General features: G+C 33.3%; 18 protein-coding genes, 1 long non-coding RNA gene and 2 pseudogenes across 20 annotated transcripts; 7 read left to right on the top strand and 14 right to left on the bottom strand.

The window, feature by feature from the left end:
* Positions 1-14, bottom strand: part of LOC125582500 — a 1,030-nt pseudogene extending 1,016 nt beyond the window's left edge.
* An 11,961-nt stretch (positions 15-11,975) lies between these two features.
* LOC125581995 (general transcription factor 3C polypeptide 5-like) lies at positions 11,976-17,514 on the top strand. The gene is made up of 15 exons (XM_048748354.1): positions 11,976-12,128; positions 12,345-12,503; positions 12,621-12,849; positions 12,951-13,040; positions 14,377-14,467; positions 14,671-14,737; positions 14,831-14,873; positions 14,992-15,163; positions 15,245-15,343; positions 15,546-15,614; positions 15,944-16,082; positions 16,303-16,504; positions 16,775-16,878; positions 16,964-17,006; positions 17,104-17,514. The coding sequence occupies exons 2-15, from the start codon at positions 12,369-12,371 to the stop codon at positions 17,286-17,288; spliced, it is 1,668 nt and encodes a 555-aa protein (XP_048604311.1). The 5' UTR covers positions 11,976-12,128; positions 12,345-12,368; the 3' UTR covers positions 17,289-17,514.
* On the top strand, positions 13,071-14,170 carry LOC125582004 (general transcription factor 3C polypeptide 5-like). Its single transcript, XM_048748366.1, has 5 exons — positions 13,071-13,230; positions 13,425-13,491; positions 13,585-13,627; positions 13,741-13,912; positions 13,994-14,170. The coding sequence occupies exons 1-5, from the start codon at positions 13,154-13,156 to the stop codon at positions 14,094-14,096; spliced, it is 462 nt and encodes a 153-aa protein (XP_048604323.1). The 5' UTR covers positions 13,071-13,153; the 3' UTR covers positions 14,097-14,170.
* Positions 17,337-19,839, bottom strand: LOC106382607 (two-component response regulator-like APRR5). The gene is made up of 6 exons (XM_048748356.1): positions 19,367-19,839; positions 18,992-19,153; positions 18,620-18,903; positions 18,287-18,531; positions 17,703-18,201; positions 17,337-17,625 (listed from the first exon to the last, which is right to left on the bottom strand). The coding sequence occupies exons 1-6, from the start codon at positions 19,593-19,595 to the stop codon at positions 17,512-17,514; spliced, it is 1,533 nt and encodes a 510-aa protein (XP_048604313.1). The 5' UTR covers positions 19,596-19,839; the 3' UTR covers positions 17,337-17,511.
* A 7,398-nt stretch (positions 19,840-27,237) lies between these two features.
* LOC125582499 lies at positions 27,238-27,690 on the bottom strand. Its single transcript, XM_048749249.1, has one exon. It carries the CDS (start codon positions 27,688-27,690, stop codon positions 27,238-27,240), a length of 453 nt encoding a protein of 150 aa, XP_048605206.1.
* Positions 27,691-33,423: 5,733 nt separating this feature from the next.
* On the bottom strand, positions 33,424-34,974 carry LOC106382608 (triadin-like). The gene is made up of 3 exons (XM_048748345.1): positions 34,076-34,974; positions 33,719-33,792; positions 33,424-33,625 (listed from the first exon to the last, which is right to left on the bottom strand). The coding sequence occupies exons 1-3, from the start codon at positions 34,943-34,945 to the stop codon at positions 33,541-33,543; spliced, it is 1,029 nt and encodes a 342-aa protein (XP_048604302.1). The 5' UTR covers positions 34,946-34,974; the 3' UTR covers positions 33,424-33,540.
* Positions 34,975-36,652: 1,678 nt separating this feature from the next.
* LOC106380052 lies at positions 36,653-37,794 on the bottom strand (annotated as a pseudogene).
* Positions 37,795-46,333: 8,539 nt separating this feature from the next.
* On the top strand, positions 46,334-46,753 carry LOC106378943 (uncharacterized protein At4g04775-like). The gene is made up of 2 exons (XM_013818990.2): positions 46,334-46,465; positions 46,559-46,753. The coding sequence occupies exons 1-2, from the start codon at positions 46,334-46,336 to the stop codon at positions 46,751-46,753; spliced, it is 327 nt and encodes a 108-aa protein (XP_013674444.2).
* Positions 46,754-47,458: 705 nt separating this feature from the next.
* LOC106378944 lies at positions 47,459-48,379 on the bottom strand. The gene has a single exon (XM_013818991.2). It carries the CDS (start codon positions 48,377-48,379, stop codon positions 47,459-47,461), a length of 921 nt encoding a protein of 306 aa, XP_013674445.2.
* An 18,169-nt stretch (positions 48,380-66,548) lies between these two features.
* Positions 66,549-72,600, top strand: LOC106382609 (protein DOWNY MILDEW RESISTANCE 6-like). The gene is made up of 4 exons (XM_013822641.3): positions 66,549-66,817; positions 67,503-67,750; positions 71,135-71,459; positions 72,118-72,600. The coding sequence occupies exons 1-4, from the start codon at positions 66,620-66,622 to the stop codon at positions 72,370-72,372; spliced, it is 1,026 nt and encodes a 341-aa protein (XP_013678095.1). The 5' UTR covers positions 66,549-66,619; the 3' UTR covers positions 72,373-72,600.
* A 2,288-nt stretch (positions 72,601-74,888) lies between these two features.
* LOC106380054 lies at positions 74,889-75,450 on the bottom strand. The gene has a single exon (XM_013819874.3). The coding sequence runs from the start codon at positions 75,197-75,199 to the stop codon at positions 74,987-74,989; it is 213 nt and encodes a 70-aa protein (XP_013675328.1). The 5' UTR covers positions 75,200-75,450; the 3' UTR covers positions 74,889-74,986.
* Positions 75,451-82,089: 6,639 nt separating this feature from the next.
* Positions 82,090-84,111, bottom strand: LOC106380055 (heavy metal-associated isoprenylated plant protein 9). Its single transcript, XM_013819875.3, has 4 exons — positions 83,848-84,111; positions 83,528-83,759; positions 83,034-83,297; positions 82,090-82,614 (listed from the first exon to the last, which is right to left on the bottom strand). Exons 1-4 carry the CDS (start codon positions 83,866-83,868, stop codon positions 82,211-82,213), a joined length of 921 nt encoding a protein of 306 aa, XP_013675329.2. The 5' UTR covers positions 83,869-84,111; the 3' UTR covers positions 82,090-82,210.
* A 7,982-nt stretch (positions 84,112-92,093) lies between these two features.
* On the top strand, positions 92,094-99,296 carry LOC106382612. 2 transcript variants are annotated; one of them, XR_007319817.1, is made up of 7 exons: positions 92,138-92,724; positions 92,810-93,138; positions 93,242-93,300; positions 93,597-93,960; positions 97,450-97,550; positions 97,674-97,753; positions 99,197-99,296. It is a non-coding gene; the product is annotated as an uncharacterized LOC106382612 (long non-coding RNA). The 2 variants fall into 2 exon arrangements; XR_007319816.1 differs by having other exon boundaries at positions 92,094-92,724; positions 97,450-97,753.
* BNAC02G41130D lies at positions 99,043-101,070 on the bottom strand. Its single transcript, XM_013819876.3, has 2 exons — positions 100,589-101,070; positions 99,043-99,758 (listed from the first exon to the last, which is right to left on the bottom strand). Exons 1-2 carry the CDS (start codon positions 100,748-100,750, stop codon positions 99,183-99,185), a joined length of 738 nt encoding a protein of 245 aa, XP_013675330.2. The 5' UTR covers positions 100,751-101,070; the 3' UTR covers positions 99,043-99,182.
* Positions 101,071-104,047: 2,977 nt separating this feature from the next.
* Positions 104,048-105,752, top strand: BNAC02G41120D. The gene is made up of 2 exons (XM_013822644.3): positions 104,048-104,263; positions 105,029-105,752. The coding sequence occupies exon 2, from the start codon at positions 105,071-105,073 to the stop codon at positions 105,515-105,517; it is 447 nt and encodes a 148-aa protein (XP_013678098.1). The 5' UTR covers positions 104,048-104,263; positions 105,029-105,070; the 3' UTR covers positions 105,518-105,752.
* A 1,749-nt stretch (positions 105,753-107,501) lies between these two features.
* On the top strand, positions 107,502-109,135 carry LOC106382613 (pathogenesis-related thaumatin-like protein 3.5). The gene is made up of 2 exons (XM_013822643.3): positions 107,502-108,318; positions 108,404-109,135. The coding sequence occupies exons 1-2, from the start codon at positions 107,564-107,566 to the stop codon at positions 108,933-108,935; spliced, it is 1,287 nt and encodes a 428-aa protein (XP_013678097.2). The 5' UTR covers positions 107,502-107,563; the 3' UTR covers positions 108,936-109,135.
* Positions 109,136-110,976: 1,841 nt separating this feature from the next.
* Positions 110,977-111,527, bottom strand: LOC106380057 (protein RESPONSE TO LOW SULFUR 2-like). The gene has a single exon (XM_013819877.3). The coding sequence runs from the start codon at positions 111,449-111,451 to the stop codon at positions 111,158-111,160; it is 294 nt and encodes a 97-aa protein (XP_013675331.1). The 5' UTR covers positions 111,452-111,527; the 3' UTR covers positions 110,977-111,157.
* A 2,176-nt stretch (positions 111,528-113,703) lies between these two features.
* LOC106380060 (cytochrome P450 71A14) lies at positions 113,704-116,471 on the bottom strand. The gene is made up of 4 exons (XM_013819879.3): positions 115,843-116,471; positions 114,874-115,365; positions 114,359-114,637; positions 113,704-114,158 (listed from the first exon to the last, which is right to left on the bottom strand). The coding sequence occupies exons 1-4, from the start codon at positions 116,224-116,226 to the stop codon at positions 113,829-113,831; spliced, it is 1,485 nt and encodes a 494-aa protein (XP_013675333.2). The 5' UTR covers positions 116,227-116,471; the 3' UTR covers positions 113,704-113,828.
* A 1,226-nt stretch (positions 116,472-117,697) lies between these two features.
* LOC106382615 (sterol 3-beta-glucosyltransferase) lies at positions 117,698-121,475 on the bottom strand. The gene is made up of 15 exons (XM_013822646.3): positions 121,272-121,475; positions 121,123-121,194; positions 120,946-121,039; positions 120,574-120,716; positions 120,402-120,472; positions 120,235-120,316; positions 120,068-120,169; positions 119,779-119,834; positions 119,499-119,533; positions 119,187-119,400; positions 118,902-119,102; positions 118,728-118,787; positions 118,580-118,619; positions 118,231-118,449; positions 117,698-118,156 (listed from the first exon to the last, which is right to left on the bottom strand). Exons 1-15 carry the CDS (start codon positions 121,347-121,349, stop codon positions 118,085-118,087), a joined length of 1,539 nt encoding a protein of 512 aa, XP_013678100.2. The 5' UTR covers positions 121,350-121,475; the 3' UTR covers positions 117,698-118,084.
* A 582-nt stretch (positions 121,476-122,057) lies between these two features.
* LOC106382616 (alcohol dehydrogenase-like 6) lies at positions 122,058-124,315 on the bottom strand. Its single transcript, XM_013822647.3, has 10 exons — positions 124,091-124,315; positions 123,889-124,025; positions 123,777-123,814; positions 123,372-123,694; positions 123,063-123,145; positions 122,916-122,991; positions 122,784-122,845; positions 122,611-122,706; positions 122,379-122,540; positions 122,058-122,299 (listed from the first exon to the last, which is right to left on the bottom strand). Exons 1-10 carry the CDS (start codon positions 124,137-124,139, stop codon positions 122,183-122,185), a joined length of 1,143 nt encoding a protein of 380 aa, XP_013678101.2. The 5' UTR covers positions 124,140-124,315; the 3' UTR covers positions 122,058-122,182.
* A 2,281-nt stretch (positions 124,316-126,596) lies between these two features.
* Positions 126,597-128,039, bottom strand: LOC106380061 (vegetative storage protein 2). Its single transcript, XM_013819880.3, has 3 exons — positions 127,565-128,039; positions 126,981-127,190; positions 126,597-126,881 (listed from the first exon to the last, which is right to left on the bottom strand). The coding sequence occupies exons 1-3, from the start codon at positions 127,984-127,986 to the stop codon at positions 126,707-126,709; spliced, it is 807 nt and encodes a 268-aa protein (XP_013675334.1). The 5' UTR covers positions 127,987-128,039; the 3' UTR covers positions 126,597-126,706.
* Between the last annotated feature and the right edge of the window lie 14,324 nt (positions 128,040-142,363).

Genomic DNA, 142,363 nt, shown 5'->3' with positions numbered 1-142,363 from the left:
TTCAATCTTAAATTTTGCACATCAGTTACACGAATGTTCGAAAAAATCATATGTCTTGCAAATATTGTAGTCATTTTTCATTAAATTACTATAACAGAAAAATCCAAGTAGGAAATAGGAAATGTTATCCTTTGAAAAACTTACCAGCGGTGTCTTTAATAGGAAATGCTATCCTTTGAAAAAGATCCCAACTTTCTTCGAAAGTTAGGCATTCTGGTTTGAAGGTGACACATTGTTTATCTGCATGTAATCCCACTTCCTCAATGCGAGAAGTAAGTAATACCTTCCAGCCTGCAACACATTCATATTTCTTAATATTTCTTTATCAAATAGTGACTTTTAAAACACAACCTAACGTATTTAACATAAGGATGTTCACCTTTTTTCGGCAGAAACACATGCTTGATTAGGTCCCAGTCTCCTTCTCTCCATATATCATCAATGACGATCAAAGCCTTTTGTGTTTCCAACACTCAAACAATCTTCTCCAGAAGTTCGTCTTCCATCATCTTTGACACATCGCATTCTGGCCCGATCAGCTGTCGCAAGATTGTCCTACGTAACATACACCAATAAGTTTATTCAAGAATCAAAACGATCAACTACTCTCAAGTTTCATGGTAATGCAAAACTTTTTTACATGATCCTATCATGTAGCCATCAATAGATTCCACAAGCTATATACGATTGGTTACCATTAATAAATAATTATATTTATTTATTAAATTATATAACTAATTATAAATTAAAATAATGAAATTAGCCAGCAAGAGATTCCATAAGCTATATACGACTGGTTACCAATATAAATAATTAAATTTATTCATTCCATTATATAACTAATTATAAATTAAAATAATGAAAATTAGAGAGAAAACTTATTTTAGAAAGTAAAAAGGATAATTTATATTTTATATATATATATATTGAGTAGTTATCCAAAAATGTTGTTCAGTTATAAAAAATTAAAAAATTTAAAAAAAAAACTGAAAATGCATAATCAAATATTAATCACGTAAAACATTGAACTGGTATATTCAACATGAGAATATTCAGTGATCTCAAATAATTATTGATTATATTTATTAATTATTAATGAATGTAGTTTATAAAGAGATTTTTCAAAAATACTTATAATATATGAAAAATGTAACAATATCATCATTATGTCTGCATGTGCGGACAAAACACCTAGTTTCCTTTAATTTAATAGTGTTAGATTTTTCAAGAAAAAAAAAACATTTTGTTTGTTCCTCTTTCGCAATTACACTTTTAGAAAGAAGTTTAAAATTGATCGAACCGGTTGATCCGGTTCTGGACTAACCGGCAGGAGATCAGTTATCGATCGACCCACACAAAAACATACAAACTGCATCTTTTTAATCAGTTCACCAAGGATGAGCTCTGGTGATTCCTTCTCCAACCGACTACTTGATAAAGATCTTAAATGCACACATCACATGCTAAACATGTGAACAAACTCTATGGGTTTCATAAATAATTTTTATAATCCCGTTGAAACTTTTTTCTAACTGGTGTACACTAAACGTGTTGTTTTATTTTGTTATTCTAGTTTTAATAGTTTCATACTGAATTTTCTAAAAATTATTCCAAATATAAATTGTAGTATAGTTTAGAGAAACAAAAAAAAATATAAAAGATTTTAAATCTCAATATGCAGATGCCAGATTGTGTTTTATTGTTGTGAATAATGCAAACTGTTATAAACAACAAAACTGTTTAAATTTGTACATTTATATTAAGTTTTTCATCTTTCTTTTTTGTTTCTTTTTTTCTATTCATGTTTGCAGTGATATAAATTAGTTATCAAAGGACACTGTAAGTTTATATATATGGGCTAACAGTTTTATGTAAACAATATTTTATGTAAATTAGTTATCAAAGGACACTGTAACTATTATTGCATGACTAGCCTTCGTCAAACTGCTAATAAGCTCTTGGAGGAGTTAAAGATTGAGGCTTATTACAAGTTTCTGGAAGAATTCTATCAACTGGTTCACTATCCTTCCTCTAAAGATCCGAGAGTTCTCGCTGAAGTTGATGGAGTTTTGAAAAAAAATATTAATATTCTACATGCAATCATGAAGTGTGGTTTTGACGGTATCTAAACTAGTAAATTATTATTTTTCCTCAACACTCTGAACCAGTTTTAGCAAGTTGAATTTTTATGTCATTACACTTATGAGAAGCCATGAAATAAATGTGAAAAATATATACCTCGTGCAACCGTTTTCTTCAATATAGATCATTGGATACATATACACACTCAGCTTTGATATTAATATTTCCCGTATAGTTGATACGCGATATAATATTCATTAAAACCATTATCTTCAAATGTAACCAATAAAGAGTGTACAAGTTGTTCCTTAGAGTGTGGTTTGACCTTTCAATGATGGACAATGTCGTGTCAATACATAGGTGTTTATGAGGTATACATGAGTTTTTAGTTATCTTATTAGTCAACATCTTTTTACATCCATACGTCCAAACCTTATATGAGATTTAAGTAAATGGATAAGTGTATGTATTCCACAGTTTCAATTAATTATATTTCTTTCTGTATCATCATTAATTAACCATTATGTGTACAAACTTTGATTTTTAGAGTAAAGTTTTATTTTTCATGTCCCTTGTGTTTCTGGTCATTATTATTATATGCAATTATGTATTCAAGCTTTGATGTTATAGAAGAGATACAATACAATGTCAATATATGTGTCTATAAAGTATACATATAGCTTTTAGTTATTTATTAGTTAACAAATATCTTTCACACACATAAGTCAAAAGTTAATATGAAATTCAAACACATGGATAAGTGTATAATTTCACAATTTCAATCGATTATATTTCATACCGTGGATCATCAACATCAATAAATATTATTTATTTATTTCATACTATACAATTTGATAGACACAATATGCTAATTTTGTTTTTATTTTCAACATATGAATAAAATATTTCTTAGGTTTGATTTTCCAGAGTAGCTTTCGGTTCATTTTCATCAGAAGGTTATTTGGTTTGAAAATACAGATGCGCTGAGTACACTGTCAAATACCGGAATGAAAACCATGTATCTAAGGTTTGAATGCAGAATGGGTAGTTAGATGTTTATTTAAGAAACAATATTAATTAAGATCAATAATAGAGATCACTTTTAGATATGTTATGTTTTTCTAAATATTATTAAGGGCAAATCTCCAAAATAGCACATTTCTAAGTTTATATCACAAAAATAGCACTCAAAAACTAAAATGACCAAAATAGCATTTTATCTTTTGAAAATTTTAATTTTTTTATTTTTCAAAATTTGAAATCTTATCCCCAAAACCTCATTTCTCAACTCTAAACCCTAAACCCTACCATAAACCCTAAACCCTAAACCCTAAACCCTAAACTCTAAACCCTAAACCCTAAACTATAAACCCTAAACCCTAAACTCTAAACCCTAAACCCTAAATCCTAAACCCCACCCTTTAACTCTAAACCCTAAGTTTGTGATTTTTGATAAAACATTAAGTGCTATTTTTGTGACTTTTGATCTTGAGTGCTAGTTTGGGAACAAAAACTTGATTTAGTGCTATTTTTGTCTTTTTCTCTATTATTAAATTCATTCCAAAGATTTGTTTCTGTTTTACATAGTGTCAAACAACTTATTGCAATATGTTATCCAGTGTCGGGAAGTTACCTAATTGAATTTATTATTTTTGCATAATGAGTTAAAACAAGAAAAGAGAAATGAATCATAATTGCTCCAAATTGAACTAAATTTTCATCTATCATATTTCATTATGAAAAACCAATATCCACAACAAAATTATATAAAAAAAAATTGTATGTAAAAGCCCATAAAAGCCTAGCATTCTCTTAACCTAATTTTGTTGTCTTCTTCGAGTTAAAAGTAACATTGTCTTTTGATAACTATTCAAACAAACACATAATGGACGATGATAATCAGCCGTTGGAACAAGAGCAGAAGACGAAGAGGGTAAACAATAGTAGACATGGTAAGTGTAAATCTTGTTTTTACAATCTTTCTTTTTGTGTTGGACGTGAATTTGACTATCAATTGAGAGTGACAATGGTTGTTGTTGCAAGTCTTGATTACACCCCCAGAAAAAAACCACCAAAGTTATGGTGTGTTGAGACTGCTTTACGAAAACGATTCACATTTGTTGATGTGGACTTCTCATCGAAAGAAACATGGGTTCAAATAGTTTCTCGATCTTGAAAACATCAAACATGATGTGGAGAAAGCAGCAGCTAGAAGCATTTTGATGTATTTCAAATTACTCAAATCGATTCAGATTTCATGCATCATTGGTTTCAAGGGAGAGACTTATTTGTGCTGGATACGACGATTGTTGGTTGCTGCGATATTTTGATCAAAGTTTCGTCGTGTAACAGTTATTATTATGTACAATGTAGCATGTATATTATGTTATATTTTTTCCAATAAATAAAAATTGTTAAGAACAAAAAAAATATAAAATGTGTAACAATTATTATTATGTTTTTTTATTTTTTTCCTTATGTTTTCCAATGATAATCTAATAAGTTGATTGTCAATGCGATTATTTGAAATAACAAAAAATTCTTTATTTTCAACACTCTAAACCATTTTCTTTTTGCAAATGGATTTTGTTTTATTACATTATAAGAAGTTAGGAAAATAATGTAAAAATGTATAAACTCTTATCCAATTTTTTTATTTGTAAAAAGATTGACCTATTCAATATATATTATTGGATAACAATGATATTCGAATACGGTTAACTACATGTTTTGAAACTTGATAACATATATAATTCACATAAAATGTTTTGGCTACAATACAACAACCAAAATTTATATACGGATTGATCAAACATGTTGAAATGTTTCCAAAAATGTATCGTTTTTCTTAAAAATATTTAGTGGTAGTTTGAAAATGACATTCCTAGTTTTACGTAGGGAATGAACCTTTAGATATTCTCTTCCACAGTTGCAACAAATCCTCTGACAGGCATGGACGTGAAAGTTTTCAAAATTGCTATTCCGCATCACATCCGCAAAATTAGGCACATGGTAATCTTTGTCAAAGTAAAACTCCCAGCAACCAACAATAGTAGTATCCAGAACACTAAACTTTCTCCCTTGAAACCAATAGATCATGAAATTTGAAGCTATCTCAGTGATTTGAATCTATCTCAGTGATTTGAAACACATCAAAATCAATATTCTTTGCTTTTGCTTCTTCCACATCTTCCACAAAGGATTTGAACCCAAATTTCCGTCGTTGAAGATATGCCCATCCACACTCAATATCAGCAATGATATCAAGATTTTTGTGTAGAATTGTTATATTTTACAGATAGAACTTCATTAAAACCATTATCCTTCATGTGTAACCAACAAAGATTGTACAAGTTGCGTACTAAGTTTTAGTTTAGATTTTGAATGGAAAAATCTCATGATAAAAAAGAATAATATATAGTATGTTAGCTTCTATTTGCATAAGAATGTTATGTGAGTTGCGATCCATGTTGCCAAAATGTACGTCAATAAAGAAAACCTTATGTAATTCATTCTTGTTTATTTCATAAGTACTTTGGTGAATGTAATCATCAATATTTTTCACAAGCTTTTTGAATTCAATCAAAACACACATCATATTGGTGTTTCCGTTGCTAAATATCACATATAGTATTAGCAATACTCTAACAAAACCATAAAGTGTTAGAGATTGTGATATATGAACATCTATTGGATAATCCAAGAGGTTCATGTATACTTTTTCATTAAATCTTTTTTCACATACTAAATTTTTTTTAATATACATATTCATGCTCTTGTTGCATCAAAATCTGATACATGTGGTCTAGTCTATTGAAATTACACAATTTACCATTTGCATATTTCAACCAACAAATTATCTAATAGAAAAGCTTGATGTTCCATTAAAATCTCAATGAATATAAAAAAACGTGTTTCATGTATGAAAATTAAACCAAATTTAAATTGGAACTAAGTAAATAGGCACATGACTATCAAAAAGTCTTCAAAAAAAAAGAATCAGTAATCATTGTTTCTGGTCATTATCGTCATTTCCACAGTTACACTTCATTCAGATTTGCATCTTGCATTGTTTTGTTATATGCAATTTTGTATACAAGCTTTGATGTTATAGAAAATTGACAATGAAATGTCAATACAAGGGTGTTTGTAAGGTATAAATGTAGCTTTTAGTTATAGTTTTAGTAACAAACATCTTTTGACACATATAGGTTGAAAACTAATATGAAATTCAAAATATTGGATTAATGTATAATTTCCACAATTTAAATTAATTATATTTCTTCTCGTGAATCATTAACATCAATACCAATTATTTATCTATTATGTATAACTTTGATTTTAGAGTAAAGTTGTAGTCTTTATATCCTTTGTGTTTATGTTAATTTTATTATAAGCAATTTTGTATACAAGTTTTGATGTTATTAGAAGACAGACAATACAATGTCAATATAATTGTTTGTAAGGTATGCATGTCGCTTAAAGTTATTTTATTTGTTAAGAGACATCTTTTAACATACAAATATTCAAACTTAATATAAAATTTAAGCAATTTGATTAGAATATGACTTTCACAATTTCAATCGATTATATTTCTTCTTGTAAATCATCAACATCAACACCAATTATTTATTCATTATGTACAACTTTGATTTTTAGAGTAAAACTTTAATTTTCATGTTCTTTTGTGATTCTAGTCATTTTGTTATATGCAGTTCTATATACAAACTTTGATGTTATAAAAGATGAACAATACAGTGTCCATATATGTGTTTTAAGGTATGCACATAGCCTTAAGTTATCTTATTAGTTAACATACATCTTTTAACACATATCTCAAAATCAAATTCAAACAATTGGATTATTGTAACTTCCACAATTTAGTCGATTATATTTCTTCATGTGAATCATGGAAAACATTACACATTATTAATTCATTTCATACTATACAATTTGATAGATACAATATGCTAAATTTATTTTTATTTTCAACAAATGAAGGAAGTATTTCCTAATCATTATGCATAAATTCTCAAAATCATGTCAATCTTTTTCTAAACATTAATGCATAAATTCCGATAACTTCATAAATTTAACAATTTGGAATTTAAGCATAACTCTTAATTAGTTTATTTTGGAATAGTGCTTTCCATCAACTTAATTGATTAGTTATAACTATGTATCTCACAGAAAAATGGTATAATTAATTAGTTATAACTAAGTGAATGCCTTCGTGGATATAAATATTTATTTACTATATGTCTACTAAAAAATATTGTGTATATTTATTTTTATTATTTTTTGTTTTCGTAAATACATATCATCACGACTCTTTTTTTATACATATCTATAACTGTTTTTCATAAGAGCATCTCTAACCCACCTCTATATTTGCATCTTTAATAATGTTTAGATACAAAACTACTTTGACTCGTCTCTATTATCATTCATCTATTAAATTGTTATATGTGTTAACGACAAAGTTTTTCACTAATAGGATACACGACTAAATCTATATTCATATTAAGTTGTTATTTTTGTTAATGACAAGGTGTTGTAGATGGCTGAAAAAAACTAGAATTAGAGTCACTAGGTATTGTAGATGGATACACGACTAAATCTATATTCATATTAAGCATTTTCATCATTTTTTTTTTGTTTTTTGTTTTGGTCGGACATTTTCAAACTCTATTTTGTTATCTTTTTATATGTATATACATTATCATTGCTAAGTGTTTAAAAATTTTATGTTCAAGCATCTTATGTTCTATATTTCAAAACATCACTTCAGATGAAATTATTAAGTATCTTATACAATAAAGTTATCTTGCCTCTCTCCTCCTTCCTCCACGTCCTCAAGGAGAGTGGGGCTTTTTTTAACACATGGCAATCATTTCTTCACACATAGTGAAACGTTGTTCTCTCTCTGAATGAGCCTATGTTGTTAACTGAAAAACTAAGTAGGTTCTTAAACTTTTATCATTCTAGCCCAAGGGTTATTCCCTAACGATCCTTGACTTGCAGAGGAGAACCACCGTCTCTTCAGACTTCACTGCCTCCAGACCACCTTCGTAAAACGTCTGTAGTAATCAATCATCTGCTACATTAAGCAAAGCATTTACGTCGCTTTCACCACACCTTCCACTTTCTCGCATTAAATTGGCTTCATCTTTTTCCGAAGTAAACTATTGAAGCTCCGCCTATATATGAACACAAGCGTTTTGGTTCGAACCAGTATCTCCACCCACGACTTTGGTTTCAAACTCTTTACATTACCCAGATCTTCAATTATCTCTTAGCTCACCTAAAAATAAAATTGAGTTTATCATCTCCACTCGATTATAGGTATTGGGATCACCAGAGCGCCTCACCTCTTCATCACTTTCTATCCGTTAGAAGGACTTTCCGACTATCACTCCGCGGCAGAGTTATTGGTAAGGCTTCATCCCTTAAGAATCATCCTCGCAGTTTTTAATAATCCATAGAAATGTTATTTGCAGTATAGTGAACGTCTGATTGAATTCATTTTAAAACAAGTGTTATGTCAATCAAACGCAGTAGTGTATGTAAGTTGGGCTCCTTCGATTCTGGGAAAGCTTGGAATGTGAAGAAAAGTGGAGAGCCAATGGGAGTTGATCTGATACTGGTTGATGGAAAGGTAACTATGCTTAAAGTCTGTTTTGATTATTTATTTGGCACCTGTAGAAAAAAAACGATTCTTGATGGTACTAGGAGCAAGCAAAGCTTCATATTTGCGGACGCCCCTGTTTTGCTCCTATTCGAAGAGGTCCCTGAGAGCAGAAACTTCATCCCCAAGGTTACGAGGAGTTTATGTCATTAGCTAATACCAATTCCGAGTTGCCTGGTTTGTTTTATTCACCACGTTCCAAACCCATCTTATTAATTCTTGATAATCATCTCATACAGGCCCATAATTCCATTTGTTTTATTCCAGATATTTTGGTAAGTTCATGGATTTTACTTCCATTTTCAATGAAGAAACACAAAATACTCAACGAATTATGGCCAACCTCCGCTTTCAGGGGTCATACCAAACTATTCCCTTCATGTTGTTAAACTCTTTACGAAAACTTCTGCTTAATCATTTACTTGACTCCTCCACAGGGAGGTGATAACAACCCTGGCCATGATATTCCAGGAGCTGGAGCTGTAACAATAGACCCTTCTCAAAGTGTTGAAAGAGGTATTCATGACAACAGCAACAGACCCAGTAACCATGTGATGTTGGAAAGCCTCTCAGGAACTGTTACTGAACCAAGTGACATCCCTATTTCATCTGACATGTCTTCTGCGGAGTCGGCCGAGGCAGTGTGTGCGCACTCTGCGAAGAAGCCACACCATGGCTAAGCTTCAGATTATCGGAGTAGATACAAGGTCGCTCAATCTCACAACTGCTTTCTTAACCAGTTTTTAAATTCTTTCATAAACCGAATAAGTATCACTTTGAGCTATTTTCCTCAGTGTTTTAACTTATACATGTATTTCCTCTTCTCTATGAATTCTGCATCTTTCTTTTTAAACAATTTTGAACCGTAGAACTGGTTACATAGACCAATATATTGTTACTCCTACAAGCTGTTTCATTTTCATTTTCTGAAAAAATATACTCCGGAACTGAGAAAAGTGAGCTGTGAGATACTTTGCTCTGTGTTTTCAAAGCATATCGTTATCTTTATCATGTTATTTTCAATTCCAAGAATCAAATGTGTGTGTCCTCAGCTATTATGCCCCGCCGTAATTGCATTTTATTAACTTCAAAAAATTATGTCTACTCCAAGAATTCTATTTTTGCTTATGTTTTTAAATTGTGGTCATCGAACTACTGGCTGGTTACAGAGGTCAAGAATATTCAAAACAGCTGACAAAAAAAAGATTATTCAACCCTGATCCTCTCACACATACATTAATATTCCGTCTCCTCATCGTATTATCCGTAGGTCATAACAAAAACTGAGATCAACCCACTAAAGTAAAGTTCCAACTCGAAACTGTTTAAGTCATCATGCCAAAAAATTTTTAAAAATTAAACATCTCTGATACCCTTGATTCCAGAGACTCAACGCGCTGCTAATGGTTACACTAAACATCACACTTTCTTTTTACAGATTTTACAGATGCTAATGGTTGCACCTTTCATCAAATTCGGGCAATGATAATAAAAAAAAAAGAAATTTACAGATTTTCATTTTTTCATTTTTATCACGAAGTTCATGCTTTACAAAATTAGTAACAAACAAACTGATGGACCTCCCGAAATCATTGAAAAATCATTGTAAATTTCAAAACAGAAGCTCTGCAGTTTTGATGTGCATAATTGTTTGCTCGATGATATATTCTTCCAATGTTTTGGGCTGAAATATAAAGTTATTATGTTGTTTTGTTCAATTTAATTATTAAATTATATATATAATTTTTTTGATGTTATCGTTGTTACTAAGTGGAAACTGAAAATGAGATGTTTGATTAGATAGGAAATATATATTTTCATTCAATATAGCCAACAATTAAACAAATAAAAAAGTTTAGTTACTTCTTTAAATTTTATTTTTTGAAAAGAAAAACAATTTTCAGAAAACATTTATATGCAGTTTGGTTCATCTTAATTTCCAGATTATTAATGATTACACTACATTTCAATTATTTGATATGATAGGATATGAAACTCAAGTAAAATTCTGTTAGAAATGTAATGCTTATATTAATTTATAAAATTATTTTCAAATAGCACGAGCGAAATTTCCAACAATTTTTTTTTTAAGTTCAACAAATGCTAAAATATTTTACAAAACATAATTAGTAAAACACTAAAATTAAAGAAAATTCAATTATAAATTGAAAATCTAATATAAACTGAAACAAACATATATTATAAAACATCATTCGTTATTACATAATATATACTAATTATTATTTACGAAATTATTTAAACTATTTATATATTACTTAAAATATAACATTTTATAATTTTATCATATTACATTTGATTTTCAATTGATTTAGCTTGGAGATGGATGTATTATTTTATTATTCTGAAAAATTAGTTATTGTAATAATATTAAAATCTGATACTCTTAGAAATAAAAAAATATTAGTTTTATTACTTTTGGTTTTATTCAACTATATCAAATTAAAAATGGAAATAAAATAGAAAAATATGAAGCATTACATTTTCCCTAATTTTAAATTTAATAATTTTGTGTTCTCTAGAAAAAAAAATTGTTAGTGGTCTTTTCAACTCAAACCAGCAAAACTTAGTTAAATTTACAATAAAGTTTTAGAATAAAAACAGATTACATTTATTATTTTCAGTATAAATTAAAATTTTAAATATTTTATATAATTAACTATTTTAATATAAAATAATTTTAATGTAAACTCACCCGTCCGTAGGGCGGGCCAACCCCTAGTTAAGTTATAAACATTCGGCAAAAGTTCAAAATATCTTTGGTAAAATGTACATGCAGTATATATTCACGCATATCAATATAGTTTTTCCATGAGCATGAATGCAAAAAAAAGGTAATTATAATAAACTTTCTAATCAAAATATAAGCATTCAAAAGTAAACCATTTAGCAAATAGTAAAACATTTATCAGTTTATAAAAATTATGTTATGCCATAATTAATGTTTTATAGATTTCTAATTTCTTTTTAGTTTCTGTAAGTCATTAAATAATCAAGGTTTAGATTATACAAAAGAAAACATTTGATTGGTTCATTTTCTCACTATTAGACTTTTAGAAAGAAGACTGTTTGACAAACAAAAAAAAAAAAAGAAAGAAGACTAAAAATGATCAAACCGGTTAATCCGGTCTGGAATAACCAGCATGAGATCAGATTTCGACCAATCCACATGTAAAGACTAAAATGTCACCCCGTTTAACAATTCGCCACAAAGGCAGGAGGCAAGAAAGCTCCGGCGATTCCTTCTCCTTCCGGCGCTCTCCAACTACTTCCCGCTCCGTTCAACCGTCTGATCCGTCTCAATTTCGAGATCCATTCCGATCCGTAACCGCCAATTCTGGTACACCATCGTCATCTCTGTCTAGCCTCTGCGTAATTTGACTATAGTCTCGCTCTCTCTCTCGTCCATGGTTTCGAACTAGTTCCAGCTCTAGGTTTGAATCAATAGGTTCATTGTGATTTGAGCTTGATTTTAGTACGAACATCAGTCAACGCATAGTAATCGATAAGCTAATTTGATGTATGTGTGTATCTCTTGTGTTTGTTGTATCACCAGCAAGTTGAGATTTGGAGAGAAACGATGGGAATCATAGAAACTGGAACCGTATCAGGTAACTTGCCGAGCAAGGAGACGTTTGTAGTGCACTACCCTGGTTATCCATCTTCTATCTCCAGAGACCTAGGGACTCTTGGAGGAATCCAAGGGATCACAACGGTAAGCTTTTGAGGAACTTATCTTGTAGCGTTTCCTGAGTTTATTTTTGCTTTGGTTACTCGAGAAAGATATGAAGTTGATTAGTATTAAACTTTTGGTGTATTCACTTTGGTTAAGGCAAGAGAGTCAACGTCAAACAAGCTTGAGCTGCATTTTCGCCCTGAAGACCCTTATGCACATCCTGCGCGGGGAGAGAGACGTCCTTTTAATGGTTTTCTGTTGAAAATTTCTAAGGAGGATGTTAAGAGAGTTCCTGAAACTCAACCTGTTCTTGCGACTAGCGGTGCTTGCCCAGCTCTGTGTGCTGATATTGTAGCTCGTGTGTCTGAATCGTATTGCTTCGATGGTGAGAACCTAGCTCTTCAAATTGTTATGTGCTTCTAAATGTGTCTTGTAGAATGAGCTTTTGCTTAAAGTTTTCCATTGTATTCACTCTTATTCATGTAGGCATGGTGGACTACCAGCATGTTATTCCTATTCACGCGGATGTTGCACATCATAGGAAGAGGAAATGGATGGAGGTGAAGCCGCTTGCAGGTTATTCTTATCCGTTCATTTGGTGTTTTTCATTATATTGCAAATCTCAAGGTTTTTGTAGCATAGTTTAAAAAATAATTACTCTGTAATATTATACAGGAAACGATTATCTTATGGACATGGCTGATGAAGATGTAATGATGTTATTGCCACAGTTCTTTGCACCCAAAGATATGCCAGACAACTTGGTGTAAGATTACACTGTCTTCACTGTTTTTTTACATTCTTACCTGCTAACACAAATTATGTCCACGTGAAGCTATTTGTGTTCATGTGAATCTTAGTAAGGAGTTTGTTAGTTATAGGTGAACGATGAAGAAAGACGTAGTTGATCGAAGTGTTTGAAGTTCTATTTTTAATTTCATTTATGTTGTTCGAGCACAGGCTGAAACTTCCAGGAACATCGGGCCCGAAAAAGAAAGAAGAGGCACCAACTCAGAACCTTTGTGAGGTATGTGTTTGCTACTTCTCCATTAATGGTGGCATGTTAGTTTGTATGTGATTGCTACTTTTCCATTTTCTAATTGATTTACTAATGATGCAGGACGATATTGGCCCAGTATTTGCAATTGATTTCAGTGTCAAAGATATCCTTTTCTCTGTTCTTCTGATCTTCCAAATCTTATTATTGCCTAGTATGAAGCCATGTTCGTTTGATGCTTCTCTGTCATTTTGGATATCTTGCCCTTAGCGTTCATACAGATCCCAAAGGTATTAAACTGGGAAGACTTCATTGTTCCCAGCTCCGACCAATGGCAATGGCAAGTAGCAGTTTCTGCACTGTTTGACGAGCGACCTGTGTGGACAAGAGATTCCATAGTCCAACGACTACTTGATAAAGGTCTTAAATGCACACATCACATGCTAAACAGGTGAACAGATTGTGCGGGTTTCTTGTGTGTATTAGTTGTCTTAATGCTGCAATAACCAACATTCTGAAGTTTTCTCTGCAGGTTTCTTCTTCGGTCTGCATATTATTTCTCGGGTGGTCCATTTCTTAGGTTCTGGATTAAAAGAGGCTATGATCCACGGAAAGATCCTGAGTCTCGTGTGTGAGTTGTCTCTTTCTATATGCATTTCATATTTGCAAATGAATGGTCTGTGATATGGTAATGTAGAATTCTCATTTTGTTCACCTCAAAAATCAAACTAGGAGAGAAGCAGTATGTCAAGTCTCTTTTTTGCATCCACTATTTCCTTTGCACAGCAGAGGAAGAGGAAATGGATGGAGGTTAAGCCGCTTACAGGTTATTCTTATCCGTTCATTTGGTGTTTTTTCATTATATTGCAAATCTCAAGGTTTTGTAGCATAGTTTAAAATAAATATATCATACAGGAAACGATGATCTCATGGACATGGCTGATGAAGATGTAATGATGTTATTGCCGCAGTTCTTTGCACCCAAAGATATGCCAGATAACTTGGTGTAAGCTTACACTGTCTTCACTGTTTTTTTCACATTCGTACCTGCTATAACACAAATTATGTCTACGTGAAGCTATCTGTTTTCATATGAACCGGATGTTTAGTGTGGACTATGTTAGTTATATGTGAACGATAAGGAAAAACATAGTTGATCGAAGTGTTTGAAGTTCTATTTTTAATTTCATTTATGTTGTTTGAGCACAGGCTGAAACTTCCAGGAACATCGGGCCCCAAAAAGAAAGATGAGGCACCAACTCAGAACCTTTGCGAGGTGTGTGATCACTACTTCTCCATTAATGGTGGCATGTTAGTTTGTATGTGGTTACTACTTCTCCATGTTCTCATTGGTTTGCTAATGATGCAGGACGATATTGGCCCAGTAATTGCAATTGATTTCAGTGTCAAAGATATCCTTTTCTCTGTTTTTATGATCTTCCAAATCTTATTATTACCTAGTTTGAAGCCATGTTTGTTTGATGCTTTCTGTCATTTTGGATATATTTGATTGGTCCTTAGCGTTCATACAGATCCCAAAGGTATTAAACTGGGAAGACTTCATTGTTCCCAGCTCCGACCAATGGCAATGGCAAGTAGCAGTGTCTGCATTGTTTGACGAGCGACCTGTGTGGACAAGAGATTCCATAGTCCAACGACTACTTGATAAAGGTCTTAAATGCACACATCACATGCTAAACAGGTGAACAGATTGTGTGGGTTTCTTATATGTATTAGTTGTCTTAATGCTGCAATAACCAACATTCTGAAGTTTTCTCTGCAGGTTTCTTCTTCGGTCTGCATATTATTTCTCGGGTGGTCCATTTCTTAGGTTCTGGATTAAAAGAGGCTATGATCCACGGAAAGATCCTGAGTCTCGTGTGTGAGTTGTCTCTTTCTATATGCATTTCATATTTGCAAATGAATGGTCTGTGATATGGTAATGTAGAATTCTCATTTTGTTCACCTCAAAAATCAAACTAGGAGAGAAGCAGTATGTCAAGTCTCTTTTTTGCATCCACTATTTCCTTTGTAGATGTATGTCAAAGCTATTTACCACTATTTCCTTTGTGTATTTTATTCAGATACCAGAGAATGGAGTTCAGAGTTCCACCTGAATTAAGGGGTTATTGTGATGCCAATGCAAGTAACAAGTAAGCGCTTCCTATTTTCTTATAAACTCAATCTTTGTTCCATTCAAAATGGGACACAAAAGGAGAAAACATTGTTGCATTTATTTGATAGTATTGATCCGTGGTGAAGTGTAAAAGAATGGAAGTGTGTCCAAATTCTCCAGAAATCACATTTTGTATCGAAGAACTTGAAGAAATTTTAAGTCAAATTTTGTGTAGTATAACGTCTCTGGATTTTGCGATCTTCAGCCAATTCGTGGGAGTATATCATGGATTTAGCATGATACATCAAAAATTTGTAACTGAATCATTGGATTATAAGATGACAATTAAGTTCCTCTTTGTGACAGGTCAAAGCGAAGCTGGAAAGACATTTGTGCTTTTAAAGTTTTCCCTTTCAAATGCCAAACATTTCTCCAGCTATATGAACTGGAAGACGAGTACATTCAGCGAGAGATAAGAAAGCCTCCCAAGCAAACTACTTGTAATGTGAGTTCTTAGCTAAACTTTTCTTCATGAACTGATTACCAAAAAGGCAAAAATTAGTCTCTCGTTGGATAGATATGACATGTTGCTTCAAAAATCCCACTACCAATAAACGCCTCACCAATCACACACAAAATCATGTATAACTTAAAGACATAAAATTTTGACAAGTCCTTTGTTCCATATGATGTTTTGGTTATTTGATTTGATGTTTTGTTGGCAGTATAAAACAGGATGGTTCTCAGAAGCGCTGCTTGATAATCTGAGACTCCGAGTAGCTGTGAGGTTTGTATCCGTGTTTCCTGAGCCAGGTTTCGAAGATGTTTTTAAATCTATTCAAGATGAGTTTGAGAGGTCAGAGAAGACACGAATTCAGAAAGATTCACTGACATCTTGCAAACCAGATCACCTCGAAAAAATTAAAGGTAAGATCGACAACATAACTTCACGTTTTAATTATTCTAGTTAGTGACTGTTGACATGTGTTTCTGTCTCGATGGATTTGAATTTGAGTTAAAGCATGGTGAAGTTAAATCCGAATAAATTTGTTGGAAACATTTCTCTAGGAGAGTATGTAACGTAAAATATTATAAGTGGGACTCATCTGCCAAAGTCTTATTATCATTCGCCATCGAACACATTCTTCTCCTTAGAATATATGGAAATAACAGGTACTGATGTAAGATAATACGCAGGTGGGGAAGATACGAAAAAGAATAAAAACACAAACAAAGAGAAAGAGGTATCAGCGGATGAAGATGCTGAAGACGTGGATGAGGAGTACGAGGAACTCGATGTGGTAATCATTGTTATAAACTTTTTCTTATTTACTTCACTCACTATTTTCCTCGAAAATCCCATCATTTCTTTGTTCCTCTTTGCAGGCTGCAGATGATGATGATGAGATATCGTTAAGTTCGCATGGATGTATCCTTCAAATCATAAACTTTGCTAACACAAGCCGATTACTGAATGATTTATACATAAGAGGTTTGGTTTTAGTTATTCTTTAAATGATGATAAGATGGTGAGATGGAGAACAACAACTCGAGAACGTATCTCCAAGGTTTGTTCGATAGATTTCCAAGCAGCAAACCAGCCTTGGATGGTACTGATAGCGATGGAGAGTATCAGATCTACGAGCAAGAATCCAACGCTTTGGATGATGATGATGACGAAGATGATGGTGACGATGATGATGATGAATGAAGAACTTTGCACATAATGTGTATTTTCATTGTAATTAAGAGACTAGTAGAAGACACAATCAGGTATCTGTAATGTAAGGAGATAACGTAAGTGTAGAGTAACTAACTAAACTCAACAACAAGAAGACTATGTACACACGACTACGTACGTGGTGAGTTAGCTCAAGAACACCGCCTGTATCGGTGAAAACAAAATTAAACTATATATAATCAATATGTTTGGATCATTGTGGAGCTTCTTGTGTTGTGGTGGTCTCAGTGGACTGGACCTGACGAACGAACTGGCCTTTGATACGCGGACGTTGCTCAGCCAGTTTCTTCCGGCTCTCATAACGAACCTGGTGCAAAGTATCATCCAAAAGGTTAGAATCATTCTCCTTAACATAGCCACTATGTAGTCATGAGTTTTATATACCTTTTTTTCAAAACATCTGTCCTTGCGTTTCATCCGGAACTTGTTCAAAGCAGCTTCTCGTTGAAGAGACTGCTGATTTTTCCCCACAGACGACGAGTTAGCACTGCAGTGATTGCCTATTGCACTAAGTTCGGTTGCAGAAGACACGTGTCTTCTCTCCTCTGCATCCATGGAACCGTTGAAAGGGTGAAACATGGAGCTGTACTCATGCGGGCTAACGGAGCTCGGGCTTGGAGACAGTGAAGCGGGAGTCATGGCAGCTGTGTTGAACTGTATGCTGTTGAATGGAACTGGTGTTGGGTAAGAACTCTGCCCTGGCCAAGAATTCATCTGAGATGAGTCAGCTCTATTGTTAAAGCTGGTTTCGTTTCTTCTCGGAGCACTTGGAAGCGGTTCAGATGAATTGTATCGGTTGTTGTTGTCATCTTCACTTGCTGCAACGTTCTTTCTTTGATTGGAAACCAAGGGAGAAACCGAACATTGTGGCCTGTGAGCGTACCTGGCAACAAGAACATAGGAGACACAATCAGCTGAAAGAACGACAAGTGATGAAACACTGATAGAAAGAAGGAACCAGAACTAACCGTGTGAAAGCAGAGGCGCTAGAAGGATGAAGAGAGGGCCTCTCTCCAGAAGATTGGTTCTCGCAAGTGTTGGGTCTTCTCAAAGAGAGATCAAGCTCTATCATAGATTCGTATCTAGCAACACTTTCTTCTCTGTTGCCTTGTGTGTTTCTTCTAAACGACGCTCCCATGAAGTCAATGGCTTCTTTAGTTGAGTCCTCCACGTCTGCGCTCTCACCTTGCATCTCTGGTCTTGAACATGAGCTCTACATGAACAAACATTAACTAAAAAAGTTTAGAAACAAACACAAAGAGATTGAGGAACTTAGCAGCAGCAATGAAACCATATCTAACCTGGTCATCACCACCATTCCCTATTACAGGACGTTGGTCTCTCTCAAATGCAGTTTCCTGGTTACTAGTCGAATTGTTTGCAGATGCACCTTCAGGCTTCTCATGTCCAACACTCTCATCTATTGGAAAGCTACCAGGAACAAGTGACTGAGAACTTTGTCTTCTCCAGACATGTTGCCAGAGATTTCTGAGCTCGTTCCTTCTCAACGGCTTAACAAGATAGTCAGCAGCGCCTTTCAACATACACTTATACACAGTATTCACCGAGTCTTGTGTCGACATCACTGAAACAACAATCAAAGAACAAGATAATGAGCCGCATAACATTTCAAAAATGAAGAAGCAGGAGTTAATAATATTAATGTGACATACTTATGACAGGGATGTTCTTGCAGGTATCATGCTCCATGATGAGTGTTAGAAGAGCGTATCCAGATATTGAAGGTAGATCAACCTCTGTTAATATCAGATCAACGCTTTCAGGCTTTCCTTTTAGCATCTCCCAAGCTTTCAATCCATCAGCTACAGCAGCAACTGAGAAGACACATGGGAAGAAAAAAATATATCAGCTGAGATTAAAAGAAATCAAGTCTTTTCACATGTTGAAGAAGCTTCTAATCATTTAAATCAGATTTTCAGACAAAGAGATTCACTTTAAACAATCGAAATTCAGACAGAAGCACAAAGATTTTCAGACAATCTCATCAGGCAAGCTCGAAGGAACACGACAGTGAAACAAGAACTGACCTCTGTAACTGCATTTCCTGAGGAGAGCAGAGACAATCTGTCTGGTGGAATCGTCTGCTTCCACGAGCAAAACTCTTAGCGAAATTTTCGGAAGAAACCTCTCCCACTTCATCAAACCATCGCCGCCCTCTGCGGCGTCCTTCCTCCGCCGCTCTGACTTTTCTCCGTTAGCTTCAGCTGCTTTCTCCACCACCGTTACCTCAACAACGTCGTCGCTCATTGCTTGCATCTCACAGCACTATCTTGAAACCTTGAAGCTCTAGAAGAAGAGAATAAATTAAACAAATATTGAGAGTGGAAAGAAACATAAAGAGTGGGAAAAAATCTTATTCTCTCTCAAAAAAGAAGAACGAAAAATATCTTGAAAAAATCTAGTGAATGTTTCCAACGGCTGAGATTAGACTAGTGCGAGCAACTAATATTGATCCAACGGTCACTATGTTAGCAAAATTCGAAAAATATCTAATAGAGTTCCCTGACATGTTCCACGTTTGCCATGTCAGCAAATACGACTTATGGCCTTTTTATTCTTTGAAAATTGGTGTGGACTTGGGGTGTTGATTACTTTTGTGGTTCGTATTTAATGTTGGATTGTGATTTTATGCTTACCAAAATATTTATGTCATAAAAATCGATTCGTAATGAGAAATGTTTGTCAATAGCTTACAGTGTTTAGCATAATTATAGATCATCAAATATTGAAGCTTACGATAATGTTCATGATTTTTCTATCAACAAACAGGCTAATAGAATGCCTTTCTTTCTAGTAGATCGTTAAGGTAGTGTTAGTAGTTCTCAAATGTTATGTGTATATTATAGGGTACCCTATATTATATCAATTCAAACTATGTAATTGTGGTCAAAATCTCTTGTAAAAACAATGATCGGGTAATCTCGATGGTTAAAAGCATTTCCAACTCCACTTCATAATTTAGTGCAAAATGGAGTGAGAAATGGAGTGATGAACAAACAAAAGAGTGAGTAATAAATTTTTTGTTTGTTCATCACTCTATTTTCTACTCCATTTTGCAGTAAATTATGGAGTGGGGTTGGAAATACTCTAATATTAGTTCAAGTTTAGAAAAAAAAAGGCTAGAATAATAGTACATGATGTTTCAATATTTTTTATAAAAATGACATAAGTTTTTCCTTCTCTTTTTAATACACACCAGAGTTTTATAAGAATCAACAAACCGATGTCATATTTTTTAAATCATTGTTATTGCTATATTATTTTAGTCTTCAAATAATAATATTTTATTTTGATTAGAGACGAGGAAAATATTGAACAAATGATCATCATGGTTCAATCGAAATTTATCATAAGGAATAAGGATGATGATGAACACATATCAAGGTAGGGACCATGTGAAGAGTTTTAAAGTTTTTTCCTCGGCTATATATTTTGGAGGGATAAGGCAACGAGACACTTCTTTAACCTTGTGGTCTTGGTGGACAAGAACAGAACACGTGTATGGTGGTAATCTAAGTCTCTGACAGAACCTTTCACCTTCGGTGGTATCTGTCAGCTCTGACTAAATATCTATTTTTCTATGTCTCTTCACGCCCCAAGAGTTTGATCAAAAATGTCTACTCGCTCTCTCATAATCCACTCATTTTCCTTAAAGACTTTTGAGTTTCTTTCTTAATTAATTAGTGACTAAGACCATCTCCAATGTATTCCGCTATTTTTATCTTTAAAATAGAACATCTCTAAAATAAAAATGACTTTCTCTCCAATGTATTTTTCTATTTTTGCTTCTATAAAAGAATATTCTCAAAAGATTCTATTTTAATTTTATAAAAGATACATTTTATTTATAAAAGTTGATAAATAACCCTATTTATTTTTAACTTTTAAAATATTTTCATAAACTTATGAATTTTTTTAAACTAAAGTAAATAAAAAATGACTATTTTGTTAAAAGACTATTATGTAAATAAAAAATGTTATTATACTCCTACAAAAGCTGTATTTCTCTATAAATATAATTATTTTGGTTACAACTATAAAAATTTGAAAGTTAAAAGACTATTTTAAAAATAAAAAAGTATGACTCTATAATAGAGGAATGCTATTTTTTCTCTATAAATAAAAGAAAAAATAGCAATCTCTATTTTAGAGGTGGAAATAGAGATGGGATTGAGCACTTTTACCTCTATTATAGCATATAGAGGTTAAAATAGCTAGGGGTTGGAGATGCTCTAAGATCACCATTAACCCATGCACGGTTTCATAGGTAGGTTTTTGAATTTTTTTGTCTGATAAAAAAAAAATAACTAAAAGAGAAACAATCGCGGATCGCCACGTGTCGGTGGAGCCCGAGAACAGTCTAAAAACCACCCAAGATACGGCCCTTATAGAAAAAGAAGAAGACGCAGTTCTTAAAAAGTGAGTAGGACCCACTGATTTTTAAATTATTCTTTTGCTAAAACTCATGTCTAAAAGCTAGGGTTAACAGTGCTCTAATGCTTTGATCATCTCTGTTATAGATAACTTACAAAAATCTTATGATATAGAAAAATAATCAAAAGATGAGAGGATGAAAAGGAAATTTCAAATAAGAATTTTTGAAAAGGTCATGAAAATCTCATGATCCATTCATCTCACAAAAATGGTTCAATCTTTAAAAATCAGTTTTAGTTATGCTATGATATTTTTTTTTTGTTTTTGGTCATTGATCGCTAAAGATATCAAACGAAGAAAGTTTGGTCACCAAAAACCAGTTGATTGTTGTTGAAATTAGTCGTTGACGTATTTATCAAACCAATCAATGGCATAAATTGGTCACTATATAAAGTGTTGTGACTTTGTTAGATGATAACACACGTAAGTGTACAAGTGTGGTGGATAGATGAAGTGATGACTTTTGGTTTAAGCCTTTAAGGAATAAAAATCCAAAGATATTTTGTGGCCTAACCTAAACGAACGTGCCTCCACTTCTTTCAATCAGATTCTTTATGTATGTGCCATAGATTGGTCTCATCTCATTTATGAATCGATTGGTTAGATATGTAGATTGTCTCAAGTGGATGTTAATCGATTCTTTATGTATGTGCCATAAATTGGTCACTATATAAAGTGTTGTGACTTTGTTAGATGATAACACACGTGAGTGTACAAGTGTGGTGGATAGATGAAGTGATGACTTTTGGTTTAAGCCTTTAAGGAATAAAAATCCAAAGATATTTTGTGGCCTAACCTAAACGAACGTGCCTCCACTTCTTTCAATCAGATTCTTTATGTATGTGCCATAGATCATCCTCTCTTTTGTGCGTGGCCAACCAAATTTTGATATTTTTCTTGTTTCTTTACAGTATGATATTTTTCTTTTTTTTTTATTTTAGACTATTTTAGATATTTTTCAGTAGCATCATATGGCCATTGCCTTGTTCATTTATAAAAAGTTAACTAGTAGACAATAATGTGCGTTTAACATCCACTTGAGACAATCTGCATATCTAACCAATCGATTCATAAATGAGATGAGACCAATCATTAGCCACCAATAATTCCGTATTTATGTAGCTGAAGGGATATTGATGTTGTGGTCTATAAAAGATTGCAAATCTTGTTTCAAAATAATAATTACGACCTCCAAACCTATCTAGCTGACCTATGTAAAGATTAATGTAAGAACGATGTTTTTAGATTTTGTCATTTAGTATATATATTAATTTGCAATGAAGAATGTACATTTGATAATTAGTGACATGTGATGATTGAAAACCAAAAACATGTTTCAGTATGTGGATGAAAATTATATTACTTTTGGTTCACTAGAAGTGACAATTCGAGTAAATATCCAAGATCACATGGCATCTTCGTTTAAAGTGATCTAAACTCATATTTTTAGGTAACTAGGGTCGGTCCGCGCTACGCGCGGGATTTGATTTACATGTGATTTTTTTAATTATATAATTGTATATTTTCATGTGTGTATTTTATGTTCGTTTTGCAAGAGCGATTTATTTTGACGTTTATGGTCTCAACTAATATTAGAGTTTGTAAGAATTTTTTTTTTTAAAAATTAGTGATTCATAATTTGTTGGTTAATTGTGGGTTGCTCTAATTTGGGATCTTAAGTGTGTTGGCATGTATATTCAGTACTCCACTCAACTTCCATTTGCATTTAAAAATATTAGCTGCAGACTGAACACCTATAAACTTATTTGAAGTATCTTAATTAGAAGTAAAGTTTAATTTATTTTAACTAAAAGTGGCATTTATTTTAATAATTTTTTCATAATTATTTTAACTATTTATTTTAATATTCATTTTAGAAATTTATGATGTCGATTTATTATAATATTTTAAATTATAATTATTTAGTTTTTCTTAATTTTTATTTAATAAAAATAAGTAATGTTTTAAAGAAAACACTGCGATGGATTAAATTCAGTGGTATTTTTTTTTGTCATTAGTGTTGTTATAAATAATAAGTAAAATAACGTCAATTCTGTCTCATATATATATATATATCATGAAATAAATTGTTTTTTCTTTTTATTATACAATTTTTCCTAAAATTAAATCTTTACATGATATAAAAGAAATAACTTATTCATTATAACTACAAATATTTTAAAATAGATAATCTGAAACTGTCATTATTATTTATATATATATATACACATGTTTGTTAGAATCTTATATGTATTATTATATATGAAAATGAATTTAACCACAATATCAAAATAATTAATTAGAATTTTTGAAATAATTTTCCCTAACTAATTTATTAAAAATAATTTGTACAATAATTTAATTATGTATTGAGTAACTTGATTTTATTTTATTGTCAAATAATTTTTTTATTTATTAGAAATATATATATATATATATATATAAATATTTATAAAATAGTTAAAACAATACATAATGATGAAAATGTTTTTACTGCATTTATATTTATTTAAAAATTAAATGCGTATTTAAAAATATACGAAATAGAACTGTATTAAATTTTATTATCCCAGGATTTTGATGAAAACAATGTTTTAATTAATTAAAAATTACATTCATTTGAAAATTGAATAAGTACATTGAATTTAAATTTAAAATATAAATAAATAATACAATTGCCTATATATATTAAAAATAATTAAAATTATATTCATTCGAGATATTTAATAAGTATATTTAAATATAAAATATAAAATAAATAATAAAATTGTCTATATATATAAATCATTTCATTCTATATATATATATTTAGAATGTTGAGGCATTAATTTTTTGATTTTTTTATTTATAACATAAAGTTTTACTTAACCCGGTTTGCTTAACCGGTTGGTTTTGTTAACAAAGCATTCTCTGTTTTTTTTTAAAAACTGTAGCGAACTGGTTTTCTTAACCAATTAGTAATTAACTTGTGAACCAAAGTATTCTCTTTAACCATGTGACATATGTACGTGTGCCTACAAACCTAATTTTTTAAAGCTTTTTCTTCTATAAAAATCAACGCCGCCATTGTTATTATCTTCCTCTCCTTTTTTTTGTTTTGGTACTTTCATCTTCCTCCAATTTCGCTTCATCGGGAATGCCAACTATGTTTTTCACGGCTTCGTTTTGATCGGAGGGAGCTTGGTGGTGGTGCTGAGGAGTAGTGAGGGTGATTTCTTCAGAGACGGCGGCGGAGACGGCGGCGGAGAGAGGAGTGCAGAGCTTTTCGAGCATGATGAGGACGGGGGTTTGGAGCGATTGTCTTTCTCTGGGAAGTCTTGGGCTGCCTCTCATATGCGAGAGCTTTTTTGCCATTGTTCTGTGGAAAGTTTTTAGAGTTAATATGATTGTGAGGGGGGGGAGATGAAATGGTGAGGGGGAGATGAAATGGTGAGGTTTACTGAATTAAGGCTCACTTATTTATATATGTAAATTCACCGACTTGAAGCAAGATGAGAACATTGAATGAGAAATTGTAGAAAGAGTGGGGAAGATGAAGTTGAGAAGAACTTTAATGATATTGATTGAATCCGGTTGGATTACGTAAAGTTTCTGATTTTAATTGCATTGCAGGAGGGAAGAAATCCAGTCAGTTGGACACAACAACAGCTTACAACGGAGATTGCCCGGAATAGTCGTCCTCTGTAACCTAACTGGAGCTCCATTGCAGAGTTCAAGAACAGCCGCATCCTAGACATGTTTTATCACGGTTTAGAAAATTAAGATAAAAGATGGTGGGCTTAGATCATGTAAGTTGCAGCCCAAGTAACTAAAATATGCTCGCATCAATTTGATCTTCCCATTAATGAAACGCAGAGTTTGAAGGGATGAGACACGTGTTGGCTCCTGGAGATTCGACTTTGTGACCTGGATGCTGAGTTGGCGCAACAGGAGGGAGGCAAACATTTTTTTATATATATAGATTGCCTGAAATTGTTACATACTCCATCTGATACCAGTAAATTGGTTAGTTTTTATTTCCAATTATGGATTCCTTTTGCAATTCATTGAGCTATATGACAACATCCAGAACTGAGTATTAAATAAACTATTTTTTTTGTAATAAAATTTAAAGTTATTTTTATGTTCGCTTTTCAAAACTTGTAATCATTTTTGTTTATTTCTAGTGGACCCTAAGTTTTGAGTCCGATGGGTTGGAGACTCTTGTCAAAGTGATTAAAAAGTTATTATCTAATTTTGACGATCCCTTATTAAACTATTTGATCACAACGTTTAGTAACAATTTGGATTATAATAACTTCTCATAAAAAGAAGTTCACTAATTAGCTTAACAATACATATTTGTTTTATGTGCTATTCATATGTTGCATCACCATTTAGTAACATTTGTGATAAAATCATATTTTATACTAACGGTTGGTTGCGTTTCACGCGAAAAGTTTGTACATTATGATTTACATTATTTTTTCGAAATTTTTAGTTACATATTGTATGTCAATCATTATTTTCGTGATTGCTTTTATTTATATATTATCTGATGTTATATGTCAATCATCCACTCGTTTAAAGTTATTTGATATTATGATATAAAAGATAAGTATCGTTGTCATTAACAAAATTTCATAATCCAATTGTTGAGTGATAAGGAATAAATTTATCCAAAGTCTAGATGTACCACTTAAGAATCAATCTTTGATAAAAAAAAGAAGGATCAATCTAATCTTAAAATTATTTCAATCACCAAAAGTACATTTCATAAGGTATTTGATTTGAATCAAGTATCAAATGACAATTCAAACACAAGAACACTAAATGCAATTCAAACTTTCAACCAATAAGAGAAAATATGAGGGATTAAGCATTTGATTTCAATTGACTAAGACCCAATCTAGTGTGGCAATCTTTCAATCAAAAGGTTTTTTTAAGTTTGGATCACTAATTTAAACAAGTTCTTTCTCAAGATAAATGTTCATTTGCGATCCATGTAAACATCAATTCACATTGGTTTAGTCCAATCAATCAATCATTAAGAGCAAGTCTAATAAATATCTAAGCATCCTTACATCAATTCTCATTCGTTACAAAGTCAAAGATCAATATCAATTTGGTTCAGACATTTCATCAAATACTTCCAGATATGAAATGTCTAATGATCTAGATTAGAGAGGTCAATTCTAATCTAGCATTAAGGACAATAGATAAGCAAGAAAACATAGAGATTTAACACTAAACACCCTACATCTTCACTTAATCAATCTAATCATCATAACCCATGAATCCAATGAGAGTCTACTTACTAATCACCATGTTTAACCTTAAATTCATGATAGATTCAAAACTAATCATGTTTTTTTTTTTTGGTCAAAACAAACAGACCACTTGGGAATAAACGTTGTTTGATAAGAGAGCTCAACAACAATAGAGGAGGTTCATCAGAGATATAAAAAGATAGAGAATTTCAACCTCAAAGAAATTCAAACCAATATTGCGCAAAGGCAATGGTTGGTGGCACAATTTGAAGCTCGGGTTGATGATTTCGGACGGTGTACCTCCTTAAGGCGTAAAGAGGCCCATCGTATTCAGGATCCATGTTAAGCTCATGAGTCTCAGCCTCGAAGCGAAGCACGCCGCGGGCCAATCTGCAGTGGAAGATTACATCCAGCGCTCCAATGTCTTGTTGTATGCTGCTTTCACCTTGGTTCCATTCATTTTGGTCAAAGTTGTGGGTATTATCAACCCGCCACAACCCTGCCGTCAGCGGTGGGATCCGGTACGGGTTTATCGGTTGCCCGAACAAGTCAGCATTGTGGAAGATCGTAGGCCACTCGGCAATGGTTAGTCTACGCACCACAGAAGCTGCGACAATGTTGGCGACGTGGGGAGGTAAGGTAATGGGAGGGACGTGGTTGTACGCCATTCTTTCTGAAGGAGGCGGAGAGGAACGGCGACAAACAGGCGGAGAGGAACGGCGATGAAGGAATCTCGCGAATCGCACAAACTAAGCAAATCTCATGAACGACGAACGGCAAGACTAATCATGTTAAAATATGAAATAAACTCAGATTACTCAAAGAAAGAAAGATTAGATTACTCAAAATTCAAGCTTTCTTTGTTATTTTTTAAAAAAAATTTCTTATCAGTATTAAATTTATACTTAAAAAGGTTTTGGAATTCTTGAGGTCACTTTAAAAAAAAAATCCATATACATTTAAATAAGTCTTTTTTATATAAAAATAAAATAAAAATTCCATTTTTGTTCTTATGTTTATTGTTTTCTTTGTTATATTATTTTTTGAAATCGTTGTTTTGATTATGTATTAGTTCTTTGTTGTGGTTTACTTTTTACTTACATTGACTTTAATAACCACAAGGAGAAAAACTGTCATATTCACTCCTTTTAAAATATTGCTAATGAATTGTCCTAATTTTTATTCTTATGATTTTTCAAAATATTTTTAAACTCTGTAGTTTTGTTATATTATATATTTTGGTTATATTATGTAATTCTCAAAATTTGAATTGTTTTATTTTGTTTGTTTTGGTTATATTTCTGTTTTTTAACACAATATTTTATTTGATTATGTACTAATTTTTTTGTTGTTGTTTTCCATCACTTTTAAGTTTCTCTATATTTGAGTTTAGTGAAAAAAAGCATTATTTGCTTCACTTTCTTTTAGAATTTAATAAAATTGAAAATTCAGTATCATAAATAATTTTTAATCTTTTTAAAAATGTAGACATTTATTTTGGAAATCTATATATTATAAGATTATATTATGTATTTTCATTAAATTATTATTTCCTTTCTATTTTTCACCAAGTTTAAGGTATATTATGTATTTGTGCTAAATGTTTATTGTATCATAGTTTTTATATATTCAAACTGATTTCTTACAAGAAATATATATTATGTATTAATCTCTAGTTCTGGTTTTCAATTATTTTCTTTGTTCATTTCTTTAAATTTAAGTTTTGTGATCAGAAACACAAAACAATATACAGTGAAAATTATTTTTTGTTGGTATGAGTTTGATGAAACGTGAAGATAATAATATCATAAATAGAAATTTTGTTTTGTTATTTTGCATTCTTATTTACACGTATTTGAAGGTTATGTATTTTTGAATTAAAATGAACTAACAAATTAAAATAATATATGGATTATTTGGTGAGTTGTCAAAATATTTGATTCAAACGTTAAAAATGAAAAATTTTGGACGATTACTAAATATTTTAAGAATATGTTAAGGTGGCACGCTGAAAATGAAAAGTGTTGACATGACTCGCTATGAAAAGAGCATGTTTTATTTTATTAACTAGATTCTAAGGGCGAGTATATTTTTTGTTTTACATTTTTTAGAAATTTAATTTTTATATTTGTGCTTTTACTTATATTTTTGTTTTTCTTTGTATAATATTTCTCTTATACGATTAATATTTTTTTAATAATTGTATTAAAATAGTTGGACCACATCTATATCAATAGGTCATATTGATGTTTTAATAGAATACTAGATTCTGATCCGCATTTGAAAGGGCGGATATATTTTTTGTTTTACATTTTTTTTAGAAATTTAATTTTCATGTTTGTTTTTTTTGTAATCATATTGTGTAAAATATTTGTCTTAAATGATTAGTAAGAGATTTTCCTTTAAAAAAATTAGTAAGTGATTTTAATCTATTCTATTAAAACATAAATATGATTATAAAATCCTAAATATGAAAATTAAATTTTTCAAAAATTTCAAACAAAAAATATACTCGTACTTTAAAGGAACGAATCATAATCTAGTTAGATGATAAATAACAATATGATTACTATTAATATAGGAGTTACAATGATGTAAAATCAAACAAACCTGATAAAAAGCTTTTATTTTAATAGCATAGATATGAATATTAATTTCGACCCATGATAATAATATAAATTTATTTAGACCCGTTAAAACCTATTAAAAATATTTTTTTAAAAATAATAATTATTTTTAAAAGATATCTGAAGAGTATTTTTCTAACGATTCCAGCCATAGCAAATATAGCTTTAGTGTAATGGTAATTTTGAGATTTATTCGTTAATTCTGTCATTTCTTTCGATCCATTTTTTTGTGTTTACTCCAAATGAATTATTGGAAGATAATATTCCTTTCCTGATTATGTTTTAGGAACTTATAAAATATTTAAATGACTTACGATTATAATGTTAATTAGTTATTGTGGTCTAGTGGTTTGGAAAGGAATGTTAATTAATTGGTCTTGTGATTGAATCCGGAAAAGGTCCTTTAGTAACTTGTTTTTTTATTAGTGGCATAATCATTATTAAACATTCTTCTTCCTAAAGACATCTTTTAAGTTTCCTGCAACTTTCTCCATGGTTATCATCTGAGTTTTTCTTTAACAACATTTATAACTTAGCCTTTTTCTTATTGCTTTTTTATCAAAATATATACAAAATGATATTTTTGATGAAACCATTTGTTAGCTTTGTAAAGCGAAATGGCCACGGTTGTTGCTCACCACCGACAGGCTGTGTTTTCAAACTATAATATAAAAGGATTGCTAAAAGAAAATAAAAAAAAACTAAAAGGAAGTAAGTGAGAGAACATGGGTCCCATCCATATCGTATGCTTCCTATGAAAATAAAGGAAGTTACTAAGTTACGGTTAAACAATATTCTAGATACAATTATATTTTAGATGCAGTTATATTTTAAGTTGGACACAAACTTTTATTAACCGGTCATGCTGACGTTTTAATAGAATAGACTAAATTCAGATCCGTACTTTAAAGGCCGGGTATATCTTTTGTTTTAATTTTTTTAATTTAATTTTATATTTGTGTTTTTTTTGTAATCATACTTATGTTTTCTTTGTTATCATATTTATGCATAAATCTTAATCATAATTTATTTTATAAAAAAATAGCTATTTAAAAGTTGACCTTAAATACGTTCATTTTTTTGAAATCATATGCCCATATACCTATTTTTTGATAACATTTTCTGTAATTTTTTCTCATATGTTAAAGATAATTAATCTATAAAAATTATATAACCGCCCTTTGACTTCTTGTTTACTATAAAATTATATAAACTGCTTCTTGTTTTCTTTTACTTCTTCTTTCAAAAATTTAATATAAGTTATATATTATTATTATTAGGCATGTATAAGAACTGTCAAAAAGCAGGAAACAGTTTAAATATAGTCAATGTTGATATTAGAAGTAATATATGGTTAAATTGCCCATTACCAAAAAATAGAGAAATATGTTTTTTTTTTCTTTACGGGAGATAGGAAGTTACTTTTTTAAACTTTAAAATCAGAACGTTACGTGCAGTTACATAAAATAAGAAGTTATATTTTAATTTTTGAAAGAGAAAAACATGGAAATAATTAGTTGGACATAACCTTGCATTAATTGGTCATGTTGGTGTTTTAATAGAAGATACTAGATTTTGATCCGCGCTTAAAAGCGCGGGTGTTTTGGATTATAAAAAAAATTATATGAATTATTGTTTTGAGATTGTTATATATTATTATTTCAGATTTTATCTGTACATTTTTATCTAACTTTTTCATACGATTCGACAGTTTGTCGGACCTGAAAAACTAAATATGAAACCAACCCGAAAATACAGGTGTAGTTCGGGTTTAAGTCATGGACAAAGTACCTATTCAATATCTTTTTGGACCGCGAATCTCTGTTCCAGTTTGGGTCATATCCAAGACTCGATCGAGTATCCAAATACATGGAATGATTTGTGTATATTTGGTATGTTTGGGTATTTCATATATGTTTCGGCATTACATATATATTTAAGTTTCTGGTTCGGGTTTTCGGTTATAGTTTGGGGTTATGGGTAAAATTTCATTTTTAGAAAAATATATTTTGGGTTGGTAACATTTTGGGTGTTTCGGTTCCCCAGATTACGTTTATGGGTAAAATTTTGGATCTTTTGAGTATATGAATATTTTTCAGGTATTTAATTAGATTTCGGGTATTTTGTGTTTCAATTCTTTTTTGTGTTTTGGGTACTTCATGTTTTTTTGGATTCTAATACTCAAACCAATCTGAACATGTTATGTATTCAAAAATTAAATTTATTTTACAAATATTTGAATTATGAGTCCGAACCAATCCGGAACCAAAAAGAACTGACTTTAACTTAAACTATAGATTTTAAAATATTTAGTTATGCAAATGTTTAGGATCCGAATAACCCAGACCCGCAGATCCAAACATGAACCCTATGTTTCGAAACATTTTATCTCCTTTGATATAATGTTGAAATATTAAAGTATATTGGTATAACTAAACTAACATATGAAACATCTGATATATTTTCAAAAGTCAAGAGTTTAAATTAAATGTTTTAAAATTCAAGATATCTTATACATTCGTGTGATTGAAATAATTTGGGATGCTAAAATGTAAAAGTATAACAATTTTCGTTATAATAATTGTTGGAAATAGTGAGTTATTTATCAAAATGTAATAAGTTTTAAGTTGTTGCTACTTGCTATAATAAAGGCATGTTATGACATTTAGTTTTATATTATAGGTTGGACTAAAAAATAAAAGAGTCCAAATAATTTTCATAGATATATTTTTTAAGACTCCTTCTATTTTAATAGTATTGGTATAAAGATAGATAGATCGATCTCCAACATCAAATACCCATCGTTTTTACATTCTCTCATTTCATCTGTCTTTGTAAAAATGATCATGCAGGTGCTAATAATATATATTTTAATCTACCGATGTTGAGAAAACTATATCACTGTTGTTATGCATTAGGATAAAGAGCTTTGAGGCAAATACCCTTGTGTCTAAGATTTCTTATCATTCACTTTTTAAATGAACGTGAAACCAATACAACTAAAAATAGAGAATGAAGCATTTAGCAATACTATTTTTAAGTTATTTCAACCAGTAAAAAGTTGTTTTCACATAATTCAGTTTAAAATAGTATTAGAATTATAAATTAGTCACCATTCATTTTTTTCTATTCTCAATCTACATAATGCACCATAACATATCATCATTTTAGTTTGATAAGTGTTAGTAGTTTGAACGGTTCAGTTTTGCGGCTGTTCTGCGGTTGTAAACTCAATCAAGTGAGTTATATACGTCTATTTTTACATGAAGCACAAGATTTTTCTTTAAAAAAGACAAAATTCTCAGTAAGTATACATTTTACAATAATATTCTTTAAACTACAAATCTTTCTGCGACAGTTATCAGAGCCAATCAAGCAATATGTTGAGTAGAAAATAGGAAAGCTGTTCAGAAACAATGAATCTCGTAAGAGAAGTTAATGTAAGACTCTATGTTAGAGGAGGAGAGTTTAGTAAAGGACCCTGCTTGGATCCGTAGAGGCAAGGTAAACATGTCATTCTTGTCGATTTGTCGAGTCTTGACTCTATATACAGACCCATTCTTTCACGTCCATATACTGCTGGTATTTAATGACGAAGCAACTATGTATCCATAGTACAAATCCATTAGCTAAAATCTTAGGACTTTAAGATGCCACCACTGAGCTAGGGTTCTGTTATGGCTCAGGAAACAGTGTACATACCAAAAAAGGTCAAACAACTCTCTGTACTTGATTCTGTTTTACTTTTTGAAGTAAAAGAAAATGAATCTGAAATACGATCTTAATTCTCTTTAAATAAATCAGATAACAGCATAAACAAGAATGTTACATAATAATCATACAACAGAATCATCATATACATAAAGGCAAAGGTTTAGCTTAGTGGCTCTATCAGACCAAAGACCTATGGCCACGAGCCTTAGGTTCGCTGTTCTTCTTGCTAGTATGTAGTACGCTTCTTGGTTTAGATGGCAATCTGGATAAAGACAAGAAATAAGAGACAAATGAATTAAAAAAAAAAAAAGTAGGAACCATAGATTCGTAAGAAACGTAGCTAAACTAAACTTGCCTACGCAAGAGAGTTCGGTTGGCATTGCTGCTTTGTGGATCATCACGAAGATCTTCACTTGAGTAATGTGGACTCTGAAATGAACATATAGATTTTAGTACTGAAACATGGCATATTATTACTTTACTCAGTTTTAAGACAAGGATCTGTAATAACAACTTTCAATCTACAAACATTTTTAAATTCTCCGACACTAGTTCTCAGTTCAGTTTCAAAACCTATTACTTCAATTAAAGAACTAATCTAACTCTACTGCACTTAATTTAACTCGACCAAACTCAATGTTACTAGTTAAGCTCAGTTACGGTCGGAAAACTGAACACTAAAAAGAGATTAGACAAAGAAAAGAGTACTCACGTTGTCTGAAACTGATCTTGAAAGCTTCATCTTCTTGCTTTTCCGACCAATTTCACCACCGTCAACATCGCATTTCCTTTTCTTCTTCTTCTTGATCTTCATCTTGATCGTCTTCTTCTTCTTCTTCGATGAGACGGCACCACGCGAGTTACCCTTCTTGTCCCTCACCTTCCACACGTTTCCCCTCCGGAACACAACCTTCTCCGCCTTCCAGATCTTGAAGCTCGTGTCGATCACCGTCACCTCGCTCCTCGAAAACCCGACCAGATCCTTCTCCCCTTCCTCCTCCTCCTCCTCCTCGACGCCGTCGTCTTCCTCCTCAACGACTCTTCTCCTCCTCGTCTCCCTCTTCTCCGTGGCGAATTTGGGCCGTTGGGGAGGAGGAGGAGTCTCGACGGAGCAATGCTTAGGGTTCGATTGCTTCCTCGGGAGCTTCTTCACCGGAACCGTCGTCGTCGAGCGAGAGGAGCCGCTGTAATTGAACAGCTCCGAGAGAACATCGCTCATCACGCTGTACCATTCATTCGGATTCGGATCCGATGGGCTATCCGTTAGCTCCGGATCCGAGGGAGTCAGAGCAGACGGAGGAGAATCGGAGGCGGAGTGGTTGCGGCGGAGGAAGTCGTCGAGGGAAAGAGGAGTACCGGAAGCATCGTCGTCTTCGGTGGTGGAGAGTCCTTTGCTTAAGCGGAGACGGTCGAGCCAAGTGGAGGCGACGGGCTTGTCGGAGCTGAGCATCGGTGACGACGATGTTACAACAAAAATGTTTGACTTGCTAGCTAGGTGTGTGAATTTAAAACAGTGCGCCGTTCGGACTCCAACTACGCGTCGTCTTCCTGTTCTTTTTTTTCTTTCTCGCAGATATTGCATTGGTTTACAAATCTAAAATCCCCCAATTAAGGGACTTATCCATTGGTTTGGTAAAACCAATTAATTGACCAAAAATCAATGATTATACTTAGACTAAGTGCAATGGTCGGTCCTTGAAAATTTGTTTCAACTGTTGAAAGTTTGCAATGAACCTGTTGAAAAAGAAAAAAAAAAGGGACCTGGATTCATCTCTGTTGAATTTATACTAGTTGAAAAATATGGAAGTAGGGTCCACATGAAAGGTTTAAACCAATCAGAGCTAGTATGTGTATTGCACTCTCTCGGAAAGAGAGTGAATATTGGAAATTCTACTTTTTTTTTAAACAAATAAATAAAAATAATGTAACTGCTAAATTCTGATTGGCTATTTAAATAATTTACATTTTTATTTACCCTACTTGTTTCAAGTGAATTATTTTATAGGAAATATTTTTTTCTAAAAAAGTTATATATATATATCAAAATTCATCATTTTTATTTTCTATAAATAGAGACTTAGTTCATTTAATTTGGATACACAATTTTTATTATAATATTGATATTATTTACTAATAAATTCTTATACATATAAATACACAAAAATTTATTAAAATAAAATTCATACTTTAAATGAAAAAATGAAAGTTGAAAATATTTATTGTTGTCAGTAAAATGGTAGAATGTTAAATTTTTAAAATAAATAATTGTATAACATAAAAGTTAAATAAGTTTTAGTGATTATGTAGAATAAAAATATATAATATGGTAATGTGGATTGTAAAAATGTAAAAAGGTGGGTGTTGTATAAGAAAACCATTATGCATAGTTTTATAAGTAATACTGTATTGCATTTTAGTTGTAATCAGTGTTCTAGAAACCGTCGCCTAATCATCACCTAGCAATTTTTTTACATTAATCTGCAACAATAATTTATTGCTTAAGAATTTTAATTGAAAGGTGTTTCAATCTATAAACCTGTTAGAGATGAACAAAGCGTGTCAAGTGAGTTTGAGAAGATGACTCACCTTAACTTCAAATAAATAGAAAAATAAGACATTTGCCATGAATGATTTGGTTTTCACATGAAGTTAATTTGCTAACAACAAAAAACATATAAAAGCAGATGTGCATTGTACTAATCTCCAATTACTAGTCTAAACACAGACACCTCGATTATATTATCCTGATTGGGTTTATACTCAACAGAGAGCATTCAGTTCATCAAAATGAGATAAGTGTTAGTTACAATCAGATAGATACTGAGAGGCATTGTAGACCAAGACATGAGCGCGTCCGCCAAAACCTAAGGATCTATAGCTAAATCCAACTTCCATCCCTTCACATCTGCGTCTGAATCAACTAAAATGGTTAGCAATCATAAATGTACTGTTTTTCAAATCTAAAACGAGTTATTATGAAACCAAAAGCACAAACACAGAGATGTTTATATCAAACATGCATTTAGAAGTAAGCACCAATATTCTGGCTATCAAACTATCTATCAACCATTACAGTAACTATGAAACGAGTTGCTAGCAAATGAAGCATAACAAAGAAACTGGTTTCATCATAAACTAACCTAGTGGCGCGCTGCAAGCATGAACCCAATTCTAGCTATCCATAACTGCAGACAGACTCAAACCAACACCAGTGCTTCCTCAGGAGAGCTTTCACATAAGCTTAAGAAAATAATATCAACATTTACTTAAGATGCAATAAACTCTAACCTCAAACTTTAAGGAGCTACATTTTACTAGAAAAAGCAATGCCAATCCAATAAGGCAGCGAACAAGACAACTGCAACTGTTTATCTCCGACCCAGCCGAGTAAACCGACATAGGATCAATCCCATTAGGTCCAGCCACAGTCGGCAACTCCCCAAAACAACGCCTCTCCATCATCACAACCCGGACAAATTTGCTTACAACTCTGCGGAGCCCAAGCTACACCATTAACACTACCCTGATGCCGCTACAGCTCCGCAACAGGCGTCGTCGGCCACCGAATATCAAGAATCACAACCTCATTAGAATCCATCAGAATCGTCGCCATGTACCTCAAGTTTTGCTTGTTCCACGCGAGTCTTAACAGAGGCGTAGATAATAGTGGAGTGTTCCTTGTGGTGCAAGTCAAATATTCTAAGGAACCATCGGCGGAGACTGTTACAAAGACTCTAGCTTCTCCCCACGTGATGTCGTGAACCTCTTTGTCATCAGGGCCACCCTTAGATTTTGGAGGGGAGGGTATAGAGTGTTTAAAAACGATTTCTATAGTTTGGTGCCTAATTTTTTTTTTTTACAATTTTAGGACTCTATTTATATATAAATTGTTTTCAAAATTTTTGGGAGTTTGAAGGGAATGTTTTATCCGGTTTGGTCGAGGACCTGCTCTGTTTATCATGCGCTATGAGCTGCGTCTCTACGTCCCAGATCGTGCACGTCTTGTCGACGCTGCAAGTTCTGAGTCGCTTCGGCTCGATGTCGCTTCAGTTGAAGGAGGTTAACCACTCTTCTACTGACACCTGTCACTCTCCAATTGCTTCCGTTAGTTCGGGTAACTAACTAGAAACGAACTCCTCCAGCAACTCTATATCTGACACATGTCATTCTCTTATTACTGTATCGTATGAGCTGCGCCTCCACGACGGCCTTCTCCACGTCCCAGATTGTACACGTCGTGTGGATGTTGCAAGTTCGGAGCCGCTTCCGTCGATGTCGTTCCAGTCGAAGGAGGTTAACGGCGCGCACTTGTTGAGGACAGCGACGGGGCTGACGGTGGTGGAGTCTTTTTATCTCCAAGAAACGGAGGAAGTCGCCGGAGGAGGCGAGTAGATCTCCGGAGGGGAGGCGGAGAGAGGGAGGGATGAACATTAGCTTGGTAGGAGGGTGAGGATGTTCGAAGGAGAGGTTAAGGAGAGAGGGTTGACGGCCACGGAATCGGAATCGGAGTCGAAAGAGGGAATGTCGATGTTCGCGGAAGCTTACGAGACTGGCGGAGCTAGGTGCGTAGTGGGTGGGGTAGCTGCCCCCCATGATTATTATTTTTTTGCTAATTTTGGATATAATTTATAGTAATGCCTCTGATGACGATTTGAATTTGTAACTATATTACTAGTGTTTTAAAGTTTTGCCCCTGGTGAAAACTATTCTAGATCGGGCACTTCCGACAGCGATGCGGTGGTTGGAGAGGGCTTCGGAGATGAGAAAGCCATGGCGTAGAGTGGGTAAGGAGAATGGTGACGGCGGTTTCGGATCTAAAGAAAGAAAATAGAGCGGAGTTGTCCATGATTTGATTCGATGTTGGATTCGCCACGACCACATCTCTTGTTCTTTAGACAGAAAGTTGTAAAGTTAGTGTCAGTACGACCAATGGTGACGGCGTGCGTATACGGGCTAAACCCTCTGGCTTAATCAGTAATCTTTGATGTATTTATAGATAGTGGGCCTTTATACGTGTTGTGGACCTTGTTTGTATAAATTGTGGACCTTTTATTGCTAAGCGGGCTTTCTACTTTCAATCCCAATTTTCATATATTTTAGATGAAAATAGGACAATGAAAATAGATGTACTGTAATACCCCACCTTTGAGGATAAAATGGTCGAGAGAGTAAAAGTCAAAATCCGAAGCCAAGCTTTTGGGAGTCTACGTATTTGGAAGAATGTTGAGTTTTGATCACATGAAACTTGACATGCTTCAAAGAAAATGGAAGATTGGTCGAACATCAACTTGGTGGTCGAGTCGCGGGCGATAAGGATCGATTGAGAAGTTTTTAATTATGAGGTGGTCGAAGAATTGATCGTGAGTGAACCATGAGTCGAGTAAGCTGCTCGACCATGGTTAGACAATGTGATAGATTGATCTGAAGAACGTTTTGGAAGTATCACGTTTTTGGAAGCACGACGTTTTAAAAGCTCGACGTTTTAGAAGAACGACGTTTCTTCAGCACAAAATTTTCTACAAAACTTCGTATCGGTAATATATTATGTTGGAAAAATAATATGTTGGAAGCAGGACGGGAGTTAAGTAGGACGGGAAGTAAGCACGACGGAAACAAAGCACGACTAAAAACCCGAAATTGGACGAAAACCCTAATTTTGGTATTATGGAAGTTTTCGATGAAGTCGAAGGATCGGGAAATATTTACCGCCAAGGTCAGAATTCAGATTGGAGTTTATTAAAAAATTTCAGCTCATCAGAACTGAAGCAGAAAAATATTCGGGATTGATCGGGGGTCGAGAATATGCCGGAAGGACCGAAATCAGATAAATAAACCGAGAAGCTCGAGGTGGCTTGATCTATGGGATAAGAACATGGTGGCAACAATCCAACAAGCTAATTGTCTTCCGAAGCTCGAGGTGTCGCCATACATGGAAGAAGAACATGCAGCTTGACATGTGGAAGCACAAAATGTCGCGTTGCATGCAATCGAAGCATGTTGATCGACATGTTGGGAGCCGTGTGTCGCACCGCATGCACTCCAGCCATGCAGCAAGCCATCTGGACGTGGAGGTGTCTTATTACATGTGACTGAGACATTCATGAGGGCATGTGTACGCCCGTTTGTCACCGCACATGCAGCCGGAAGCATGCGGGCTGACACACAGTCGCCGGTGTGGCTCGATATTACTGGTCGGTGGTTTCTATAAATACTCAACCACCCCATTCAGTTTCATTCATCCATTCCACACCAAAAGCAAATAAAAAAAACGTGGCTAGAGAGAGAAAGTGAAAGAAAGAAGTTGTTTTAAGAGTGTAGTCTTTTCCAAAGACCGATACTTCACCGAGAAGGCCAGTTTCGTCCAATAGATGATTCTCTACGATTGTGACGCAGAAGCTCTGTCCAAATCAATCCGTTCAAACCAGTCATATTCTTCATGATCAAGCCGAGGTTCTGTCCAAGTCGAGATCGGTCCAGTCCAGTCCAGTCAAGCCGTCCCTAGGGTTTTGGCCAAGTCCTCTCCGATCAACCAACTGCTTCTCACCTAGAACACTGTGAGTTAGTTTTGTTTGAGATCCACTTGGAACTTAGGTTAGATCAAGTTGCATATAGAGTAGAATGCTCACGTTATTGCATGGTAGAGTCCTTAGGGTTATTTTTATTATGGAACCGGACTCAGTTTAGCAAGGGCTAAGCTGAGATGAATGGAATTAAGACTGAGTTAATAACCTGACTAGGACTAGGGCTACGATGCATCATGTTTTCTATTATTGCGTGTTGATATGGTTGAGTGCAGGTTCCCTTTATCTTTAAAGATAGTTTTATAGCAGGAGGCTAACTATCTAGGTAACAGTTTGATTAAGTAGATTGCTTGTTAGATTTAACTAAACGCTTGCTCTTTTAATTAATCTTGTTGATTGAGGTTAGTCAGCTCTTGGTAAGGGAGTGACTAACTGGTTGAGTTGTTAAAATTAGGTTATTTGGTTATGTGTTAGAATCCTAGTGAGTCAGTCATGAGTACGTGTTTGGCAAGAGAATCCTACTTGGATTCTAGAGCCAAGTATTTCCTTAGGAATTGAGATTAGTAGAGTGTTAGGTAACTCGTAAGTGTGTGAAATAGAGTTGAGAACCTCGTGGTGGTTCTACTCTTGGCAGGTCATTGCTTCCTCAAATTGGTACCACTAAGCCGGTCGTGGTCCGGAAAGTGGTGGGCTCGGTTTAGCTTGGTTGATCACCAAGGCCGAGTGTCACAAGTGGATGTGACAGCCCCCGGCGAGTCCGATCGAGGACCGGGCCATGGCGATTCCGATTAAGGATAGTGACCAGGTGATTCCCGAGCGCCTACGCCTGTGTGGTGTAATAGTGAAGGGATTGCAAGTGTCCCTTGTGTGGAGAAAGAATGATTTTGTTGGGCCCAATTCGAGTGTCGTGTATAGTAGAGGGTTGAAACCCTAGAGTGAGTGGTAACACCGGAATACGGTGTTAAGAGTTAGACTCGAGTCATAGTTAATTAGTGTCTTGTTATTGTGAATGGTGTGATTAAATTAAAGATTGGTTGTTGACTTGTTTTTCATGCAGATTCTCGTTACTCGAAGTTAGATTCATGGCAGGAGGCCTTGTCTAACTTAGTAACGGTCTGATTAGATAATAATTGAGGTTATTGATTTGTGATCGTTTGATAGCCTTAACTTTGATTGCATGCTATGGCTAGATTGATTGTTATTTTGGGTTATCCGGGTTAGAGTCTAGGTTGTGGGTAGAGGCCGCCAGCTCACTGAGTGACGTTAGGTTACTCATCCAACTCTGTTGTCCTTTTGCAGATAGCTTTAGGTAAGGATGATCGGATAGCTTGGTGCTGGACGTTAGGACCGCCGGAGTAAATTTCATGCCTTTTGTAAACGGTACATAATGTGGTTGTGTTTTGTTGGCTCGGTTTGGCATTAGGCCGGGCCCAGTTTTGAATTATTTCAATGTATGGATATTTCTTGAATTAATAAAGTAAATGTTTTATATGCGCATCATGAGTACTCTGATATTTGACTAGTCCGGTCTAACACAACGTTAGGTCGTTGTACGGGTTGAAAAGCCTTAGGCCTTGACCTAACGGAAAACGCTAACTCTAGGTACGGGTTGCAAAGCCTTGTGCCTTGATGCAGCGGGACGAGCTAGTGGATGAACTGGTCTAGGCCATGGAGTAAATTTTGTGACTTTGACCGGATCGTCCCTAACCCGTCACATAGCGCTTCCGGACCATGGTGTTGGATTGGACGGTCAGTCATGTTCTTGTTGATTGTTGGCAAGCCGGTTGGCTCAATCATCTCTAACCTTAGGTGTTGGATGGTCGATCGGTCATGTTCTTGTTTGATTGTTGGCCGGTTGGTCGACCTTATGTCTAAGACGGTTCGGGGGTGCTACATGTACTATGTAGATGATGAAACTATGTAGATAGATATACTATGTTGATGTGCTATGTAATTGATTGCACATGAAATTGATGGAATATAACTATTATCTTTGTTCTTTGTTTTATAAGATGTTTCAAAGATTATATTATTTTATTTTATTTGTTAAAGTTTCTATCTAGAATTACTTGTTTAATAGCTTATAACCATTATATCATGTAACACTTGTTTTGATTTTTAGTTTTTTTATCAAATATATTTTATAATGAAATAAAAGTTGGGTCAAGCAAATATTTATATTCTTTATGAATTCTTAATTTTTTAATTGATCAAGATAAACTTGTACTACGGAATATAGCGAGTGATGGTATAATACCACATTTGTTAATTGATACTTTTATGAAAAATAAGCTTATATTTTATTTATGTTTCCATACAATCAAATTATCAAGGGAAATTTGCTAATTTGGAACCAAAACACATAACTATTGTCCCCTTAGAATTGTTTTTGAGAATGTTGTCCCCTTAGAATTATTATGTAGTGTTAATACGAAAAAATCTCCTATAATTATCTAACTAGAAACTTGACATAAAACAATTCTATTTAATATTATTTTAAATATAATATTTACATAAGTTAAAAACTACAAAGGTAAAAATTACATAAAACTAAACCATTCTTCTTCTTCACGTCGTAACTTATGGCGATCGTCGCCATCATCTTCTCTTCGGCCACCTTCTCTCTGGCGTGAAATCGTAAGCGCCGGCGAACCCTCTTCTATGTTTCCTTTTCCCTCTTCTCTGTTTCCTCTTCCCTCTTATCTGGTTCCTCTTTGCGGTTTCACAAAAGCACTGACCTTGTTCTCTCCGCCGACGAAAAATGCGACGATAATCGACGTTGGAACAAGATAATCCTCGGCGGTTGTGACCAATAGCTTGACTCCTTTTGTTCTTCCTCAAACACCATTCATCCTTTTCGAAATCGGAGGTTAGGGTTTTCAGATCTCCAAATATTTTTTTTATTTTGTTTATGTACATGCTTTAGAAATAGAAAATGGGTTTGATTAGAACATATATTCGATGCAAGAAACCAATTTAAGTTCTTCCTCATAGACTTGAAGTCTGATTTAGATTTATTGAGATGGTATGAATGAATCGCTATTTTTATTTGTTTGTTTGCAATAGCTTCAATGATCTTCTCATATTGTGCCTTTGTGTGATTAGTTTTTCATATTTTTTCATATAAAGACAGCTTCAGTTTACTTTTCTTTCAAACAAGAGCTTAATTCGATGTAAGAAAGGCTTAAGTTATCTTGTGTTTGTTTTGCGCATGATGTTGACTGTCTTTGATTAATTTTCTGTTGTGAATAGGCATGTAATCTTGTGCTTTTATGGTTTACAGGAATGGAAATTGAGCTTCCAAACGCATAGCTGAAGGAGGGGTTGAACATCATGTTGATAAGATTAACAACTATGTAGGTTGACAGTTTTGGGGCTAGTGAAGCAGGAACTTGAGGATGAGTACAATGATGTTTTGAGAGACCTTGTATTTGGTCCGATTTTGGCTATGAATGAGCATCAACTCAAATACTCGGGAAGATTATTCACAGCTTCATCTGCAAAATGCTAGACATATCCAAGCTTCACGAGCTATGGTTTCAGTTTGCTAGGAAGCCTCTTCGGTTTTCTATGCAAGAGTTCTACGCTTTGACAGGTCTTAAATGTGACGAAGACAAAGACACTGATTTAGAGGCTTAGAGAAATGATAAGTGGTTTTGGGGCACTTTGCTGAAGCAAAATGGAGATGTAGACATGAAGACAATTAGGCTGAAGCATCTTAAGGAGTGCAAGGACTCGTGTGGAGAGGGTCAGACTAGTCTACCTTTGTGTTATTTGTTTTGTGATGGCTAAGGATGAAAAGATCGATATCCCTCATGTCTACATAAGATTAGTAATGGATTTTGATAAAATGAGGAAGTATCTGTTGGGTCTTCATGCTTACGATCTGCTTCCGGATTCCATAAAGAATGAAGGAAGAGGTTAAGAAGGAAGAGGTAAAGAAGCATGTGGATCATCGCTTTGACAAGCTTGACAGTGAGATTGCACAACTCAAGCAAACAGTGACATCGGCTATAGTTTCAAGAATCGATGTCCCTGCATCCGAGAGGCCCCAACCTTCGGCAATGCCTATCCCTCATCTTAAAAGAAAGGTAAACAAGAAATGAAGTTTCGTTTGTAATGTTTTGTAACATGTTGTAATCTTTTAGCTAAGTGAAGACCTTTATCAAACACAAGTCTGTAATATTTCGTGCCGCTTTTGATTGTATGATATTCATGGTCGTATATTAATGTTGTTTTGGGTTGTGTTATTAGCAGGATAAAAAATTGGATGATGTAGAAATGCCTGATTTTCATGGGAATTTGCATAATGTAAATGTCTCCCAATCGTCTAACATTGATCTTGATATGGGTACACAAGATTATTTATGGAAGACAATGGGAAATATTACACAATATTCATATGTGAAAGGATTCGATCCATCCTAAAAAGCAAAGGTTGATGACCCAATGGAATGGATAACCCCACTGACTTCATTTAAGCCCAAGGAAACTTCACTGCCATTTTTACGGGATATAGATTTTCCTGAGGATCGTGTAAAAGATAAGGATTACTCTTTTGTTTTCGTCCCCGAAGAATCTTGGGCCAAACTCGTTGAGTGGTCCTTAACTTCCAAGTGAATTTCTTATATATATTTTTTACTTTTTAATTGCATAGCAGCTGATATCTTCGGGATATTTATCACAGGGAACTTCAGATTGGACCTTCAATGTTTACAAAAGAGATGCCAACACGTATAGTGGGACCTACAGAGTGGTTAAAGAATTATGTAAGAGAATATAAATTTGTACTTTATATGTTATTCGTTTTGGTCGTGTGTAGAAGGTAACAGGAAATTTTCAGGAAATTGATGCCATGCTATTCTTATTCCAAGAGAGGAGAGCATTGCGAAGATGGAAAGCAAACATGGTTGCTTTCATGAGCTGGGTATTCAGTAACCAAATAAAGTGTTCATACTCCACTTTTACAAAGGACAAGACTACGTTTAAAGTTGAAGGATTTCTACACAACTACGGGACATGTCAACTTCCTCCTCATGGAAGATCATGACTTGTGTGGGATGTGGACGTCAGCTGTACGTATGTTCGTGTTTTTGTCCACGGTAACCATTGGATCTCTATGTGCGTTAATTTTGTTACTCGAACAATTGAAGTCTTCGATTGTGCTGGATTGAAACACCATAAAGATGTGGAGCCTTTTGCGAATCTTATCCCTCAGATTGTAAAATCTGTCCAGTCAGCTGAGAACAAGAACCATCTCAACGTCAGAACATATAAAGTCGTGTACGTGCCAATGCCATTCATAAACAAGAGTAGTAGTGACTGCAGAGTTTATGCACTGAAATTCATCGAGTGTCACGCTCTAGGCTTGGATTTCACACTGGTGAACGACGACAACATTCGTGAAGCCAGACAAAAGATTGCATATGATCTTTGGGAAGTTGCAAACGATCCCGAGCTGATGTTGCGGATGTCAAAGTACACACCTCCGAAGACAATAACTTCTAATGTTGTGGAGCTTGTTTAGATTATGTACTCTTTTATGATTTTATTGGATGTTGTCATGTATTTTCGTTAATCAGACTAGTTGTGATGTACTTGAGTTTTATAACTTATTAGATTTATCTGAGTTTTATACTTAATATGAGACAGTATCTATACCCTAAGTAGACCCTAAACATAAATCAATCATCAGAACAAGACCCCCAAACCTGAAATTAAGTCAAAGTACTCAAAACATATAGAAAATCCAAAACCCGACTCAAAACATGTAAAACAAAAAGAAGATCTTAACTCGAATCAAAACATGTAGAACATAAACAACACACTAAAGACAAGACCTTTTAAAACATTTGTAGATCCTAAAATCTACACTAAGAATTTTATAGTGATCGGAAGTTTAATCTAGGGAAGATAAATAATGTATGCAACGATATCTTTAGAACACAACGATATAATAAGTTTCCAGTAGGCAAAAATTGACTTTTATTGATGATTAAGATCGAATACAATGAGCTAAACAAGATCAAATGTTACAAACAAGGTCGTTAAGAGAAAGGATCTAAAGACGGATGAAAACAAGGTCGAAGTATGGGTGCAGCTCTCTCTAGGGTTTTCAACGTGTCCTTCTTCATGTGCCTCGATCTCCTTTTGTAGTGAATTGAGTCCGGGGTCTCCGTAACCGTTCTGCGATTTTCGACTTCCCGAATCGGTCTCTTCTTGCTCGTACTGGGCCTCTTAGTTTCTTAACGTCGCATGGCCCAAACTGGCTCCGGCCCATTTGGTATATGGACCATAATTGGGTCCAACAACATTCTTTATCAAAAAGACCCTAAACCCGACTCAAATCCCATGATCCGTTTACCCTAATAATATGATTTATATAATTACTCCTAAACCTAGCTCTGTCTCCATTAAAGATGTTTACCCTTTCCTCTCAGATTCTCACTATGACGTCGCAAAGAAGATCGTTTGATGGAATCCCATCCAGATGTTGGTGTGGCAAAGGGATTGTGACATATGTTTCGAAGACAGATGAGAACCCTTACAGACGTTTTTATAGATGCAAGTTAGGGTTACAGGTTTATGATTTAGATTTACGTTTTTGATTTCAGATTATTCCATGAATGTTAATTTTTTCTGATCTAGATTTACGTTTTTGTGTCTTGATTTAGAGGAAGAAAGAAGACCATCTGTTTAAGTGGGTCGATGAAGCTATGTTTGATGAACTTCGTAGGATTGATGCACAACAAGAAATAACTGAAGAAGAGATTGGGGATTTGAAAAAGTGTTTGAAGAAGGCAGACGAAAGGGTTGATGTAGGTTGTATAGGCATAATTCAATGGCTTTTCGAAAGGGTTTGCAACTAAGATTAAAGTTAGTAATAAAATTCTTATCATTTTTCTGAAAAGCTATATTAAGTCATTGATAGAACAAATAAACTCTAAAATCCAAAGTATAACTCAAATCCCATTTGATATTTTGAGTCAATGATCAAACAAAGAGAAACTAAAATCCAAAGTAAAACAAACATCCAAAGACAAAGAAAATCCAGAGGTCTATATTTCTATATCACATGTCGACCTATTGTGCCCTTCAATCCCACACCTACTGCATTTGCGTTTTGTGGAACCTTTACTTTCTTGTGAATTAATCTTGTCTTCAACTGTCTCGTATCTTTGTTTCTTTCTCCTTCCTGCTGCTCTTCTACTCTCTGGAGGAAGAATTTTTGCCTTCTCCACATGTTCTGGGACAATCCATGCATCTTCAGGGACACTTATCGGATTTATGCTTTCCTTGTAAACTGAGATCCAAGAAGAGGTTGTGTACTTCTCGTCAGTCAGACTGTGAACTTATCTGCCTACACTGAAACCGGCTTTTATGGCATGCATGCATGGGATCTTCAACAAGACGAATTTTCCACAAGAACATGTGTGTCTCACCAAATCAACCATACATTCAATTTTGTCTCCACGAACCAGAAACCGGTAATCGTTAATTGGGTAAACTGTAAATGTCTTTCCCTTCTGAATCCTTCTATCAATCTTCTTTTCCACAGCTGTGGTCAATGGCATTTAATTCTTAGAACTTAGAGTTCTACGTTCAAAAAACCATCGAGTCATCATTTCCTTTATGATGTCCAATAGAGGAATGACCGGAAATTCCCTTGGCAAACGCAATGCAAAATTCATCGATTCAGCAGGATTATTGGTCCTAATATCATACCTAAAACCAGGAAATTGACAGCGAGCCCACTTTCTCACATCAGCTTCTATTAGATATTTTCCAATCGTAGGACTAATCGAGCAAATATCTGTAAAGATCTTCTGAAAATCAGCAACTCGGTAAGCTTTAGAAGCCTTTACAACCAAACCAACTAAACCTTTTCCATGGAAATAAGTTACAACATTATTTAGCAAGTTGTGAATGCAAATTCCATGATGAGATTGAGGGTACATGTTTACAATAGCTTTAGCAAGTGAGGTATTCTTATCAGACACAAAAGCTAAACTCTGCTCGTCAGCAATAACCAATTTAAGTTGTCTAATAAACCAGTCCCACGAATGGTCATTCTCTGAGTCGACAACTTCAAATGCAAGTGGATATAAATTTGAGTTTCCATCCAAAGCAGTAGCAACCAGTAAAATACCTTTGAATTTGCTCTTCAAAAACGTCCCATCGAGAACAATAACTTTTCGAATGGCTCTGTAAAAACCTCGGACACACTGCCCAAACGAGATGAAAAGGAATCTGAATCTCCCATCCTTGTCAGTTTCGTAAGATGTATGTGACCCATGATTAGTTTCCTTCATCATGTGCAAGTATTTGGGAATCTTCGCATAACTAGTTTCTGGAATACCTCTCATTGTGTTGATAGCATACTCACGCGCATCCCACGCTAAAGACTTGGACACCTCGATCCCATGCTCACTACGCATAAGCTCGATGATATCATTACATTTTGGCTCCGCCTTCACACCATCATACTTATGCATAATCAGATTACCAATTGTTTTTGCTGAAGCTGTCCTTACAGATTTGTTCCTTGTTAGTGAAGCACATGAATGTTCAACAACATATTTTCTGATAATGAAATATGAAGAACCTTTTAATTCTTCGGCACGAACTCGCCAGCTGCAATCTTCATCCGCGCACCGAATATACCAAATTTTGGTATCAGATTTGACGAGTTTATAGTCGAAATTATGTTTCATTGCACAGGTTTTGAAAGTCACCTTCAGCAACATTTTACTGCTAAAATGTTGACCATTCTTCACAATATCCAACAAAGCAAATCATAGATTATGTTCCTTGCTTCTCTTTATGTCACACATCTTTTCATCATCACTTTCATCCCGCTCAAAGTCTTGTTCGTTGATATAGGTTTCACCAGAACTGACATCTGAATTTTCATTCGATGTATCATCTTCCTCCCTTATGGGCGCATCAGATGTTTGGTTATTCAAGTTTACATGTGCCTCCCTATTAGGATTCTCATCCTTTGACTGAAGACAAACACACAAGAGCGTGGAAGGTTTGGTCCTCACATAGGTTAGAAAATTTTTAACTTGCCGATCGTTGCAGATGATAACCGGAGGAGACTCGAGAGTGTTAATCAACTCAGAAGGTAAGTAGCTCAAATCGAGATTGACCATGGTTAGATCGATTCCAAAGTCCTCAGAAACCATCAACTTTAGCTTCTCAAAGGTTGAACTTCCATCCAAATTCAGTAACCTACCTCCTTTTGCTTCATCAGCAAGAAAACTCCATCCCTTTCTAGCTGATGAGTTCCACAAACCACAAGAAGAATAGATATGCATCTTAGTAAACTAGATTGACAAAACAAAAAGGAGAAGAAACAAAAAGAGATCGTTGAGGAAGAAGACTTTCAAAAACGATTTGCAATCAATATTTGGTAAAATAAAATAAAATAAAAAGTAAAGAAAATACTTTCAAGATCCTCCAAATATCTACTAACCGTTTTTGGACTAAATTTTCGGAATTTTGAAACAAAATTGTCAGAAACGAGATTCTACCAGGGGAAATATATGGAAGTAAACGTAGAGCAAACATTCTACCTATAATAGTTGAAAGAGAAATTAGCTGAATGTAGAAACTACACGTAGTAGAAGAAAGGCTAAGGAGAAAACGATCTGATCTGCCCTTTTAGAAAATAGTACGAATTGTAGATTGTCTTTTCTAGCATGGTAGATGGAAGAAAGTTAGGCACTTTACGTTTCCTAACTTCAGTAGATTATAGTTTTCTTAGTAGATTCTACCATCTATTTCACCGTAGATAGAAGATCACATTTTCTACTATTTTTAGGGCGTTTTTGAAATTGCTCTGTTAAACATAATTTTTTCCCCAATATATTTTTCATAAGTGCTCATATATGTTAAGATCATGCTTTGTATTTTTCTTTATTTTTTTGGCTTCTCAATTAATTTATATGAATTTTTACAAAATGTAAAAGTAGTCATAGTCAAAAACTATCGAAAGTTGATTTTGTTATAAGAAGACAATAGCTAAGATAGGTTGTTCCAAATTAGCAAATTTCCCAATAATCAATCAATGTTCATATTTGTTCTTATTTTACTAAAGCGAAGAAAAGAAATCGAGACACTCACATACACACAAACAAAATATGAGAGAATGCAATTCGAAAATTTAGTGACCTTTAGCAGTGATCATCTATCACGATTAGATAACCATGAACACTAAAAAAAAAATTTATTAATAGTTAGATAATCCTATACAATAAAAGAGATTTTTCTCTGTTCTCCTTGGACCAGATCAGCAAGAGAGGGTGGGCAAAATAGGACACGTGGACTCTTCTAAAAAAACCTTTGTTTGTTTTCATTTCGTTTTGTTTATGAGCTCATATTTTGGTTCATGTTTGTTATGGCCTACTCCATACTTTCGCTGTCTTTTCTTTTGTCCAAGCAAACCGTCGCTACTGTCCCGGTTCCGCTTCCCATTCTCCTTTCGTCGCCGCGTAACGTTAAGCAAAAAGGTCAATAACTCTAGGAATCCCACTAACTTTTCTTCAATGCATCTTCAACTCCAGAACCATCATCTTCATGTAATATATAAACACACCGTTTGAGAACCTCAATTGCAGGTAAGAATTTTTTTCTTTCTTCCACGACGTTCCTCCTGGGTTGGGAAGGGCGAAGATCATCTCCAAGCTCATCCTTTTATGGGAACCTCTCTGGATTGATATTGAGATGTTATTCATCGACAAACAAGTAATGATTCTCTTTACTATTCCTATATTCTCCCTATTTAAGAATCAAAAATCCTGACTAATTGCATTCACATAGGGCACTCTGATTACAAGGCTTCATCTCCCCTTATCGTGTAGCAAAATACGAAGTTGTATTGCCATCGATGCCAAATATGAAAAAGTTGTATTTGGGAGTGATAAGTGAGAGTTTCCGGTGAGATCGTGTTTATATCATCTATTAAAACCCGAACAAATAAATCTAAGCAATGAAAAGCTATGGTCATCTATGTATACTCTTTTTATCTTAACTATCCCCAGCAGTGTTATATATTTCTTAAACTTCCTATTGAATTCTAACTTGGTATCTTGTAATGCAATTTTGTCAATAGAACTACTGAAGTCGAATCAACTCCAGAACATATAGAAATGGACTTAGGAGAGGAAGAAACTGCAGAAAGTAACTTCAGGTACATTGTGTCTTCTTCTTTCTATTCGGAAAGATAAACAATTTAATATGTTTCCATGTATTCTACCGCAGACAAATTGGAGGATTTCCAATATTCTAGCTAACAGCCTTGAAGAACAATGATATTACTTCTTTGGAGGTAGACTATATGCAGTTTTTGTATTCATTTTATATGTAACTACCAATCATTACCATGGACAATAACTCTAGCTTGGTGTCCTTCACGTCAGGTCAAAGATATTAAAACCTAAAACATAGCCTGCTAGCATGTTTGATAGATTCAGTAGTTTTGACTCTTCAGGATGGTTTTTTCTTAAACAGGGAACTGCATCAGAAAATCGTTCCAAATCGAAGCTGATCTCACAAAAAGATTCTTCAGGTTTTATTTGTTTCGTCCCTTTTAGATTGTTAAATCGGTAACATATTTTTCCAGGATGAGATTGACAAGCAAGTCATGAGAATCCAAACGCTAGATTGAAATATACTCTCAATGATTGGTTAAATTTGCTAACGTTGATTTCATTACATCCATCATTTTATCTTTATCTTGATAGATACAACATTTTTCTTGTGAGTATGCTTAAGTTGCAGAGTTTTAGGGGCCATCAACTTTGACAGACACCATAACAAGCCAAAAATTGTATGATGAGTAAGTATTTTCTGAATCGATTCAGAATAACTTACACATAAGACGGATGCGTATACGTTCTAAACATCAACCACTGTAAGCTTATGTGGCCTTGACGGCAGCGCCCGCCCCCTCAAATGGTTCTAAGTACGGAGAAGTTCAGACAATCCAGATCGTGAATGTGGCGGAGCTTGGCGCAATGGTACAACACATGTTATTGATGCATTAATATGCCAAACTCTTTCGATCTCCACTACTGCACTGTAACAAAAAGAAAATCCAAGGAAACAATAATGGCTCAGATATATTTGTGGTTTAAAGCAACAAAATAAAATTGTGGTCATGGTATTTTGAAATTCCACGTTATTATAGTTCTACTAAAATTATACTATTATTATTGTTATAATTTTGTTTTAAAAGAACTTAAAAATAAAATTTTAAAATATGCTAAAAATTATTTATGTCATGCTTTTTTGGTTAACCAAATGAATATGATTGTAAAAAGTCACTATCAATATTCTCTAATAAACAATTAGAATATATTAAAAAGATAATGATTAATAATAGTATTAAATAAAGGTAAATGGTTGATTTTAAGTTGTTTTTAAAAAGAGAGACATTGATCAAGCGTGTATGGAATCTTTACCGGTATTAGCCAACTCCGTTCATGATAACCTCTTCTATAAAAAAAATCAACATCAACCTCTTGGCGGACCATCTATTTGCATCACTTACAAACTATCACGATTTAAGTACCAAATACCTTTCCGCCAGAAACGCTGAGATTCACCTCGCATATGTACATAAAATAATGGTGGACTAACATTGTATGAATTATGCATACTAATCTCTAATCGTATCTAAGAAATCCAAGAAAGTTGTCATTGACTTAGTCAGCTTAATGTATAAACGTACAATGTTTTGGTACTACTCATTTAGTTGACTAAGTCAATTACAATTTACAACATTCTTGGATACTAGTCATTTAGCTAATGGTTTTTGGACTCATGGGAAATTTTCTTTCCGTGATTACAGATACAAAGAACTGCAGATATATTTAGCTAGGATGGACTCTGCATGTCCGTCAATATTTATAATAGATATAATAGAAGAATATATACAGTAGATAAATATGATATATGTGAAGTTGATGTGAATACTGATTAGTATTTGTGTTATTTTCCTACAAATATGATAAGATATTAGTATTATTATTATATTATTATTTATTTTTACACAAAAAAAACATTTATTTATTTTATGTCAATTGCCTAACATTTTAAGAGCGAGAATATGTAATTCTGTGTGAAAAATAGTTCTTCACTTTTATTTATGTTCCAAAAAAATTACTAAATTTGCCCCTATAACTACAAAAAAATCCAAATTTGTTAAATAACTAAAAACACACTCTCTCTCCAATTCTCTCTTCCTATCTCTCTAGAAAACTAATTTCTTTTTTTTATGGTTAGTACACAAATAAGTCATTTATTTATTGTAAAGAAAAGACAACAAAAAAAAGAAAGGCGACAAGAAACAATGACATACCTCTATTTTCTTCATCGTGGGATTCGGGATGAAGAAAGGGTCCAAATTTAGAGAGTATGACGGTAAGTCGATTGACATTGACATACCTCTATTTTCTTCATCCCGAATCCCACGTTCACTCCAATTTCAGATTCAGGTCCAAATTAAAAAAGATATATCGAGTAATTCTTTTTCTTATCGAGTGATTCTAACTTCTTGATCTTAGGATAATAGTCAAAATCGTTCATAGTTTAGCATAAAATTTTGAAATAACATAGTATTAATGAACTCGTTAACATTAACCTGATGCGTTATTTGATATGGCATTGGAAGTCGAACTAGTATAAAGAACAAAAATCATGAATTTAAATATCTGACGAAAAACAGAATAATTTGGAACTGTATGCTTTATGTACCCGATATATTTAGGTAGTTAGTGCTAATTTAGTTTCATACCAATGTCTTTATATTATATAGACATTAATATGTCATCTCTCCACTGCAGATTATATAAAAATCATTCTATACTGCGTATCTTTTTTTGTCAACATAGAGTGTGATTGGATATACCTTTTAGATTAAATCTTTACTCTAATTTTAATATTTACTTTCAATTCAGCTTAAGTTTCCAGCCCATTTATTCTAGAAGTGGAGGGAAATTAATACAAGTAAATAAATTTTTCCTCTATTTTAATCAAGTGGAAAATTTTACTCCAATTTTAAAATGTATTTTCCTCTCTTTTCCACCATAAATGTTTCCACCATTTTACTCTGTGAATATCCAATTACACTCATAGCTTATAAGTTATAAAAGAGGAGAAAGTGTTGTCAATGAAAAATTAGATAAGCAACAGAAATTATTATTCTTTTCAAAAAAAAAATAGAAACTATTAATTCCAAGACGTTATTAATGTATTAGAAAGTCTTTCATTGTGTGTGATAATAATCATTTATTTTGAAATAATTTTTAGGTGTAGTAGATAAGACGTAATCCTTCTGTTTCATAAAGATCCACATTTTAGAAAAACAATTTTTTTTAAAAAGATACATTTTTTACTTTTTCAATGTATTATTTAATGAAAAATTGTAAATTTCAAAAAAGTTAATGGTGTTTATTGGTTTTATTGGTTAAAAGTTATGAAAAAATTGCTATTCACAAAAAAAAAAAAATTTATAGTCAAGTTTTAATGTGCTTTCTTAATATGTGTGAAAAATCTAAAATATGTATTTTTTTTAAGCGGAAGGAGTATTACTTATACAATATTACCCAGACAACATTATATAAGACAACTTCTTATATGAGACAAAAGATCTTCTTTCAAAAGAGATTCAGACAAACTCATGACTTTACAGACAACATTACTACTACTCATACCACCAGACTATGAAGAACTTTTGGAAATTACAGGCCGAATAATAACTGATATTATTCTGGGCCGGAAAATGAAGCTTCTAATGCTTGGTATCAGGGCCGCTACTGGTTATGCGTGTATATATATATACTAGGTTAAGATCTGCGCTTTGCGCGGAATCAACATCATATATATAAATTATTTTACATATTAAATATTTTTACATATTATAAAATAATAAATATATATTAAATAATTAAAAGTCAGTAGCTATTAAAAATATAATTAAATTAGTGCGAACATATAAATCAATTGTATTAATCCAAAAAAAAATTTATTTGATAGGATATGTTATTAAATTTAAATGATACTAACATAGATAATATATTTTAGTATATTTTTAATATTAATGTCTATTAAATGATGATTTCTACTTATATAGTTTTTTGATCATTTGTATCTTTTATAGAAAAAAAATTTAAATTACTGATAACAAATTTTTTATTGTGGGATTAATAGTTTTAGTAATTTATAATTTTAAAAAAAAATAAGTTGTCAATGATCATTCAAAACTTTTATCAAAAAAATTGTTCAAAGTAGATTTTGAAACTAAAATATTATATTTTATATGGTTTATAGTTTAATTTAAAACGATATATATATTAATCTTAATAATTAATTAAATTAGACTTTTTACTTATATAATTTTTGTAATCATTTGTACATTGTCATAACAAAAATTTTAAACCATGGATCATAAAATTTGAATGTAAGACTTTTAACAGTTTTAGTAATTTATAGCCGTTTGTAAAAATTCAAAATATAACATATACATAAAAATCTAAATTTTTATTATATGGTTATTGTGGTTGTTTAATTTATTTAATAGCTTAAAATTAAACAAATATGATAGAAGATACATTACTTTTTATCAAATCTTTATTATTCAAAATCATTAATTGCATATATACTTTAGCCACATTAGGCAATTCCGTAAATTTTATGTAAGGAAATAATAAAGTACATTAATGATGAATTTATTGTTAGTTTAATAAAAATCTTATTATATAATTAGGTGGACCAACATATTTCTCTAATGATTCTAAAAATTATTCTAATGATGACGTGTTGCTACAAAAAGAAGTTATAATGCTTTTCAAATAATATATAGGGGATGTATAATACTGCAGATGGTGTCACAACGGGCCATTAATTAGAAGTGTTTGACACGGTAGAAAATTCATCGTTGTGCTTATCAAGATTGACTTGCTTCAAGTCATAACCATATATAGGATCGTGCCCATTATTTTGATAGAATAAAAAAAAAATTTTAACGTTAAAACCTCACGATTAACTTTATTTTGAGTAAAAAAATTTAAACTAAAAATTTAATAAAATTATTTTTTAACTAATTTTATTTAATGAATTAAACTTCCGTCTATACTGCCGGTCATAATTACCACCACCGGTAAATCTTTAGTTTATGAATTTTTACATTAAATAAACATAGTTAAATGGTTTTTCACTAACGATCTAAAAAATTCAAAAAAATGTAAAAATATAAAAACATTATCTTAAAATTAGTAATTTAAATTTTCAAAACTAGCATTTTGCAAGTTTATACAATAGATGAATTTGATTTATTTTGAAATCAACATTTATGTAAATTAAAAAAAAAAACAGAAAATATAATAAAAATTATCTAAAGATTTATCGGTAGTAGTAGTTCTTTTGACAGATATTACATATAAACTAATTATTTAAAAGTTAGTAACAAACATTTTCAAAATTAGCACTTAGAATAAATTATGATGCTTCAATGAGATAAATTTATTTTAAAATTCATATTATATGTGGGAGCTAAAACCCGCAACTAAAATTTTAATGTGAATATAGCATAGTATGACTAAACTTACTCTATTCACATTAAAATTATAATTACGAGTTTTAGCTCCCACATATAATATGGATTTTTAAATAAATATATTTCATCGATTTGCATAATTGATTTGAACTGCTAGTTTTGAAATGTTAGTTACTATTTTTTAGATAATTAGTTTATCTCTAGTGCCAGTCAAAAAAACTACTACTACTACCGGTAGATTTTTAGATCATTTTTATTATATTTCTGGTCTTTTACCTTTCAATTTATACATTGATAATGTTGATTTTAAACATATCAAACTCATCTATTTGCATTAGTTTTTAAAAAATGCTAATTTTGAAATTCTTTAAGGTACTAATTTTTAGTGACGTTATTATATTTTTATATTTTTAATTTTTTTGATATTTTTAGATCTTTAATACTAAAATCTCTCAACTATGTTTATTTCATGTAAAAACCTTTAAAATAAAGATTTACCAGAAATAGTAGTAATTATGATCAGCTTTGTAGACATGAAGTTTAATTCATTAAATAAAGTTAATTTTAGAGTTATTTTACTAAATATTTAGTTTAAAGATTTTTATCAAGATTTCAACGTTAAAAATCCAATAAAAAAACAGTGGTTTTCTATTTTGACACGTGTCTTGCTTTTTTTCAATCTCAATCTTTATCCACACCTGGACAACTCTTTTTTTTGGCTAACTTTTGAAAGCGTTTAACTTTGATTGTTTTTAAATACATAGGTGTGGTTGCACAAAAAATAAAAAAAATACATAGGTGTGTGCATAAAGGGCAGGTAGTGTCGTCTTGGGTGCTCTCGAAGTAAGTTCTTTGGATCCCTTTATTCTGGTGTGGATCATTTTTTCTGGTAACAATGTTAAAGATTTATTACCATTTTCAAATTTTAGACAAAAATATAAAACAGAAGATGCAAAAAGTTAAGCTAAACAAGGCCAACAACTACTACTACAAGAAAAACAACAATAAGACTATAGGCTACACCAAACTCAGCACAAATTCTTGTCACAAAATTGGAACTACAGTTAATCCGAGAACTGAATCCGATAAAATTGGCTGTATCCGGTGATCAGCTTTTAATGATTAGCTCCTCAAAAACAGCTCGAGAGAGACCTCCTTATCGGCAGAAACCATGGACAGTGAGCAACACCCGAGCAAGCTCACCCGCGCAGACAGAGACGGGCTTTATTTGGAGAGAAGGACCACCCGAGATCGTACACGCCATTGGTGTGGAACATTAGTCGTTAGTTTGTGTGGTTTAGTGGAGCGTTCATGGTTGTATGCTCAATTCGTATATTAATCAAAATGCAATTCAGATCGTAAAAAGAAATACACGGGTGTGACTTTTACATTAATTTGGAGAATCATGTCTTCCTGTGGCCTTTTTCATAGTTTTCACCACCTAGTAATTCTTTGGTCCGACAAGTGCCGTCTCTATAATCTTAGTGACCTAAAGCAAAAAGGATGTTTTTATCATGCAAGATAAAATGATTATTTTTATTTTTTGTTTTCTAATGTATGTCAAAAAAGTTTTTAAAAATAAGCTGGTTATTTATATCATTAAAGTCTACTTACATTTTAAAGTATATATTCAAAAAGAATTCTAGAAATAAATACACTTAAAATATATTAATTGAAAAATAGGTGATCAATAGCGAGATGATTCACAATATCGTAAAAGTGAGATCAAAATAGATAGAAATATCATGTAGTAACCGTAAGATAAGTAAGCAAATATTTGGAAGCTCTATAAGGGAGGTTATTGAGAGATGAATTTGTGTAGAGTTTGTGAATTTTGAGAGTTGAAAGATTTAAAAAAGTTATGTGGATTATGAAAATTTATATATATTGACTTATGCAATTTGATCATAACATTTTTAGATTGATATAGATTTTCATGAATTTGTATTCACTACCAGAAAACGTGCCCATAACAACGAAGATTTACAACGAAAATATTTCGTCGTAAATTTACATGGTGTTTACAACGAAGTTACGAGGAATCCAACTTTCGTCGTAAACGCCATGTAAAATCCATGTAAGTTTACGACGAATGTACGTGGAATGAGAAATACGTCGTAATCATTACATCGACATTACAACGAAACATGTTACCGTTATATTTAGGTGAAAACGTGTATTCAATGCGCTTTAACTTACCTAATTTCGTCGTAAAGTCGTTGTAAATATTATGTTAAAACCATGTAAAATCCATGTAAAATATTCCTTGTAAAATCGTTGTTATATTTCAACTACCCAACTCGAAAATTTCTCTATATATATGTCATTTCTCACAACTCTCTTCCGCACAACACACAAACGGAAAGAAAAAATCAGAAAAAAAAAATTTCAAAAAAAAATTTAAGAAAAAAATGGCCGGTGGCGGTAGTATTTACGAGTTACGGAGTTGGATGTATTTGCACAAAGATTCCGACGGGAGGGTGACGAACGCATTTCTGAGCGGGCTAGAGACATTCATGCACCAGGCGGGCTGTACACCGATCACACAGGAAAGCGGTAAGATGTTCTGCCCCTGTCGAAAATGCAAGAATTCAAAATTTGCACGTAGTGAAACTATATGGAAGCATTTAGTAAACAGAGGATTTACACCACAGTACTACATTTGGTATCAACATAGAGAGGGTTATGGGGGAAATGAAGCTAGTAGTAGTAATAATAATTTTGAGGATGGTCATCATAGTGAAGAACCGAATCATTTGCATAATGAATATAATTATCATCAAGATCAGGAGCAGATGGTAGATCATGATAGGGTTCAAGATATGATTAGTGATGCATTTTTAGAAAAAACTACAACAATAGCTGATGGAACTGGAAATGTAGAAGAACCTAATTTGGATGCAAAAAGGTTTTATGAAATGCTAGATGCTGCAAATCAACCAATCTACACTGGTTGTAGAGAAGGTCTCTCTATATTGTCTCTAGCAGCTAGGATGAAGAATATTAAAACGGATTATAATTTACCTGAGAATTGCATGGATGCATGGGCGGAGTTGTTTAAAGAGTATTTGCCAGAAGACAACGTGTCTGCTGAATCTTATTATGAGATTCAGAAATTGGTTTATAGTCTTGGGTTACCTTCGGAGATGATTGATGTTTGCATCGACAACTGCATGATCTACTGGAAAGAAGATGACAAGTTAGAAGAGTGTCGATTCTGCAAAAAACCACGATTCAAACCGCAAGGCCGTGGGAGGAATAGGGTACCGTACCAAAGGATGTGGTACCTACCAATTACAGACAGATTGAAAATATTATATCAATCTGAGAGGACTGCTGCGTCGATAAGGTGGCATGCGGAACATGTCCAGAGAGATGGTGAGGTTGCACATCCATCAGACGCAAGAGTGTGGAAACATTTCAACAAGGTACACGCAGATTTTGCTACAAATATTCGGAATGTCTATCTTGGGTTATGCACCGATGGATTTAGTCCATTTGGAATGTCTGGTAGACAATATTCTTTGTTGCCAGTCATTCTTACGCCGTACAATTTACCGCCGGATATGTGCATGGAACAAAAATTTCTATTTTTGACCATATTAATCTCTGGGCCGAAGCATCCAAAACGGTCTCTTGATGTTTTTCTTCAACCGTTGATAGAAGAGCTAAAGCAATTGTGGTCAGAAGGGGTGAGGACGTACGATTGTTCCTTGAAAAACAATTTTACGATGCGAGCAGTTCTGCTGTGGACGATAAGTGATTTCCCTGCTTATGGGATGTTGTCTGGCTGGACAACACATGGAAGATTATCTTGTCCATATTGTCTTGGATCGACGGATGCTTTTCAACTGAAGAATGGTAGGAAGAGTTGTTGGTTTGATTGTCATCGTCGCTTTCTTCCACTTGCCCATCCGTACAGAAGAAATAAGACATTGTTTCGGCACAAAAAAATTGTCAGAGACGGTCCTCCTCCATATCTCACCGGCCAGCAGATCGAAGCAGACATTGATTATTACGGAGCTCAGGAAACAGTTAAAGTTGGAGAAAATTGGCATGTTCCTGGAAATATGCCTGATGGGTATGGTGTGTCTCACAATTGGCGTTTTCGACGAATCCTTTTCTATATATTGAGACACCGAGACGAGGCAGCCTCGTTCATTCCTCCCAAATTCCTTTCCTCACCCTCTAAGGTACACTCTCTTTCCTCCTTTTTTTTTTAGGTGATTAGTTAGATAATTAGTTTAGGTGATTAGTTAGATGACGGAATACTATAGTTTAGGTGATTAGTTAGGTAACAGAATAATTTTTTAATTATGTCGTCATAATTGATTAAATTTATTTAAATTATTTTTAGATGGCTCCTAGAAGGAAACCAGCAGCACCTACTTATGCCCAGTTGTTTGGCGATGGATTCAGTACCTCTTCTTCCGGTCCATCGTCTTCCGATGCAGTTCCAGACTCTAAGACTTCTCAGAGAGTTTTTTCGAGTCCTCCTCTTCCACCGCAGATGCCTCCACCTCCTCCTCCAGCGGCTGCACCTGAGCCTGTCCCAGAAGGTGCAGTTCATCCGGATTTGCGTATGCCTTCATATGCTCCCTTCGCGAGATATACGGTGGAGGATTTGCTTGCCCAGCCTGGACGGTAGGGTTTGGATGTTCTAGACCCCGAGGAACTTATTGGTAAGTTATTAATTTTTATTATATTAAAATTTAATTAATTTTTTTTTCTAACGGTTAAATTATTTTTTTTCAGGTTTGGGGCTAACAACCGTGTTAGCCGGAGCGTTTCGGCGACGATTAAGGGTTACTACGACGGGGCATACCCGAACTGGAGCAAGACACCAAATCACGTTAAGATCACGTGGTTTAAATGTTTTGCGGTAAGATCTTTAAATTTAATTAAATTTTCACTTTTAAATATATATATATATATATATATTTTTAATATTTATTATTAATTGTAATTTTTTAAAAAAATTTATGTTTCAGCAAAAGTGGCATTGGTCTTTGGGAATCACCAAGAGGGTGAAGGCGGAATTCGTTGCAAAGGCAAAGATACGCCTCTGCAACACAGTCTCTGATTGGAAGGACAAGTGGGAGATCTACGGGTATGAGGGAAAGCCCACTGAGCTCACGATGGATGTGTGGGATGACCTCATCGCCTATTGGGAGCACCCCTCTTCGATCAAAAAGTTCAATTCGTGCTCGGCTTCTCGAAGGACGAAGGATAAAGATGGTCATTTGCCCATGCTTCACAGAACCGGACAAAAACCTCATGCAGGAGTCCGTCTAGAAGCTGTAAGTTTTGTTTTAAATATATATTTTAAAATATTCAATTAATATAATTTATAATATTTAATTTAATTTTTTTTTTGTAGTTCGAGAAGACGGGAGTCTTACCTTCTCTGTCTGACCTATTCAAGATGAATCACGCCACATCCGACAGAGCTTTTGTGGATCCTGCATCTGAGAAACTCTTCCAAACAGTGGCTGGTCGGATTGAAGAACGGGAGACGCAACTAACCCAGGAGTCTCCCGATGGATTACCAGTCACATTGTCCACTGAAGAGGTCGACAGAATCTTCGAAGAGGTACAACTTAAAATTTTTGTTTACATTATTTTAAATATTTTAACATAATTAACTATATTAATATATGTTTTGATTTTATAGGTGACTCCTAAAAAAAAGGGACGGATAGTCGGTATAGGTTCTGTTAACGAAGTTGCAAGGGCAACTTCGTCATACACTTCGAGACGGGATGAAGAGACTGCTCAAATGAAGGCTCGAATGGATAGCCAGCAGATTCGTTTAGACTCCCTTGAGGATTTGCTAGACGTGATGGCCGTGGGAAACCCGGTTATGCAGAGAATGTTGAGTGAGAGACGAGCCGCTCTTGGAATGCCACCACGAGATCCCCAAGAGTCCGATCCAACCCGTCAACAGCCGAGCAACCCCACCAACTACTTCGAGAATATGTATTTTTTTTATTTTTTCTGTTTGTATTATAAATTTAAATATTATTGTATGACTTTTTAAAATATGTTTTCCAATTTCATATTTCGTTTTAGAATTTAAATTATTTTAAATTCTGAATATTAAATATAAATTAAAATTTATTATATACTAATTAATAATAATATAATAAGAAACGATGTAAACTCCTCGTAAACATTACATGAAGTTTACATCGAATGTTTACGAGTGATTAACATCGAAAGATTTACGAGGGTTTTACATCAAAATGTTTACGAGTGATTTACAACGAATGTATTTACGTGTGCTTTACATCGTTTTAATTATGTGGGCTTTACGACGAAAGCTTACGTGTCGTTTACGACGAATCCTTTCCCTGCGCTTTACGAGGAATATATTTCGTCGTAAACGTAACGAGTCGTTTACGACGAAACCTCCGTTACGACGGACGTTTAACAACGAAACGTCTTTCGACGTTAATTCGTCGTAACACACCGTTTACGACGAATTTACAACGAATACTGCCCTAGTAAAAAATATATTTTCTTGTAGTGATTACCTATTTTCTATCATTTTTGGTAAAATAAATATATAATATATTTATTTTCTAAATCGTATAGCATGATTATTTATTTTTTGCTTTCAAATTAAAAAGAAAATAATACAGATACATACAAAATTGAACAATTTTCTTAAATAGCCATTTTAAAAGATTTTGTCACAAAAGAGCATTAAAAAAAAGAAAATGACCGAAAGAAATTTCATTAAAAATATATAACACTATTTTACCCCTTACGGTATATATGTATAAGTAATAAAAAATAAAAAGTTGTTTTTATATATTTTTTGAAAAATTAGAACAATTTATAATTTTTATAATATTTCTATTTTATAAAAAAAATATTTTTTTCAAATTTTCTTTTTGAAATTCAAAATTTTTTTTTGAAATTATTTTTTAAAAAACATATTTTAAAATTATTAATATTTGTAAATGTAATTATTATTATTTATATTAAAAAATATATAATATTTTAAAAAATAATTATATATTCAAAAATGTAAAAGTATATAAATGTAACGAATTATAGTTTTGAGCATATAATTTGGATTTAAGGTGCAATAGATATTTGGTAAGAATAATTATTTTATTTTCTTGTATTTTTATCACAAGGATTTTGAAAATCACATGGATACATATGATATTTTGAAAGTTGTGTTTTATGAGTAAAAATGAATAAAATTCATCTTCCAATAACACTAGATTTAGATAGACTTAGAGAATCAATAATAACTAAACTTTTTGAATAACAAGAGATTTGAATAGATTTTGAAAATTCTTAAACCAATAATAATGGATTATACTAAGATTTTTGAAATCCAAGAATCAATAACAATGGATTCTTAAAATTCACAAACTCTACACAAATTTATATCCCAATAACCTCCCCCTTTAAATAAAACATCAGTCGGGTGGTATAAGTCATAGAGCGAGAAAATGGCATAGGGACTTAGTGGGAACGGTCGAACTGTTATAATCTTAATTAATTTTCTTAAACAAAAACATAAACATTAATCAAAAATTAAAAATGAATCATGGTAACAAAATATAAAATCATTTAAAGAATATCAAAAGTAAAAAAAAATAGATGATGAAATTAAGAAAATCAAGCTTAAGATAGCTAAGAGATTAAAACGTTACACAACCATTACTATTAAGAAAGCATAAAAATTGTGACCTTAAAACTAATTTAAATTTGTGGCATGCCTTAAAGAAGGGGTGACCCTGGTGTCGACAATGGGTACTATTAAGAAAGCATAAAAATTGTGACCTTAAGACTTTTCTCTCTTTTTTGGGTTCAAGGACGGTGATTCTTTTTTTTTTTTTCAAATCAAGGACGGTGATTGATATTTGGTAGCGAGACCAAGTAGCTAAATTGCTTTTGTTCTGGCCTAACAAAAATCAGACCCAAATCTTATCATGATGAAGTTTGAATATTAGAAGCAAATACAATAAAATGAAGTGATTAAAACGCCGTTTGAAAGCCACCTATACAGGCTACAGCCTGCCCCAACCCCACATTTATTTTCCAATTTTCTTATGATAAGATTCGCAATTAATTTGGTTACCGTTGTTTATTGTTTTATCCATATTTAAATCTTTTTATTTTTATTTTAGTTCGAAAGCGATTCTCCTCTAGTTCTGACAGTTATTCTGTAGGTATGTATTCTATTAAAATATAAGTCACGACTTTATTTCATGTGTGATTTTTAAATTAATCAATCTTAATTTTTTTATTAAATGTAATTATATAAGACTAATAATATATAGAATCTATGAACTACTTTAATCATAATATATTTTGATATCTTTTCATATATATATATATATAAATTCGAAAAAAATCGGTTTAAAAAGATTTTAACAAGATTTTAATTTATGTTAAAAAATATAATATGATGATGGACTACAATACATGAATAAAAATTAACATATATTCGATTTTTGTGTATAAAATAACATATTATGTTAAATGAATAAGCGTAAAAATATTACTAAAATTAAATCTAGTTTTAAAGGGATGGTAAAAATTTAACATAAATTAAATATAAGATAATTTTCAAATATGTTTTTCATGCACATATTAATTTGTTTAATAAATAAATAAAAACACAATAAGATAAAATATATAATAAGAAACAACAAATACATATACTGGTTTTAAGTAATTGATTATTTACAATATGTAAACTATAAATTATTATATTTGAAACAGTTATATAAATATTTATATATGATTAAAATTAAAATGTATAGCACTAAAGATCTAAAATAAATATATATGCATATAAATTTTAAAATAACATTACGCAGATCAAAATCTAGTTATTGTTTTAAAAAGATTTTTTTTTTAAATGTTGGAAATTTCTGACATTCAACGTATACCACTCTCTAATAATATTTGAAGTTAACTTTTGAAAATTATAATTTAAAATAATATTTTTTGTACCGAAAAGAGTTTGAAATCAAAGCACAAAAAGACTAACTCTCTTTTACTATTACTAGACTATCACGCATTTTGTTAATATCGGAATGATGGAATTTATTAGTTCTTCACCTGTCATAGAACTAGCTATTTGGAAAAAAAAAGAAGATTTTGCCGAATTTGCATAAATATTTTAATGAGGTAAATAAAAGGTGAATAATTGTGAAATACTAACGGTTTTCACTATTTTCTCTTACAAGGGTCGATAATTTTTTTAAAACTTTTTTCGGAATTTAAAGTGAGTAGTAATGTCAGCGCTCAGGCAATAAATTCATGACGTCACTACCATGACGCTGGAATAACGCCGTGTCACTATATAATTAATTCGCAAACAATAGAATTTCGCTATTTTATTTTTATTTTCTCTGGTGTAACAGTTTGGCTATTTTAGCCCTTATTTGTTTTAAAACATACTCGGTTGAAGATAATTTATTAGTTATACTTATAAACAGCTTCTAATATATCTTTCTGTTTTGTAAATAATATAATTTTTTGTTATATAAAGAGTGTTATTTTAGAATTCTATTGTAATTTATACTTATTTTAAGTTTAGTATTGATTATAAAATGTATTAAAATTACTAACTTTAAATATTATTAGTAAAATATTTGTAGTTCATAAATATAAATGTATTTCAAATTTTTTTACAAAACTCTGAATGGTGAATGGTGAAGTACGGTACGATTGTAATAGTAATAAAAATATATAAATACATAAATATATGAAGAGATTTTTGTTATTATTCACAGCGGTGCGGCGTGGGACGATCCGTCCCCGTTCAAAGCCCAAGAAGTTGACAGAAATGTTAGTAGATGTTAAGATAGAATAGAGTTTCGGTTTGAAGATGATACAACTACTCTTTTAGAGTTAGCTTTACAGAAAGATATCAGGCATACAGATTTCTATCGTCCAGTATTTTTCTATGGTTAAAACAACTTTTGTCATTTTCGGAATTCCCTTACTAAACTGTTAAACCACACTCCACAAAATTATATGTTAATAACTTAATAATATATATATTGAAATAAAAAAGAATGTGACCTATTCTTGAGTTATTTATATATATATACACATTGCATACATACTCAATTCAAAGTCAAGCCTTCCTTTATCTCTTCCCCTTTACAACTTCTTTCATCTCCGAAATCATAACATGGCGGCAAAGCTTTTATCCACCGGTTTCCGTCACTCTACTTTGCCGGAAAACTATGTCCGGCCACTCTCTGACCGTCCACGTCTCTCCCAAGTTTCTCAGCTTGAAGATTTCCCTCTCATCGATATATCTTCCACAGATCGATCTCGGCTCGTCCAAAAAATCCACCAAGCTTGCGCCCGATTTGGTTTCTTTCAGGTACCTATATACACATATTATACACGCTTTGATAAGGTATATGAACTTTTGAATCACTTAAAGAATAAATATACTGATTTTCATTATTATTATTTGGTTACTTATATCAAACGGAGTAAACAAAAAAAAACTTTTTTCTTGCACTAGCCTTTGTTTCTATTATAGCATTACTGGTTTGCTTTGTGCGCTTCGACGTAATAACCAAATTATGTTTCATGAATTATTTTAATTGAACTTCAATATTTCACTAACTATTATTTGTTTGTTTATAATATTTTTTTATCTATAATAAATTTTAGATACTTCATGAATTAATATAAAATAATTTTTATTATGACTTTCCGCCCAAGCCAACCTTAGTATTTACTATAATATAGCTAAGTATTTAAACTAACAATTAATACTCTTTCTGTTTTTTTAAAAAAATGTATTTATATTTTTAATAATTATAACCATTTAACAAATGATATTTGAGGCAAATAAAAATATTTATAAAATCAATGCATTTTACAATTTATATTAAATTTAAATAATTATAAATTTTTATATTTTTTTTTAAAAAACATTCTTTTGTAACAATAAAAAATGTCATAAAGACATCATTTATAAAACAGAAAGAATAGTTTTTTCTCGGCTAACCTTTTTTTTGTCAGGATTTCTCGGCTAACCTTTTCAATGGATATAGGTTATAAATCATGGTGTTAGCAAAGCAACTATAGATGAGATGGTGAGTGTTGCGCATGAGTTTTTTGGCATGCCTATGGACGAAAAAATGAAGCTATACTCGGACGATCCAACAAAGACACCGAGATTATCGACGAGCTTTAATGTGAAGGAAGAAGAGGTTAATAATTGGAGAGACTATCTAAGACTTCATTGTTATCCAATCGACAAGTATGTTCATGAGTGGCCTTCCAACCCACCTTCTTTCAAGTAAGCACTTAACTCACTCTTTTTTCAGGTTGTAATTTGGGTTTGCATCTTCTTTCTCAAATATTTCTAGTAACTTTTTTTTATCAACTAATATTTCTAGTAATTTAAAATCCCTTTTTCAAAAAAAAAACCATTCTTGTAATTTGTATTGGTATATAGTCAATAATAATATAAACAATATTTCATATTTTGAATAGGTAAAGAACGGTCCGTCAGATTCTATGGTATATGCCATGGTTTTATTTTATTGTTGAATTCTGATATGTCAGAATTGCCAAAAATAGACTTATAAAGCTAGTTTTAGACTATAAATAGACTTATATATCTATCTTAAAACTATCATTTACCTCATCAGATTATATTTTCTGTCTCTGGTCCCTATATAGATAATCATACTATACTATAAGAATGAAAACAAACTAATGGCTGAAAGCAAATATAGACTGCCTATCAAGAAAAGACATAAGCTGAGCTATAGATATTCAGAGCTATATCGTGATTCCTTAAAAACACACAATAAAACAAAATTAGAGCAAGCTAATTTGTTTTCCAGCAGGAAGTAGCCTTAATGTGAGCATTTTTCTCATATGACATCGTCTATCGTATTATAACATTATAAAATAAACAAGCATATGCCCTATTTAAATCACCATTAAATTATTTTCATTTTTATAACGAGAATATTGGGTATATTCATTCCTAAAGACACAAAAGTCGATTTTGGATTTGAACAAAGAAAATTGGAACTTCATCCGAGTCAAGTCAACTGATTTTGTTTTTCTTCAAACTAGTTATATATTTTAAAATTTGATTGGTAAAAGATAATTTAAATTATGGTCCCATGTATTTTATCTTTTCTGATTTGGTTCCCCATGTGATCACATGGACTGCTAAGATGTGTACATTGCACAATTCCTATGCATACATGTGGCTGTTGGGCTTATAATAAGTGGTCACCATACTTCATATTCTTCAAAGACGTGTGAATTAATTCGGCCGACTATTAACTTACAACCATGAATACAACTGATTTTTTTTAACAGCAACGTGTGTGTACTGTACTCTATGATTCCTACATACATGTCTATATATATAGAGAGAGAGATTATGTATTTAAACAAGTAAAAGTAAATGTTTTAAAAAGATATGTTAGAACATCTCTCTAAGTCACTTCTATATTTAAAAAAAAAATATTTCCTACAAAAAAAAATTCTAAAAAAGTACAGAAATTGATTGAAGCAAGTTTCAGTGGAGACTACTAACTAAACTCAGTTATCTGACAAATTCCATCTAAAAGGTTTCAAATTATCATAATCTATATTAGCAAAGGTAATTTTGACATAATACAGTTAAATAATATATAAGTGAAATGGTTGTTGGTCAATCATAACCTTGTAAAATATGTTCAACCCAAATAAAAAACCTTCTAAAATATGATATGTGTGGTAACTGGGAAGAAACGTCACTCGTGAGCCGCGTTGATGTCAGAGTCGTGATATCATGCCAATCTTCTGTGAATTTTCATATTGATTTAAACATTAAAAAAAGGACTTGTTTTAAATTTTCTCTTCAACAGATAGATGCTCTCTATTTATATTCTTGCCACAATCTCCTTTGGTTGGTTCGAAGCTGACGACATACTCCACTATTCTTTTTTTATTACGAGATCCAGCTCCTCTTAAAAACCTTTAATATTTCCTGTTTTATAAAAGTAATACCGAGGATCCGTCCAGATACTTCCGAACCTCTACAAAAAGTATACTACAGTATTTAGTTTACTTTCAAATATAAAATAAGTATTTAAAATATGAACAAGTACAAAAAAAAAAGAATTTCTATTTCCTATTTTGGAAAAGAAAATTCCTATTTTATTTATTTTGCAATATTATAATTTTCCTTAAACGAACCGATAGATGTCCTTTGGTGAAAAGGGGACCACTACGTTGGCGTCATAAAACTGCGAGGACCAATTCATAAGAACTTTTTGTGATTGTGTTGAGAAGTATTTATTTTCGTTTTTACTATAGAATTATCAAATACATTATGCCGTTAAAATAACTATAATGGCAAATGTAAACATAGGCAAAAATTTGAATAATAAGTTGCAAGTTTAGTACATTTTTTTGTCATCGCAAGTTTGGTAGATTAGGTTGAAAAATACGAGCTAAATTCAACGCTGTTGAGACCATAATTAAAGTCAGTGGTTGATTAGTTTGAGACATTTTATCCAGGCCCGGTCTGAGGGGGCATACACATGAACCATTGGAATTAGCCCTCAGACGGATCGGATATCCGGGGTATTTTGAGATATCTAGATCTGGATTCGCCGGATCCGTAAAATTGTTATTCGGATCTGGATTCGGGCTCTCCGGATATCTGGGGTTAGGATATCCGGACTAAAATCCGAATACCCGCGGATATCCGGATTCGTATCTTAAAAAAAAAATTAAAAATTAAATTAAAAACTAGCTAATTAAAATGATTTATTTAATTTATTTATCCTATTAATTTTTTTTAAATGAAAAATTATTGAAAATGAATCAAATTAAAAAAAATCATTATTTTATATAGAAATTATATATAGTATACATATATAAATATAATTAAATTTTAAATATTTTTAATAAATAGTAAGTTCGGATCCGGATCCGGATATACGGGCCTAAAATTTCATATTTTGAATAGGTCAAATCAAGATCCGGACCCTCCGGATATCCGTTTTTTTGGATTGGATCGGAGCAAATCCCAGATCGGATAACGGATCTCGGATATAAGTCTCAGACCTAATTGGAATGGCCCCTAAATTTGTGGAGCCCATAATTTAAAATAAATATATAAAATAATTATTTTATATATTTTCTTTAAATAAAATATGAATATATTATATTAAAATATTTTATGTCACAAATCGTAAAAAAAATTACAAAAATAAAAAAATTTGTAAGAAAAACAATTTTAACATATAGATCTATGTAAAAAAATATTCTAATAGATTACTTTTAAAAAGAAAACTATGAAAGTATCACAATAAATAAAATTGCATAATTATTTCATACATGTTATGATATTTAAAATATTTTGTTTTGTTTTGTATAAGCCTTGAAAATCTCATGACCAACTCTGATTATATCAAATATTATACTAGGAAAAACTAGTTATTATGACTAGGATAAATAACATAATCTTTTGAGTATCAATGCATGAAAAAAGATTTACCCAAACAAAAACTATTAACTCCAAAATCATGTAGTTTCGTGGATTTAACTAAATCTATGTATCATGTTAAAAAAGGACCGTTAAAAAGTGAATATATATAACGATTTAACTATAAGTTGACCATTTTAACTATTTGAGTAAGCTTACTTTGTGCAAGTCCTTTTGCAGGGAAGTTGTGAGTAAATACAGTAGAGAAATAAGAGAATTGGGATTTAAAATAGAGGAATTGATATCAGAGAGCTTAGGTTTAGAAAAAGATTACATGAAGAAAGTGCTTGGTGAACAAGGTCAACACATGGCAGTCAACTATTATCCTCCATGTCCTGAGCCTGAGCTCACCTATGGTTTACCTGCTCATACCGACCCAAATGCCCTCACCATTCTTCTCCAAGATGCTACCGTTTGCGGTCTCCAGATCTTGATCGACGGTCACTGGTTTGCTGTTAATCCTCGTCCTGATGCTTTTGTCATCAACATTGGTGACCAGTTGCAGGTAAGTTGATCAGAGATTAGTAATAGGACAAATCTCTCAAGTAGACTTAAAAAATATTTTTATGATCAAAAGAACGCAAAAATAAATGTTATTAAAAGGGTAAAAAACTTTGTTCTTCTACTCTTTATATATAAATAAATAAATATTAAAAGATTAGAAAAATCATTTTTTTTTTTCAAAAACATATTTGAAACTTTTTCTGATTTTTAATTTCTTTTATTTTCAATTTCTATTTTTCCAAAACTTTTTTTGTCCGGAAATATTTTTAAATTATTATTTTAAATTTTATACCCTAAATGTTAAATTCTAAATTTGAGTCCTTAAACTCACTATTCCCAAAAAATTTAAATTTAAGTCTAGAATAGTTAACTCTAGCGGTATAAATATATTTTACCTCTATAATGAAACTTATTTTGGTTATTTTGACTCTTGAGTGTTAATTTTGTGAATAATTTTTTTTAATGCTAGTAATTCTCTTAATAATATCTATCAAAATATTATATGCTAGTCTATAAATTAAAATATTGAATGTAGGTCTGGTCAAGAGTATAGGTTAAAGGAAGCCATAGCTTTGGACTTCAGATTTTAAACGTTAAATTTAGGGAGACAAATCTGGGAGAACGGTCGGGCTAAACTTGCTTAACATATTTAATTTCAGGCATTGAGTAACGGAGTATACAAAAGTGTTTGGCATCGAGCAGTGACAAACACTGAAAACCCGAGACTATCGATCGCATCATTTATGTGTCCTGATAACGGTGCTGTCATAAGCCCGGCAAAGCCCCTGTGGGAAGCCAAGGAGGAAGAGGCCAAGCCAATCTACAGAGACTACACTTATGCAGAGTACTACAAGAAGTTTTGGAGTAGGAATCTGGACCAAGAACATTGCCTCGAAAACTTTCTAAACGACTAGTTAATTGCCTCGAGATCTTTGTGTTTACGCAGTAACGCAGAGTACTACAATAAGTGTTTGAGTGTATACTACGTATCCATTTTTCATTTAAGAAATGATGACAATAATAGTAACCATTTATCAGTTCTATTCTAGCTAGATTGATAAATGTCTTGATTACAACTATTTTGTTACCTTGTGTCCAAAATTAAATCCCCTATATATTATTTGAGAAGCATTACAACTTCATTTTGTAGCCACATGTCATTACTAGAATGATTCTTAGAATCATTAAATATGTTGGTCCATCTAATTATATAATAAGCTTTTTATTAAACTAACAATAAATTCATCATTAATGTATTTTATTATTTCCTTAAATAAAATTTACGGAATTGCCTAATGTGGCTAAAGTATATATGGCAATTTATGATTTTGAATAATAAAGATTTGATAAAAAAATAGTGTATCTTCTATCATATTTGTTTAATTTTAAGCTATTAAATAAATTAAACAACCACAATAACCATATAATAAAATTTAGATTTTTATGTATATGTTATATTTTGAATTTTTACAAACGGCTATAAATTACTAAAACTGTTAAAAGTCTCACATTCAAATTTTATGATCCATGGTTTAAAATTTTTGTTATAACAAAATATAAATGATTACAAAAATTATATAAGTAAAAATTCTAATTTAATTAATTAATGAGATTAATATATATATCGTTTTAAATTAAACTATAAACCATATAAAATACAATATTTTAGTTTCAAAATTTATTTTGAACAATTTTTTGATAAAAATTTTGAACGATCATTGACAACTTATTTTTTTTTAAATTATAAATTACTAAAACTATTAATCCCACAATGAAAATTTTGTTATCAGTAATTTAAATTTTTTTCTATAAATACAAATGATCAAAAAATTATATGAGTAGAAACCATCATTTAATAGACATTAATATTAAAAATATACTAAAATATATTATCTATGTTAGTATCATTTAAATTTAATAACATATCCTATCAAATAAAAAAAATTTGGATTAATACAATTGTTTTATATGTTCGCACCAATTTAATTATATTTTTAATAGTTACTGATTTTTAATTATTTAATATATATTTATTATTTTATAATATGTAAAAATATTTAATTTATATATATAATGTTGATCCCGCGCAAGGCGCGGGTCTTAACCTAGTATATAGTATATATGTAAGCAATTATTTCATCAAGATAAATGTGACTTAACACTAGTTAATATGCCCTTTTTCAGTAAAAAACACTAGTTACTAAAAAATAAAACTGTCAAGAAAACAATTGAACTATAGTAAACGTTTTCTTTCTATTGCTCATATCTATAAATTGATTTAGCATCTTTGATTCAAAGGATATCATAGATTTGAGAGTTGTTTTTAATGTTCCACTTAAGTTAAATTAAACACTAAATACTTATATATCATAAACAATGGCGAAATTTAACATTTTCATGGTGTCTTTTGTTGCTCTACTTGTGACGAATGCATATGTTCCTTCATAGTTAACTAAACCGATCTTTGTAACGAGTGCAAGGAGATAGGTGCTTGGAGATTGAACTTGGTGAGTACGTCTGTTTTGACGAGGAAGAGCTCGAAATGAGCGTCTTGGAGACGACGAGACAAGGTGGTTTGAAAGGCAGAATCATCGTTCAAGGGATTGAGATTAGGCCAAAATGGAAAGGGTTGTGTGATTTAGTAACGTAACTTACAAAGTAAATTCGAGTTTTTGGTGTAATAAGTGAATTAAAGCTCTGTGCAATGTATGCATATGTTGACTTCTCATTCTCATGTCATTGTGTAATCCTGGCTTGCCTGGATGGTATTTTGATTATGTTATCATGGCCTTAGCCCATTATCCAATGTACTGCTTCTATATAATGCTTATAAGCATATTAAGCATGCAGACAAATAAATATTTGATAATTTCTTTATAAATTTATCAAAATAAAATAAAAAACTGAATTTATTTAAAATTTACTTGGGACTTTCAAGTAAGCATGTTTTATGTAATTTTTTATGGTTATCTACTGTTTACGGAAATCTCAACTGCTTTATTGGTCGTCCTTATAATTAGTCTATAATCAATCAATAAGGTCCTAAAACATGCAATTATTATACTTTTTCATTTGGTCGCTGTTAGTTAATCCCTCATCATCAGAATAATTATGGTGAGTTTGCGTGACGAAGTTCATTGAACGTCGTACACACTATTTAATTTTGATTTACACACTTCCTATGACGCTAGATGATGTCAATTATCTAACAATAAAAAATTTATCTGAAAACATGCAAAATTACAAAAAGAAAATGATTAACTCAAGTATTGACCTTACATTTTATTTTATACGCTTTTCAATAAATCCTTATACCTATCTACAATATTCTTTTCGTTATCTATACCGTTAATGATACATGATTTTTTTTTTTAACTCTCGATAAAATTTACATTTTTTCAGTTTTTCTAGAGTGAAAAACATAAACTCATAAAATAAATAGAAAGTTCAAATTTCATAACATAAGCATACATGATTCGAAATAACAGCAAAGAAGAAGAACATCCGAAAATCTACAACCAAAAGAACTCAGAAATTTAAGAGAAAAGCGGCGTAGTTTGGAGCGCAAGACGATGAGATGTCGCTACGAGGCAAGGGAGAATCGGCTCGGCCGCCGCTAGTGGGAGCTCGGACGCTTCGATGGCGACTTGTCGGTGGTTGAGGGAGGAGTGTTGCAGTGATGCGAGCGAGCGCCAACGTGTATTCTTCAAGCAACTCGGCGGCGATAGCTACTGTTATCATGATGATATGAAGATGCTTGGATATGATTTGTGTTGTGATGTCTTGTTAACTAAAATCTCTAGTAACCTTTCGTTTTGTAATTTGCAAGACAAGACAAGACAATGTGGTTTATCTTTTAAGACACGGTAATGTATTTATAGAGTATGGACTCTGAAGCTTTTATGGCCATTATAAAGTGTGGTAGGTTATGGTCATAAATTATTGTAGCCGTCTTGATCTGCCGACTTAAATTCTATTTAATTTTATTTGCACCTTTTTCGCTAAGTTCGCATTCTTTTCGCTAGAAATATCAAATATCTCATACAAAGAATTTAGAATTAGGGTTAATAACAGGAAAACGAAATCATACAAAGTTTGAAACATATGTGATTGTGTTTATCAAACAATTCTAGCTAGCAAATGTTGAATCATTCTACTAAAATTGTAGCTGTTACTCGTTTTGGTTAATCTATGTTCGATTGTAAAACTAAAATATGAGAATTGGATGAATAACATAATATTTTCCAAGAATTAGGTTGGTGGTAGGTTTTGATATGATTTTATTACAACCATGAACATGCTTATAATAAGAGCTACGTGGCAAAGATTGTGGGATGGGCTGAACTTGCTCGAAGTATGAATGGTGAATGGAGCTGGAATGGGAAAGAAGCAGGGATATTAACTCCGGATCTAAATATATCCTTAACAGTAGGTGACGTTTTAAGAAAGTTAAATTTTGCTGGAAGAACATCTGGACCATCATGACGGCAAGGAGGAGGCGAAAGCATTTTATCTCTCTTATATCTCTCTGTGGCTCAGATAAAGATCCTCTTTGGTCTTTAATTTCTAGTTCCACTATGTTTTTCCTTTTTTTTGCCATGGTGATTCTCTTACAAGATTTGTATAATCTTACACTTTCATCAATATGTGTGCTACAGAAATATCTATGAACCAACTCAATATTAACGTTTTTAGCAAAAATAAAAAGAACATCCGGATGCTACAGAAATATCTATGAACCAACTCACCAAGAAGGCCATAATATTTGAGGTGCATATTTTATATCACAACGTTCAAAACCTGGGAGCACGACTAAGGTATGTGTTACGTTGCTCAATAGTTGCCACTTCTTTTTATGGTCTTATTCAGCCAAGATAATGTCAAATTGTCAATGCAAGTCAAAGAAACATTATTAAATAAATCTATAGATATATTTCGCTAATAATTAGTCCAACGACTTGTATGATTGTAGACCCTGGGAAAATCAAAAACATCATGCGTAATGTGATTTGTTTTTAGGAGAAAAAACATATGTTCTTTGTTTCCTTATTTTTAACTCTTTCTGTAAAAAAAAAACAGACCTTTTTGAAAGTGAAATTGAGTCACATTTGAAATGCTAATAGTTGCCGAAGTTAAGAACTCATTAGTTTCTTTGTCAAGTTTGGCTAATACACAATCTTCAGCTCTAATTGTTGGCGAATAAGCCGATTGGCATAAAGCACAAGCAACATCAACTAGATTATGAACCAAACTTAACCAAAAAACTCATTTCTACCTAAGTATTAGAGGAATTGAAGTTGAACAGAAACAGAGCACTCGTGATGAAGACGATGAGCTTAAGAGATGTGAAAGTGAATATTATTTCTGTTAAGTGTAAAATGAAGGTGTACAAGTGATTATATACAACGATAATCTATCCGGTATAAACCGGTTCTAACTAACCAAACCAACTGTAACTATATACACTCTAATACAAAGTAGCTTCATAGGTTAGAGATGTCAATTATCATGAAGTTTATTATGCAAGCTTATCTATCTATAAATAGATAGTCTTATCTTGTAAACATTTAAGTTCTTAAATTTGAAAGCGTTTTGTCAAAAAAAAAAATTTAACCAAAAACAATAATGGCTCGGGACGATTTGGTCCCAACAATAATAAATGGCTATTTATTACTAATAAATAATAATTAGCAAGTCTTTTACATAAAATTTGGAAGTTAATAACTTAAAACTTGTTACTTGCTATGATCAATTTACTAGGAAATTTTATCATAAATATTTTTCAAAAAAAAAATTATCATCGTCAAAGTATTTGTATTTTTTTTTTTTGTAACGCTGATTCATTTTGATATTATATTACGATATGAGAAATGTTACATAGATGATTCGACAACCGACAATATTACATGTCTTACGAGGACCTACGCCTAACTGCATCACCTGAGCCGTCCTACGAAGATCCACACCTGACCAGATTTACTTGCACCATGTTGAAGATCCCTTATAAGCATTTCTTCTGTAATTTGCATAATTGTTTAATAAACCGTTCTCTCCGGGACTTGAAACCTGAATTTCCTGTAATCTGCAAGAAATTGCATAGTGTGGGATTCGAACTCCATACTTGGATATAGAAGCATTTAAACTTTAACCATTAGGCTACACTGCTTTGACTGAAACTATGGGTTGTTGTGGTTTTTGATTTATTATTATTGAAAACGATGGGTTCCAAAGTTGTTGGGGGACCGATGGACATAATATTTGTGCTAAGTTGATTTTTCTTTTTGTTGGAAAACACATTTGATATCTTTATAATGTTTTCTTTATAAATTTTTTATGTTGGTGGATAGATAAGGGCCATTCCATTTATGGAAAAATTAAAGTCCACTCACCCAATCCATTGTTTCAAATAATAGCCTTGTAATTTTTTGGTGTTAAAAAAAGCCTTATAATTTTTTTTTGTGCTCTCAAAATGATGAAAATAATCTTTAACGTTTTTCTTTCTCTGAAATTAGATCTAAATTATAAATTACAGAGATCAATCTCAGTTAAAAAAAATAGAGCTCAAATATATGGTGTATCCTGGGGAAAATTATTTTGTTAGCCAACTAATATATTCATTTAACAAATTATGTATATCAATGATTAAAAGTGCAAATATGACACTTCCTCGTTTTCAAAATGTATGATGTTTTATACATATGCACAACAATTAAGAAATTTAGTTTTTATTTTAACATATCATTAATTTATAAATTAAAACTATCTAATCAATTACAAAATAAAAAACAAAATACTATTGTCTATACAGTTTTTAATAAAGTTAAAAGTTACGTAGAAAAATAAAAATATCTTATTGAAACATCAAAATTTTCTTTAAACGTAACATTAAGAAATGGAAGGAGAATTTTCTTGTAAGATATTTTAGACTTTTTGTTGGTACTTAGTAGCAAGAATAGACGGAAGGTTTAGGGAGTTATCACTTAAACTATCTCCAATGGTTCATCCTATTTTTACTATAAAATAGAGTAATTCTATAATAGAATTGTGATATACTTCAATGGTACTCTATTTTAGAGTGAAAAAAAAAATTATGAACAAAAAAAAAATTATTCTATATATAGAGTAAACCCATTTTTTATTATATTATAGAATGAAAAATAGAATACAATCGGAATATTTTTACTATAAACTCTATTTTATAGTGTAAAATAAAATGAGGTTAGAGATGCCTTTACCAGCATTTAATATGTTTCTGACATTAATCAAAATAATAATACACCTCCACTACATTGAAAACAACAAGAAAACACTGTTTAAAGTTATTTCAATTTCATCATTGGCTGCAACACTAGTTACTTCACCCATAGAAGAGTAACAAACAGTTTACCGAGTTAAGTTAGGGTCTACCTGGTTTTTCTGTTACCATCCACAAACGTATTTTTTTTGCGGTTATTAGCGGTTGTTTGCGTTTTGTAATTACAAAAAACGTTATAAATTGCTCGAACCGATCCAAACCTCTTAAAATCAAAAGTTGACTTCTATTAGCATTCATTAATAGTATCATAATTTATTTTATAAAACTTTAAACTAAGAATATTCAAAAAAAAAATAAACATTAATATACATGTAAAGATATATACATTTTTAAACGAAAAATATTCTTTTAAAATTTTTAATATAAATTTTCAATACAATTTTTGTTGAAATTATAACTTTCATCTATTTTTCTAAAAAAATAAACATATTATTTTTATTTTTATATATTAATAATTATTATATTTTATATGTTTTGTATTTTGTAATGTATTAATATTGATAAGTTATTATTAAACTACTTTGGTATCTCATAATAAACCAGTAATAAATATTTTGTAAATGCATCAATTACTAACGGATGTACAAATCGCTTGATAATGCTAAAACTTGCAATAACCCACAGCCGTTTTCAACCAGTTAGGCGTTTGCAACTAGAATATTACGATTTTCTCAAAATTATAATAAGTAATCTTCAATACTTCTCGATGACACTCGTCCTTGCATTATTGACTGTGAGAATCGGATGCCTTTTGATCACAGAGAAGTTATCCCTTTATATTATTCTAGAAGCGTTATAATTTTTTTTTGTACCCACATGTTATCAATATGATGATTCTGAGAATCATTAGAGAAATATGTTGGTCCATCTAATTATATAATAAGCTTTTTATTAAACTAACAGTAAATTCATCATTAATGTACTTTATTATTTTCTTAAATAAATTTTATGGAATTACCTAATGTGGCTAAAGTATATACGGCAATTAATGATTTTGAATAATAAAGATTTGATAAAAAATAGTGTATCTTCTATCATATTTGTTTAATTTTAAACTATTAAATAAATTAAATAACCACAATAACCATATAATAAAAATTTAGATTTTTATTTATATGTTATATTTTGAATTTTTACAAACGGCTAAAAATTACTAAAACTGTTAAGAGTCTCACATTCAAATTTTATGATCTATGGTTTAAAAATTTTGTTATAACAAAATAAAAATGATTACAAAAATTATATAAGTAAAAAGTCTAATTTAATTAATTATTAAGATTAATATATATATCGTTTTAAATTAAACTATAAACCATATAAAATACAATATTTTAGTTTCAAAATTTACTTTGAACAATTTTTTTGATAAAAGTTTTGAACGATCATTGACAACTTATTTTTTTAAAAAAATTATAAATTACTAAAACTATTAATCCCACAATGAAAATTTTGTTATCAGTAATTTAAAATTTTTTCTATAAAAGATATAAATGATCAAAAAACTATATGAGTAGAAATCATCATTTAATAGACATTAATATTAAAAATATACTAAAATATATTATCTATGTTAGTATCATTTAAATTTAATTACATATTCTATCAAATATAAAAAAAAAAGTTTAGATTAATAAAATTGTTTTATATGTTTGCACCAATTTAATTATATATTTAATAGTTACTGAACTTTAATTATTTAATATATATTAATTATTTCATAATATATAAAAATATTTAATACATAAAATAATTTTTATATATAATGTTGATTAGCTTAATAGAAGAAGTTAACACGTCGGAATCATTGGCTTTGTCTCTAACGCAAAAGTTGAAGGAACTTTACCACCTGACATTGTGGGCTTTATACTTCACGGCCCAGCTCATCACGTCACTTAATGCGCGCTATTCCCGTGAACTGCATCAACCAAATCAAATCTTGTTGATTGAGGGATCTAAAGTTTGGTACATCACTGTACTGGCTAATTATCAGGATGAGCAAAATATCTTGAAGGACTTCAAGAACTAAACCAAATCCGATCTAAAAAGTTGTACCAAATCCAAATCGAAATTGATATAGTATACAAACAAGCCGAAAATTTTGCTATTTGAAGAACTGGATCTAAATTCAATCTGGGCTGAAATATTCGAATATCTAAAAATATCCGTATCACAATTTTACATTTTAAATTGTTTTATTAATTTTATATCTAATATTCAAAATAATCCAAAGTTTTTGAAAAATAGCTAAAATTAAATATCTGAATATATTAAAAACTACTCAAAACATCGAAAATACCCTTAATACCTATTGGCTCTCTCCAAATATATAAATTAAACCAATTTTTATGTTAATTTTAGATATTTAGCACATATTATTCAAATATATTTTGTATACTATTTTTAGTTTTGGATTTTAAGGATTTAAACATATATTGTGATTTTTGAATTTGGTTACATAATTTAAATGATATTCAAGCCCGAACTGAATCCGCAAAATCCAAACCAAACTCTAAAATTCAAAATCTGAATAGATCCGAATGAAAACCGAATGCCCATCACTACCTATATATCTTTTAGGATTAGGAAAATCGATTTTACTAGATAATAAATTTCTTAAGAGTTAAAATATATATGAGATTTTTAGGATGTATACATACATTTTATGAATTGTAAATAATTCATTCATATAATCAATATAAAAATCGTGAATTTTTTTTTTCAATCGCATCTTAAAAATATTTTTGATTTTTTATGTTTGATTCACATTTGTTCGTAACAAATGTCTTCGTATCAATGTCACTATTTTTGCAGTTTCATGTACAAAAATAGACGACGTTGTAGCTATCTATTCATCTCTCTTCGAACCATACGCTTTTTAACAATACGGTGAGAGTCGCCAATCAAACTTTATGTATTAAAAGAAAACTTCCTTTAAAAGGTTGAGAGGTTATGCCCTGTTTCAAAAAAAAAGGTTGAGAGGTTGAGAAGAAATAGACAAGGTAGGCTGGAAAAGCAGCCACGTCCGAGAAATGGAGATTGACGTAGCAAAGGAGAAAAAGGAGCACACCATGTGCGACCCACCAGGATCTCTAACTCCCACTAGATTATCTTGTCTCTCTAAAAATTCTCACGAATCAAAATTTTCCCCAAGAATATACAAAACAAACGCAAGACATAGTACACATACATCTACGTATACTTTCATGAATATGAATAGATTCCGTATGGACCGTATCGATCGTTTTTTCAGTTGCAATTACGTATATACTAAAGTGTAAACGTATCCATCGATAAATAAAGATAACAAACCACCAAGTATAAAAAATATAAATATATTTATAGTTTACACCATTTTTAGCATCGGTACCTTCTTTTTTTTCTTACGTAATTAATTGTCCTAATATACTTATATTTCCCGTAGAGCACACGAAACCAAATCAAGAAATGCAACAAGCGTTAGGGTTCTCGTCGCTGAAAAGCTGCGGTGGAGGAACCCTCTCGATGACGTATAAAGGCTGATAATAATACATCATCCTCTTCATTCCTTCTTCTTCAGCCGTAGCCATCTCCTCGGTAACCTCCGTCTCTTCTCCGCCACCGTCTTCTTCTTCTTCCTTCTTCTCCCCTCCGGTTTCTTCCGCGGGTTTCTCAGGTCCTTCACCGCTCTCCTCCTTCTTGTCTCCCTCAGCCGCAGGTTTTTCAGGTTCCGGGTCGGGTTGGGGTACGATTCGGGCCTGCTTTTTGGTCCGACGGTATACGTAATCCACAAGTTTCTCTTCGTCCATTGTCCCGGTCACTATTACTTTCCCGGTCGTGTACTCTGTCACAGTGGTTTGGACCCCTAAACAACAATATCATAGTCTTTTAAGTTAGTCTTAATGAATTAAGGTACGCCAACTGACCAAAGTATAAAAGTTAACCGTACCCCACAATTTTTTGGAGTTAATTTCAATATCAAAATCACTATTACTATCGTTAAAAGTTGGCTAATTCAATCCGATATATTATGAATATTTCGAACTGCTGACAAAAAAAAAAAGAGAATATTCCGAACTTAATATCATAAACCGAAAATCCAAAACCGCTGACCAGTCAAATGCGTTCAACAAATATATGCTTGTGACTCACGGATACTAATCGTAGCTATCATTATAACCTATATTATTTCCGTGTACCCAATATATATAAACAGAATTAAAAATTTGGTGCACTAAATAGGTGTACTTTGGTTTTGACTAGATCCAATACACATATGTATACCTTTCATTTTGAGAATCTTCTTCTTGAGCTGGTCAGCACAAGCTTGACAATGCATGTTGACGTTGAGCTCGACGGTAGTGAGGCCAGAGACTTGAGAGTTTATGGTCGGTGGCAAAGGTTCCCCTTCGGCAGCCGGAAGCGGCGAGAGTACTTTGGCCATTCTTTTAGTCTTCTTCTTGATTTTGTTGCACACTGCTTGTGGATCCAACACTCCTTTTATCGTCACTTGGTTCTCATTCATGTCCATCACAACTTCTTCCACCCCTATGCATTTTTCATATTCAATAATAGCTAAAGTAACTATTGATATCACTTTGGAGTTTATACAATAGTATATAGGTACTTTAAAATAATGTATGTCTAGTGTCAAATCATTTTATATGGTAGTTGGGATTTTGAGAATGAATCTGCTGATTTTAATAATGTAAAAGGTTCTTATGTTTATTTATTTTTTGGGTCAAATTATACACAACCTTATGTTTATATTTTTGTACCTCTAATTTTTAGTATAGATCTTTCGATCTTCTTAGCACATCCTACACAATGCAAGTCGACGTAGAGAATGAAGGGCGGAGGCGGTGGTGGCGGCAGCGTCTCTTCCTCCACCGTTGGTTGCTCCTCCTCGGCCGCCTCTTGCTTCTCCTCTGCCACATCTTTCTTCTCCTCCTCTTCCGAGGAGGCGGACTCTGGGACGGCCTCTGGAGCAGGGGCAGCCTCCTTTACCTCCTAATAATTTATAAAAAACAATCGCCATTTAATAAGAAATATGTAATTTTGTAATAATTTGAAATATTGGTGGAACTATAAATCTTACTGGTTTAACTTCTTCTCCCATTTTTAGAATCAGTGGCTATAAGAATATTAAACTTTAAACGAAGAAGAGAGAGATGTTATGAATGATGAGTATGCAGAGGGATTATTTATATGAAAGGCGAAAATATAAAAAGACGAAGGAGGAGTTTGAATTATTGATAAATAATGAAAGTTATAGTATAAGGTAGGAGCTAACAGAACATAAAGCATAAGAGGTTGATTCCAAAGCACATGGCAGAGAACTAACCATCCAACATATATAGACACAAACCCTTCACCCTTGTACCTTATATATAGATTTATTCTCACCTTCAGTTATGTTTATAGAACTTTTTCACAAACTATTTTTTATATTAATTATTATTATTTTTTCCATCTTCTAAAGAGGTTTGGGAACAAGATGGGCCGCGAGGTTGGTAGGTTTTATAGACATACAATGTGGGTGTTCCCGATGATTTCTCTCTGAATGATTTGTAATGTCATTGCATTATTGAATTATGGCCGGTTTGATTCTACGTATGAATTCATTTTTTAAGAAATCAGTATCTGGATGTTGTTAGTTTACGTTCGTCATTGCATTCAAACTCTACGCTTTTTTTCTGCATAAAATATAGTTTTTATACCTCAACATCCGTATTTAATTTGAAGTGTGATGTAACGAACATCATCTACATTGATGCATAAACGAACCACATATGTATATTATATTCTAACACAACAATGGATTCTTTCTAAATGCTTTTTCCTGATATTTTTTTCTTTCAGAAACGTATATATATTCTTGACAACGAGGAAGATTATATATAAATAAAAGGAATGGAATCATGCAATGGGATAACAACTTTTGGCATCGAAAAGGACAATACTTTGCATCATACTCACCGACTTTATTGACTACATTTATAAAATAATTCCTCCTTTAGTAAATTTCTACATTTATATAGTAAATTTCTTCCGAAATTTTTACTCCAAAGTCTAATATATGTGACCCAATGTTAGTTCGGAAAAAGATGATTATATGGCGTGTCATCATCTGACGAATCCATCCACTCTACTTTTGACTAACTTTTATATACGAGAATATAAGTTACATTATAAAGTTTTTTTTGTTATTAAAGGAAGTTACCTTATAAAGTTTTTTTTTGAAACCTTACATTATAAAATTGCAAGCTTGATGAAAGTATTTTGTGATTTTTTTTTCTTCTCTTCCGTCCAAATATTTTTGAATGGCTCGAAGTGGTTAGAGAAGACTAATCAGAGTGCAGCTTTATTCATTGTACGGAGCTATTAAGTAGATTATCTTTCTTCGTTAAAGCGGATTTGTTGTTTTCATATATTTTCCTTTTAGAAGAAGCATCAATATCCTTTACCCACAAGTTCGGTCAATTATATTCATGATACTATTAACAATCTAATCAGTAGAAAAGACATTAAACAATGTGTCCCATATTATGCAATAAAAAGATAGCAAACCCATTTCTTATAAAGTAGATTTTGGGGATGGATGCAGCGTGGGGTGCACAACAAATGTTGAAAAATAAATGGCAAATATTATTTCTTGATTTAAAAATTGTAAATAAATGCTAAATGTTATTTGTGGATTAATTTTTTTTGAAAAAATGTTAAATATTATTTGTGGATTATAAAATTCGTAGAACTTTTGGAATGGTGGAAAGTATCAAAGTAGAAACCACATGGGATGCTTCGGATAAAATTGGGACAAATGAAAGATGTTTTATATAATTGTTTGGCAATTGAGACAGCTAATTTTGTAGATCAATATCAGATTGTTACTCGATTATGTGATTTATGTTATTCCACGTCATTATGAAAAGTTAATGAATCGATTAGGGATGCGTTATTGAACGTTTGCGGTCACAAATTGCGATGGAGTAATTCATTTCTAGTTTACAAATAATGTACGGCGTGAAATAAACGCATCTCGTTATTATTATTTTTTTAAGTATGAGAAAATTCATTATAAAATGAGATTGTTTGTTTGACACAAAGGGTTATAGCTTAATAGCCATTCTTTGCCAAAAAAAAAAGAAAAAGATGGGCTATTCAAGATCCTTAACGAGTCAAGATTTGTCATGTTTCAGCCAGAAAGACATGAGTCTCCTAAATTTCTTTCTCCCTTTCTCGCGAGAATGGCATTGCGGATCAACCTATGACCTATCTATTACTTTGAAAGTCACTGCAGGTGTTGAGCTTAGGCGGTTGTTCCGTTCCCGCCAGAGTCATTAGATCGTAGCATGGGCGACGAGACGACGGAGTGTAGAAGGACATACGCTATCTCTGAGTCCTAACCAGTCCATGAATGCAGCAGTCCAAGTGTGAAAGAGAAAAGGCGTGTATCCTAGCCGCTTAGTGACAATGAGCCAAACCTGTTCAGAGAATTCACACAGGAGGAAGAGATGATCTCGGGTTTCACGAGACAGGTTGCACACACAATAATTCTTTTTCTCAAAACATGTGAAATAAATGCATCTCGTTATTGAACGTTATTGAATGTTTTCTTCAAATTATTTTGCGCAAAACATGTGGAAGAAATGCATCTCGTGATCTACTCGTGTCATGGAACCCAACTGATCCATTACTCAGATTCTTTTTCTAAAACTGTAAACACGTAAATAACACTAAATTCAACATGCATAACCTAAACGTAGGATTCTTATCTCGGTTCAGAAACTTGCCTCGGCTAAGATTTTGTTGTAAAAAATCATGTACGTACGATTATATTACTAAACCATCATGTACAACTTGTTGGCAAAAAAACATCATGTACACTGTTATACCATGTTGATCAAACATAAGAATCGACATGAGGATAGGATCACAAACTTAAATTTTTTTTTTTTTTGTCAGCAACTGAAATTTCTCGGAACATGAGTATCTGGTATTGATGGAGACATTTTCTAAATTTTGTAGATACGTAAACATATGAGACTTGGATATAAATACTCTTTTGTATTTGAATACGCAAAGTGGAACGACGTTGATGAACGAGATTTTGGAACCTCCTCTTTGCATTAAGAATGCGCTAATTTAGTTACCAATCTAAACCAAGCTGTGCCGTAGTTGAAATGTTGAAACTTTAAAATATATCGATACACATATCTTAGAGTTGTATAACATAATATAATCTACATATACAGTTCATTAATGAACATAATTAGAAACTAAAGTGTTCCGCATTTGCGTCTAACCACTAAAATAATGTGAATGCTATAAGGAAATGCTAGATGAAAGAGTGCAGAGAATTCACTCAGATTCTAATGTATTTAGACGTGGTAAACGCAACTTCTAATTATTTTGTTAGAGAATTTTTTTTTTTAATCAACATGAACATACTCAACTAAAATTCTGATAATCAAATAGAACAATTGACTCCAAGCACCGTATATAAGCTTGCGATACAAATTATTTTGACTCAAAATTCAGGTCAAAGATCTAACGTTTATGTATAAATAATTTAAAGATATTATAATGATAGATTTTTTATTGATGTTGATTAATTAACTCTTTCTTATGCAACATTTATAAAAAGTCTTATTTAGCTTGTATTTAATATATAAAATTATGTGTATACTTTTAAGATTTCAATTTTTCCTACTCATGGTATACTTTTATTGTTTCAGATTTATCTTATTGTATATACATATATTCACCTTTAGCAAAATATACACAGTTCACATTTCTAGCGGATACTGATATTTCTTATACCAGAAAAGCCTTGGAGAATGTTTTTTTTTTTTATCGAATCCTTGGAGAATGTTTTTTTTTTTATATAGAATGGATTTTTCTTGTCAAGGACGACTATTTTTTTTTTATATAGAATGGATTTTTCTTGTCAATGACGACTATTTTCTGATAATTTCTAGAAGCTATCTCAAAGACTTAAACTATTTTATGATCTTAGAACATGATTAATGAGAGTTCTTAGAATGAAGTTCTTAGCGGAATATAAGAAACTGTCTCTTAACTTTTAACTAAAAAAATCTAAGAACTGATTCTCCACTCTAAGAATTCTCACTAATCATGCTCTTATAGTTTTAGGCAGAGGAGTCAATATATACACACACACAAGATTTTCTTATAGTTTTAGGCAGAGGAGTCAATATACACACACACACAAGATTTTCGTATAGAGCTACACTGGTATATTACAAGCCTTGATGGGATTTTTGGTGTGAGGTCATCAATTTTTTTCTTTAAATTTTATTGTTTATTAAATAATAAAAGGTAAACAGCTCGGGTCATGTTTACATGTGCCAAAACACCTGGAGCTGACTCAGTGCATACAACATGTTGCATGTATACTCTTTTGTAGGTATATATAATATATGCATGCATCTTTATCCAAATACATTCGTTTATTAAGTCTATATAAAAATGTATAACAAAATTCATTAATCTCCATATAGTCTTGTGCCTAAGCTAGCAATATTCGATTATCTCCATACATCCATATAGGTCTGTGCCTCAGCTATTGTTGTAGACTTTAGTCGAGATGATCTGACATCAAACTAATTGTTGAATGGTTTTTAATCTCAAAATTAGATATTGTGACGAATCAATAACCAAACTTTCAGGATTTTTTATTGGTTTATTTTAGTACTCATTGTCTTATTTTTGCTGATAAATGATATATAAGATGATTTATTGATATTATTTTTCGGATCGTACTGGAAATAAGACTTTTGTATATACAATAATATATTATATAAAGTGAATAAGCATAAAAAATATTGGTAAAAAGAAATTCAGCTTTGAAAGACGGGTCATAATTTAACATAAATTAAATACAAAATAATTTTCAAATATGTTTTCTCATAAATGTATTAATTTCCTTAATAACTAAATGCAAATACAATAAGATAAAAATATAATAAGAATTGACAAATTCATATGGTTTTAAACAATTGATTAATTATAACATGTAAATTATAAAATTATTGTATTTGAAATAGTTATATAAATATTTAAGTATACGGTTAACTAGGCCTGGGAATTTCGGGTATCGGTTCGGTTCGGTTCGGGTATTTCGGGTTTTTGGTAGTTCGGATAGGGGCTAGAGGATCCATTTAGTACTTGACCTATTTTCGGTTCGGTTCGGATAGTTTCGGGTTCGGTTCGGTTCGGATAGTAAATGTAGGAACCGGAAAATATCCGGAAAAAGTTCGGTTCTCATTTGGATCCGGTTCGGGTTCGGATAGTTCGGGTAGTTCGGATAATTTGGATAAAATATCGGTTATTTAGGGTAAAATATCAAATAATTAGGATGATTTAGATAAAAAAATTTGGATATTTCGGATTACTTTGGATATTTCGGATAAAACTATCTGGATAGTTTAGGATACTTTCGGGTAGTTTGGATACTTTATAATAATTTAGTTATCCTCAACTATTTTCAGATACTTTTAATAGAATTTTAAATTAAAAATATATATTTAGTGATGTTATATGTATATATAATTAATATTTTTATATATTCGGGTACCCGTTCCGTTTTCGGTTCGGTTCGGTTATTTCGGATATAAAAATATAGGAACCGTTCGGGTATTTGAGGGTATTAGTCCGGTTCCGGTTTCGGGTATTTCGGTTCGATTCCGGTTCGGTTCTTCGGTTCCGCTTATTTTGCCTAGGCCTACGGTTAACGTTAAAAATATATACACTTATGTTCTAAAACAATAATTTATGTATAGAAAAGTGAAAATAAACACCTGCGCGGTTCAAAATCTAGTTTTATCTAATGTTAAAGTGGCATGTTAATTTAGTCAAAAGAAAAAAAATAGTGGCATGTTAATGTTTTAACACATCGAGTCATTCATATCCACTATTGTATATTGCGCTTTAAAGTTTGCGTTGCCTTTTTTAGTCGGAATATTTAAATGAATTATATAACATTTTATATAACATTTGTGTCAAGTTTTTTATATATAACTTTTTTTGTTCATGAATTATATAACATGATACGTGAGTTCTAAAATAGCTGGGATAAAGTTAGTTGGTGTTGGTGCATCGCATGTGGTGGTGACATGAGTCTAACTGCAATGGCATTAAGACTGTAATGCACATACTTTATATATTTATGTTATGTAAGTATAACTGGAAGCAGTTGTATTTAAATACTTTTCTCGAAAGCAAATATCTACGTTACATTTATGTTCGTTAACTAATTACTGTAAATATTTGTTAATCACATTGCATAACAATAGATCTGAAACTTAGGGCATGCGCAGTGAGGCTTTTAAAAGTGAGTTTCTATCCGGAAAAAGTAATGTTCCAAAATACGCCTTGTGCGGGCTCCTGTACGGTGTGTATACGCTGCTACACGGCTACTAAACGTACCGAAAACATCATGTGTGGCATGTTATACGGTCTGTTAAAATTTGGATGTATATTCGGCCACATAGTCCGTATACTCCGCATATTGTCACCGTATATGCGCTTGTGTTTACTTAAAAGTTATGAAGTTTATCTTATACACTACACTACGTAGAGTAAATAAAGTTTTAAAATAAAACAAGAAATCCTAACTCATAATTCACGTTCAATTCATCATTTTCTCTAGTTCTCTAGCTGCAAGAAAAAAAAACGTAAAGTCTGTTGTTCTCACTTTGATTTGCTTTATGTTTCATTAAATTTTTATAATTAGACAATGCTTTATTTTTATTTTTATTTATATCATCATTTTCACATTATAACTATTTTGATTCTAAGATTCTAAAATATTATTAATTTTATGTGTTTTTATTTCTAGCATATATACTATTGAAAACTCTTATATTATTTTAGTATACATAATATCTGATTCTGATACTAGATATAACTTATAAGTATATTTATATAGATAAATATTGTTATTATATAGCTAAATATAATATTATAGATTAAAGTATATATCCGTGTATGTCCGTTTAGACGTCCGCGTATACAACTAGGCGCTACACACTACGTCACCGCATAAAGAGCGCATAGCATATTTTATAACACTGCTGAAAAACTAATAAAAAAGAAAACAGTAGGAGAGAAAAGAAATTTTATCATTAAAATATTATACAAATTCTAGTATAATTTTATCATTAAAATATTTATTGTTATTTATTTAAAATTTTGAATGGTGTTATCATATAATTTAATAATAGGAAAGTGTAGTTTTTAAAAATAATCCACTAAAACTCAAATTTTCACTTAGTGAAAAAATCTTTTGTATTTATGTTAGAAAAACATAAATTTACATTTTACGGTTTTTTTATTCCGCAACTTTTTTTTATTGGAAAAATACTGGCGTAATCGCGTTTAGGACTCGATTACGCAATTCCGCAAGGTTACTAGCCTTTGTAATAACTTGAAGAGACTACAAAGCCATATAAATGTCTTTTATTCACTGAAATTTATTTTAATCTTTAAATTTAATTATTTATCTTATTCATTAATTAATAAAATAATATGAGAAGCTTAATTTGGAGAGACTTGCCGGTAAAGATGCTCTTATATTAGGGATCTAGTCAAAAAAGATAGCTGAATTTCATCAACCATCATGGAGACTTTTGTCACCGATATTTTTCATTTATTTTTCACCTTCAATAAAAAGTTCATTCTATCACATATACAATAGTTAACATTTACCTAATTACCTACAATACTTTTTTGGTCAACACCTAAAATAAGAAGAAAAAACATTTACTAAAACATCTTCTCTGTTTGCTTAGACATCCAAAAGAATAGGTCATACATGTTCAATATGTACCTAATGTAGTTTCATTCATATCATTTAATGATATAAGCTTAAGCTTTTGATGCTGTTATATCTATATATTATTATAAAGAAGGGTTCTTTCACTCCTTTTTGCGTCACATGTGCGTTCACGTCAGAAAATTGTTGCACGAGAGGACGACACGTGTCCAGCCGGGTGTTGGGATTGGTCGCGTGTTGTATGATTGGGCTCTGAAGTTTGAAAATTTTTGCGGCCCGATGGAATAGATGTTGTCTCTAACCCTAAACGGGTTAAGCTAGGCCTGGGCGTTCGGGTACCCGTTGGCGTTCAAGTCAGGTTTTTCGGATTTCGGTTCTGTTTGATAACACCTCCTAGGTCTCATTCTAGTAAATTTGCAAGTACGGGTCGGGTTCGGATATAACACATCGGGTTCGGGTCGGTTTTGTATCACATCATAAAACCCATAAAGTAACCATATATCATTCGGATTCGGGTTATATCGGATCGGTTCGGATATACCCGAAATAAAATCTAAAATTTAAAAGCAAAACATAAGAAATATATACTTCTTTATATATAATTAAGTATTTAAAGTAGCTATTTAAACTTTAAATACTTATTGTTAGATACCATATCAAAATAAATATGAAATTGAATATTTGAAGTATATATTCATGTTTTATATAATTACATTGTATATTAGTTTGGACATTTGGACCGGTTTCTTCGGATATCTTTTTAGATTTTTTGGTTTTTTCGGTTTTTCGGGTTACCCGTTCGGGTTTGGTTAATAACACTTCGGGTTCGGATATGTTTTGTACCACCTTACAAGATCCATTCGGGTATTTTTTACTTTTCAGACGGGTACAGATCGGGTTTTTCGGTTCGGTTCAGATTTCAGACTATGGATTTTATGCCCAGGCCTAGGTGAAGCAATGAAACAAGGTTCGTCTTCGTTTCTTTTCTTCATGTGAGGGCGAGACGGTGACGATTGTGTTTCTTCTCACGACTTGAAACGGTCTGATTATGGCTTCTTCTTTAATCCCATTGATTCGCTCCCCACGATGTGTATTCAAAGCGTTGTGTAGATCTGAGAAGTGGTGTGGGTTTAGTATAAATATATGTGAGATTCTTCTCGAAGTCATCTTCTCTTGGTATCTATTATATCTCATACTAATTCCAGTAGCATTCCAAATTTCTTTCTCGATATAATGGTTGATTCCTATGTTTTACTTGCAGATTAGAAATCCGGCCGTCGCTCTTCCACCGTCGACGTGTGGCTGCTCATACCACCCTAATTTGTACATGGCTATGTGTCCCTACTCCCTACTCCCTAGCCCTCCCACTTTCAACAACTTTTATGAGGTTTGTTCCCAGTGTGTCTGAGTGTAGACTGGTTTTATATAAGTACGACATAAATTCAGACTCCTTAGGGTGTTTTGTGATTTCTTCTCCAATCAATTCCAATCTCACTTCGTTTTACAAGATTTTTTTCATTGTTGTTTCGGGTGGGTCTAACGGTGATGGTGAAGCTGAGATAGTCGCAACGATTTCCGACATTGATGCTGGTACTGTTTATGCTTTTCATGTTAACAATTGTTCTCTTGATGCTTTTGGCACTTGGTGTCTTTGGATCTACTTTTATGACGCACGTCGTTGTGAACAAATTAGGATGAGAGTTTCAGAAGAAGAGCATTGTTGTTGCTATTTACTTTGACCAAGATGACGAGGTAAATAATAGTCTTTAAAGGGTCTTTTGCTTTCTGCTCTTTTTTTACGCTCACTCATAATCTTCCTTTAATATGTTTCAGTATATTGTTAGCTAATATAATAACATCTAATATTATAGATTAGACACTATCACAAAACTTTCCCAAAAGATTGTAAATTTTCATTATTTTCTGTTTTTGTGTCATGGGTCGCAAGGAAACTTTCAAAAGGTAAAGAAAGACACTTTCCTGTATGAGAGTGATTTTGTGTTCGTGATTGTTCTTACACTAATTCGCTTATGGGTTATGTTTTGTAGATTGAGTGATTGTTGAAGTTATGTCTACGAATGGACTCTAATGAGTATGAGTGTCTGGAGAAAAAATTCGTGGATGGTTGGTGATGAAAAAGCCAAACCTGAAGTAAAAGATAGGACTAGAAGCACAGGCATATGAGAGACGGAGACGAGGATGGTCGATGTTCTGAGCCGTCGAGGTTGCACCAACGTTCATTATCTAGAGACAGAGAGAGGGATATGCATAGAGATATTCAGGAGCACAGAGACGTGAGAGTTATAGGGCTCGCTAAAAGGGTGGAGATGAGAAGATATAAACGGAAAGAGAAAGTGGCTCTTATTTTTGATGCACTGCAGAAGCAGGTGAAAAACTAAGAAAGATAAACAGGTGAACAACTTATCCTCTTCCTCCATTTCTTTCCTGCCCCCTTTTTTTTTGTAACACCACTTATATTAAAAGCTCAAAGAGCATGAGAGTTTACGACTGAATCAAAAGATCCCGGAAACATACTCGACGGTAGAAAGAAGCTAGAAAACAATGCAAAACAACTAAAGATAGAACCATCGAAGGGCGAGTCATGCTCAGCGAAATGAAGAAACCCAAAAGGAAGCTTCACTTTTGATCCCATGGCTATTGTTCGAAAGAACAATTGATAGTCGAAAACGACGTTGATACACCTATAGGAAGAAGTTGGAATGTTGATTGGCAAGAACTTTAGGTGAGAAGCTCTAGAACCGTAGGAACCATTGAAAGTTTGAAGTCCTATCTGACTTGATATGACGATGGGTCTACGTGCAACAACTCCGGTTTGAAGGTCGCATAGCTGACTCTGTGAAGAACCGTCGATGCTTGAGACGGCGTAATGTGATGGAGGCGCAGCAGTGATGTAGTTAGTAAATCTGGCGAGTCCACACTCTTGCACAATAGTTCCAGCGACGAGGAGATCGGGAAGGCCACAAATCCGACTTTGTGAAGAACCGTCGATGCTTGAGACGGCATAGTGTGATAGAGACGCAACGGTGAGAAAGACGTAAACAAATCTGGCGAAACAACACTCTTTCACAATAGATCCGGCGGTCACTAGGAGACAGAGATTTAACCGAAGTAGCTTAGCTCCATAGAAATCTTGGTGAGATGGGGCTGCCTTGATGTTGGGTGTATAGTAGAGGCGATGCCGAGATGAAATGATGCTCTTGACCATTATCCATAAGGGGACGCAGACTGAGATCCAACTGAGCAAAAAAACTCCAATATTACCGTATCGGAATAGAAAGCTCTCGTTGAGACCTGAGCTAAACCGCAAGTCCATTACAACACAATGAAAGTTCAAATCAAGAGATATGTCGGGTTTACGCACAGAAACGCGGCGAGTAGTGACTAGCACGAGAGGGAATGGAGGAGAGGCGGAGGGTGAGAGACGAGGTAGGGGAGGTAGGCGCAAAGGGAGAGTCAATACCGTGGTGTTAAAACCGCTATGTGAACGGCGTCTCCAGATTATGGTAAGCTTCATAACTTCAACCACGGCGACTACTAGGAGATGAGGCGTGAGAGGTTGTGGTAAAGCGGATGGGTAAGAGTCGGAGGAGGAGCGGAACAGATCCTCGACGGGACGAGGTTCAGATCCGGAGCTTCCAAGTCGGACAGGGGAAGCTTGGCGGCGAGAGACAGCGGACGGTGAACGGATTGAGAACTCTATCGACGAGGACAGACACCTCGAGAGGCTGAACGCGTCGGGAGACAATCTTTGGAGGTTGAAGCAAGGCGTCCGTGACATAAACGGTCGAGAAGAAACGGGACTATCCATGGACAGATCCGGTTTCAACGAGTTGCAGAGTGAAAGTCTGAAGGAGGGTAGACAGTGGCGAAGTCGGCAAGTGACCAGCGGAAGAACGAGCTCTGCAACAGAGGCTTCTTCGACGGATCTCTCTCTCGTCGACGAGTTAACACCAACAAGACCCGAAGAGAAACTGTAGACGGAACCAAAAACAGAGGAGCTTGACGACGTTGAGAAGAGGGGGCGGAGGAGGCGACGCCGACGGCCTCTCACACCGTCGACGTCGGAGATTGGACGAGATGCGGCTGTCTCGATTACTGCGCTTGGGAGTGTTTAGCTAGGGCGAACTATTTGGTTTTATTTTAACAAAACCCTGAAATGCAGAGATTCCACTTTATTAGTTAAGATTGTTAAGCTGCTACATAGGCTTGATTGGGTCATCAAGTGTTTGTTTCTATTCTAAGAATAAAATGTTTATCACCTGTTTGATTAATTGCTTCCGAATCAAATGAATTGACTTCTGGTTTATTATTGTATTTATATGGTTTTCGGGATTATAAGGGTGAGCTTTGAAAAAAGCAAACTCTCTATTCAATAAGCTTAAAACTTCATGAACCAAACGGCAGCAACAAAGATTTTGTTCTTCAATTATTTGGCCTGGACAATGCAAAATTGGTTTTAGAGAGTTTCCTACTGGGCTTGAGATAAACGTTACTTAAATCTTTTTTTTTGAACAAAAAAACGTTACTTAAATCTTAATATAACATTGCTCTGTAAAGCAAAATTAGTTAACGTAGTGCGCAAGTCTAACTAATCATTTTCTTAATACTGAAAATATATATTATAGTTACTAAAAAAGGTTAATGCAAACTCTGAGAAAAAATATTGGTAACTTAGTATTATTTTATGATATTTTGGAGGATTCATTTTATCAAAGAAAAGCTATATTTGTTTATAGGCATCCTATATATTCATCCGATATATATATATATATATATATTTGTTCATTACCTGTTTTTAGTTTGAGAAGTGATATATAATTACTGCAAAATACAATCAACTACTCTATTTAATCAAGTAAATTATTTTATTGGGAATTTTGTTTTCTTGGATAAAACATCCATTTCTTAATTACATCTTTATTAATAATAAAATAAGTACTATTATAAGCTTGGGTATTTTCTGCTGCCACCTCAACTAACGAGAAAAAGAAAATATGACACATCAGTGTAAATTTTTAACATTTGAACTATCATACTATTAACAGTACATCAAATACTCCATAATAATCTTCATAGTTAACAATACTCCATTAAATAGTTATGGTTTTCTATATTTTTTTTATTAGTTTAACCTAGATTTTGGTGGTAAAAAAAAAGAAAACAATTACGGAATTCTTTTTTCAAATTTTTGTTAATGTGAATTTTAAGAAACATAAAAAAAACATAAAAATACTTTTTTCTCCAATATAATAATTCATAAATATATAATCTAACATGTTATTTATAAATATTAGAAAGCAACAATTCATATCATATTTTATGCTACTTGCTTAATTTTTAAAGAAAAAAATAATAAATTGGCTTTTCTTATTCTGATTGTAAGAATTATAAAATATTAAAAGAAATATATTAAAAATCTATTAAATACAAGAAAAGTAAATATTCTGAACAGAGTAAAATAGATATATTTGTTTTAATATAGTAACAAATATAATTTCTAAAAGAAAAATAAATAGTAAAATATGTAATAAAAATAGTGAAAATTATAATTTAAAATAAACTATAAATTTTATCAAAATTTAAAATATATATATATATATATATTTTTCATTTGTTTACCAGCTCAAACCTATTATTTATCTATCTATCTATATATAAAGTTGTGTTCTCTCCAAGTTATTAAGTAAATTAAGGGGAGCCTTCCACGTGTCCTCTTCGTTTTGTTTATTTTTGTTTCGATTTTATATGGGCCATTATGATTAAATTAGTTGGACTTGGCCTTCAGTTATTTTATTTGTTAAAAATTAAAGCCCAACCCAAATGAAAGGAAAGAAAGTAAGGTTCGTTCATCGTCTTCTTCAATCTGACTTCGGTATCCAGGGTTCATCTTCAAACGAATCTATCACCATTAATGGAGTTTCAGGAGGTTGTGTGAGGCGAATTTTCATGCGGAATAATTGGGTCGAGCTTCGTTTGTGTCGGTTCGTTTTGAGATTCTTCTCCTCCATTACGTTACGGGATTCATCGCCATTAAGAACTATCTTTACTTCTTCAATCCACAACCAGCACGATTAATCATTTAATGCTTCGTATTTCTCTTCCAGGCGGTGTATATCCACCTATAAAAGGTTGTCTCCGATAAAAGCAAAGAGTCGGGTGGGGATTCTACCATTACAGCTTTGAGGTAATTGTGTAAGTCTCGAGTATTTTTTTTTTCCATCTATGTGCTTCCATGTTGCTGTTAGAAGCTACGGTTTGAACACTGCCAGCTTTAATTTTGTAGTGCGCCTTTCTTGATGATATCATCCAAAGAGTTTCTTTGTTACACTTTGATTCTTATGTTTTGAATTGAAATATGAAATGTATTAGAAACTACAATTAACAAACAATTGTAAATATTATAATATAACAAATAATTAAAGTAATAAAAATAAAATAAAACATTAAAAATCCTCAAAAAAAAAAAAATAAACCTACACTTTACGTCCCACAATTTTTTTTCTTCTGAAAAATCGATTTTTTAATATATGAAAACTGAATATTTCCAAATATTTTATTTTCATATTTTTCGGAACTGAATATTCTTATCCGTAGAATACAGTAAATCTTTAGAACTCGGTTTCTACAGGTTTTTAGATTTATAGTAATGTGTAGATTTCGATTTCTACAGGTTTTAGATTTAAAGTAAATCTCTAGAACTCATTTTCTACAAGTTTTTAGATTTATAGTAATGTGTAGATTTCGATTTCTACAGGTTTTAAATTTATAGTAATCTGTAGATTCTGATTTCTACAGATTTTAGAGCGATAGGTTAAGCGCAGAATGTGTATTCTAAATATTTTTAAAGTACTATTATTTACGTAGATCACATATTTTAAACATAGTAGATTTAATGAAAAAGTAGATTTCATTTTCTACTTCGTAGAATGCCAATTCTACTTTATGTAGAACATAATTTGAAATTATGATTTAAATATTTTTGGAACTGAAAAAAATACCACTAAGTTCATATGAGTATGTCATCAGTAGTTACAATTTTTCCAATTTTGTTTAGTTTGCAAAACTATTTATTTGATTTATTTTCGAAAATACTAAATGGCATTAGAAGCAAAAGTGGTACAAAATAGGAATTAGTCTAATAGGACATATTTATCATTTTTTTTGCCTAAAAAACAATTTTCCCAAAACAAAAATCTTCAACGATGGAAAATATTACTAGAAGTTAAAAGTATTTTTGATGCACCTCCAGTTGAGTTTATTATTAGAAAATATGTTTAGTTTGTAATAGACCTAAGTAACTTTCAGATCTGGTAACAAAAATTGAACATAAACATGACAATGTTAATCGTCATATAAACTCATACGCAAATATTAACCAAATATAGTTTAGCAAAAAAAACCTATTCGATATGATGTCCAAAAAAACAAATATGAAACATAAAGTAAATTAGAAAATATAGTTCATATCAGAAAAGCTTGGAAATGACAAAATTTTATTCAATAACCAACATGGTTCAACAACCATTGAACCTGAATCGATATACAACTCATTAAGTCTTAAGATATCAGTATGTTCTAGTAAACAAAACTCTCTTCAATCTCTCAACCACTTACTACACATTTTCAGCTAAGCTTCTAATCTCAGTATCCTCCACATCTGCAACCTCAACGCTACAAGCCATCGAGTCAAATGTTAAATCAAGAAAGTACAACAACGACACAAGAACGCAACAAGTAATGAACATCGGGATGGGACCAAAGATCCATAGGAACAAAGGCGATGAGAAGTAGAACGCTCTTAGTCCTAACGACCAGAAGTAGCTCCCACGGTTAACTGTTGCAGCCACATAGTCTTGGTTTATCATAAGACTATGACCACCCGAAGAAACAGCCATGAGCTGTTTAAAAGGGACATTGATGAGGATGCTTGCATGGCTGTAATAACGGATTGATTGGACGTTTAGAAGAAACGCGACTAAGAAGCAAACAAGGATTGCGAAAAACTTGATGGAGAAAGCTTGGTCGCTTTTGTCTCCAAACACAAACCATACCGATCGTTCTCCTGTACCGCTAGTCATTAGTACCGCGATTAGTGAACACAGCATTATTGCGGTTGATGCTAATAGTGTTGACGCCATTATGTTGTTCCTTAGCGTTTGAACCGCTAGAACACCATTTTTAGATGCGTCCTGCTCTCATTTGTTGTAAGGGTATATATTAGTTGTAAATAAATTGTACAAGGAATCTGAAAACCAAAACGAGGAATATTATTGGTGGAGAACATAAACTGTTTTTCTTTTTTATATTTTTTGAAAAGTAAGAACATTAGCATCTGTGTTTTATTCCTCAAGAAATGCAAAGCATATTTTCAGTGCCTTAGTAACTTTCAAACTTGGGGACTCATTTATTAAGAAAATCTTCAGAATCTGATTTTTTTTTAAATCTAATTATTATGTTCAAATATGAAAAGAGAAATCTCTCGAAATAACAACATGCATGATGATTATTATATAGTATGTCTAATATGCACAGATTCTCAACATCTCATCCCCCAATACAGAAGGAACTGAAACCATTGGCAAGATTTTATTTTCCAGGAAAATCTTTACACATGCATACACTTATATGTCAATGATCATATGTTATTCAGATTACATTTATATTTATATTATTTATGTGTAAGCAGTAAACACTATATGTAACTTTCACCCAAAAAAAAGTTATACTATATGAGAAGATAAACGTACATCCACACGGGTTGGTAGATATTCACGGGATTCTCAGTTATACCCAACCCTCAGACTATAACCAATGAGCTTAATCAAAAAATATATTTTTTTAAGATTTTTTTTTTTCATTTTCCAGAAAATTGATCATCGACTCATGCAGATAAACATGGATGGATCCAAATCTATGACAAAATAAATCATCTACTCTTTTTTACTTAAAAATAAGCAATGGTCTACTTATATACGAGAAGAAAGCAAACAAAAGTATGATAATAAGAAAAGGAAAAGACCTCCATCATGGCTTGGACCCAGAGGCGGCGATTGAAGGCGTTGAGGCCAACGACAGTGGAAGATGGGCGATGAATGATACGGTGGAGAAGCCACAGATGATAGCATATCATCAAACCCATCCCTAATGGTACCAATATGTAATCCAAATACTCACGCTTCATTCTTTCAGATAGATGAGACTGATCCAAGTCGCACAAGAAAAAATGATTATAAAAAAATAAATGAAACCGAAGAGATCGAGAGAATCAAAGCTGAGCACGGGTCTTTCGTGGACCCTTTGGTATCTCTCTACTTAGTTATGTGTTTCCCGGATACTCAGCCAGACAGCCACTCTATCTCCTTTTATAGATTTAAACCTTTATATACAAACATGTGTATTAGTGTATACCTCCACTTGTAAACGACGAACCCTAGATGGTTAAGTTTGAACCGGGTTTTGCCATTTGGCTGACATTCCCCATTTGAATCCCAAATATGCATTTATTACCAAAAATATACATTTAAAATTATTTTAATTATTACTCCTTCCGTTTCATAAAATTACATATTCTTGAGAAAATTTTTGTTTCAAAAGATCTTTTTTTTTGCATTTTCAATGCATGTTTTATTAATTAATTACAAATTTCAAAAAACTTAATTACACTTATTTAATTTTTTTGACTTAAAATTATGAAAAAAAATAATCACAAAAATGTAAATTTAATATTTTTTATTAAAATGTGTGAAAAATCTAAAATATATAACATTTTGAAACAGAACGAGTATAATACAAGTATCAACTAACTGAATTCAGATTCTTTACCGAAAAGGTTGATTTTATATTCAACATTTCCCCTCTGGTTAGCTAGTTCTTATATTGAATCTGAAAACGCTAAGAAAATAGAAAATAATATGTTGAAATGCAAAAAACTGTCGCCAAAAACACACATTTAAAATTATCTAAATTAACCAAATACGCGTATCAACTAACTTAATATCTATTCTTAAACAAAGAAAAAATAATAGGAATTAGGAAACCTTTACCACAATATGGTCCAAATTAATTAATATACCATTGTGATTTGTGAAAATCCTTTAAACTTTTTATAAAATCCTTTAAACTTTTATGTTGACCATTTTAAATCAACTGAGTTAATAAGAAAAAGCATGCGAAAAGGATTATTTTCCAACAACTAGCTATCACTCCAAAGATTTTTCTTTCCACCATATCAACACAAAAGCATGCAAAAAGTTTTCTTTAATTTTTTTTTAAAAAGTCTAAAAGCATGCATAAGAAATCTTATATTTATGACACAATGAAAGTACTGACCAAAATATTTTTAGTTAGAAACTTCGTTCGCAAAATGCCAAAAACGGTAATTAATATCGCTTTTAATTTAAATGACGCTTTTTAACGAATTGGAAAACTTTTCAGGACATCAACGGCCCACTAAAAGCCCACTATGACGTCTCTCTTTACTTCACACAGCTGATTTGGCAAATTGGCACCAGTATATTTCTCGATGTTGACATTTTCTGTTCTTATTATAATTAGTACAAGAAAAACTCAGTTACAAAATTCCTAAATATTTTGATAATGGGAGTGATCAAAGTTTCTCACGGCATTCAAATATTATAGGACTTTGAAAATTTCACAAGCATCATGCTTGGCATGGACCAGTGTGGTCCTAGCTAATCTTTAATGCACGCAGTGTAGCCGTAACTCGTTAACACTTACGATAGTTAGGCTAGGAAATAAATTCTTATAACCTGCAGCATTATCATTTATTGGTTTTTACTTTTTACTAAGAAACCAGCTTTATAATTGCTTTTGATTAATTTATATTTGACAGATTACTAAACCAATGCAATTATGTATTTTCAACTGTGCTTGACTATCTTGTGTCTACTGAAACCTTATTCAATAGTAAAATAAACAAAAGCATCTCAAAAGTTGTCATTGTTTTGACTTCTGAATCACAACACAAAATAGGTTTTAATTAACTTTTAACTAAAGCTGTAACATCATTTTTATATGCAGTCTTGACTATATATAAGTATATAACCGTGAAATTTTTAAAGGAAAGTGTACATGTTTTGTTTATATTGTGGTACCACTTGATACAGAGTAGAGCCGTTGATTTGTCCTTGCATGTTCTTTCCACAACAACAACTACCACCACGTTCTATGTGGAGGCTTGAGAGCTAAGAAAAGATTAAGTTCAGCATTTAATTAGAGCGAGTGACATGTTACCTTTACCATTACTAAAAGCCTTTGGTTGACATTTTTGTTTCAAAGAATTTAATCACTCTGTTATTTATTTTTTTTTTTTTTTTGAATTTTTAAGGAATTCAGGGTTTCCCCAGAGGCTTTCTAGGTCCAAGGGACTAATCCCCCCCTGGCGCTAACGAGCTCCATGTAATAATGCCCCAGTGGCCTGAGAGAATTGTTTGCAGCGTGAGGCTTCGAACCCGGGCGTATTGGCACCATGGGCACCTCAACCACGAAATTCTAACCAGTCGCCCAACTCAGTCGGGTTTATTTTCAACTATATATTATGTTGATCTATCTCGAACTAAGCATCCGTACCTCTCTTCACATGGGTTTATCTCCGATCAGCTTAACACGTGGTCATATTCATAAACTGCAAACATGAGCGTATGGTACATTGATTATCTACACCTATTTCCGAAAACTCAAAACAAGATTCACAATATTTTACAATTTAAAATAAAGCTTAAGGTAGGTGCAAGTGCACGGCTCTTTAGGATTTGTTCTACATGAAAGACTAAATTGCCACACTACAAAATACAGAGAATGACCTGATCTTATAATCTAAGACAAATTTCAAAAACTCTTTTTTTTTTCGTTTAATTCCAAAAACTTCTTTTGGAACTTCTTTTTCAAAATATAAAAATATTCCTTGATTATAATAAAAAGTATCTATAGAAAACAAGAGTTAACTCCCAGGAGTAAACACAGTTTCTCCACAAAGTTATACTCTGCTTTTGTGATATATAATAAGCATATGGACAATTTGTAAATGATGAACCGTTGACATAAGTGGCCCAAGAAGTTGTTAAGTGAATAAAGATGTGAAGGAGCAAAGAAGACGGGTGAAGTTAGGTAAGGCAAAGTCATCGCCCTCTCTCACACTATCTTCACGCTCTTCTTACCATTCCTCCTTTTCTTTCGTTTTCCTTCTTTTTTTTTTTTTTCTTTCTATGATTTTAATAAATAATTTTTGGCAAAATCTATAACATATTGTTTTATCGATATGTTACTATCATAACTCAGTAATATGATAACATCCAAATACAAAAATAATCACGTATGGGTTCGCCTCCCACTGTGGTCGTTTTTAAAGCTGTCAAAAAAAAAAAAAAATCACGCGGACACGTGACCTGATCTCTTCCTCTTTCGAGATACGACAAACCAAAAACGAAATAAATAGAGGAATTATTTAATGTTAAATCAATTAAACAATAATAAAACGAGGGAAAAACGAGGTGGTGGGCCCCGCTAATTAACGGAGTTAAGAATAATATCCGTTAGAAAACAGCGTGAGACTCGAATCTATAAATGTATTCCCATCTCTGCTTCATCTTGTTCCCTCACTTTGATCTTCTTCCTCCTCGCTTTGCTCTCGAGTCAAAATTAAGGTTTCGTTGACGCTTTTTCTCTCTCTCTCCAGGTAACGTCTCTCTCTCTCTCTATCTCAGATACCTTCTCTGTGTAATTAATTGCTTCCGAAAATTTGAATTCCCTGGAGAAATTTCTTAATCCTTCCGTCGGATCTGGTACCTAGCGATACGTTGTAGCTTCCCACTCTGCTCCGAATCGTTTCAAATTCGGATGTTGATTCGCTTGAAACATTGAGAATTTTTCGTGTGAGATCTTGAAAGAGGCTGTGAAATAGAGGAATTGATTAGCTAAATGTGGACACGTGTCTCCGATTGGATTGTAATATTCGGCGTATTGGTGCCTTCATAGGCGGCAAATCGGATTTAAATGAAACAATTTCTTTCTCTCGAAAAATCTTTTTTAAAAAGTCGGTCTAGGTTTAGACTCTAGTCTAATCAATAATTCCCTAGAAGACGTCTAATTTAAGGTCTAGCGATTTCTTGCTAGACCTTAATTAGACGACGGCTCCGGTCTTTTTCAACATAATCATTGCGCAGTAAATAACAAAGCTCGAGAAAAATTGTTTTATTTATATCCGATTTGCCGCCTATGCAGGCCCCGTCCCGCGCCGACTACTCCTAACATTACAATCCATTAGTTCTAAAACGTCGGTTTAGGCAGTTTCTTGGCGGCAATCAGTTATAAATGAAATAATTCTTTTTTCTTAAAATTAGTCTAAACAGACCTATTCGGATGCTAATCTTAAATAAAACAGTTAATTGCACATTTGTGCACGGTATTGATGGTTTCTTCGGCTTTTCGTGGGATTCTGCAGAGTATAAAAGGTTGTGTGGAGCTTTCGAATCACTCAAAGAAGATGGAGGTATTTGGAAAATCCCCCATGGTTAGCTCCGCCAATGTTATTTACTTGTCCGCGATTCTAGGCCGCGACTGCGACGCGTCTCACAAATGCGACTGGAAATGCGAGAACGAGAACGTTTTCGGGAACATGTACCGCTGCAAACTAACTGGACTGACGCACGTCTGCGACAACAACTGTAACCAGAGGATCCTCTACGATAACCACACCTCCCTGTGCAGAGCGAGCGGGCGGGTTTTCCCTCTCTCGCCTGCTGAGGAGCAGGCGGTGAGAGGTGTTAGGAGGAAGCTTGACAACAGTGAGAGCCTTCCTCCTACTGAGGGGTGTTCGTTTAAGCGTCGTCGTCGCGATGTGTCTCAGTTCAAAGCTTCTCCTTTCGAGAGGTCTTTCACTGCTGTGAGTCCTATCTGCAGCCCTGCTGGAGACGGGATGGACTTGAGTTAGATCCATCAATCATCTCCCTGAGAGGATCTTTAATAAGACGTAGAATAACTTCCTTTTTTTTTATCTATTTTCTTTTGAAAAACTATGGATAAGAGACGTATGTGCTGTTATTGCTCTAGCAGGGGAGGTCTAGGCATCTTCCCTGCCTGAAACAGAGCTTTATCTTAATTATTCTGTGAACTTTAATGTAGTACTTATGTAGGAGAGACTTTTATAATTTACTTGCTTCTACTTATTCTTGGTGATGATGTTTGATGTCTCTTCTTGTGGACATTTAGTTTTTCTTTTCCTTGTTTAATATTTGTTTAGGCAGGCTTTTATTCAAGCTGTGTATCTTTGTTTTGGCTAGCGTCTTACCATTATGAAGGGCCTAACACACCATTGGTGATGTCTGTAAGTGTGGTGTTACATGATTTTTCCATGTTGCTAGCCAATGCAGCATAGGTTCTTCAGGATAAAGGATAATATCTGGTTTCTGATTTCTAACAGTTTCTTTGTTGTACTAACCAACTTCCATTTTCCTTGATTGATTTGTGTTTGGGATCCTGAATGTGTGTTTATGTTTGTGCAGGTTCGCAATTCAGGAGAGTTTAATTGTTGTTTCTTTTATGTCCATTGATTTGTTTTATATGTCTTTAATTTTTTCTTTAGTAGGAGTAAGTCTGACTGTTTAAAGTATAAATTTTTGCTTTGCAGGTCCTCATGTGGTTTTGCTCAGTAGGCAGCAGCACGCTTGGTTTCATTCAGTGGCAACATAAGCTGATGCTTCCTAACGATTAGAGAAAGGAAGACAGTGAGCAGATACAGTTACCCTGCGAGGATGTGATTGGCCAACTGCGTTCAAAATGATCACATAGTCGTGGTAATTATGTGATATGACATTTATGGAATTGTTACGCTTTTTTCTTTCATTTACTTGCGAGTTCTGCTGCTGTACGGGTGCCTGCTTTGTTCTTAATTTCATGTTTGTTATCTTCTGTTATGTTACGGATGGGTTCTGATATTTGTGCTCATGGAATCTGTGCTCTTATGCTACAGGTACAAATCTCTTTAGAATGTAGAGTTTCTCATGAAGTTCATGGAATCTGGGCTCTTATGTTACTCCCACCTAAATGGCTAAAGTAGGTAATCACAGACTCATAATGATGATCTAAATTAAGTAGAAATGAGAAAACCATGTGTTAGTTATCATATAGAAGTAGAACTGCAGCAACTTTAGGATGGAACAGTAGAAGTGAAGATGGGACATGTTTTGCTTCAATTTTTTCCTTCTTTTCTTTTTTGATGTGGAATTTAATGCAATGTTTATTCATTTTTAAAGCTTACAGAAAGGTAAAGACGTAGGCATTCGATGGTTTGATCCAAGAGCCTAGATTTTCTGGAATCGTGGAAGATTCTGTTCCAAAGAAGTTGGCAAAGTATCAAATGTTGAGTCTACCTCTACGATAACATACGGTATGTGAATATTTCTCCCTATTAGCTTATGAATTATGATGATTAACAACTACTCTGTATTTAACTTTTCATCTTTTTTAGAGATCGGATTCATATGTGCTTTTATTCTTGAGATTTTAAAATTCTTGAATTTTAGTAAAAGAATAAAAAATTGAGGATACAAATTTTTTTTGATAGATTTTCTTTTATCATTTAATATTGATTGCTAGTATTTGTTCAATAAGATTAGATATTGGTTACTTTTTGAATTAAGCTGTTTTATTTATTTTGGTTGGTGTGGCCGTGTAGATTCTCTTGCATCTTTTAGTAGAGGTTTCATTACTTCTATTATATTTCTCTAGAATAATATAATGTAACACTGATGAAAAAGATGTTGGACAAGTAAGGCAAAGAATTGCCTTGTCGGAGAGGCCAATGTCCTAAGAGTAATGCTAAACCTTAATCCATTGCCTTGCGGCTTGAAGCTTGAAGCTTTCTTAAGCAACCTCACCGCTTCAACATTTGATTTGATTTGGTATATACTATAAACCCTGGTTCAATGAACCTCCTAGCAAAATCCATATCAAAGGAATCTTAAACCTTAATTTAATAATGGGAAGATCACTGGTTCCCATGGCTGTTCTTGTTTATATCTCTCTGCTGTTCTCTGTTTCTTATTCCTCCACGTTCGTCATCACGAATAACTGTCCCTTTACAATCTGGCCCGGCACTCTTGCAGGCTCTGGCACCCCGCCACTACCCACCACTGGCTTCAAACTTGATGTGGGACAGTCCGTTAGCATTCCCTCGGCTCAAGGCTGGTCAGGTCGAATATGGGCCCGAACCGGCTGCAACTTCGACGCCAACGGTACAGGAAAATGCACCACCGGCGACTGCGGCGGGAAGCTGGAGTGTGCCGGCAGTGGCGCAGCCCCTCCGACTTCCCTTTTCGAGATTACTCTCGGTCGCAGTCCCGGTGACAAAGATTTCTACGATGTTAGTCTCGTTGATGGGTATAACCTCCCCATAGTTGCTTTCCCGAGAGGCGGTGGATTGGTTGGAGCTTGTAATGCCACGGGATGCGTTGCTGATATCAACGTTAGCTGTCCGAAGGAGCTTCAGGTGATGGGAGAGGAAGAGGAAGAGAGAGGAGGGGTTGTTGCTTGTAAGAGCGCTTGTGAGGCCTTTGGATTGGACCAGTACTGTTGCAGCGGTCAGTTTGCTAATCCAACCACGTGCAGGCCGTCTTCTTACTCTACCGTCTTTAAGAGAGCTTGTCCTAGGGCTTATAGCTATGCCTTTGATGATGGGACTAGTACTTTCACTTGTCAAGCTTCTGAATATGTCATTATCTTTTGCCCTGGCAGGTATATAATCTTGTTCCCTTCAGTTTACAGTTTGTTTACAATGCTCAGTTTCTGATTAGATGACTTGAATTACTTCTTGTTCCAGGGTAACGAGACCAAGCAGCCAAAACTCTGATCCCCCTAGCCCGCCTCAGAATCCATACGGCCAACAACCTATGGCTCCACCAACACTGAATCCATACGGCCAACATCCTATGGCTCCACCGAGTCAGAATCCTTATGGTCAACCAATGGCTCCACCAACTCAGGATCCTTTTGGTCAACCTATGGCTCCTCCAACCCAGAATCCATACGGTCAACCTATGGCTCCTCCAACTCAAAATCAGTACGGTCAACCTGTTGCTCCTGTGACTCAGAACCTGCCTGGACCAAGTCAGAATCCAAACGGGGAATCAACGACTCCCCCACCTCATGATCAGTTCATGATGCCTCCTCCCGTTGTAAACCAAGATCCAGACGACCGGTTTGTAAATCCGCCAATAGTGGATGAGAGTCAAAGAGCTGAAACTGGGAAGGTTGGTAAGACTCATTCCTCGTCTGACATGCTTCGACCTTACCCTGTCTTGTTGCTTATTGGACTCAGTCTAATTGCTTTGAGGCAATCATGCACAACATGAAACGTCATTGTTCTATCTTTTTAATGAGAATCGATACATAACTGTGTGAAAGGAAGCAAACAGATTATGTTTCCTGTCTTCCTAGAGATTCTCAACTCTATTCGTCAAAGTCCTTAGATTACCTTGAATTGTTTGAATTGGGTTCACAATTATACATGTAAAACTACTTTATTCCATGTATGTATATGTTGTCGTCTCAACTAAATAATGAAAATAACAAAAAAAAAAAAGACAAATCAAAATCATCATTTCTTGGGCTAATGTCTTTTAAGTGAGCCCAAATTGAAGCTATTACGATTGTTTCTGCTTCATAGACTGTGGTGTTAGCTGAGGTCATTCATATTAGCTTCAATTTGACAAGGAAACGTATGATCCATAGGAAATAGTCTCTTTGTGTCTTAGGCAGAATCTTTGTTTGGTGTTTGCTAAACTATTAGTTTCTTGTATGGTGGTACTAACAGCATGATTATTGGAGGGTTCTTAGGGTGAAGTTCTTAACGGAATATAAGAACCCGTTTCTTAACTTTTAACTAAAAAAAGCTAATAACTGGTTCTTAAATAAGAGTTTTAAAAGTCGGTTCTTAACTTTTTTATTTAAAAGTTAAGAGACAGATTTTTATATTCCGCTAAGAACCCCACTCTAAGAACCCCTAATAATCATGTTCTAATATTAATATTATTTTATATTTTCTGTTATTATTGCTTGGTGTTGCTAGAAATAAAATTTTAACTACATTTGTCTTTTTACAAGCTATATGATTGATTCGGTTAAGAATTTAACATGTTAGCTTTTTTCTTTACCGAAAACCACTCAACATGACTATGCCTTTGTAAAATTACGCAACATGCCATTTTTGGAATTAAAGAAAGAATATATTTCCCCTGTTCTTTCTAATTCATGTAGTAATATCATTTTAGTATTATGATTACTTTGCAAATATTAGTTCAATTATACATTCTTATAAAAAATGATAAGATTATTGCACAAAATAAAACATACATAAGTAATTTGTCCATGTTGAATCTTTTGTTAGTTAGTCATATAGTTTAGAGAAATGAATCTCCTTTTGCAATTTTTTCACATCTCCTTGTGCTTAATTAATAACTATGCTAACCGAAATATCTTCCATAGGATAATAAGCAAAAGTCACCGAAATAAAACATATGAAACGTCATCGTCGGTGGCTCGTGGGTGGTTGGTTTATTGTGTATTTAAAGAAAAAGAAAAACAAAGAAAGAAAACGATATACTCCCTGAGTTTCCCAAAATAATATCTTTTAAAGTGCTCACACTAATTAAGAATTCAATAAATATTTATAATTTAATTTTTCTTTTATTTTATTATACACTTTCCAATAACTTTTCACCAATGAAATTTAATCAATTCAAATATTTTCATTTAATGTTTTTTAAAAGTATAAAAAAGTGTCAAATCTATCTTTGTGGAACAAGTAAAAAATCTAAAACATCTTACTTTTGAGAACGGAGAGAGTAGTGTTTTTCTACTTTAATAATGAAATCATTTACTTTTCTGAATTGTTTACGATTGTCTATAACTATAAATCACGTTCTCTTTATAACTTTTTTTTTTTGTAAGATGTAGTATTAAAATAGACAATGTTTTCAAGAAAAGACCGATTGCGTTTTGAGTTGTGGGAACCATGATCATCCTAAATTTCCTTTAAAGACCGACTGCGTTTCACCGTACGAAATTGTGGCTGTATAGAAAAATGGTTGTTTAAACATCTAAATATTGATATAAAAACATTACTCATACATACTCATGAAAATGACCTATGCTATATATCATATATCAGATCTTTTTATTTTCCCACTAAGTATATCCTTCTCTTTAGGGATCAACTTTCCGGACAATTACAAAATGAACGTTTTTGTTAGGTGTTTATAAGCTATATATCATAACACGATCTTTTGTTAATCAATAACAAAATGACACATTTTAGTTTGTTAATTTCTTTCGAAGTCCAAATTTTAATTTAAGAATAGTTTGAGGTTTTATCGTAGTTATATTTCCAAGCTATACAAATCGAAATATCTTTTGCATTAATTCTCGAACACTTTCATAGCCTTTCTCGAACATGTTAGGAAAAAACAGAAAACAAAAAAAAACTATACAGATTGGCATTGATATGAGCCAATATTGTGAATTCAGATACATCCAATAATCTAAGGATCTATCCTTACACACATATCATATATATCTAGGGCGAGGCCAAGTCGGAGGAGGAGGAAGAAGAGGAGGAAGAGACACGAGAGAGTTCGTTCACGAGGAAAATGATGCGAGAATGGTAATCACGAGCCTCGTCCAACGATTCGGCTTCAAGCTCGGCGAGCTGAGAGCAGAGACGCTCCTCAGCTTCCTCCGCCACTTGCGTCCGCCGCCACAACTGCAACATCTCTTTCTTCATTTGCTCCACCACTTTTTCCATCTCCCCGTTCTTCCTTCGTAGCTCCTCCACCTCCGAAGCCGTCACAAGGTTTCCTCCTTTACCCATTTTCTTTTCAAAGTTTCTTTAACTGTTTTTTTTTTGTTTGGCGTTGGCTTTGTGTTCTTGTTTCTTGGTTCTTGAATGCTCTCCTATTTTATAGGCATTACGGTGACTGGGCTCTCTGGGATGCGTATATGTCTAGGTTCAATGTATCTCTTGTTCTGGTGAGTTATTTTCCTCCTCTAGAACATTTTCTTTTTATTTACTGATACTCGTTGAATCCCACAATATACTTTTACCAAAACTTGAATGGTGCAACAAAAATATTCTAGAGGTTTGAAATGTTTTTTTTGGGTAAAAAGAGGTTTGAAATGCTGTTGGGGATTTGAAAATCTTACGTAAATTTCTGAGACATACAATATTTTACGATGCTATTTTGAAATACTATTAAATGATTTCTTTTTACTTTCAAAAATATCCATATATGTACATGCATGTAAAAAGAAGGAGGATTCTGACTCATACGGCCATACCATAAAATGCTTTTTCCTCTTTTTCTTATGCATTACCTTGTTTTGGTCTTTGTATTAATTGTTAGTTTGTTTACCATACCGAATCTTTAAAAACACATTTGAAGATATTTTCTTGGCGAAAACGTTGACACTTGATCAAGAAGTGCATTTAAAAACCTTCAATTCAGCCCCACTTGTTTTAAAGCAAATTAACAAACCCTTCGTTATTTTATATATTGAATACGTGGGTCCACATTTTTATTTATTTTACGTGTGTTTGTGTGAATCATTGCAGAGACTTTAAGCTGCCTTGTTTAGTTCTAATTTGTTCAAATCTCTCTTAAATGACATGTTTGGTTGTGTTGCCTGTAAGAATGAACCGGGTCCGGGACCTAGTCAACCCCGCTTCACCGTCTGTCCTCTCGGGATCGCCTTCGGGATAATCCTCGGCCCCTAGGATTATTCTCCGGTTGATTTGCTCTCGGTTAATTGCTCTTGTCTCAGGTTCCGGGTTCAAGGTAAAGCATGAAACCGCTGGAATCGATTAGTTTGCTAGAGAATAAGTTAGCTAAGCTTTAATCTCGCTCTCGGGTATCTTTGACCTAGTCATTGCAAGTCTTTTTTATCTTTTTTGGGGTTTGTCCAGGGCCGGCTGGGGAGGGGGCAAGCGGTGTGACCGTCCCGGGCCTAAACCCTTGTCTTCCGTATATTAATAGTTAAGGGGTCCAATTTTTTAAAAAAATTTATATTTTATATAAAAAATTATAAATATAATAAATAAAATTGAAAAGGGTCCAAAAATATTTGATATGCATATAGTTTTATTTTCATCACAAAATATACAAAATATTACTGATTAAATTTTAAAAATATGTTAAACATTATCTGAATATAAATCTTAGAGAGTAAAAAAAAAAAATTTGCTCTAAAACCCATAACAATGTTAAGTCGGGCTTGTCTTGACCCATGCTTTCATTAGCTACCCTTAGATGCAACAGGCTTTGAAGATTCAATTCCTTTCTCTCTCATTGTATCATTATCTTTATAATGAAAATTCACATGCTTATAAAAAAAAAAAAAAAGAATGAAAAAAGTTACACTGTTTCTCTTTCTTGTATCCGTCAAAATGAATGTGGAAGTCATTTTTTCAACCTTTATCATTTCCACTAATATATTTCGCAAAACGAATGGCTCCAGCGCAAAGCCTTTGTCGACGGAATCATGTTCCCACTTCTTTCTCTCAGTTGAACACCTTCTTACCAAAGTCAATGGCCGTCACGTCAAGATTATACAACTATTTACTTCCTCATCTTCTCTGGTTTAAGTTACCCCCCGATTTTCTTAATTATTCTTAGTAAAAAAATTATTAACTATATCTTGACTGGTGGTATGTGCATGGAAAATGTTATTAAAAGAGGGTTACTAACTGTTGAAATGTTTAGTTGGAATATGCTCTATTGATGCTGTTCAGTGCTCACTATCTTCTTTATAATTAATTAATTTATTATCATTATCACCATCAAAATATCTCAATTAGATTATAAAACGTCCCCAACTCACGCCAGAAACTTTGGTACGTGATCACCAATTCACCATCACTACATTTGAAAACAGAAAATAACTTCTAAGTTATAATTTTGCAAGCTCAAAGGTTAACAAAATCAAAAGGCATTTTAAAGAGGAAGACTAATATATCACCGACTCTCTGAAGACAATACTATCTCACCAAACCAGACGAGGTGCGAGTTTAAAGGGATATGGACATTTGCCTTAGGGCCTTGTTAAAGTAAATAAAGTTTATGATAACGAAAATGTGTTTGTTCATCTCCAAATCATATATTTAGTTGGTTTGACCTCCATAAACTTTTTTTTGTAAAACACCATCATGGCGTTGTAGTCCTTATTTGTGAATTATATTATATTTCAAGGAATCAAACACAAGATGGACATACGACGAGAGGGAACTTGCGGCAAACATCGAGACCAATTGCTTCAGCTAGATCAGGCTTATTATCTCCCATTGTTCCTACCTCGACTCTCCAGTCAAACCGTTTCACTAGGTTAGCCAATGTGACTTCGACCAAGGCTAATGCAAACCTGATTCCAGGACATCTCCTTCTCCCTGAACCAAATGGAATATATTTGAAATTTTGTCCTTGAAAATCTACAAGCAAATCTAAATGTCTCTCTGGCCTAAACTCTTCTGCGTCTGGTCCCCAAGCTGCATTGTCTCGTTGGATTGCCCATGCATTGATTAGCACCTGTTGTTCCAAATAGAATGTTCCGGTAGCTACGTCATAATCTTTGTCATGTAAGATTTAATATTATAAGATTTAAAGACTTACTTGCGTTCCGGTAGCTATGTCAATCTTTTTTAATTATTTTGTTAAAAGACTTAGCTACTATATATGTCATAGTCTTCGTTATGTAAGATTTTATATTATAAGATTTGAAGACTTACTTGTGTTCCGGCAGCTATGTCATATCCATGCAATTGGACATCTTCACTCAATAGTCGTGGAATTGTTGGAACTGGGGGGTGTAGTCGAAGAACCTCCTTGATCACAAGATTCAAATATTTCATCTTCTCAACTTCTTTCTCCGTTACATATCCATTATGCGCGGAAACAGAACGAATCTCATCTTTGAGTTTTTTCATACATTCATGATGTCTCATAAGCTCTGTCATTGTCCATTCTAATAGTGTGAAAGTTGTCACTGATGCTCCAAACAACATATCCTTAACACAAACCAAGAAAACTAAAAATTAGATACATCTGATCCGTACTGAAGAATCACACATCAAAAACTTAAAATAAGACTTAAATAATATATAAGGAATTTTGCTCAAGCTAAATAAAACCATGATAAATCCGGATTTAACAGTTCTTTATAGTGATATTTGATTTACATATTTTGGATACCCATCTTTCTAGAAAACTATGTTAAAAAAAGTAACCAAAGACTTTGCCTTACCAATAGAATGAGTTTTAGGTCGCTTCTGTCTAGCTCAATTGGTTTTGTCTTATCTCTTTGAAGTGATAACAATATATATAGAAAATCTGACCCATCTTCATCTGCATCTTCATGTTCTTGGACCAGTTTCTCCAAGAAAACATCAAACTCGTTATACACTTCCTCTACTTTCTTATCCAAACCTCGGATTCTGTCGATCCACGACAAAACTGGTATGAAATCGCCGAGAGGGAAAGCACCCATGAGCTCCATGAATCTTCTCACAATGTCCTGTGAAATATAACAACCTCTCTCGCTTCCATATTTTCTTCCTAAGACAATTCTTCTTATCACATCATTTGTAAGAGTCGTGAAGAGTTCGCTTAGATTTATAGGTGAAGACAAAGAACTCGCTTTCTCAAGCTTTTCCATCATCGTATTGATCTCCTCTGCTCTTATATTCTCGAAGGATTGAATCGTTTTGATGGTAAGGAGATTCATAACGCAGATACTCTGTATGCATCACAAACATTTGAAGATAAATTAGCTACATGTTGATATATACCGGTCCATTTATAAATATATAGTTGGATACTTCAAAATAATTGCTTATATAAGGTTGGATGATGCATGTTGTGCGTGGAAATATTGTAAACAAATAAGGTTGTATTGTAGTCTTGGACTCTTGCTCATCTAAAATTGAATTTTAAAATAATTTTTGATATTTGAGAATGAATACTGATTTTTTAAATGTCTATAAATATAACCAAAAGAACAAATCTTCTAATCTCTCGCACAAACATAATGTTTGTTAAACCGTTGTTTATATATAAATTGGTCTTTAAGGTGTTTTTTCTAATTTCTGAAACAATACATAAGGGACCATGTGTTCAGTAATGAATATTAGTCATGGGATAAATATATTTAGACAAATAGAAGAGCACACAACACAAACTTATAACGAGTATAAAAACAAAAAGTAAAAATTACCTTAGCCTGTCTCCAATATTCTCCATAGGGGGAAAAGGCTATTTCTCTCCCATTGAGAAGTTTATTGACCGTTTTGGTTCTTGGACGATTAGAAAACTTTATATCGTGTGTTTTCATCACGTCGTGGGCTACTTCAGCCGACGAAACTACGAGGACAGGGACGCAACCGAAGTGAAGGAGCATGAGCGGTCCATAGCGAAGGCTCAGGGAATGGAGAGAGCGGTGAGGGTGGAGGCTGAGCTGGTGGAGGTTTCCGATCACCGGAAGTCGCCACGGAGATGGTGGCAGCTTAACTTTTGTAGTCGTGATTCGCGTGAGGAGTGGTTTTAGGAAGAGTAAGGCTAAGAAGGTGGCTACGCAAAGAGAGATTAATATAATTTCCATTTCAATATTAGTGAGAAAGTTGTCTAAGTATATAATGTGAATAAGACATCTGATCTCCCTTTGTACTCTCTCTATATATAGTAATAATGAAGGATCACACGCTTTAGATGGCAAATATAGTGATGATGTAATACTGGAATGGTAATGGACATCATTAATTTTTATAATATAAACAAAATGTACGTTGCATTGTGATATGAGATCAAAATTGACAAAGTGAGAGCATGTGACCAAAAAATACTAACGTGAGTAATATAATATACATGAAGTTTTTATGATTTGGTAACATGTCATCATTGTTATTTACATGAAGGCAACATATGAGACACCATGCTTGGTTCGTGGCCAATGCACAGTAATACACGTAGAGATCGGTGGCACAAGACTCAGTGTCAATCCGTTTATCATTTCTTCCAAAATGACAAAATGTTGTTGTGGTTTTGCATGCTCAAGACTCTTAAAATATATTTATTGATCAAATTAGAAAGTACAAAGTGCATGCATGGCCACGTCCACTCGGCTTTACATTCAACTAAAATCCATATCAAGTATTTTTTTTTGTTTAGTTTTGATAGAAGTACTATATTTTTTACCAATGCCTCACATGTAGATAAGTATGGACTCTTAACGACTTTGAGCAACTTCCTCAATGGAGGTTTTAACCGTGTTTTTTACCTCATCTAATAATAAACGCAGGTTTTGATCCTTAATTTCTTCTTCTTCTTCTAGAGCATCCTATTGGTAAAGTAAAGTCATTATGGTCCCATGTACAGATATGTGATTAAAAGGGGGGGGGGGGGGGGGATGAGACAATCAGCAAAGGAGCCTTTCAAGCATATGAACATCAATGATTAATGATGGTGAGACTTGAATGTGAGAATGCAGTTTTGCTAGAGGTACAGATTATGTTCGTTTACGTGTCGCGCGACCTGCGACCTGCGACCTGCCACATGCTGATCGCAGGTTGTTGTTCGTTTTGATGTCGCGTAACATGTGACCTGCGATTGGTCGCATGTCGCAAGTCGCATGTTGTTGTTCGTTTTGACGTCGCGCGACTGATCGCGCGACCAGTCGCGAGTTCTCATTCAAGTCGCCCGAAAAAACAGCGACTAAAAATTAAGAAAATTTTGATCGCGCAACTGGTCGCAGGTCGCGCGACACGTAAACGAACATAGTTTTAGTCGTAGGTCGCAAGTCGCAGGTCGCGCGACACGTAAACGAACGTAATCTTAGTCGCAAGTCGCAGGTCGCGCGACACATAAACGAACATGGCCACAGATGTATTCTATTTACTTCCGTATCATATATAACATTTTGTTGCTATACAAATGTGCCAAGAATAAGCCATTCTAAAACATTTTTCAATAGTGTGGATTCTTGATACTTCCTCAGAAAACTTTGTTTATCAAGAATCCTATGTTCTGGATCATATTATATGTACCAACTTAGGATTATTGTGAAACACAAGTAGGATATAAAAAGATGTGGCTATTTTATTAGAAACACTGAGAAAGTAAAATACAATTTTGAGATCTAATCAGAGCATCAACACAACTAAAAAGAGAATATTCTTTTTTTTTCCAAAAGCACTTGCAAGACTTTTAAGAGATGGAGTCATAGCTATAGAATTGTGATCCCTTCTACTTCTCTCTCTGGCAACAAAAACTTTTCAAATGTGCCTCAAAATGAACAACACAACTTACACTGTTGTTCTTCCACGGGCTCTGAAGAGGTTTTAGACTGAAAGAAGCTAAACTAAAGCAGAAACTAACAGTTAGAAGTTATCTTAGTCGAGTGCTTTTCTTGTCATAATGAACTGATCACCATCACTTTGATATAAGCTGTACGTTGTCTGTGACTACATTTGGTTGCCGCCTGAAACTTTACACACCTCTTCTCTAAGCACCCTCACAGCTTCTGAGACTCCATCCTGAAACCATTACCCTTAAAGCTGTCGATTGCCAGAAACTAGAAAACAGGAAACTTTGATTGTAGGCCAGTTACCTCAAGAGACAATATTTCAGCTATTTCCATGGCACTATCTCTAGTTTTTGAAGACAGTGCATCATATACGGCTTTTGCTACCACTTGTGCAGCTTCCATGATGCTCTCATCATTTGATTCAGGGAGCAAGTGGTTCCTTTTCAATGGTTGTGGAGCAACCCCAAGCCAAGTCATCTTCTCCGCCCAATAGAACTGATCCATCATAAATGGGCATATAATCTGCAAAAAGACAACATTAATTGTCACCATGAAACTTGAGATTCATTTAAATATTTAAGAACAAGAGAGCAAAAGCGTTAACCAAGCAGTGAATGTAATATAATTACAAGTTTGTGGAGCTAAAAGAAACCTGTGGGATTCCAGCGTGTAAAGCTGCAGCTGTAGAACCACTATTTTCCAACAGGGAAACATTAAAAAAAAAAACAAGACAAAATCAGTTTTCATCTATATATATGTCCTAGTTTGTTAATAAAGAGCATCCAGCTGAAAAAAATCACCTGCCACCATGATGAATTGCAGCAGCACATCTTCTAAACAGCCAGTTGTATGGAACCTGACTAACTCAGATAGATAAAGAGATCTGTATGTTATAGAGCTACATGTATTTACATTTTGATAATTTATATTTCAGATTTAAAAAAAAAAAAATCATGTGAATATTTGTAACTCACCCAGAGAAACAGAAAAGCTTGCCGTTGAAGATAGAGACTCCCTCCTGTAAAGATCTTTTCACTGGTTCCTGAGCAATGGTGCAAATTGCAACTTCTAAAGGTTCATAACCCGCTGTGAGAATGATGAATCTGTAGCCTGTAATCTGGATAACAGACTCGAGAATCCGAAGAAAAGCCAGGGGATTCTTCATAAAACCCATGCTGCGCAAGCACATAGAGAAAAAGGTTATTGAAAAAACATAGAAATTAGAAATGATTTTAGAGGGATCAAACTTAAAGTTAGACCTTCCAATAGAACTCAACCCTACAAAAATAGGAAGAGATGGCTCTAAAGACGACACGAAAGTATACAGCTCAGTGTGGTTTGAGCATGTATGGGAATCGTCTGTGCCCAGGCGCTCTGCAGAGGGGTGGTTGTCTCCACATTTGTTGCATGAAAACTGCCACTCGTTGGGTAAAAACCAAAAGCCACACACTCGAACACTCAATGGCCAGTAATCTGTTCATAACAAAAAGTGAATGCAGTGAAATGCAAAAGAACAAGGCTTTGACAGGTCATGGCCTATTGCTGTGAGATTTTATAAACATCCTACTTACCAGGGCATTCTACAATTTCTTTGCTGAAACCATACCTGTTGCAAGGTTAATAATACGTAAAAGGTCAACTACAAACTTGTGCAATGTCATCTAGACTAAGTTATATCAGTACAATATAGCAACTCAATTCCTAAATTTAATCAGAGATCAGCCTTTTAAAATGAGAAAAGTACATTAAATGGGTTAAGAACACGAAAATATATTGAAGATAAAATACTTGATGGAAAGAAGATTGCAAAGTGATTAGATGTGACGACCACCAATAGAATTCACTACTCACAAGACTAGTGGAGATGGTGGCCGGATATGCCAAATTGGAAGGTCTGTTACCGGATCCTGCAACCAAATGAGAAACGTCAGGTGAATGTTCACACTATAATTACTACCTCCGTTCAATTTCCAATAGCTTATAAACGATAGTAATTCAATAAACTCAATTAATCTTTTTTTGAAGTTTACAATTTCTGCATAGGAAACATAAAAACATCTCAATTTTTTTCTAAAAACATCTATCTTAGCGGAACGGTTGAGTATCCTTCTAGGTATCTATGTTAATTAAAAACACCTACTGCAAAAGGGTAACAGCTTAGGTTGAGTTCCTCGGATCGCCAAGATCCCCATTCTTCAGTAAAGAGAGGCCACATCCAATGAGTTACCTCACTCCAGCTAACCTGCAAGCAAAAATCATATAAATTTAGTAATAACACCAGTGACATGTTTGTATCATATGGAATACCTTTCCGATGGGGGCTTCTTTCAAGTACTTGTACAACTCGGGAAGTTCCTTCCTAAACTGTCTTTCAAAGCCTGATGGTGGACTGATAACAAAACAAGAATTGCAAGTGGTCATACTTCCACTTCCAGGATGTTAAGCTCATACTTCCCAAGCTGCGAAAAGTTTACCTATAGGGAACAACATAAGGAGCAGCCACCACACAACGGATCTGATAAAGCTCAGCAAGGCTCCATCCTTCCTAAAATGTACAATCAGAAGAACCACTGTGAGAAGTTTAGTATTTGTTGCTGGAACCTATGCTACATCATGGTTTAAGGGAAAGTTGTTAAGTAGATGTACCAATGCAAAGAAGTTTATGACAACGAGATCACCATCCATACAAGGACCCTCTCCAAAGATTCTTCCAAATGCAGAACGACACTCTTGCCTGTGTTCCCTTTTGATCATTTCCTTCTCCTCCAAAAAGAGTTTCCTAGCTGAGTCTGAATGAAACCCACAAAACAAAGATCATTGCTTTAAAGCTACGGTAGCCAAGTGAAACATTAACCTATATAGTCATCCCCCAAAATTTTTTGAAAAAAATTATATAGATTTAAATCCTCAAATTTATATTTTTTTTTTTAAAAAGGAACCTTTACTAAATAGTCTACAGCCTCCAAAATCTCATAAGAGCTGGTTAATTAAATTAACATAAAGAGTATTGATCTGTACCGTTCTGAGTGCCCAGAGCTTCACTAGACTGAGCAGGAGGAGAAGTGATAGGAACATAGGAAACGTTTGCTTTGAACAAGTGTGAGCTTAGGTTCTGCTCATAAAAATCAAACCTTTATTACATTAATTGCTGCAAGTCTACAACTTTGAGAAGAAGAAGAAAACAAGAAACCAAACCTGATGAGCCAAATGTGAAATCAAGAACACAGAGTAGTTAGGCTGATCACGAGCCAAAGCTGCGGCAATGGCCTGCAAACAAACAAAAAAAGGAAGCAGCTTTAAGAATTGATTCCAAAACAGAGACTTTGGGAGGAGAGAGAGAGTACAGCGAGAGGGTAGACATCGCCTTTGGTGCCGAAAGCCATGAAGAGAGCTATGGGTTTCCTGCTCTCTGGTTCCTCCATGGTGCGATGAAGGGGAAGAGAGTGAGTGAGTGAGACCACAGTGCTCTTCACCGCAGCGATTACCGATGAAACGTGTTTGTAACCTTCGAATTCGATTGGCTTTGTGTTGGCATTCAAATCGAGTTCATATGCTTCGGTTTAGAACTGTTAGTTCGGTTCGGGTTAGTTCGGTTAACCCAAAATTTGTCTAATTGAACCGGAATATTTGTTTGATTTGGTATTCTTTCAGTTTGGCAAATGAAGATTATACCGATAGAAGTTTTTTGGTTTCAAGTTCTGGTGATTCAAATTTTGGATTTTTCGGTTCACTCTATTATCTTTTCTGGAATTTGATTTGGTTAGTTTGGTTAGTTCGGTTAAGAATACTAGTTAGTATTGGTATGATTTGGTTATATTTTTAAAAAATAGAAAATCAAATTAATGATTGATTCCTGAACCGAATGAAACCGATAACCAAATTTTTTGAAATTTGATTATCTGTTAGTGTTCGTGATTTTGGTAAGTATTAGTTTAGCTATGATTTGATTATAATCTTCTTTTAAATGGTAATTCAAAAACCAAATTGCTGAACCGAACCGGATCGATAACTAATTTCTTTTAATTTTACCGACTGCACATGAACCGAAAACCAAAAAAAAAAAATTGGTTCAATGTGAGTTGTGCTTTCTAGTTTCTAATGTAGGTCACTCCATAACAGCACAAACCAAATCAAAACTGAGTCTTTATAACACACAATCACTTGTTGTTTCACATACCAAGAGAACTCAATACACCATCTGTAATAAAAACAGATTCTTTCTTGAAACTGTACATGTCCTTGCTTTAAAACACAATTACTTTGACATATGAAGAACACAACGCAGACACTTGCCCTCTCTCATAAGCTCAAAGGCTTCATTAATATCATCAAACGCTAGATCATGAGTGACCAACTCATCAATCATAATCTCCTGCACCATAACAAAAGAGTCAAACAAAAAGTCAACAACAACTGAAAAGTGGTTTTTGCTTATATGTAGTTGAGCTTACCTTGTTCATGTACTTTTCAATGAGTGAAGGAAGATCAGACTTAGGCTTCCACCCACCAAAGAGAGACCCTTTCAATGACTTCCCTGAAAGAAAGAGTCCATAATGAGCTGAAACTTCAGGCTTCACTTTAGGCACACCTAGAGTAACGGTCATTCCCCATCCCTGAGATAAAAGGCACACATTAGTAACAAAACAAAGGTGAGAGAGTTAAGTATTAAACAAGAAAGCTTACATCAGAGCATGATTGTAAAGCAGTTGTAGCTACTCCTGTATCACCAACACATTCAAATGAAAAATCAGCACCTCCTCCTGTCATTCTTTTGATTACCTAAACGATTGTATACACATTTTTTATGAAGCAGCCAAGATAGTAATAAACTTTTTATATAAAAATCATCAGCTTACCTGGTGTATAGGTTCAGAGATGTCATTTGAATTGATGAAGTCAGTGACTCCAAATATCTTTGCTGCAACATGTAAGAAACACTCAGAACCAGTCAAGAAACCGCTAAGGTGGTATATATATCCTAAAGCTACCTTGTTCAGCCTTAGAAGAGTTGATATCAACACCAATTATCTGAGCTGCACCTCTCAGTTTGGCTCCTTGAGCAACCTACTCATAAGAGATTAATCCCCAACACAATGTAACACAGAAGCATCAATGTTTATGTATCAATTACTTACCGAAAGACCGACAGTTCCTAGACCGAATATCGCAACACTTGAACCTCTTTGTACATCAGCAACGTTCCATGCTGCACCAAGACCTAAAATCACACTCTAGATTTCTCAGTATTTGGATTTCATCATTTTTATCTGATGTTCGAGAAATTGCTAGGCGGTAATTAGATTTCTTTTATAAGAGATTAGTGTCTAGGTGGACGCCTAGACGCTGCCTAGACAGAGTTTTATTTTAAAAGTTCCTAATAGGAATATTGTTTTATAACTGATTTTGCTGCATATACCGATTTTTAGAACACTGTTTTTAACTACCTGCGGCTGCTCCACAGCTCAGGAGACAGATTTTGTGGAGAGGTGCTAGAGGATGGACTTTGACAGCACATCCAGAGTGAACCACAGTGTACTCACTGAAACTCGAAACCGCGCAGTAATGGTAAACAGGTTTGCCTTTGATGGAGAAGCGTGTCTTCTGATCACTATGCATCAAACCTCTCCTCTCCATTCCAAGAACCTGACACATGTTACTCTTCCCAGAGATGCAATGTCTGCATGACCCGCATTCTCCAGTGAAGACAGCAAGGACGTGATCTCCTTTCTCAAACTCGGTCACACCTTCCCCTATGCTCTCCACTATACTGCAGAAACATGATAGGACTCAAACTCAAAGAGACTGTACCAATACAAGTCTATTAACTCGCGAGATCATAAGTAGCTTACCCTGCAGCTTCATGGCCAAAGATACGTGGCAAAAGAGACTGTACCAAGAAAGGGAGATTGCATTATAAGCCAAACTCATAAGGAGTTTAATGTAAAGAAAGAGACAAGAAACCTGAGATTCCCAAGCGGAGAGGTCGCTACGACAGAGAGATGTACAGACAACTTTGATTCTGATCTCAAGAGGTTGAGGTGGAGAAACTTCCACTTCCTCCATAACCAGTGGCTCGCCAGCGCGCCATGTCACCGCCGCTGTAGAGTTCTATCAAAATCACTAGACGAGGAACTAAATAAATAAAGAAAAACTCTTTATTTACCTTTGCAGGTTATGACTTGAGGTTGTTCGTGGGAGGAAGAAGACGACATTGTTATCACAATAACTTTTGCTTCGAGCACAAAATGAAGCTAACCTTGAGAGAGAAGAAGACGGGGATGAAGAAACAGAGCTTCACCTAACACAACAATCACCAACCACCATGATGAGAGCTTCAGAGGTCCCACATCAGAGGCAACTCATTCCCGCCACCAACCCCCCCCCCCTTCGTTGTAAGGAGATTATTATTGGGCTTGTAGTGGCAATTGGGCTTATCTTTTTCATAATGGGTTCATCATAGTTTAAAAATATTAATAAGTGGGCAATCGAGTAAATGAGGACGCAAATATTTCTTAGGATTAACAAATGACAATGAATAGTAATCATATATAATTATACTTTATCTGCTGTAATATTGATTTTAACTCCCAAAAAAATATTGATGTGAATTGTATAATTATATATCCTTAAATAGCTAGAACTCTATATTTTTGCTAAATTGTAAATGTCATTAAACATAATGAAGATTTTGGTTACAACAAAAGTGAAACCATGTTTTGCTTTTCAGCCATTGAGAATCTAAAGGATCGCAAAAACTTTAAAAATATCTCAAAGAAACTAGGAGAATTAAGTCCAAGCTTGCCAACAATGGTGACCTTAAGTTAATATTATAGTACAGGACAAACGGCAATAAAATAGACCTCCCATTCCAAACACTTCTCGATCAGCTACATTAACCAGGCAAGCAAGAGAAATAGCTAGAGGCAAGTTCAGTTAAGCATTCACAGAAGTGGCACCAAGCAGGCATCGACGGAAGCAGCTGGTTCCGCTCTGGAGCTTCACTGGCGGAGAAAGAAGCTAGAACTCTGTATGAAAACGAGTTTAGATGTTTGATGCAAATCAACATGCACCAAACCGATAGACACATCCATTCTTTTGCTTGTGCTATAGTATTTCAAAGAAACTCAAAGTAATGACATTTACATAAAAAAAAATCATTCGTTTAACTAATATTATATTGTATATGATTCATGTTGTTACTTTTCATGGTTTGATAATTTTCATGGCCACTAGATTCAATTTTATTTTAATAAACAGCTTTTTATCTTCCGAATAAATATAAATAAGATTTTCTAGATTTATTTTTTATTGCACAAAGATAACTTTTTATATTTTTAATGTTTGTCTATTTTTAAGAAATATTAATTATAAATGTTTGAATTGATGAAATATTTGATAGTTATTAGAAAATGTATAGTAAAAGTAAAATAATAAATTAAATTGTAAATACTCATTACATTTTTAATAAATACTCCAGAAACCTTTTCTTCTGGAACTAAAAAATAATATTTAATACGATATCCTTTTAATTAGGAAGTTGGGTTGGGATCCGTTGGACATTTTAATATAGCATTAACTACAAAGATCATTACAAAGATTACAAAAGCACAGATAAAGGTGGTTGATGCATTGGGTGTCGGAACAACCCGATAAGACATTAAAGAAGATGCTTAAATGGTTTAATCAATCGACAAAAAAAAAATGGTTTAATCAATCATCCCATTGGTCTCCAATGTTCCAGATGATACCATGAGCAGCGAGTGGGAGATAAGTATACGTGTATGGCGTTGAGTTGTGAAACTGTTTATTGGTCCCGTTGTAGTTAAGAGAGTAGATGAGATTTTTCACTTGCACCACTCGTTTTTCGAGCACGTTGTCACCGTGCTTATTACGTATGTTTTATTTACTGCCTTTGGCTTTTCATTTTTGTATGCTTGTGAATTTTGAATCATGGTGTTTTTTTTTCGATACATTTGAAGTGAGTAATTTTGAATCATGGTTTCTGCATGAAGAACTATTTTAATGTCAAGTTGTTTCCAAATATAGTGACTTAATTCTACTTCTTCTGCCTACTACAACATAACATAATAATTTATTAACAAAAAAAAAAAACATAACATAATAATTAATGAGTTTTTCATAACTAGAACCCTTTTCTAAAAATCGGCCGCTTGGACGTTACGCTTCACTCTTCCGACCCGATTTATGTCAAATCGGTTTAAAAAATCGGATATCCAATTTTCTCCGTCTAGACCGCCTAAATGACCGCCTAGGCGGCCGCCTAATCTATTTTTTAGTTATTTAATTATTTTTATTTTATTTTTAATAATATTTTTATTTATTTATTTGATCTAAAATTTTATAAATATCATTTATATTCATAATTTTGATGAAAATTACCCTATATTAAGTTTATATATTCTATTTGTATGTTTTATACTATCCTAAACATGAAAATGCATTAATGTTATACACAATTAAAGATTAACATGTTTTATAACATAGTAAACAATCTAAAAATTCTGTCCCGCATAATTTCTGATTAATCCTCGATTTTCTCTTTAGGCGCTAGATCCAACCCGACCGTCCGACTAGCGCCTAGCGCGTTTCCAAACAGAGACTAGAACTCTTTAAGGGGTTTATTGGATTTATTATATGAGTTTAATATGGAAATGAAAACAAACTCCATTATTATTATTTATTTAGTTGCGATAGGATATATGGGACTCATATGAGGTGGATGCATGGGAACAACAAATACATGAAGAAAGATGCTTAATCAGTTCTTGTAGTAGAGTGGATTAGGGAGCTTGAAAGTCCTTCTCCCAGGGCTGTCTTTAGCCAAATCAGCCCATTGGTCTCCAATATTCCCAATGATAGTGTGGCCACTCCTCACCAACTTCTTCCTCTCCTTTGACTTGAAGTTTGATATTTTCGTGTTCGAACCCGTTGGCCTGTGTGTCAACATATACATAAATCCACCATTCAAATCGTATATGATATACTTTATACTTAATTACTGCATTAAGCTAGTTAGTTCAATTTATTCTTACTTGAATAAGATTTGTCTCCAATAGGTGAAGCCAGCAGCTTCGAGATTCTTTAGAGTGACTTCCTCCAACTCTTGGTAACGCTCAGTGAGTAAGACAGGCTCAATCCCGAGTTCTTGGATGTTTTTGTAAAGATGCAAAGTCTCTGGGAGCACGGGAGATTCTCCGGCCTCTAACCACTTATTGAACGCATTCGGGTCTATCTTCTCTGTCCTGAAAACCCAAAGAAGTAGTTTTACATGAAATCACAATATAGTTATGGAGACATGACTTATGGTTATATAGATTTTAGACTAGAGGACTTAAACGATGTAGTAATAATTTTATTTATTTAATTTTAACAATTTGGTGATCTATGATCATATATATTAACTCGGAAAATTTTGAGGACCCAAAACCAATGTTTCATTATGACCGTCACTAATTATATATGTATGGAAACCGAAGTCATGCATGAGAAGTTAAAATCCATACAATTAAATTAAAATATGTAGTTCTATACGTTGTCATCTGATAGGTACTGAGTGAATGCAACCAGTCTATGTGGTGGTGGTGTGTAGAACTAATATTAATAGTGATATGCATACCCGTATCCATATTGAGCGTAAAAGGGAACATTGGAGAGGAGGGTCTCGTCTAGGTCAAAGATCCAAACATTGATGGTGTCGTTCTTCAAAGCAAGTCCTTTGGCGTAGAAATAAGCTTCTTTGCACACCGTTTTGGAGTCAGCACGGTACTGTGGGGAAGTGAGGTAGTCTTCAACATAGTCTTTGCAATTTGCGGGCACTGTTTGGAAGTTTATGATGTTAGAGGTCTCAACACCAAGGTGCCAGCTTCTGCAGTTGTGGTAGTTGATGGCGAGTTGTTGTTTCTCTAAGAGTTCGGCTTCGTTTTCAATGACGTTGATTGATGTGAGGAGTTCAATGAGCTTAGGCACAGGTAGCGAAGGGCGAGCTTGGGAGACCGTAGCGGCCAAGAGCAAGAGAAGTGAAAGTGAGAGGATTTTCATTATTGTTTTTGGTGTGGTTTATTGTTTCAGTTGTGATGTTTATTTGTGTGGTACAAAGGGTGGTATTTATAGTAAGGCGGGGTTAGGTTTACGGTATGATTACTTATGAATTTATGATGAGTATGATAGGAAATGGGGAGAGATGTGTACGTGTATGGCTTCGAGTGATGCGATATTTCACTTGCACCACTCGTCTTTCGAGCACGTTGTGTAGTGTGTGGCTTTGAGTGATGCAAATTTAATAGTAGATGAGGTTTTTTCACTAGCACCACTCGTTTTTTGAGCACGTTGTGACCGTGCTAATTTATTAGGGTTTTGAATTTTTTTTATTTTAAAAAAATTTATGTCTACCATTGGCTGTTAGTATAGTATATGCTCGTGAAATTTTTAACTAGGGTTATAGGTTTTTGAATATAAATCTCACTAATTTAACTTATTTTTAAAAATAAATTTTATTAAATATTATAGATTTTACTATTTTCTTATTTACTATTTTCTTACTAATATTTAATATAGATTTGATATATATTAAATCAATTTGTATAAAACTAATAAAAATGATATAAAATTGTATAATTATCAAAAATTTAGCCCAAACAATATTTATAAAATTTGTAGGTATATAAAAAACTAATGATCTTACGATTAGTTATTTATAAAAAATAATAATATTTCGAAATTTGAAATGTTATATATGAATATATTTATTTTATAGATGATGTATGAGCTATTACCATATTAAAAAAAAAGTTTACCAAAAATAAATATCAATATTAAATGTAATATATGAATTATTACCATATTCTAATAAGTTTGCCAAAAATATAAATCAACATTAAATGAAATTATCCATGTCATATTTTTACGGAAGCCGTGTCATCAAATTCAGTAGCCTTGTCATATTTGTTTTGTGAAATTGATTGTAGAGAAAACATGTGGCAAAAATCACTTCGCAAATATAGTTTAGGGGATATTGGTTTTTTCCTCCATTATCCCAAAACCCAAAAAATCATGATCCATATTAATAGCCCAAAAGAAGAGCACAAGGAGGAATAATTATCTAGAATTATGGAGAGGAAGAGAGAAAGTTATGGAGTAAAATAATTAATGTTAGATATTTGGAAATAAGATAATAATTTAGAGCAATCTAGAACATGTTAGAGTTTGCTCCTTCACTTGTATAAATAGGGGTGCTAAGCACCATTTGTATCAACCAAAAATCAAGAAAAAGAATAGAGAGAAAATATTTCATAAAGAGTTCTAAGAGTCTTTAAAAAATCTTCAAACACAAGCCTTAGTGAAAATCAATTTCCTAAAATAAGAAGGTAATCTTAAACACTAACTGTCTACATTCCATCTTAACCTTCCGAAGAAAATATTATCCGCTATCTTTCCCAACGGCTGGTATCAGAGCCACGTTACCGTTATTTTTGAAGAAGTAAATATGGAGGCCACTGTTACCTTTGAAGGTGACATGTTCAAGCTCACGACGGACAACTTCTCTTATTGGAAACCGATGATGGAAGATCACCTTTATTGTAAGGATTTGCATGAGCCCATCATCATGAAGGATAAGCCAGAAGGAAAGGATGATAAAGCATGGGAGATTCTTAATAGAAAGGCAGTTGCCGTAATACGTAAGTATGTCGACCGATCTCTCTTTGAACATGTCTCTACCTACACAAATGCTTTTAAATTATGGACAAAACTTGAATCCATGATTCAAAAGAAAACACCTCGAAACAAAGTTCTTCTTGTTCGACGGTTGGTAAAGTTGGATTACAAGGATGACCAGAGCATGATGGAGCACTTGAACAATTTCAAGGGGATTGTAAATCAGCTTAACAAAGTTGATATGAAGTTTGAAGACGAAATGCAAGACCTTTTACTCCTTAGTTCACTACCGGAGAGTTGGGACACACTAGTTGTTACTCTAAGAAATTCAGCACCGGAGGGAAAGCTTACCATGGACACCGTCACTGATAGCCTTCTAAACGAAGAAGTTCGCAGGAAGGAGCGAGGTTCGAGTTCTTATTCTGAAGCTAACATTGTTGATAGACGAGGTAGAGAAGAGACTCGTGGCCAAAACAGAAGTAGAGGACGAGACCAATCTCAAGGAAGATCTAAGTCACGTCCGAGAGTTACTTGCTATTACTGTGGCAAACCGGGTCACATGAAGTCGGAATGTCGGTTTATCAAGAAAGACAAACAAGCCGGTAATATCAAACCAGACCGGTTCAATCCTACAAAGAAGCATGAAGACAAGACTACCACCATTGTGGAAGACCAGAGCGAAGAATTATATCTCGTTGGAGAATGTAATCTTAGCTCTGATGATAGCTCATGGATCGTTGATTCTGGTGCTTCTTTTCACGTCACCCCTCATGGAAGCTTCTTAACAACCTATCAAAGTGGTGACTTTAGTAATGTTCAAATGGGAAATCAAGGAAGAAGCAAGATCGTTGGAAAGAGGGATGTTATTCTTACATCAAACAAATGGTGTAAGATAGTTCTCAAAGATGTGAGGCATGTTCCCGAAATCCGACTCAATCTCATATCAACCGGGAAGGTTGATGATGCCGGTTTGGATAGCCACTTTGGCAATGGCAAATGGAAGCTCACCAAGGGGAGTTTGATCATGGCTCGAGGAAGAAAAGAAGGCTCTTTATATGTAACACAAGCCAAGATTTGCAAGGAAGAAGTAAATGTCGCAAGTGATGACATCGATATATGGCACCGAAGACTCGGACATATGAGTGAGAAAGGTTTAAATGTACTTTCTCGCAAGAAACTTCTTCCTGATATAAAAGGTATTTCTCTCTCACCATGTCATGATTGCTTAGCCAGAAAACAACATAGGGTCGCTTTCTGAAGATCATCTACGCCTATGAGAAGAAATCATATTCTTGATCTTGTGCATACTGACGTATGCTCCATGTCCGAGAAATCCAATGGAGGGGCATCATATTTCGTCACCTTTATTGATGACCATTCAAGGAAGGTATGGGTATACATTTTGAAGTCAAAAGATCAAGTTCTTGATGCTTTCAAGGAATTTGTAGCCCAAGCAGAGCGAAGTACGGGTCAAAAACTCAAGTGTGTTCGATCTGACAATGGTGGAGAGTACCGAGGTCCCTTTGAAGCGTTTTGCAAAGCTCATGGAACCAGGATGGAGAAGACACCACCAAAGACGCCACAACTGAACGGGCTAGCAGAAAGAATGAATCGAACGATCACAGAAAGAGTTCGGTGCATGCTCTCTCATGCTAAACTACCCAAGCCATTTTGGGGAGAAGCCATAAAGACTGCAGTGGATGTCATAAATCTTACACCATCAGTTCTTTTGGAAGGCGATGTCCCGGAGGAAGTTTGGTCGGGTAAGAAGGTCTCTTACAACCATTTGAAGGTGTTCGGTTGTAGAGCGTTTGTTCATATACCTAAGGATGAACGAGCCAAGCTAGACTCCAAGACTAAAGAGTGCATCTATCTTGGGTCACCAAGATATGATTTCGGCTATCGGCTTTGGGATCCGGTTAACAGAAAAATTATCCGGAGCAGAGATGTTGTTTTCTTCGAAGATCAAACAATCGAAGATATCAACAAATCAAAGAAACCAAACCTAAGGGTTGTAAGAAATGAAGATTCTCATAAGCCTCAAGATCATGAACAAGTGATTGGAGATGATGGCGAAGGGGATCCCATCATGGATCCGAATGGTGATGAAGGTGAAGAAGAAGTTCAATTGGAGCCAGAGGAAGAACATGAGCCAAGAAGGTCTGGAAGAGAGAAAAGACCATCTGTAAGATATTATCGAGATGAGTATGCTAATCTTACAGATGAGGGGGAGCCTCAAAGCTATGAGGAGGCCATATGAGACACTCAGAAAGATGAGTGGGTTGAAGCTATGCAAGATGAAATGCAATCCTTGCATGATAATCACACTTATGAGCTGATGAAGCTACCAAAAGGAAAGAGAGCCTTGAAGAACAAGTGGGTGTACAGGTTGAAGCATGAGGAGAGAAGCTCAAATCCAAGATACAAAGCTCGATTGGTTGTGAAAGGATTCAACCAGAAGAAAGGCATAGATTTTGAAGAAATATTCTCTCCAGTGGTGAAGATGTCCTCTATCCGAGTGGTTCTTGGTCTAGCAGTGGTTATAGACTTGGAGATTGAACAACTCGATGTCAAGACGGTCTTTCTACATGGTGAACTCGAAGAAGAGATCTATATGAAGCAACCGGAAGGATTCAAGATTCCAGGAAAAGAAGACTTGGTGTGCCGATTAAAGAAGAGTCTTTATGGCCTCAAGCAAGCCCCAAGACAATGGTACAAGAAGTTTGACTCGTTCATGGTGGATCATAACTTTAAGAAAACCAAGAATGATCATTGCGTTTTCATAAAGAGGTACGAAAGCGGCCACTTTCTCATATTATTGCTCTATGTTGATGATATGTTAATTGTGGGCCAAGATCGCAACAAGATAGCCGCATTGAAGAAAGATTTGGGAAGGTGTTTTGAGATGAAAGATCTGGGGCAAGCGAGACAGATTCTTGGAATGAATATCACTCGGGATAGGCCAAATAAGCTTTTATGGTTGTCCCAAGAAAGATATGTTGAAAGGGTGTTGGAGAGATTCAACATGCACAAAGCAAAGCCGGTGAGAACTCCACTTGGTGGACATTTCAAACTAAGTTCGAAGTAAAGTCCAACAAGTGAGAAAGAAAAAGAGGAAATGAAGACTACCCCATATGCATCAGCAGTGGGTAGTCTCATGTATGCTATGGTGTGCACCAGACCCGACATTGCCTATGCCGTAGGAGTTATGAGTCGCTTTCTCGCCAATCTAGGAAAAGAACATTGGAAAGCAGTTAAGTGGATCCTACGCTATCTACGAGGCACAATGAAGAAGTGTCTATGTTTTGGAAATGGAAAATTGGAGTTGAACGGTTACACCAATGCAGATTGGGCTGGTGATAAAGATTCAAGGAAATCGACATCAGGATTCGTGACTACCTTTGCATGGGGAGCTGTTTCTTGGCAATCGAAGCTACAAAAGTGTGTTGCCTTATCCACCACGGAAGAGGAGTACATCGCAGCAACGAAAGCGTGCAAGGAGATGCTATGGATGAAGAACTTCTTGCTTGAGTTGGGAGTAAAGCAAGAAAAGTACAACATGCTATGTGACAACCAAAGTGCTATTCACTTAGCAAAGAATCCAACGTTTCACTCTCGCTCAAAGCACATCGATATCCGACATCACTGGATCCGAGAAGTTCTGGAAGAGAAGCTCATACATCTCACAAAGGTACACACCGACGAAAACTGGTCAGACTTTATGACCAAGATATTACCGATCAAGAAGTTTGAAGATTGTTGCAAAGGCACCGGCATGACAACGGTTTCGGGCTAAGTCGGAAAGGGAGAAATTTGTTGGTTTTTTCCTCCATTAGCCCAAAACCCAAAAAAATCATGATCCATATTAAGAGCCAAAAGAAGAGCATAAGGAAGAAGAATTATCTAGAATTATTGAGAAGAAGAGAGAAAGTTATAGAGTAGAATAATTAATGTTAGATATTTTGAAATAAGATAATAATTTAGAGAAATCTAGAACATGTTAGAGTTTGATCTTTCACTTGTATAAATAAGGGTGCTTAGCACCATTTGTATCAACCAAAAATCAAGAAAAAGAATAGAGAAAAAACATTTCATAAAGAGTTCTAAGAGTATTTAAAAAATCTCCAAACACAAGCCTTAGTGAAAATCTCTTTGCTAAAATAAGAAGGTTATCTTAAACACTAACCATCTACATTCCATCTTAACTTTTCGAATAAAATATTATCCACTATTTTTTCCAACAGGGGATTATTGGAAGTTTTTCTCGCACTACTAGAAGAAAAAAAATCGAATAAGACGACTTAAGTATGGCTTTGTTCGAAAGAACATTTATAGCCAAGGTTATGCTCTCCTTTTTCCTTTTCTCATAAATTATAAATGTAATTTTTCTTTATTTCCTTACATAGTCGACAGCAAGAGGAAATCAGATTATCTTTTTTGGGACAATGTGTCAAATATATCTAAAGATAGACCAAATTGACAAACTAACCATATAGACGTGGATAACTCAAAAAGGAATAGTCTTTTGACACTGTATAGACAAAAAAACCTTTCAGTTTTATGGAAAACATGTAACTCTAAATTTAGCGGGTATACATTATGTTAACTGAACACTAAGAGATATTTATCAGCTATATATTTATATATCAGATAACAAACGACTAACAAATCATATATCGGTTAATGAAACAATTAACAGCTAATCAGTTATCTATCAAATAACTCTAAATCTATTTGTAATAGCTAACACTCTATGTATCGATTACGAATCCATCTTATTATATAAAGCTTGGTTTTTCAAAGTTGCTAATTAACATGATCGCGACATGTGTCGATTATTTTTTTAAGATTGTGACACGTGTCAAAAATATGTTACAATTCTCTTTTGTTTTGGATTTTAAAAAAAATTAGAAAAAGGAAAATTATTATTACATTTTAATTAAAAAGAAAATTATTATTACTTTTTTTTTAACACTAGATAAGGAAAACTATTACAAAATATATTTTATTGTTCTATTTAGGAGCTTAGAAAAGGAAAATTAATATTACATAGTCTTTTACAATTATGGTTCTTTTATATTCTTTTAAAATTTGATAGCAATTTTAATTTTTTAAAATTTTATAAACAAAGAATAATTGTAAAAAGCAATTTGAAAGTAATTTTTAAAAAAATATTTTGTATAGTTTTTCGTTTTTTTTAAAGAATTATAAGTGATTTTGTTTTAAAAAAAAATACAATCTTAAATAAAAACGAATTATAAAATCCTACAAGTACAAGGAATTATTTAATAAAAATCAAATAGAAAAAATAACTATTAAATAAGTGATATTCCTTTTTAAAAGCTTTCCTTTTAACGGATAATTGTATTCTAAGAAAATATAAACAAAAATAACTATTATTTTCACATCTATATTTTGGTTTAAGATTCCTCATATTATTTTCAAAGAAACAATTGTATTTACAAGAAAAATATTATCTGAGTATTTTCTTTTAATTTTTTTGAAACAACTAAATTTTTTATTATCCTAATTACATCTTATGATGCTAACATAATTTTTTTTTAATTATGATGTTTTTTTCTTACGTAAGTATGTGTGAATATATGAATATATGTTTGTACATATAAGACACAATATATAATTAACCAAACATAATTTTTTTATTAAAATATTTTAAGAGAACATTTGATGATAAACATGATACTAAAATTTATTTAATTAAAAACGAAGTGAAACATAGAATTAATGAATTGTAAAAATCATAATTTTAAAATTCTTTTATAGTAACTAGAAATAATTATTTGATAGCAATTTTTCTGAAATTCTAAATATAAGATAATTTTAAAATTTTACTATATGATAATACTTTTCCTTTTCTAAAATTATAAACAAAATTCTAAAAAAGTATTTAAAAATATTTTTTCTTTTTTAATCGTAAATATAAAGGAGATTTTAAAATATGATTTTTCTTTTTTTAAAAAAAAACTTAACAAAAATAAAATTACCTATTTCATAATAGTTTTCGAAAAAAAATTGATGACAAGTATGATGCTAAAGCTATTAAATTAACAAAAAAAAATTAGGATGTTGTCATGATTGGTATTTATGTGTTTGGTTATACTAAAAATCAAACATATGTTTGATATATATATATTTTCATGTTTGCTCATAAAAATTGATTATTATTATTGTCAACCGTACATATGTTTAGTCAAAAACAAATCAAGCTTCATCGTTATCTTATTACATTTTTTAGTTTTATTATGTAGTATTTTCTAATTATTTTGTTAAATGTTATTATGAAAATATATCATTAATAAATAAAGAATCAAAAAAACTATTTAACATTGGATAAGTTTAATAAAACATTAAATTAGTACATAAGAGTTGCCATTGCTTCTTGGCTGATTTAACTTCCAATTTTGTTTTAGGTATGAATGTTTTTTCTAACTCTAAGTACAAAGATGATAATAGTTCGTCTATGCACCATGATTATAAAAAACAAATATTAACTGAAACTTATGTGTCAAAACGAATCTTAATTATAAAATAAATCTTACATAGCATATGGAAAAACAATCTTAAAACTATAACAAAATGATTTTTTGAAATATTTTTTATTAAATTAAAATATCAACAAAGCCCGTTGCAACGCACGGATCCAAATCTAGTTAAAATATAAATAATAGCAGGTAAGTAATGAAATAGCTGTTAACGTGCATGTTATCTAAATAAAAGAACGTAGATTTCAAGATTTGAAATTGGAAACAATGGAATTAGTGTGAGATAATAACATTAGTATTATAAGTGTCAAAAGAATCAGAATAAAAAATAGAGATTTATGATGAAAAATGAGAGCATAAAAACAACATGTGCGAGAGATAAAAAGATTAGAAGATAGAGAAGAGAAGAGAAGAGAAGAGAGACATCTTAGTCTGTAGGGCTAAAATGGTCAGACAAAATAGTTTCCCTTTTATAAGGGTAGATGGCAAAATATGCGTGTGTTTGGGTATATTCACGCTAATTTTTTTATCTTTTTTTTCTTATAAAAAAATTTACTATTAAAAATTTACTATTTTTTTGTCAAATACTGGGTCTCAAGCGTAAATTGGCCCAGTATTTGGTTCGCCTTATTTTTAATGTTTTGTTACTGTCGAATAGGCTGGATAAGCTTCGGGACCTCATGGCCAACTATTTACAAATTACAACGCTTCAGCCTGAGACCACCGTCGTAGGAAACCGCCGTAAACCGCTCCGGCTCCACTTTCAGTAGCTATTTACTACGGCATTAAACAAAATTTTCCCACTACTTGATCTTCGATTCAACTTCCCTAGCTTCTACATCACTTTCACAAGGTATATATATATATATATATATATATACACCAACAACGAGTCATCCCCATTCCCCACATATTTTTTTGTCTCCACTTTCACTTTCACTTCGTGTTCTGTATGGGTCTCAACATAGAAAAGTTTTGTTCTCTCGGATCAATTCCCCCAACTTAAAAGGAATCATCATCATCAGAGATAGTCGCTGATATCGCTCATGGGTCCATGTCCACAGATCAGAAACTAATACATGGATGGACTTTTAACAATACATCTAGTTTCTTTCTAAATTACAGTCTCTTCAAGTTGGACTGTGTCAACGCTTAGTGGCCAAAACCAAAATCCCACGGAAGTTACCTAATGGCAAAGCTTAACAAATCTCTTTGTGCAGATCTATACTGAGCGGGTGGGAACAAAAAACCTGCACAAAAGATAAATGGTTGAATAAGTGGAAAAGGTTTGCATGGGCATCAGAAGAAACATCGTACCAATAGACAAAGCAACACTTCAGGAATGCATGGATTAATACTGAAGGAAAAATCTCCAAATAGGATACAACTTTCCCAGCTATTGTTGTTGTTACAAGAAACTGATTTCCTTGGAAATTGTTACAGGAATGGTTTCCTTGGAAACCAGACCTTCGCTTAGCAAAAACACCACCCTGAAATTATGATATACCTCAAAACTAAACTGCTAAGGAAAACAAAAATCTCAAAATGATAGGACAAAAAAGCTAGGCCGACAATAAGTTGACTGAGAAGAGAGCACAACAACGACACCAACATGTGTAATGTCTGATTGTCAGTCGTGAGTCAATGTAACGGTTCCCTTCACCGAAAAAGAGCAGCATTAAACCTCTCCTTCTTATTCTGCATCAAAGCAATGGTCAATAAAGAGACATTAAACTTCATTACAGAGGATAAGTTAAACATGAGAAACCTTAAGTTACTTACAGATGATCTATGTTTCTTGCCTTTATTGACATTGGTATTCGCTCTTTGACATCTTGGTAATTGCCTTTGCACAATTGGGAATGAGCACAACTACTATATATACCTTAATACTACACTATAAATCAGGACTTCTTGAATCAAACAGGTTTTGAAGCAAGGATCTACAAGACCTTTACTAATTTGCAGACCAAAGTAAAATTAGAGCACTGTCACACTCTGACTTTAATATACTCACCTAAGTCTCCTTGACCGACTGTCGAAATATTTTTTCAACAATGGGCTAACTACCCAGGCTTACATACTAACATCCAAACCACACCATCAGTTTCTCATAGCTACAACAATGCAGACAATAATATAATCCACAGCTTGAAAACATATAAAATTTTCATAAAAACACGAGGTTCTATTTAGGATCATATTTTTCTCGCGTTGTATTGAGTAAGGCGCAGAAAAAATGGAAAAAGAGTCGATTCTATTTTCCCCTCTTTTTGGATCAGTAAACTCAGAAAATTGACAAAATAATGATAGTCAACTCCAGAAATAAATAAATAATCAATTTATAGGTTTTTCTAAAATATAAAGTTTATTCACGGGCGGGTTAAACCCTGGTTGCAAAATAATTTAGTTATAATGGTCGACGTACAAACCACGAACCATATATACTTAATTAGAACATTATAGTCAGTCTTCTGAAGAATATTGAAGATTGTAACTCGGAGATGATTTGATCGTGTAAATCACATGAATAATTATTGACTAGTATGTTACATGAGTAGTGGAATATAGGAAGAGCGGCATGATCAAAACAGAGATATTTGAGACTAATAGAATTTTCACAGACTAATAAAAGGCTAGACATTTCATTTTGTCAATTGTATAAGAGTGAAAATTAACGGATGTTGTATATGCGTGAAAATCGTATACCAAATCCGTCAGTCTCATCTTTGAGATGCTGAGTCACCAACCATTTCCGCTGGCTCAAGCAGGCTTGCACATATGAGCCAAAGAGGAATAGAGTTTGCCATTCATCTCACACCAAAGTGAACTAAACGAGCTTGATGCTGCGTAAATACTCAAATAATTACATACACACACGTTTTAGGAGACTAATTAAAAACATGTTGCATGTCATCTTCTGAAGTTAATGATATTTCCATAGTAATATGCACTGATTCATCACATGTGTTTTAATGAGCCCTCCCTAACTAGAGTTTATAGATTCCATGACTTGCTGGTATTGCACCTCGGGCATGGTTTTGTAACTTTCGTTAGGTTCCCGTATTTACGTACCTAATATATGAATCTTGTAACTGAACCAAGTGTATATTTATATGACGCATAGCATGGGATTACTATTTTGTTATTCATGATGCGTTCGTTAACAAGATCTGAATTCTATTTACTATTCGGTAATGCGTACGCGGTAGATTCTAAACTCTAGAAAATTAAAAGTCCAATACACTGCAAGAAAACAACATGGATACTGAGAGAAAAAATCGTCGGAATTTCGTCGGAATAACGTTATTCCGACGACATACCGACTAAACAAGTCCTCGGAAATAATTCCTCGAAATTTCTTCTTTCCTCGGAATTATCCGACGGAATTCCGAGGAAACACATTTCCGAGGAAATTCCGAGGAGCACCAGTTTGTCGGAAATCTCCTCGGAATATACCGAAGGAGTACTTCGTCGGGATATACATCGATCGATGCGTTTTTGGACATATACCCATCGATCGATCCGTTTATAAAAATACGTTCGGAATATACCGAGGGACACCTTTCCTCGGAATATTCCGAGGAACATGTCCCTCGGTATATTCCGAGGAACATCTCCCTCGGTATATTCCGAGGAATATCTCCCTCGGTATATTCCGAGGAACATCTCCCTCGGTATATTCCGAGGAACATCTCCCTCGGTATATTCCGAGGAACATCTCCCTCGGTATATTCCGAGGAACATCTCCCTCGGTATATTCCGAGGAAGATCTCCCTCGGTATATTCCGAACGTTTTTATATAAATGGATCGATCGATGGGTATATGTCCAAAAACGCATCGATCGATCGAGTAAAAAATATAATTAATTTCCTCGGAATGCAAAAAATATTAATTTTTTATAAAAAATAAAATTTTTGAAATTTAAATTCGAAAATATAAAATTAAAATTAAAATTGAAATCATATTAATTAATATTCAAAGTTTCACAAATAAAAATAAAACATTCTGAGGTTTTGGAAAAAAAAAACTACGGGTCTGGCACGTCCGGGAACACCTCGTTCGGGTACATCCTTTGCATCATCTCCATCATTTGCTGGTTCAGCCTCCTCTGTGCCTCATAGCCCGCCTGTTGAGCCGCCATCTGGGTCTCCAACAAAGATATGCGATCATCCTTGTCCTTCAACTGAGCCGTAAGTACTTGTGGATCAACAAAGGGCGCGCGGTGGTGCAGAAGAAGGAGGAACCGACCGGGTGCGACGACCCAAACCGACCAAACGTCCCTTCTTCTTTGGAACCGACTGAATAGAAAATAGCCAAATTTACAAATTTAAACCAAGAAATAAATGAATTGAACTTTAAAAAAAAAGAACTTACGGATTCAACGATTTCGTTGATTCGAAACCGGGACAAGTTGGTCGAAGCCGTCGAAGCGTCATCCTCGGTTTGAAGCTGAGACACTTCGTCTACCACCTGAGTTTGGACCAGGTCGACCACGTCCCTCACAAGACCGTCATCAATCTGGCCGGTCTTCTTGTTGGTATACGCCCTCCTCATTAGGGCGAGATCATCAACCGGCTCGCCATCATTTTCTTCCGCCTTGAAAAAAAACATAAATTAAAGAAACATTAGAAATTAGAAGAAATGCACAATAAATTAAAATTCTGAAACTCAAATAATTGAAGAAAAAACGTTTGAACTTACCATGCGATCTCCCAGAGTGGCAATAGATTGAGCACCCAAGTTATGCTTGTAGATGCCCTTCCCTTTACGGTCGCTCCTGCGGTTGGTGGAGTTGGTGGAAGAAGTTTCTTTCGTCTCTTCCTTATCCCAATGCGCACACAACTCCTTCCAGACCGTGTCGTTCATCGACTTTGAGACCTTTTAATAATAAAAAAAAAATATTTTATTAAATTTAAAAATAGTTTAATAAATTAAAAAATTGTTTAATAAATTAAATCGAACCTTATTGATTTTCCACTTCTTCTTCCACTCGTGGATCTGCTTCCCATAGTTGTCCATAACTTTTTGGACAAAGTGGTGATAGATAAAGAGCGTCTCATCGGAATTCCAGTTGAACTCTTGCTGAAAAAAAAAAACACAATTAGTAGAAAATTTATATTAAAGATTAAAAATATAAGTAAAAAATTAGAATACTTATCGCAAACTGACGAAACCACAGAACCTGCTTGTCGGTAGGGAAGTGAGTGAAAGTTGGATGTCCCTTGTCGAGGGCCGAGTACATCATACGGTTGATCCATGCGCTGATCCTGTTCCCGGATCGGTTGAACCTAATAAAAAGAACAAACGGTTAATAATGAATCCAAATTTAAAGAAAAAAAATGTTTAATTACCATGTTTGACCCCGTCCATGTGGATACGGAAGATGGTCACGACCGGGCTGTTGAACCAACTCCGCAACACTCATCACTCCCGGAGGACCCGGAGGAGGAGGAGCGGATGCAGCAGCGGGAGCGAGAGGAGCAGGAGCGGGTGCAGCAGAGGGAGATGTATGGTTGGAGCTGTGGGGCGAAGGAAAATCCTTAAAATGGCTAGAATCCCGAGACTGGCTACCCGTACCACCACGACCACGACGCTGTTGAGGCCGGATCTGATCATCATAAGACCTGTAAATTAAAAAAAAATATTTAATAAATACAGAAATATATAAATTATTATTTTTTTTTGAAAGTCTCAAATAATTTAATCAAAAAAAATATTTATAGATATTAAAAATATTTAATAAATATATAAAAATAGTTCTAATAAAAAAATAGTTTTAATAAATAAAAAATAGTTTAATAATTACAAAAAATAGTTTTAATAATATATATATATATATTAAAAATATTTTTAAATCTCAAATAATAGTTTTTAATCACAAAAAAGTTGTATAGATATTAAAAAATGTTTTGTAAAATCCAAAAAATCGAATTTATATACAAAAAAGATTTTGTAAAATCCAAAAAATCAAATTTATATAGAACAATCGTTTTGTAAAATACAAAAATCGATTTTCTATACAAAAATTGATTTTATAAATACAAAAAAAATAAAAAAAATATAAAAAAATTATAAATCAATTCAACAAAACAAATTATTCAACCAAATCACAATTCTAAACCTATTATACAACCAAAAATCACAGTCCTAACCAATCACCCTAACAAAAATATATCAAAACTACACAAAAACCTAACAAATAGAACCTAAGAGAGTGGGATAGGGTCCTTACATGATTTGTGTAAGAAAATGGGGA

The sequence above is a fragment of the Brassica napus genome, chromosome C2 (genome assembly GCF_020379485.1).
Source record: "Brassica napus cultivar Da-Ae chromosome C2, Da-Ae, whole genome shotgun sequence".
Classification (NCBI taxonomy): domain Eukaryota; kingdom Viridiplantae; phylum Streptophyta; class Magnoliopsida; order Brassicales; family Brassicaceae; genus Brassica; species Brassica napus.
Note: the sequence above shows the minus strand (reverse complement) of the source record. Positions and strands in the feature narration are given on the sequence as shown.

Excerpts from the sequence above, each read along its gene's own strand:
- LOC106382615 (XM_013822646.3), bottom strand. The coding sequence starts at position 121,349 with ATGGAGGAACCAGAGAGCAGGAAACCCATAGCTCTCTTCATGGCTTTC. Across the intron at positions 119,835-120,067 it reads TAAGCTGTTACCCTTTTGCA|GATCCGGTAACAGACCTTCC; the intron begins GTAGGTGTTTTT and ends ATTTGGTTGCAG. Across the intron at positions 119,401-119,498 it reads AGAAATTGTAGAATGCCCTG|ATTACTGGCCATTGAGTGTT; the intron begins GTAAGTAGGATG and ends TGTTATGAACAG.
- LOC106380055 (XM_013819875.3), bottom strand. The coding sequence starts at position 83,868 with ATGGGAGAAGAAGTTAAACCA. Across the intron at positions 83,760-83,847 it reads TGGGAGAAGAAGTTAAACCA|GAGGTAAAGGAGGCTGCCCC; the intron begins GTAAGATTTATA and ends ATAAATTATTAG. Across the intron at positions 83,298-83,527 it reads ATCTATACTAAAAATTAGAG|GGGTGGAAGAAGTTGTGATG; the intron begins GTACAAAAATAT and ends AAAAATGCATAG.
- LOC125582004 (XM_048748366.1), top strand. The coding sequence starts at position 13,154 with ATGGACATGGCTGATGAAGATGTAATGATGTTATTGCCACAGTTCTTT. Across the intron at positions 13,231-13,424 it reads GATATGCCAGACAACTTGGT|GCTGAAACTTCCAGGAACAT; the intron begins GTAAGATTACAC and ends GTTCGAGCACAG. Across the intron at positions 13,913-13,993 it reads ACACATCACATGCTAAACAG|GTTTCTTCTTCGGTCTGCAT; the intron begins GTGAACAGATTG and ends TTTTCTCTGCAG.
- LOC125581995 (XM_048748354.1), top strand. The coding sequence starts at position 12,369 with ATGGGAATCATAGAAACTGGAACCGTATCAGGTAACTTGCCGAGCAAG. Across the intron at positions 12,850-12,950 it reads TGAATCGTATTGCTTCGATG|GCATGGTGGACTACCAGCAT; the intron begins GTGAGAACCTAG and ends TTATTCATGTAG. Across the intron at positions 14,874-14,991 it reads AATTGATTTCAGTGTCAAAG|AGATCCCAAAGGTATTAAAC; the intron begins ATATCCTTTTCT and ends TAGCGTTCATAC.
- LOC106378944 (XM_013818991.2), bottom strand. The coding sequence starts at position 48,379 with ATGCATAAGTATGATGGTGTGAAGGCGGAGCCAAAATGTAATGATATC.
- BNAC02G41130D (XM_013819876.3), bottom strand. The coding sequence starts at position 100,750 with ATGAAGCGTGAGTATTTGGATTACATATTGGTACCATTAGGGATGGGT. Across the intron at positions 99,759-100,588 it reads GGGTCCAAGCCATGATGGAG|GACGCATCTAAAAATGGTGT; the intron begins GTCTTTTCCTTT and ends AAATGAGAGCAG.
- LOC106382609 (XM_013822641.3), top strand. The coding sequence starts at position 66,620 with ATGGCGGCAAAGCTTTTATCCACCGGTTTCCGTCACTCTACTTTGCCG. Across the intron at positions 66,818-67,502 it reads CCCGATTTGGTTTCTTTCAG|GTTATAAATCATGGTGTTAG; the intron begins GTACCTATATAC and ends CAATGGATATAG. Across the intron at positions 67,751-71,134 it reads TCCAACCCACCTTCTTTCAA|GGAAGTTGTGAGTAAATACA; the intron begins GTAAGCACTTAA and ends GTCCTTTTGCAG.
- LOC106380057 (XM_013819877.3), bottom strand. The coding sequence starts at position 111,451 with ATGGGTAAAGGAGGAAACCTTGTGACGGCTTCGGAGGTGGAGGAGCTA.
- LOC106378943 (XM_013818990.2), top strand. The coding sequence starts at position 46,334 with ATGACGTCGCAAAGAAGATCGTTTGATGGAATCCCATCCAGATGTTGG. Across the intron at positions 46,466-46,558 it reads GATGCAAGTTAGGGTTACAG|AGGAAGAAAGAAGACCATCT; the intron begins GTTTATGATTTA and ends GTCTTGATTTAG.
- LOC106380061 (XM_013819880.3), bottom strand. The coding sequence starts at position 127,986 with ATGAAAATCCTCTCACTTTCACTTCTCTTGCTCTTGGCCGCTACGGTC. Across the intron at positions 127,191-127,564 it reads TACGCTCAATATGGATACGG|GACAGAGAAGATAGACCCGA; the intron begins GTATGCATATCA and ends TTGGGTTTTCAG. Across the intron at positions 126,882-126,980 it reads TGGAGACAAATCTTATTCAA|GCCAACGGGTTCGAACACGA; the intron begins GTAAGAATAAAT and ends GTTGACACACAG.
- LOC106382613 (XM_013822643.3), top strand. The coding sequence starts at position 107,564 with ATGGGAAGATCACTGGTTCCCATGGCTGTTCTTGTTTATATCTCTCTG. Across the intron at positions 108,319-108,403 it reads ATTATCTTTTGCCCTGGCAG|GGTAACGAGACCAAGCAGCC; the intron begins GTATATAATCTT and ends TTCTTGTTCCAG.
- LOC106382616 (XM_013822647.3), bottom strand. The coding sequence starts at position 124,139 with ATGTCGTCTTCTTCCTCCCACGAACAACCTCAAGTCATAACCTGCAAA. Across the intron at positions 122,846-122,915 it reads CTCTTCTAAGGCTGAACAAG|CAAAGATATTTGGAGTCACT; the intron begins GTAGCTTTAGGA and ends TACATGTTGCAG. Across the intron at positions 122,541-122,610 it reads CTTTACAATCATGCTCTGAT|GGATGGGGAATGACCGTTAC; the intron begins GTAAGCTTTCTT and ends CTTTTATCTCAG.
- LOC106382607 (XM_048748356.1), bottom strand. The coding sequence starts at position 19,595 with ATGCAAGCAATGAGCGACGACGTTGTTGAGGTAACGGTGGTGGAGAAA. Across the intron at positions 19,154-19,366 it reads CAGGAAATGCAGTTACAGAG|TTGCTGCTGTAGCTGATGGA; the intron begins GTCAGTTCTTGT and ends GTGTCTTCTCAG. Across the intron at positions 18,202-18,286 it reads AGCGCCTCTGCTTTCACACG|GTACGCTCACAGGCCACAAT; the intron begins GTTAGTTCTGGT and ends TCTTGTTGCCAG.
- LOC125582499 (XM_048749249.1), bottom strand. The coding sequence starts at position 27,690 with ATGGCGTACAACCACGTCCCTCCCATTACCTTACCTCCCCACGTCGCC.
- LOC106382608 (XM_048748345.1), bottom strand. The coding sequence starts at position 34,945 with ATGCAATATCTGCGAGAAAGAAAAAAAAGAACAGGAAGACGACGCGTA. Across the intron at positions 33,793-34,075 it reads CAAGATCAGTTTCAGACAAC|AGTCCACATTACTCAAGTGA; the intron begins GTGAGTACTCTT and ends TGTTCATTTCAG. Across the intron at positions 33,626-33,718 it reads AACCGAACTCTCTTGCGTAG|ATTGCCATCTAAACCAAGAA; the intron begins GCAAGTTTAGTT and ends GTCTTTATCCAG.
- BNAC02G41120D (XM_013822644.3), top strand. The coding sequence starts at position 105,071 with ATGGAGGTATTTGGAAAATCCCCCATGGTTAGCTCCGCCAATGTTATT.
- LOC106380054 (XM_013819874.3), bottom strand. The coding sequence starts at position 75,199 with ATGATAACAGTAGCTATCGCCGCCGAGTTGCTTGAAGAATACACGTTG.
- LOC106380060 (XM_013819879.3), bottom strand. The coding sequence starts at position 116,226 with ATGGAAATTATATTAATCTCTCTTTGCGTAGCCACCTTCTTAGCCTTA. Across the intron at positions 115,366-115,842 it reads AATATTGGAGACAGGCTAAG|AGTATCTGCGTTATGAATCT; the intron begins GTAATTTTTACT and ends TGATGCATACAG. Across the intron at positions 114,638-114,873 it reads ACCTAAAACTCATTCTATTG|GATATGTTGTTTGGAGCATC; the intron begins GTAAGGCAAAGT and ends GTTTGTGTTAAG.